This window comes from Thamnophis elegans, chromosome 16 (genome assembly GCF_009769535.1).
Source record: "Thamnophis elegans isolate rThaEle1 chromosome 16, rThaEle1.pri, whole genome shotgun sequence".
Lineage (NCBI taxonomy): Eukaryota > Metazoa > Chordata > Lepidosauria > Squamata > Colubridae > Thamnophis > Thamnophis elegans.
The window spans coordinates 16,722,778-16,828,309 of NC_045556.1; the positions used below are offsets into that span (position 1 = coordinate 16,722,778).

General features: G+C 40.7%; 2 protein-coding genes across 7 annotated transcripts; one reads left to right on the forward strand and one right to left on the reverse strand.

Moving 5' to 3' along the window:
• Window positions 1-33,297: 33,297 nt before the first annotated feature.
• Window positions 33,298-67,890, reverse strand: ASB7 (ankyrin repeat and SOCS box containing 7). Of its 5 annotated transcripts, none has more exons than XM_032232861.1 (7): window positions 67,859-67,890; window positions 61,599-61,687; window positions 56,681-56,770; window positions 56,107-56,202; window positions 53,272-53,535; window positions 46,827-47,432; window positions 33,298-33,742 (listed from the first exon to the last, which is right to left on the reverse strand). In XM_032232861.1, the coding sequence occupies exons 5-7, from the start codon at window positions 53,480-53,482 to the stop codon at window positions 33,603-33,605; spliced, it is 957 nt and encodes a 318-aa protein (XP_032088752.1). In that variant the 5' UTR covers window positions 53,483-53,535; window positions 56,107-56,202; window positions 56,681-56,770; window positions 61,599-61,687; window positions 67,859-67,890; the 3' UTR covers window positions 33,298-33,602. The 5 variants fall into 5 exon arrangements, with proteins under 5 accessions (XP_032088752.1, XP_032088749.1, XP_032088751.1 ...); XM_032232858.1 differs by lacking the exon at window positions 67,859-67,890 and adding an exon at window positions 67,204-67,441; XM_032232860.1 differs by lacking the exon at window positions 67,859-67,890 and adding an exon at window positions 67,204-67,441 and having other exon boundaries at window positions 56,107-56,221.
• A 52-nt stretch (window positions 67,891-67,942) lies between these two features.
• On the forward strand, window positions 67,943-84,242 carry LINS1 (lines homolog 1). 2 transcript variants are annotated; one of them, XM_032232856.1, is made up of 8 exons: window positions 67,943-68,092; window positions 69,664-69,731; window positions 70,537-71,119; window positions 71,208-71,297; window positions 76,617-76,758; window positions 77,283-77,879; window positions 80,508-80,685; window positions 82,745-84,242. In XM_032232856.1, exons 3-8 carry the CDS (start codon window positions 70,733-70,735, stop codon window positions 83,622-83,624), a joined length of 2,274 nt encoding a protein of 757 aa, XP_032088747.1. In that variant the 5' UTR covers window positions 67,943-68,092; window positions 69,664-69,731; window positions 70,537-70,732; the 3' UTR covers window positions 83,625-84,242. The 2 variants fall into 2 exon arrangements, with proteins under 2 accessions (XP_032088747.1, XP_032088746.1); XM_032232855.1 differs by lacking the exon at window positions 69,664-69,731.
• Window positions 84,243-105,532: the final 21,290 nt, after the last annotated feature.

Consider the following 105,532-nt stretch of genomic DNA (forward strand, 5'->3'; position numbering starts at 1 on the left):
GGTATTTACTGGTTCTCTGAACTACTCAAAATTCCGCTACCAGTTCTCCAGAACTGGTCAGAAGCTGCTGAATACCACCTCTGGAATACTGACTGGGAATTGAAGTGAATTAAATTTCAATTAAGTGAAACTGGATTGATGTCTTTTAAAATGAATTGAACCGAACACAGTATCGTGCATCTTTCAGGAGAAGCCTTGCCTTCCGAAAAATTATCTAGATTGTTGTTAACGTTTTAATGTTAATGCTTCATGTTTTGATATTTTTAAATTGTCTATATATCGTTCATACTGTCGTACGGTGTCATATCATTTATGATATTGTAAGCCACTTGGAGTCACTGGATAATGATTAGGGTGGCATATAAATTTAATCAATTAAATAAATCAATTTAAAAAATCCTCAGGTTAGTATATATGGGACATGAATGGGTTGAGGATTAAGTTATCAACATCACGTCTGATCATTTAGCACTTTACGTCAGTAGACCCAGATGTTAAGGACAAGCCATGAGGTCATCATCCTGTGCACCATGAAATCCCACAAACAATACAGATGGTATAAAGAACATGATGTACATCACTTGGAGGACAATGTCACTTGTCTTCCTTCGGTTGACCCTGCAAAAGACTAAATTAGCAGAAACCAAACTGTCCAATTTTACTGGAATGTCCCGTTTCAAGCTGCAAGGTGTTGAAGTCACAAATTCGAGTGTTCCTTACTTACTACTAAATGCAAGGCTTAGTAGTACTACCAAATCTACTAAATAGATTCGGAAATTGCAAATCGATCTTGCAAAAAAATATATCTAATGGACACCTAACCTGGCTGTGCAGAGCACGCTAAGTTAAAGTGCAGCTTTAAAGTGAGCCAGTTTAAAGTATAGTGGTGAAGGCATCATGCTAGAAACCAGGAGACTGAGTTCTAGTCCCACCTTGGGCACAAAGTCAGGTGGTCTTGGCCAGCCAGTCTCTCTCGGCCCTAGGAAGGAGGTAATGGCAACACCCTTCTGAAAAACCAATGCAAAACTGCAGAAGGAAGGAAGGAAAGAAAAAGGGAAGGAAGGAAGGAAGGAAGGAAGGAAGGAAGGAAGGAAGGAAGGAAGGAGTGCAGCTACCTAGCTATTAGCTCAGTGCAGAGTATGAACTTTGGCAGTTAGATTAATTTAATAAATGATCGTTCAATTAAATATGTGTTAGGGTGTCTATGAGTTTAGAAAACAAGCTACTCCATAATATAGTTTGTTTAGTTTTGGCTTCCTATATTTGGTAAAGCTCATTTTTTTACTGCTCAACAGCATGACATAAAGTGAGATGTGAGAATCTGGTTTTAAAGAGACTTTGACACCAGCCTCTTCTGTTAAGGTAGACAGGGCATTCTGTAACACCAATGAATCCCATCCCAACATTTCCCAAAAACCCATCTCTCATACACACAGAGTTACACACAGACACACACACACAGACACACACACACACACACACACACACAGAAATGACATATGTTAAATAAAATGGGCTCTGGGAATTAAAAACGCCGCTTTTTCAGCTGCTTTCTGGAATAATACAGATCCTCTTCTAAAGCTGTATCATATGGTCTTTCCGAACATACAGATTAGGCTCTAATTCTCCACAGTCTAGCAGACTCACACATTCGGCAAGAACAGATGTTTAACAGTAAACCGCTGGCAGAAAGCAGCATTTGTGCCTATTTGTTTGGCAAGAGGAAAACCTCCTGCTTCAACGCGCAAGCAAAAAAAAATAAAATGTTTCAACCGATTCCTTCGCAAACAGAACCATGTTTCATTTCATAGCTGCTGTTCGATTGAGACCAGCCGTTGAGCTGGGCTGGTTTGTATTACCAGGTGGTTCCCTTTCCCAAAGGGGATCCTTTGTTGTTGTTGTTGTTTTTTTTTTTTGGGGGGGGGGGTTGTCTCTGCTGGAGCCAGTGGAGAATTTGAGACTACAAAGGTAACTCATTTGTTGAGGTATAGAAGCCAAAACAATTCTCAAAAATTAATTCATTCACGCTGGCGTGAATACCTGTGGTTTTTGCATACTCAGACTTTGGGGAAGTTTCAAAAAAAAAAAATCAGTCTCAGTTTCATTGTGTAAGCCCAGAATTGCAAATCATTCTACCAATCTTTATGTCACATTTAAACACCATTTTGTGTATAATTGAACATGATTTCTTTACTAACCCAGGATCCAAAGTACTGCCACAGAGAAAGCAGCTAAGGTACGATGCCTGCCTACAGAATAGAATACAGAATAACAGGGTTAGAAGGACCTTGGAGGTCTTCTAGTTCAACTCCATGATCAAGCAGAAGATCCTGTACCCTTTTGAACAAATAGCTGTCCAGCCTCTTCTTGAAAGCCTCCAATGATGGAGTATTCACAATTTCTGGAGACAAGCTGTTCCACTGATTAACTGTTCTCACGGATAAGAGATTAGTCCTAATTCTAGTTTGGATCTCTCTTAGATAAGTTTCCTTTTGTTATTTCTTGTTCTACCCTCAGGTGCTTTGGACCATATGGCAACCCCTCTTCTCTGGGAGAGTCCCTCAAATATTGGAAGACTGCTATTGTGTCAGCCCTAGTACTTATCTCTGTTAGACTAGATATGGCCAGTTCCTGCAACCTTTCTTCATGTGTTTTATCCTCCAATCTCCTATTCATCTTTGTTGCTCTTCTAAGAACCCTTTCTATAGTCTCAACATCTTTTTTTTATCATGGTGACTGGAACTGGATGCAGTATTCCAAGCGTGGTCTTACCAGAGGAGAGATGGGAAGGGAAGGGAAAGGAAAGGAAGGGAAAGGAAGAGAAGAGAAGAGAAGAGGGGAGGGGAGGGGAGGAAAGGAAAGAGAAGAGAAGAGAAGAGAAGAGAAGAGAAGAGAAGAGAAGAGAAGAGAAGAGAAAATATTCTGAATCATTTATGGACATAAATTGGCAACTTTTTTTCCTACAGAAGAACATCAGATTACAAAACATTGTAGTTTTATAGATTGCAACATCAGATTACAAAATTCCCTTCAAGTTCCCCTCACGTTATCCAGAACAATTGTGAAGTCCTCCATAATTTCCAATCAGGACAAATAGCCTGAGATAGAAGAGATCTGAGATCTTGGAAAAACACATTTCACCAAGAAATCTCAGTCAATTTCCAAACTCATCTGAAGGCAGTTCACCCTGCTCTGGTAGACTCAAGGCTGGTCAGGATGTGCTCCGTTCTACTCCAAAGATGTTTCTTGGAGACTCTGCTATGACTTCATCCCAACCCTTTGACAAAACCCAGCTTATGTTTCCTCAACTTTCCTTTCCCAGATAGGTTTAAAAAAAATAAAAGGAAGAATTAGCATGCAAATTGAATGTTGCAGGCTAGATTTTGCATAACGTCTGTTATTAGAAACAGCTCTCCATTGTCAGCCACAGCCTCGCAGGATTTTTCTCAGCCAAATGTGGAAGACTTCTCCCTGGTATGTGAAAAACCCAAGGCCATAGTGGAACAAGCTCTTTGCAACACTGAGAAAACCCTGGGGCAGCAATACGGAAGGAACCACTGAACCGGTTCCATGGGGCAGGAAGCCAACTCTCTCTACCCAGGTCCTGAGGAGATCTGACGCCAATGCTTAGCTGGTAAACACCATTTCTAAGTGACAATTTACACTCTTCAGCAGATGTTTCTGTTTTGGGCAGCAACGGGAAATTTTATGGACCGTTTTCCTCCTCTTCCTACCTCTTCTTCGGGACCAAGCATCAGACGCTCAGGAAGACAGAGTTAGATTATGGCAAAACTTGCCAAAATGGAGGTTCTGCCCATGGCAAGACCGAAACGCCAGAGAAAACCTGTTGAAAGTAGAGATGATATAAAAGTTAACCAGGAAATACTGTAAGTTTTGGCTCTTTGTTCCCCAATGAAAGTTGTAGACTATAGAGGCTTTTCGAGAGCTTCAGTCGAGCAAATCTAAGAAGCTATAACCTGTGAAGTTAAATTATAGATTGTATTCTTTATAAAGAAGAAAGATAAGAAAGAAAGAAAGAAAGAAAGAAAGAAATAAAGAAAGAAAGAAAGGAGAGAGAGAGGGAGAGAGAGATAGAGAGATTGCCTCATGGAAAAAAAGCACATTTGGGACAGACTTTATAAGGGTTTGATTTTCATGAGTTTCTTTTTGAACTGAACTTGATATCATTAATTTGGGAGAAGCTGTCATGGGTAATGTAATTATCAATGGAGTGGGTTCCTCTTTTAATGACTCCTGGTCAAGGTGGCTACACACTTTGCTCACATCATTTGAATCTGGATGCTGTGGCTAGAGACCCCTAGTTCATGGCTAAGCCGTTCATGGCGTGAACCCACTCACTGTAAAATCAAGGTCAATGTAGGTTCCTGGTGAGGGCAAAGAAACTCCTTCCATACATGTGTGGTGGTTTCTGCTACATTGATGATCAAGGACGGAGATGGCAAACCTTTTCGGCACTGAGTGCCGAAACTGGAATGTGCACGCACACCAGAATGCCAAAACTGGAAGACACACCTATGCTGGAAACCCAAAGATCACCTGGCTGGTGCACATGCTGTCCAGCTGGTCTTTGGATTTCCGGCATGCGCATGTGCCCCCGTCAACTGGTCTTTGGGTTTCTAGTGCTCCAATGTGCTTGAAGACTAGCTGGCCTGCACACATGCACGTGCCGGAAGAACAGGTGGCACTGGTGCACATGCCCACAGAGAGGGTTCTGCATGCCACCTCTGGCATGCATGCCATAGGTTCGCCATCACGGATCTAGGAAGTGGGGCAGAAAACTTATGAACATGCAGCAATTTATCAGTAGAGTGCATATTCTTACATTACAAACCACCACTTAACATTAAACAGAAATCTTGAAGGACGGGAGTCAGCTAAAGTCCGGAGCAGAAATTGATAAAAACTTCCATTAACTTTTCTTTTCCCTTTTATTGGTAATCTGGGGGGAAAATAGCTTTACTCCCTTAGTTACATAAGCGATCTTGTGCTAGGCCTCCTTGAAAAATGTTCAAACTCTCTCAAGCAAAGCTGGAGGATCCAAAATACAGGAGGAGGAGGGGGGGAGGAGGAGGGGGGGAGGAGGAGGAGGAGGAAGGGGAAGGGGAAAAAAAGGGGGAAGAAGAGGGGGAAGGAGAAATAAGAGGAGATAAAGAGAAGAAGGAAGAGAAGGAGAAAAAAGAAGAGCAAAAGAAGAAAGAGAAGAAGAAGAAGGAGAAGGAGAAGGAGAAGGAGAAGGAGAAGGAGAAGGAGAAGGAGAAGGAGAAGAAGAAGAAGAAGAAGAAGAAGAAGAAGAAGAAGAAGAAGAAGAAGAAGAAGAAGAAGAAGAAGAAGAATCATCCACAATTGGAGGAGGAGGAAGAAAAAAAGTGAAAACTAAGATGGGCACATTCTCCAAGTGAAGTCATGTGTGAGAAGACCTGGGGGGGTTAATTATTTCAAGAATTGTGTGCCTCCCCTTAGCCTTGTGTCGCCAGGATTCAGTTTGTCAGGTTAACATCGGGAGTAGTGGTTGTGAAGACAAATGCTTCTGTCCTTCAGGTATGCAAAGCTTTGCTGCCTAGATCAGGTTTCATATGCTTCAAATTCACTTTTGCTTTTCTTAAAAAGAAAATCTACAACTAGAAATAAAATCTCAGCTGTGTGTCCTGGACCTTGAGTTAGTCATTCTTTGCTACTCAGACAATTGCTCGAGGTTCCTACCTTGCCTTAGTGTCAACTCCGTTCTGTTCAAAAGAAGACTCGATTCAAGAATTGCAATTTCCAACAGCTTTATACAAAGAGAAAACACATGTCCATCTCATATACAAGTGACAACTGAGCTTGTAGGAAATCTCACACATTAGAAAGGTTGTGTAGCTGTGTAGCAAATAGTGCCAAGTTCCACTGCTTGTATTTAGGTTATGCCTCAGTAACTTGCACAGATGGTTAATATGGCAGGTATCTGTCGATCAAAACTTGCTGATCTAAAAAAAAAAGCTTATTATTAGGATACAAAAATCTAATTCTTCTTTCCCCTTTGTTCTATCTTGGAAAAAGAGGGGAGGAGTGAAGATACACCTGAGACTCACTACAACTTGCCTTATACCTAAAACCAATTTCTACTGACCTACCACTGTCCAGATGTGCTGGGACTGTGTCAGGGGTTGCCACAAAGAAGAGGGAGTCAAACTATTTTCCAAGGCACCTGAGGGTAGAACAAGAAGCAATAGGTGGAAACTGATCAAGGAGAGAAGCAACTTAGAACTGAGGAGAAATTTCCTGACAATTAGGACAATTAATCAGTGGAACAGCTGGCCTCCAGAGGTTGTGAATGGCCCAACACTGGAAGTCTTTAAGATGATGTTGGATAGCCATTTGTCTGAAACGGTATTGGGTTTCCTGCCTAGGCAGGGGGTTGGACTAGAAGACCTCCAAGGTCCCTTCCAACTCTGCTATTGTATTGTATTGGGTGACCAGAATGCCCACCTTTGATTCATCATTAAAGGAAGTTGAATTAAACTTTAACTTTATGTGCAAATATAGTCTCGCCATCTTTCTGTTCAGTCATATTTGGGAGCTTTGCCAATGGCAAGAAACCAATGGAGTATTAATGTTTTTAGGAGAATGGGAGCAAACACAGCTTTATCCTTGAATGCTTGAAGTAAACATATACTAATAATAGCAATAGCACTTAGACTTATATACCGCTTCACAGTGCTTTACAGCCTCTCTAAATGGTTTACAGAGTCAGCATATTTCCTCCAAAAATCTGGGTCCTCATTTCACCCACTTCAGAAGGATGGAAGTCTGAGTCAACCTTGAGGCTGGTGAAATTCGATCTGCCAAACTGCTGGCAGCCAGTGAGCAGCAGAAATAGCCTGCACTACTGTACTCTAACCACTGTGCCACCACGCCACTCTAATAGCTAGTAAAACATGCTCCATCCACCCACTTCTCCATTTTGAATCTATCTTTGAATTTCAGATGGTGAAACAGCCTAATTTTTGACTGTGGGATTACCTGGTTGGGTATTGAAACATCTGCAGAGATCATCTGGAGCATCAAGATTCCACAGAATATAGAATAATAGGGTTGGAAGGGATCTTGGAGATTAATTGTTCTCACTGTCAGGAAATTTCTCCTTAGTCCAATCTCTCTTTTGCATATATATTCTCTTCTAATTTTAGATTTCCTGACTTTGGCAACCTCTCCCTTGGATGAAAACTTGGGGAAAGCCAAAGGCGTCCAGAATTTTCTTTAACATTTTGACTAATTAATAAAGCCAACAATTCCATTTGCATTTCATTTGCAAGGTCCCCTCTACCCATGTTCAGCTAGCATGGAAATTAGAAACGAGCGGCGTACGTTCTCCTTAAGCATATCCTGCCGTGTGAAAAGATGCCAGCTCTCTGTTTGTGCTTAGGATGTTGTAATGGAAAGGAAATATGGACATGATCAACTCACATGTGGTTTGTTGTAGACCAGCCTGTCCCAGCCTGATGTTGCAGACCAGCTTGTCCCAGCCGGGCACATTCTCAGGATGTTGAGATTTACAACTCAAGAGAATTTCCAAGTTACATGGCTTTTATCAAGGCCTTACTGGCTGGGAACCCTGGAAGTTGCAGTCCCAATCCATCTGTAGGGTGCCAGCTTGAGGAAGACTGTGGTAAACAGATAAAATAAAACCAGGCTTACTGTTTGGAATGGATTTAAGCCTCCTTCAAACAAAAACCAGAACCCTACCCAGAAATGAGCTTCAAAGGAGAAGCTGGTTTGGGAAAAGTTGGTCAGGCCTTTGAGGAAGAACGGTGAAGGCCAAAATCCATACAGATGGCCAAGTCGACCATCTTCCACATTTTGCTACCCCAAAACAGGAACAAAAGAAACTCTCTCTATTGGCTCCCTGGTAACTCTTGTCTCTGCCATACATTACATATTTTGGCAAGACAAAACCACAATCCCTCTTCATTAGCTTTAGGCAAAAAATGAAAAAGAAAGTTCTTTTCTTAAATTATGACTGCTGAAATAAATTAGCTCTCAAACAGCAGTCCATACAACATTTGGTGTACTTTGTCCAGAGACAAACACAGCTGGCTTTTCGGGGAAAGCTGCCACTTGCTTTCAACGTTCAAAATCAATGTTTTAGAGAATTCGTATTAATACTGTGCTGAAATAAATCCTCCTGGTGTCTGGCAAAGTTTCTTCCACGGCAAACGATGCTTCTGTTTTTCTCTCGTATTCGCCCGACGTTTTCGAGTCTCTATTTGTAATACCGTAATTCTGGGTTCCACCACAAATGTGCGTACAACAAAAGCGCGTGTGACTAAAGCGCGGTGACAAAACCACGCTGTCAAAACCGCGGAGATGAATGAGCGCTGAAGCGCGCCGACAACAGCGCGCCGACAGAAGCGCGCTGTAACATAACCCTAAACCTAACCCTAAACCTAACCCTAAACCTAACCCTAACCATAACCCTAAACCTAACCCTAAACCTAAACCTAACCCTAAACCTAACCCTAAACCTTACCTTAACTTAAATCGTGCTTCTGTCGGCGCGCTGTTGTCAGCGCGCTGTTGTCGGCGTGCTTTTGACATTGCGGTTTTAGCACCGCGGTTTTGTCGGCGCGCTTTTGACGTTCGCGGTTATGTCGTGCCACGCCAATTCTGAGCCTGATTTTGGCAAGACAATGGATGATGTGATTACCCTTGGACTTCTTATTTGGGGGAAACCATCGTGGAGAAATTCCCTTACAGTGCCTGCCTTTGAGACTTTATTGGAAGCGCAGGGAAGTAGGAAGAATGTAGATCAGGGGTGTCAAATTCAAGGCCCGGGGACCGGATCTGGCCTGTGGGGTGCTTAGATCTGGTCCGTGGGGCCGCCCTGGATAAAGCAAAAATGTCAGCAAAAATGGAGCTCGGGAGGGCCACATGCGCCCCCAGCCCAAGCTCCATTTTCACTGGCAGGAGGCAGGGCTGCAGGAGGCCGCTGCAGTTGGAAATAGAGCTCGTGAGGACCGTGCGCAGCCCCCTGAGTTCTGTTTTCACTGGCAGATGGTTGCAGTAGGCCAGGGGGCGGCAAATTTAAACACTCAAAGAGCCATTTGGACCCGTTTCCCACAGAAAAGAAAACACAGGGAGCCACAAAGGTCCTAACCGGAAGTCCCCTGTTCAATTCTGGAGCTGACCGGAAGTTCAGTTCCCCCGCCATAGAGTCTCCTCCTAGTGCGGCGTACTTTTCCCTCTACCTGTCATAACCAAAAGCCCTATCAATTGTGGAGATAACTAGAAAACTTTCCCCTTACCATAGAGTCTTCTCCTGGCGCACTGTGCTTCTCTTCCCCCCCTCACCGGAAGCTCCTCTCAAAATTGTGGCGTTGACCAGTGACGGAGCCACAGCAGAGGGAGGAAAGAGCCACATGCAGCTCCAGAGCCGCAGTAGGCCATTGCAGCCAAAAACGGAGCTCGGGAGCCCTTTTTCGCTGGCAGAGTGCTAGGACCACCAAAGGCACCCCTGACATGACTGACGTCAAGCTGGCCACGCCTACCCTGACCACAAACACACAGACCTCAGGTCAAACACAACCCTGATGTGGGCCTCAATAAAATCGAGTTTGACACCCCTGCTGTAGATCAGGGGTGGGGAATGATGGCCCATTTATGACTTATGGATTTCAACAATAGCTGGCTCAGGAATTCTTGGAGTTGAAGTCCACAAATTATAAAAAGGGCCATCGTTCCCCACCCCTGCTGTAGATGGAAGGAAAGCAGATTGCGCAGTGAAAAACACAGACAGTAACCCTCCTTTTAGATCATCCTATAACTAAAAGAAAGACCAAAATTGCATGCCATACGTGAGAATTTCACCAAAATGCCTTTGGGGACATTTGCAGGCTAATAACTTCACAAGAACAGGCTGACTGCTTGATTGCTTTTAAAGCCAACGTTGTTCTAATTGATTGCTTGTTTTATGGCTTTGTTTCAGGACAGATTGTTTTACTGTGGACTGCCTTGCTTAATTCATTTAAGTCTTTATTTTAATAAGTAATGTTGCATTGCATTGGTTGGGATGCTACTTGGAGTCCTTCAGAAGTGAGAGTCATACAAACGTCATACAGTTCAGGAATCAGAGTGGTACAATAGATGGGTCGAGTAGAACCCATCCACCTTCTGCTTCCCAAATCAAAGCATCCATCACCCATGACTGACAGTTAGTTGGGCATAGTAGTAAAAGCGCAAGGCTAGAAACTGAGACATCATGAGTTTTAATGCCACTTTTCAGCCAGACCACGACATCTCCAAACAGCTCCTCTCTGGTGAGCTGTTTCAAGGAAAGCGATTGCACGGGGGGGGGGGGGGACAAAGGAAATGATACAAAGACACATTGAAAGCCTCCTTCAAGTCCCTGGATATCGACACCACCTCCTGGGAAACCCTGGCGCAAGATCGACCGACATGACGCATGCTGATCCACCAAGGCTGCCAGACATCTGAGGACAGAAGACCAAGCTCAAGAGAAGCGAGCACCCCGCAAAGCCAGAGCTGCAAATGCTGCAACAATGGTGCCCACACGTATCTGCCCGACATGTGGCAGAACATTTCATGCCCGTATAGGCCTTACCAGCCACCTGCGGACACATCGTGGACAGCCCAAAAGCTCATAGATGTCAAGGTCCTCTTCAAACACGATGGACGAACATCAGTCATGAAGTGACTTTGAGCCAGTCATTCTCTCTCAACCCTAAGAAGAAGCAATAGCAAGCCAATTCTGAAAATATTGCTAAGAAAAATACAGAGACTTGCATTTCACAAGGGGAAACTTCATAAACTTTCTGGGTGTTTGGCTCAAGCATCTATTTGCTATTATTGTTAGGAAATTTTTTTGTAGGAGTGAACCAGCATCTATTTTCCTGTAACTCTTAAGTCTCAAATTCTTGGACGCTAGTTAAAAGGATCTTGGCTTTTTTTTTTTGGTATGACATTCTGTAATATACTTCATGTTTATGAACATATCCCCTCAGCGTTTACTTCTCAAAGCTAAATATTCTCAATATTTCTCTTGTAAATATTTCCCAGAATTTCTCTTTGTAGAATTTTTTTCTCCTAGTTCCCTGATCATTCTTCTTGCTCTCCTCTATATCTCTTTCATATTGTCTTGAAACCTTCTTGAAATATTGTGTCCAGGATTGAACTAAACAAAGGTACCTTTGTGTGTGTGTAACAATGCAGAATAAAATAGAACAATTTGGAAACATTTTGCTGATGTTGCCTAAAATCACATTGATGGAGAGCTATTTTCTTAGCTAGCTTTTATTATTTATTGTTTGGCTTAAGAAATCCTCCTTCTTTCTCATAACAAAAGCATGACCATTCATCTGTCCAAGGTTCTCGTTTCTAGCAATATTTTGTCTCTTAAAAATGTATTTTTAAATTTCAAATTTAATTCTAGGTTGGTGAGAACAAGGAATCAGTGGAACGGCTTGCCTCCAAAGTTGGGAATGCGCCATCACTGGCGGTTTTTAAGGAGAGATTGAACTGTCGAACTGCTGGCAGCCAGCAATTAGCAGAAGTAGCCTGCAGTACTACATTCTAACCACTGCGCCATCATGGCTCTTAAATGCTATCACTATCGCTATTCAAGCTATGCTTTCTGACCAATACAAAGGATCTAGTGATATTATAAAAGTTCTTGCCAGTACTATTCAAATGCAAGGCCTCGGCTGCTAGAAGACTGAGAATTGACTAACTTTGTAGCTGATGAGAGGTGTATCCAAGCACCGTATTTTTTAGAAATGCTACCAACCTGAGCAATCTTGACATGTGCAGAGTTCAGTTTTTTGAGTTTTTGAGTCACCACCTGAATGGACCAATGTGACCTGAACAAATCATCTGTTTGTTTGTTTTTAAATCTGACTCCCTCTGTCTGGTCCAAACTGAACAGAATTCTCTGTGATATTAGAATGAGTGCCTCTGCCCTGTATCAGTGGGGATGAAAAGATCCCCCTTGTTGCGACTGTGGTGTTGATATGCAAACTATTAAACATATTGTGCAAAATTGCCCAGGGCATGTCTTCTCTAATTCCCTAGAAGGTCTGAATGAAGCAACGCCAGAGACAATTGCCTGGACAGCTATGAGGCCACTGCCATTCCCCTATAGAGGTTTTGTATATAATTATGTGGATTGTGTGTATATGTTTATTTCTCTTTTTCTCATGTTTTCATTGTATGCTAAGTAATAAATAATAATATTTATGCTTCTTTCTTTAGAAAGAGTTCAGGAATCATTCAAATGGCCCTGACCAACACCTAGATCTCTACTCCCCCATTGCTACACAAGGCTGTATCCATCACATTTAATTTTGTGCAGCACAGAGCCAGCTTAGAGCTCACTTTGTCAGATGCAAAAGTGTTCCAACGCAGCTGGCTCTCTGGAATTTGTCAGTCCAAATGAAATCAAGGCACTCAAGAAGATGCAGAATGAGCTTCTTTTGCACAGATGCATTTGTTTAAACAAAGACTTATAAACAAAAAACTTGGAAGAGGCGTCTTACAAACAGGCAGTCCAACCGGGCAAAGCTCAGTCCATAAAACATTTATCAGCAATGACCCCTAAGGGAGTAAGATTTTTCTTACTGTCAAAGGTTACAAAAATGTGTAAACGTACATTCATGTGTCCCCAAACACCCGCTAGGCCTCCATGTATGTCCAGCATGCCGTATAACTCTTGAAATTAAAAACAATTAAAAACGAAACAGAATAAAATACTTTCCAACACACAGAGATGATTGATAGTATACCAGTCTACTGTCTCATCAACTCTAGTGTTGCCACTTCTAACTGGTAGTAGCTTCTCTGGAATTTCCACCAAAAGTCTTTCTTAGCTTTACTTGACCCTTTGTTTAAACCATTTGTCCAGAATAGCAATTAGACTTGTATGCTGCTTCACAGTGCTTTACAGCCCTCTCTAAGCGGTTTACAAAGTCAGCCTCTTGCCCCCAACAATCTGGGTCCTCATTTTACCCATCTCAGAAGGATGGAAGGCTGAGTCAACCTTGAGCTGGTCAGGCTCATATTCCTGGCAGTGGGCAGAGTTAGCCAGCAATACTGCAATCTAATCATTGGGAAGGAAGGAAGGAAGGAAGGGAGGGAGGAAGGGAGGCAAGCAAGCAAGCAATAGCATTGACTTATAGACTTACATAGACTTACAGTACATACCATTTCACAGTGCTTTACAACCCTCTCTAAGCAGTTTAAAGAGTTAGCCTCTTTCCCCCAACAATCTGGGTTCTCATTTTACCTACCTCGGATGGATGGAAGGCTGAATCAACCTTGAGATTCGAACTGCCAAATGGCAGGCAGCCGGCAGTCAGCAGAAGTAGCCTGCAGTACTGCATTCGAACCATTGCGTCACCGTGTCTCTGAATGGTTTAGGTTCTCCTGCAGTTGGACTAGAAGACCTCAAAGGTCTCTCCCAACTCTGTTATCCTGTATTCTGTAGTATTGAAAGCAAACTCTGCCTGCAACCCGGAGTTTAATTCTGACAGGACTCAGGACTGACTCAGCCTTCCATCCTTTGGTAAAATATGGGCCCAGACTGTTGGGGGAAATATACAAGTAATGCTTCTGCATTGTAAACCACCCAGACCGTGCTGTACAGAACTATGAGGTGGTGATGGTCGTCATCATCATCATCATCAATCATCATCATCATCATCTTAGCCATTGTATATCCACTGCAGGATGAAGGCTTCCTCCGCATGTTTCCAACCTCTATGATCCTGAGCTTTCTTTTGTCGATTGGGCCTGCCATATTTGCTGATCCATCTTGTTTTAAGTTCCTTTCATGGATGCTTTTCATCAAGTGGGATCCATTCTGCCCTCAGTTCTTCTTGCTATGTGACTGGCCCATTTCCATTTTTTTACTCTCTTGATGATGTCATATACTTTTGTTTGCTGTGTCACCCATGTCCAGGTCTTTCTATCTTGTCCTGTAATGCCAAGAATGTATCTTTCCATGGCTCTTTGCACCACTCCTAGCTTTTGTCTACAAGGTGGTATCACTATAAGCCTAAATAGCAATAGCATTGACTTATAGGCCACTTCACAGTGCTTTTACAGCCCTCTCTAAGCGGCTTACAGAGTCAGCATCTTGCCCCCCCCAAAAAAAAATCTAGATCCTCATTTTATCGACCTCAGAAGGATGGAAGACTAAGTCAACCTTGAACCTCAAATTGCCAGCAGTTCGAACTGTCGAACTGCTGGCAACTGGCAGTCAGCAGAAATAGCCTGCAGTACTGCATTCTAACCACTGCGCCATCATGGCTCTTAAATGCTATTGCTATCACTACTCAAACTATGCTATGACCAATACAAAGGATCTAGTGATATTATAAAAGTCTTGCCAGTACTATTCACATGCAAGGACTTGGGCTGCCAGAAGACTAACTTGGTAGCTGATGAGAGGTGTATCCAAGATCACTGTATTGCCAGTTTAGAAATAAATAATACCAGACGCTCCCAACCTGAGCAATCTTGACTTGTGCAGAGTTCAGGTTTTTTGAGTTCTCATGACCAGCTGAGTGTAGAAGTTTGGGTTGGGTGCACATGTTAGAGGCAGCTTTTTGAGAGAATAGAGGGTTGATATATTTCTACTATGGCTTGGCATTTTCCTCCTCTGATCGTTGTTATCCTTGAAAAATCTCTCCATCCTGGTTTGTTTTGCAAAGGGAACTCATTTTCCCATGGCTGACGCTTTGAAGCAGCAAAGTGAGGACGGGTGAAGTTGAAGTTTATCTTATCACAGAATAGTTGTTCATTCGTCCAGCTGCTGTCCTGGAACAATCTTGGTGCTGGTTCTTGAGGTTTTGGGGAAAACCCAGCAGATGTTGCAATGCCATTGTGAAATGCACAAGATACTTGCATCATTTTGGAAGCAAATTGTGCTCGTAGGAGTGTTTTCTTTAAAATGGGGATCTGCCATAAAATATTGCTCATGCTTTCAAAGATAGCTTAAGCTTGCCGTAGGTTTTGTATTTTAAGAAATAAAATCTTATTTGGGATTATTTTTCGAACCTTAACTGAATAGTCCATTTGGGGAAAAAGAATGTTTGGTCAAAAGTCCATTCAAACTGTTTTTGCATAATTGATACCCACTATATAAATGGCATCCATTGTCCAGTGTGCTTTGGAAACAATGAGTAATGTCTGAAGGGTAATGTCCATTGCATGTCTACTGTATGGAGAGCCAGAGAAGCAAAATTTTAATGGAAGTTTCCTTCTACCATGTTTTAGCTTTGTGAGAACAAACATATAATCCTTCCTTGGAAAAGTATATCATGGGGAAAAGGTTGGTCAAGTTGAGGAGGAGGAGGAGGAGGGAGAAGGAGAAGGAGAAGGAGAAGGAGAAGGAGAAGAAGAAGAAGAAGAAGAAGAAGAAGAAGAAGAAGAAGAAGAAGAAGAAGAAAAAGAAGAAGAAGAAGAAGAAGCAGCAGCAGCAGCAGCCCCTACATGGGGCTGCCCCTGAAGAGTGTTCGAAGACTGCAGCTGGTCCAGAATGCAGCTGCGTGAGCGATAATGGGTGTACCTAGATACACCTATGTTACACCTATCCTCCGCGAGCTGCACTGGCTCCCCATTGGTCTCCGTACCCGCTTCAAGGTGCTAGTCGTTACTTTTAAAGCCCTACATGGTATTGGACCTGGCTACCTGAGAGACCGCCTCCTGCCATTCACCTCTCAACGACCAATAAGATCGCACAGGTTGGGCCTCCTCCGGGTGCCGTCGACCGGACAATGCCAGCTGGCGGCTCCCCGAGGGAGGGCCTTCTCTGTAGCTGCACCGGCCTTGTGGAACAAGCTACCTGCAGAGATCCGGACCCTTACCACTCTCCCGGCCTTCCGTAAAGCAACCAAGACTTGGCTGTTCCGGCAGGTCTGGGGCTGTTGATTAATATCCAGCCCCACCTGATTGAATGGATGATAGATTAATTTTAATAATTGTATTTTTAAATTTTTTATATGTTTTTACTTTTATTGTGAGCCACCCAGAGTCCCAAGGGAGTGGGCGGCATACAAATCTTATTAAAGTTGAAAAAAGTTAAAGTTGAAGAAGAAGAATCATCCACGATTGGATCACCTACATTATTACTATCCCCTCCCCATTTGGCCAGGTGCAGCTGAAACCAGGGCAATTCAGATAAAGATGCTGAGATGAGATGAGGGTTGAAATTCCTTTAAAAAAAACCCCCTAATGCAGGACAACCCGTATTCAAAATCTAGAAAATACCCCCATAAATGGAAGCCAGTGAAGGAACATAAGGGGGAGAAGAGTCATAATCACAGGAGAGTTGAAAAATGTTGACACCAATGCTTGGGTTAGACAATGAAAAGAGAAATCTGTTGCAATGTAGTCGAAATGGAAGAGTGCCAGAGCAAGGACCAGGAAACAGAAAGGCCCCTGGATCAGTTTTAAAGCTGTGCTTTTGGCGTTATCTTGGATGCAGCTGCAACTGGGAGCTAGCTCCACTTTCTAGTGCAAACAAAGAAAAGAAATTGGTGAGTTTTAGTGAGTTAAGTTGAAATAAATGTGTTAGGTTCTATCATATCTCAAGACCTAAACTGGACACCTAACATCAAAAACATCATCAAAAAAGCACAACAAAGAATGTTCTTTCTGTGCCAACTCAGGAAGCTCAAACTGCCCACGGAGCTGCTGATACAGTTCTACAGAGGAATTATTGAATCTGTCATCTGCACCTCCATAACTGTCTGGTTTGGTTCTGCAACCAACAAGACAGACACAGACTTCAGAGGAGAATTAGAACTGCAGAAAAAACAATTACTACCAACTTGTCTTCCATTGAGGACCTGTATACTACGCGAGTCAAAAAGAGAGTTGTGAAAATATTTACAGACCCCTCACATCCTGGACATAAATTGTTTCAATTCCTACCATCAAAATGACACTATAGAGCACTGCACACCAAGACAATTAGATACAAGGACAGTTTTTTCCCTGAACACCATCACTCTGCTAAACAAATAATTCCCTCAAGACTGTCAAACTACTCACTAAGGCTGCGTTACTATTACTATTAGTCTTCTCATCATTCCTATCACCCATCTCCTCTCACTTATGACTGCATGACTGCAGCTTTGTTGCTTGTATCTTTATGATTTATATTGATATGTTTCCTGATTGCTTATTTGTACCCTATGACTATCATTCAATGTTGTACCTTATGATTCGTGACAAATGTATCTTGTCTTTTATGTACACTGAGAGCATCTGCACCAAAGACAAATTCCTAGTATGTCCAATCACAGTTGGCCAATGAAGAATTCTATTCTATTCTATTCTATTCTTCTATTCTATTCTGGTGGACCATAACACTTTTTCTCCCTTGTGTTGATTTCCTCTTACAAATCCTGGTGCATGAAAATATATTCATGGTTTTCTACTGTACAAGGGAAACCCCAATTTCATACTCATATTTCCTGACAGAATGTGAAATGGAATTTCAAAGGGGCGCAATGCCCTTCCTTTCCCAGGACACAGAACTTCCACAGAACTCATCGTTCCCGTTTGCTAACAAAAGAGCAGGAGATTGTAAAATCTGAATCACCGAATCCCCCTTCGTTGGAATCACTGAATCGTTACAGGAAGTAGATGACGTCACTCCTTTCCTCGGTCTTCGGGGTTTACCCTCTGTTATTGTCTATTTTTTGCTGTTTGGTTTGGACCAAGTTTCTTCTACCGCGATGAAGGCAACGGGAATTTACTTTGGGGAGAAGAACGTGGATGCAGAGGCACCTTGCCATACCAATATGCACTTACTCACACTCTTCCCTTGCTATACTTCCTAATTTGGCTTTGGGAGTTTCACAGATGTTGCTTTCGCAACTTGTTGGAGAACGAATACATTTCTATTATTAAGTTAAAGGTAAAGGTTCCCCTCAAACATATGTGCTAGTTGTTCCCGACTCTAGGAGGCAGTGCTCATCTCCGTTTCAAAGCTGAAGAGCCAGCGCTGTCCAAAGACGTCTCCATGATCATGTGGCCGGCATGACCAAAAGCCAAAGGCACATGGAACGCTGTCTTTTAACTGGGACATCATTGCACGGCTTGGGCACCTCCCCATGGCGACCGCTGGAGATGGTATGAACTGACCCTAAATATCTGAGCTAAGAGCCACCCCCCACCCCCGTGAAGCCAACCACCTTGTAGAGGGCTTGTTGCTGGTTACTAACATGCATATAGTATTCAGTCCTGGTCCCTCTGGATTTCAGACTCCAGTAGTAGAGATGGGAACGCCAAGGATACAGGCACCCAGAACAGAATGGAAAATCCCAGCTTCCTGTGCTTCTGTGGTTCCTGTTTTAAGACCAAATGGGGCCTTGGCAAACACCAATCGCACTGCTGTCCCTGCAGAGGTGAATGCTGAGCATATAACTGCCCTACCCACAAAGCGCCTAGCATGATCCCTATTTTTCAACTTGCAATTTTATGTGCTTTCGAACTGCTAGGTTGGCAGAAGCTGGGACAAGTAACAGGAGCTCACTCCGCTCCGCGGTGCTAGGGATTCAAATCTTTCTGATCGACAAGCTCAGCGTCTTAGCCAATGAGCCACCGCATTCCTCTATTTCTATTATTATCATAATGTAAATATCAAGTTCCAGATGATGAGCAACACCCGATAAGCTCCTTCTTCCAGTGTTGCCAGGAGACCTTCTCACAGTCCAAGAAGAAACAGTCACAATCGTCACATGGCCATTGCGGCATTCGCCCATGGTCATGTGATCAAAATTCAGGTGCTTGGCAACTGGTTTCTATTTATGACGGTTGCAGCCGTGGTCATGTGATCCCCTTTTGCGACTTTCTTGACAAGCAAAGTCAAATGGGGAAGCCAGAGTCACTTAACTGGTTGCTAACTTAACTGCAGTGATCCACTTAACAACGGTGGCAAGAAATGCCGTAAGGTGGGGAAAGCTCCCTTGCCACCTGTGGAATCTACAGAATAACAGAGTTGGAAGGGACCTTGGAGGTCTTCTATCCAACCAAGGCAGGAAACCCAACACCTCTTCAGACAAATGGTTATACAATATCTTCTTAAAAACTTCCAGTGTTGGAGCATTTACAACTGTCTCACTTAGCAACATAATTTTAGGGCTCAATTGTGGTCGTAAGTTGAGGACTACCTGTATTTATTTATGAAAAATGTTGGGATATCTAGATATGGGTTAGTGAGATGTTTAGAGAGACGCATGGGTGAATCCAAACTGCTTCAAAAGTTGAAGAATGGTTTCGGTGGTTTTTTTAAAAAACACACTAAACCATAATGTAGTTTATTTGGGTTCGGCATGATATATAATCCAATTAACAACTGTTGTGAGAAAGGTTGTAAAACGGGCCAAAACTCACCACTACTGTCTCGGTTAGCAGCAGAAATTTTGGGCTCCATTGTAGTCATAAGTTAAGGACCACCTGTATTTCAGTGGGGGCAGGGGAGGAGAGGAACAAATTATGCGGGTAGGCACTTTAGCAAAACGGCTTGCTTGCATGAAGCTTACTAAGATTGTCACTGAATGGTAAATCCAACCCATTGGGAGTTTCTAAAATGCATCTTTTGATACGACACCCACCCAGAAATCCTGGATTCTCCTCATTGCCTTTTCTTGCAGTGGTCCAAGCCCTCTCAAAGATGCATCATCACATCATCCAGGAAGACAGTAAAACCCAGATGCCATTTAGGCCAATCACAAACCCTTCTTTATCACTCTGGCCCCCGCAAAGGTTGCCCCTAGGATTTTGCAGACTAAACAGAAAGGATGCGTAATACCCCAAATTAAAAAGGGCAAGAACAGGAGAGGCATTGAAGATGGGGGGGGGGGGACGTGGCTTTCAAATGAGCAGGCTGTCAGGGCATTGGGGAAGGGGTGGGCAGAGGGAGGACAAATTAAGTCTATCAAACAAAAGAGATGGACGGCTGAGTGTAAGAAAGCAACTCTGTATTCAAGAGCTGTCTATGGAATGTCATCATTGGGCAGTTAGTCATGTCTAAATGAAAGCTCTCCACTTACGATCACTGTCTGGGGGTACCGAAACTCATTTTGTAAAGAGAAACTCTCTTTACAAAAGGCAGTCCTGTCTTGGCCAAGTCCAGCTTAAAATATAAAGAACAGGGTTGCCTGTCCACAGCGAACATCTGGGTTGCAAATAAAGCTGTGCATATCAAATGGTCAGGGCCTTCCTTCCTTTTCCTAAGAGTCATCAGGGTTCTACTTATTTTACAGACTGGATTCGTGCATTTCCACTGAAGTCAGTTTGAATTCTTTGAGTGTAGCTTAGCACATGGTGTGAGTTCAAGTTCAGTGGTTATATCCAGTGGTGGGATTCAAATAATTTAACAACCAGTTCCCTGCCCTAATTATTTCTTTCAACAAACAGTTCACCAAACTGCTCAGAAAGTTAACAAGTGGTTTTCCCAAAGTGGTGCGAACTGGTTGAATCCCACCACTGGTTATATCGTATGAAGCCAGTGGCTGAAAATCTTGAGTCTTTCTTTCTTTCTTTTCTTTCTTTCCTTTTTTTATCTCTCTGTCTTTTTCTAGCCTTTTCACTCCTTTTTTTATCTTTCCTTACTTTATTTTTTTCTTCCCTTTACTTCCCTCCCCTTTTTTCTTTCTTTCTTTTTCTTTCTTTCTTTCTCTTTCTTTCCTTTACACGTCTTTCTCCCCCTTTTCACTTTTCTTTGCCTTTGTTTTCTTTTTTCTCTTTGCTTTCTCTTCCTATTTTTTCTTCCCTTCTCTTTCTTTTTTCTTTCCTTTTCATGTCTTTCTCCCCCTTTTCACTTTTCTTTATCCTTCCTTTTCTTTTTTATCTTTCCTTTCTCTTCCTACTTTTTCTCCCCCCCCCCCCCCCTCTCTCTCTCTCTCGGAATAACCACCTCTCCATGAAGCAGCATAAAGCTGCTTCACACAATTATTGCAACTTTGATCAGCTTGAGGACTATGCCAGGATAAGTCTGGCATGTCATTCCACAAAAAGCCATCTGAAGAGAATGTGCTCAGGAGCCAAATGAGTGCCTTGAGCCTCTGCAAGCCTTGTTTGCCCCTTCATACCTCCTACTAAAACAACAGGTAAAATAAAAACATTCCTTTACTACCTCACCCTGCTTCGGGGGGGGGGGGGATGAGCTTCCCAAGCTCACTACTGAGGTATGGGTCTGCTTGCAGCAGCCATCTTACAGTGTTTCCAGTCCACGCAAAGAACCCCGAGAGATGTTCATTATGCAGGCAGGCTATTATCGCAAAGTATGGGTCATCACATTTAATTAAAATGCTGACTGGTTATTTATTTTCTTCCAGAAACTTATCATCTGGTGCTAACCACACAGCCCAGAAAAGGGGAGGAATGTGGAGAATGAGGAAATTGATTTAGAGGAAATAAGGCAGGAGAATTAAATTACATGGACTACTTCTAATGCATTATTGTACTCATTCCCAGTCGATGAAGAGGGACAACGTACCCACAGTGCCTCATCCCGCAAAGATGGGGGAAATTGCATGAGGAAAACCTCAGCCATTTATCTGTTCAGCATCGCAGAGGAGTCCCTGTGGATTCCTGGAGTTGCCTCACCAGTAGCTCCGTCAAGCCATGCAAAACGGCGGTTGGGAAGAGACTGAACCAATGGCAAAAGAAACCAAACTAATCCAATCCATTTCATGTACGTAATGTTTTGCGTATATCTGAGACCTGCAGGAATGAAAGCATGGAAGTAGGTTCAAATGAGGGAATTTCAAATAGTCACAATTCTAATGTGCTCTGACACGGAGCTTCTGCAAAATACACACAAAAATATAATCCAATGCAATGCAATAGAACAGAGCAGGAACAAGAATAGAATAGAATTACAGATTTGGAAGGGACCTTGGAGGTCTTTTAGTCCAACCTCCTGCTCAGGCAGGAAACCCTATACAATTTCAGACAGATAGTTGCCCAATCCATTCTTAAATACTTCCAATGTTGGAGTATTCAAAACTTCTGGAGGCAAGTTATTCCACTGGCTAATTGTTCTAACTGTCAGGAAATTTCTTCTTAGTTCTAAGTTGCTTCTCTCCTTGATTAGTTTCCATCCATTGCTTCTTGCCCATCATACCACTTGGTGCATCATAACATTATGTGGCTAAGGGGTATTAAAATCATGCATGGAAAATGTAGATCTAAAGAGTATGCCCCTTACACGGTTAAAACCCTAAGTACTGATAGTAATTTAGGAACAGTAAGTGATTTATTTGTGCCATACAGAGTTGAACTACAGTTACAAGGAGGTAACAATAAGGTAAAGGTACTAGTTGTTTTCGGCTCTAGGGTGCAGTGCTCACCTCTGTTTCTAAGCTGAAGAGCCAGCGCTGTACGAAGACGTCTCCGTGATCATGTGGTCAGCATGACTAAACATCGAAGGCGCATGGAATGCTGTTATCTTCCCACCCAAGGTGGTCCTTATTTTTCTACTTGCATTTTTTCAAACTGCCAGGTTGGCAGAAGCTGGGCTAAGTAACGGGAGCTCAGTCCGTTACACAGTGCTAGGTATTTGAATCACTGAACTGCTGACCTTCTGATTGACAAGCTCAACATCTTAGCCACTGAGCCACCACATCCAATAGAGTAACAATAGAGTAGGGCTAATTGCTTCTGGTTGTCCAGCGCAATCTTGTTCAATACAACGCTAACCATGATCAACTTTTAACTTGACACAGCAACATTTTAATGTTACTATTTCTTAGTCACCTAATTTGTTAGCCACTATCTATTTCAAATAACCTTCTGCGAGTTCCTGAAAAAAAAGAGAGGTACATTTAGTCCCCTCCCTTAACGGTTATCACAATGCATGTTTTTCACTCTATTCCCCTAGTAAGGGTTTTCTCTGGACTCAGCATGAATTTTACAACTTGGGATTCAATCATCTCATCCAACATTTGCTCCAGGAGCCTTTGCCATTAGAAGTGAAGCAGATAGAATACAAGAAGAGAGACAGTTTTAGCTAGGATTACATACACAAAATTCCGCCAGCATCTCCTTCAGCAATTATTAGGTCTTCTGACAAATTCCCCAGTCTTTATATAGAGGGGATGACTTGAAATGAATTCTCCCACTATTTAGTCAGTCCGTTTTGATCAGTGCGGTCTCAGATGGCAATCCACTTGAAAATCCATTGCTTATCAAGTTTGTGTGGATGGCAGTTCTTCGTTTTTGAATCTCACAACAAAGCCACGAAATCTCCCTCCTTTGCAGACAGTTTTGCTGTGCGGCTTGACAACAATTGATTTCGTGCGCCTCGTTGAAGGCTCTGGCGAAAGAATTCGGGAACAGGGTGTCAAGCCACACACGAATCAATTTAAGATCCATTATGATGAGAATGTACCAGGAGAACCCCTGCATTCTAGACAATTTAAAGACCCTAAAGCAAATTGGGCAGGTTTGCGTGTAAGACAGATGACTGCATGTTTGGGCCTTTGTATCCTTAATGGTTCTACATGGGGCGACTACCCAGCAGAATATACTTATCGGGGAGCAGGGGAGCAGTAAAAATACTATCATATGACCTTCTGAAGTTCTTACAGAAGATGGAGGTAGACTCGCAACTGGAAAGTGATTAGGATTCAGTAATCCTTACTCGCACATTACACCAGAAATCTCTAAGGGCTGGCTCAACCTACCTTACTAGGTTAGAGCACCAAAATACCCAGGTAAAAATTAAATGGAAGAAAAAAAATGCAAAGGAAGTTACTAAATGGATGTTAGTTCCAGAAACCATAGAACTATGTACATCTCTACTAAGGAATAAGTTTGAAGGATCATACTTAGAGGAGTTTGAAATCAGTTCTCATTAACAGAATACCAGCTCACTCCAGAAGGCCGGTTTCAAAAAATAAAAAATGGTTTGATAGAGATTGCGTCAAGCACTCACAGCCCCTTTCAAGCATCCCCTTGAATTAGACCAGGAGAAAGGCATTTTAAACAATGCAGATTCGTTCCTCCTGTTAATTTCTGTCCTAAAGCAGAACTGGGCAAATCCATGTGAAAAAATGGCCAGAAGTCACATTTTTCAGTGCCGTTGTAACTTCCGAGGGGGTCACTAAAAGACCTGTTGTAAGTCGAGAACTACCTATAGTTTGTGGAGGAAACTCTAACTATACAATCGTGTAGGAGTCTAAAACAGCTTAATGACACACAATCTATCAATAAGTGTATAGGAAAAAAGGCCTTTAAAAAATCAGGAGATTCTGTTTAAATTTATTGGGTGTAAAACATTTGTGTAGCTCCTCAAAATAATCTATGTTTATTGTTTACGGAGAAACTAGCTCTTTTACCATAGAAAATATGTTAATGTCAGACAATGTCAGGCTTGTTTAAAAACGTATTAGAGGTAAATGAAACCAGGGGGGGAATATAATACATTATTATTTGATATGTTATCAAGTACTGGGAGATAAAATGGATCAATCTTCATAGTATATCAAATGATTTCATAATATTCCTGATATAAATCGGCTGTTAAAAAGTATGTGGTTATACACAGGCGGTGCCTGGACAATAGTAGTTATTGCAATGTATTTCACTGACATGACGATAAGTATGAGAAAAGCTGAATCACAACATTTAAAGATCCCTGCGGAACCAGATAAATAAACCCCTTGCAAATAACCTCTAGACTAGTGGTTTGCAACGTGGGGCCCACACCCCACAGGGGGGCAATTTGATTTTTAATGGGGGCAGTTTGAACCTTGTTTAAACCAAGTTTAAGTTTAAACCAAGTTTATAACTGGAAATATGGTTTTTTTCTGTAAGCAATGACTACTGAGGAAAAGAACCTTGTGGTTGTGGTAGACAGCACAGTGTAAACATCAAACGCAATTCGCAGCTGCTATCAAATGGCAACGTGAATGTTGGGGACTATTTGGAAATAAACCGACAACAAAGCCCTTCAATATTTTTAACTCTTATGGGGGAAAAAAGTCAGTGTTCTGCCAGCATTTCCTGGGGAATCTTGGATGGGCTAAAAAATGGAAGCAATTATTTTATGACAAGAGAGAATACTACACGCACTTCCTTAATTTTTTTTGGGGGGGAGCCAAATCAAGCGGGGGACGCTTAGGTGACAGAAATGCAAAAAAAAAAATGCACTGTGGGGAAAAATACCATCAAAACAGTAAAAATATGGAACGATTCTAATACAGCACCTAAATAAAAATTGATCTTGAAAAATTAAGCCCTGTTAGTCCTTGTATTTCTATGGTCTTTCTACAGATCATCACCAGGAAGGCCCAGAACTAGACCAAAGGGAGCAACCAAAAGTTGCCAAGAAAACTTCACAATTGTACCCCATTCTTGATCAAGAGTTGAGTTCAATCTTAGTCTTCTGAAAATGATGATTAATGCTATAAGACCGTGATGGAGAACCTATGGCACACATGTCTGAAGTGGCATGCAGAGCCATGTTGCCCAACACGTGCAGCCTCGCCTGTTGCTCTTCTGGCTTTCTGGCATGCATGAGGTGGGTTTCTGCCGGTACGTCCCGGATCGGGTGAACCAGTGGTGGTGGTGGCAGGAGGCTCCGCCAACCCGCCCGGATGCTTCTGCGCATGCATACACGAGCGAACCGGTAGTAAAACGGAAACTCACCACGCATGCGTGTGCAACAATCAGCTGGCCTTCACACACGCAGCAGTGCCGGAAACTGGAAGAGTTGGTCTTCCGTTTTATGTATGCCAGCCAGCTGACTGTCACACATGCATGCATGCCAGAAACCGGAAGAGGAGCTGCTCGGTGTGCATGCGTGTGCCGGAAACCGGAAGTTCCAGTTCCAAGCCTGCGCATGCGTGCTGGGCAGCTCCTCTCCAGGTTGCGTCACCGTCGAGCGTGGGAGCTTCTTTTTCGGCATTCAGTGCCGAAAATTTTTAAGCTTAAAATACTGGTATATTTGTTACAGGATGCTTGATGTGAAATCCAAGTCTTTTGATGCTAGCCGATCATCTTTGCTTTAAGGACTATAAGCTCCCCAACAGTTGAACTAAGTTTCTATATCTGCAAACATAGAATACTTCTCCCTCCCAGCAGTTTAATTACACCAAAAAGCAGGAACATACTCAAAAACTCATCCTCAGAAAACAAACCAATTTCTATATAATGGAAGCCAAATATTTTTATGAGAGGAAATGTGCTATCACTTGGATAAAATGTTCATGAGTAGCTTGTAGGTCTACCGTTTCTGTAAACAATAACATGCATTTGGCTGAGAAAGGAACACAGGAAATACTATATAGAAACCAGAGCATAATGCATGGCCTAGCATTAATAAATCAGTAAGAATCGTGTAAATATTTTGCCAAGAGAACCAAAAAGGGTTGATTTTGCACAATAGCTCTGGCTCGCTCTTTAAAGAAATGTTAAAAAAAGTTTATTAATTGGATGCTAGTTTAAAGTATCTGCTACATATTTTTCAGCCTAGGAAAAATCTAAAATATTAACACAGAAATCCTTTTTTTATAAACATCTAATCTGTAATTTCTCATCCTTGGATAGAATGTCAGTGTCTTGACTAAATGAAGTTCAGCCCCACTGTTCTTCAATGCCATTACTTTTCCAATATATGGGAAGATACTTCACAGATCTTAAAAAGGGCAACTAAAAGCAGAAACACACTTTGAAATACAATATATTTTACATAAAGTAATCTTTCACAGAAAGTATTAAATGGTGGCACAAAACATGTCAATCAGTTGAGAAACCAGTGTAAAATTGATTTTGCTTCCTCCTCTTTTTTCTATTAAGGAGTTCAGAATTATCTCTTTTGCAATGTGGATACTCTTTAGTTCATTATTTTATGCTTTTGCTTTTTAAATATATGCTCGGGTTTAGTTATTTTGGTTTTTTAGAAAAAAATGTTTAACATGAATAGGAACAAAAGCATACATGCATATCTCATGTATGTATGTATGTCTATATATGTGCATTCTATTGTAGTGATACATTAAAGGCTAACATTTTATTAGTTTTATATATGAGGTTTTTATATTCCTGTAAGCCGCCTTGAGTTGCTGCAACTAGGCAGCAATATAAATTTCCTATTTAAAAAAAACATCATCGGGGGTGGGGGGAGATGTAGAAGAAATTATCCAATTGAGAATTCTTAGGAGTATTTCAGGTAAGCTTGACAATGCTTAAGAGATGGGAACTGCAAAATAGGAAAACTTGAAGAACTACTTAGCAAAGATATTGAGCAGTTGACATATTGACTGCCAGGATACTGGTGTTATCACTTTTTTTTTTAATACTGTAGGGAAAGTAGGGAATAATTTTTAAAATAAATCATCTTTTCTGTAGCTTTTTCAGCTGAAGTAGTGAGAAAGCAAGTTCCAAATAGAAAGCAAAAAGATAGAGATTTGGAAACAAGTAAAGCAGGACGAAAACTTTTGGAGCATATTAAGGCTGGCGAAGAGAAGGGTATCTGATCTGAACTCGCAGCCTTCTCCCAGTTTATTCCAATATGTCTCTAGAGCAGTTGCTACATCAAAAATGAAAGTTTGCATGCTCTCCCCCCACCCACTTTTTTTGGTGTCTCTGAGGAATTCCAATATGTTTATAGTCTCTTTTAAACTGAAATCTGAATTGATCCAGGCACCATCTGAACATGTATGTACTAAGAGTAATTCATGTGCAGCAGCCATACTGGGTTCCTGAACTCCTCAAACCTAAATCATGGTTGATAGTGGCAGCCAGGATCTGATATAGCAGTAGCACTTGGACTCTCTAAGCAGTTCAGCATCTTGTCCCCAACAATCTGGGTCCTCATCTCACCGATCTCGGAAGGATTGAAGGCTGAGTCAACCTTGAGCCAGTTGGGGTCGAACTGCTGGCAGTCAGCAGAGTCAGCTTGCAATCCTCCATTCTAACCACTGCTCCACCATTGCTCAGTTGTTGTCCTCTTATCTGACAGTGTGATTATAATTGTAGTCCAGTCCCCTTAATTGACAATGACGTTTTTGTTACTATAATTACCATAGTACCAATCTGCTTCTGGCTTTCTCACAGATCATGGATATTTTACCTTCCGTACTAGAGTACCTTGACTTGCACTTTAGCAATCTCGGTGAATGAATGATGATCACTGTGCTATGTTGACAAAATAAACTAAATAAAACAGATTGTGATGTCTTTGTCCAATATTGTTTTCTGGAAATCTGCAACCACTGCATCCAATCTATAATCTTGAATGAAAGTTCACTTTGGGGTGTGAGTTTTAAGTATTTTCATAATTACAACTATGTCAGGACACTATTTTAATTAGAAAGCTTTTAGTAAACGATGGTTCATGTTTTAAATCAAGTAGTTGAACTCACTTATCATACTGTCAATTGAAACCACTAATTTAAGTCAGTTTATTCCATTCATGTATTCAATTGCTAAAATTATCTGAACACAAGTGCTTCCCAGATCTGAGAGTGTCACAATTTTGATAGCGGTGAAATATCAGCTCAGAAGTAGATGATCATAGTTGCTGAATCGGTGTTCAATAATCAAATTCAATCATAAATCCAAAATAGTAATTTTCTAAAAGACAGGCACTGAGATGGCACTTCTTCATCTTTACAATAGAGAATCTTCATGTTTAAAGAATGAATTGGTAGGGCAGAAGGGAGGGAGAGAGAGGGGGGGAAGGAGATAAAGAGAGAGAGAGAGAGAGAGAGAGAAAGAGAGAGAGAGGACCACCTTTAAAAGAACTGGTAAATTATTTTAATTCAAAAATGACCCAACCGAAAGCCTTACATTACAAAAGGAAAAACAAAATATATTATGAAATTGATAACATGGAGAGGGAGGGAGAGGGAGGGAGAGAGAGAGGGAGAGGGAGAGGGAGAGGGAGGGAGGGAGGGAGGGAGGGAGGGAGGGAGAGAGAGAGAGAGAGAGAGAGAGCGAGCTGCGTGGAAGACGCAACAGGAGACAAAATAGTACATTATCCTTCCCACAGTGACAGTTGTGACTTGACCTGATCAAACCAGTCTGAGGTCTCAAATTCTCTTGGTTCGCTGTAGCAACCTGACAAACATGTGAAGACACCACAGAGGAAGCCTCCATCTCAAGTCCTACAGGACTGAAACGAACAGAAGCTTGCTGGAGCAGAAAAAATGACCTATTTTCTTCAAGAGAACTTTCAAAGCTTCAGGCAGACCACCGGTTCCCTGATAAATAAGATGAGTACATTAGGAAGCAGCCTCAGGAATCTGATCTCCTTACAGTCTTTCTTCTTCCCCATTTCTTCTTAGCCGTTAACCAAAGCTTAGTATTACGTCTATACAACTGTTAAGCGTGGTTTTATAGTAAGCCACAGTTCATATCTTAACTAGAATCTGAAATTGGGGCTGGAAGCCTGTATTAATAAGGCCTTAATGGGGTGGGTGGGGGAGTTGGGAATTCTCTGGGAAGTGTGCGTTTTTGTGAGTGTCCTCTTATTTGCAAGCCACAATGTGTAGGGACTGAAGTTACTCCCGCATGGGTGTTGTATAAAGTATTGAATATTAACAAATATTTGGCTACTATCTTTTCATGCTGTCCTCAGAAGGACAAAGTTTTTCATCGCATGAGTAATGAATTAAGCAAAAAAAAAAAAAAAAAAGAGAGAGAGAGAGAGAGAACAAATTACAATCCAAACAGAAGCCTTTGGAACAAACAAATACGGTATCTAATATTGTAAATAGATTAGAAATATGATAATTAAATAATCTAGAAAAACACACTCTGCTGTACATCTATAAACATAAATATTTACAAAAAAAACTCTAGCTATTTTCAAAAGAATGAGGTTTGTGGTTTCCTAATGATCATCAGCTTGTCCATTTCTTTGGTGTGCTTGCCAATCTCGGGGGTTTTTTTGTTTTAAAACAAATTCATTAAGAGTTGACAAACATACAAGAAGAGATAACAGGCCTAGTACAGATGCTCATATATTTTTTCCCATATTTTAAGCCCAAACATTTAACAGACGATTCTCATAATTTTCTTTTTTTATAAATTATGATACACCTCTTCAAATTGTCAGTCTAATAAGTTGGATCAAATAAGTTAAAAGTCTACTTTTCATAACCTTTCATCCAGTTGAGTTTTCAGAGGTATACATGTATGTGGTACATTCTGTCTTCTCAGCCTCAAATTAGCACAGTACGCATGCTGTGGAATTCCCTGAACATTAAAACTAAAGAGGGAGGGCAACTAACCAGTTATTTAATAACTCAAGTGCTTTAATTCTCTATACAACTGGGACCCAAAGTTCAACCTTCCCTCTTTGCTTTAACCTTTCCAACACAGCTTTGCAGACAGGAAGGCATGCAAGGGTGGCATTTAGGACTTTTAGAACGACAACTCAATATGCACTTCATAAAAATGAGCTAAGTATTAATAAAACATGGGGAGAAACCCAAAAATGAACCTCGAAACGAATAAATAAAAAAAGAGGAGTTACATATTCCATTAAATAGCTCTTTTTGTTATCAGCATGGCGTTTATACATTTTCCGAAAGTCACAGCAGCAAAGACAGAATTAAAAGTCATCTTATAATGGATCTCGGCATCCGTAGAGACAATTCAGATGTTCGAGAACGCAATAGATCAAGCACACCGAGTCAGACCTGCAAATCTGTTGTGCCAGTTCACAACTTCCTTCCTTCTGGATTGGACCTGGATTGAAAGTACCTAAAAATAGTAAGAAATCAACCATGGGAGGGCTTAAACATTTCTCAGAAGACTGGAATGTAGCAATACTATTTGCCAATGTGAAGATGGGTATCTTATTGCCTATGGCATTGCATTTACATCTAGCACACCAAATGCATGCTTGACTTGGCTATGGCACCTTAAAAGGAAAAAAAATAAATTAATAGGCCGTTTCAAGCAATTGTTGCACTTTTCTTCTAAAAAACATGAACGTACTTAAGGGAGGGAAAGTGCTCTTCGCCTGCTACCTTATATACTGAGCCATCAACTTCTCGCTCGCTTCTGTAAAGCCAAGGCTAAATTAGGAGCAACAAATCCCTTGATTATTACTGTTCCTTAAAAATCCACTAAAAGCAAGAAGAGAAATCCTTACCTAAAGGGATACTATACTGCCCTTATGAACTACTGATTTTACCTGGCAAAACTGATTCATGGGGTGCTAGGTGTATGCCTGAAAACTTTAAAACACTCAAGCATGATAACCAGCAGTGTTCCTGCAACATAATTCAAGCTAAATCTGATTTAAAATCCGAATCCTCCAAGTTTTGAGATCAATGGATGTTGATAAGGGACCCTCAGAATCCCATTTCTGTGATGATCTCAACTCCCATAAAATAAGAGTCCGCCTTTAAGATATTCACAGTAGCCGACATTTAGAACTAAGCTGCAATCAAGGATTAGTTTCAAGCTACCAAGAAATTGTCTTTAGCAATTATTAAGGAATTACTTTCCTAGCAGGGAGAATACGGTCTTCAGAAAGGGCAAAGCTGTGATGTTAGCTGTGTATTGAATATGATCGACCACCTGAGGTTCAACATACCTATGAAAAGTGAGTTATAAGCACAGAATTCACATGCTGCCTATGAACTCAGCTTTACGGACCTTCCTGTGGATCTGTGCATGTATAATTCACATTTGCAGGTATTTTGAATTGTGAATGGTTTTCACATGGCCTGAATATGTTAAGGAGAAGTTTACAAAAGCCTAAGGCTCTGTTTAGCGTCAAACCAGCTGGAAGCATGTCAGGTCAGAGAAAAAAATTATGGACCCAGTTTTTTTAAAAAATAATTAAAAAAACATAGCTAGCTTGGATTTTGTTCTAAGAAAACCACAAATTAGCCTGTTGCATGAAAAGAAATGACAGCTGAGATGTGGGCTACGGTATTTGAAATCGGATATCGTTGAAATGAAGGTGGTGATAACAAACAAACAAACAACAACAAAAAACCCCTATAAAGCAGCAATTCCAACAGTAACAAACATCACATTTGAGGTCAGGATAGGAATGTATGAAAGTCACATGTGTGATACAGGAAATAAAAATAAGACAGATAGATATATTGCACTCCAGGCACTATATGGAAACAGGATATGTTGGCTTTAAAATTAAATTTGTTTTCAGTTAATGCTTTTATGATGCAAAGAGACCAGAAAGGTATCCGAGCAGTGTAAAACCTAATTAAAAAGAGCAGTCCGTTCATACTGGCATCAAAGGAACGTTTGGGACATCTGAAGTACAATAATTATGCAAAAGATCTAAAGTTGAATTTTTTTAAAAAAAGAATGAAGGTGGCAATGTTTTCAGAGAGCCGTCATGTCTATAATAAACCTTGAACCCTCTACTTACACGCCTGAGCCATGATTTTGAAAATAATAATAATAATAATAAAAATAAATAATCCCCATGTGGGCAGAAAATTACATCCCTGCGTGGAATCCAATCAATTGTCAGTACTAATGAAGTGTAAAATAGGTGCCGTATTGGCCTTTTGTGTGGGTGTGGGTGGATGTGTGGATAGTGCTAGGGGGCTTAATCCACCAATCAGTGTTGCTACAGAAGGATCTGCCTATAGTCGTGATGGAGAACCTATGGCACATGTGAACGAAGTGGCACACAGAGCCATCTCTCTGGGAACTTGAGCCATCGCCCTTTGCTCTTCCACATTCTGGCGCACCAGCCAGCTGGTCTTCATGTCTGTGTGAGCGCCAGAAACTGGAAGAGCAGCTGTCTGGTGCACATGCATGCACTGGGAAGATGATCTTCCAGTTTCCGGCGCACCATGAGCACCAGCCACCTGGTCTTCCAGGCGTGCATGAAGACCAGCCTGTGTACGTGTGTGCGCCGGAAACCGGAAAATCATCTTCCCGATGCACACATGTACACTGGGCGGCTGCTCCTCCGGTTTCCAGCACACATATGCATGAAGACCAGCTGGCCGGTACGCCGGAATCTGGAAGAGCAAAGGGCGCACACATGCTCCTGTTTTGGCACTCAGTGCCGAAAAGGTTCACTAATACTGGCCTATAGGATTCTCCACCAATAAGAGAAATGCAATCGCAATAGCTGGTAGAGAGCGTTATTAAGCCCGACCCTTATTTGGTTTAGAATGCATTCAGCACTTCGCAAATATTACACATGCTGTACAGGGGAAGACTTCCTTTCGAACAAGCAATGTTCCTTCTTCATTCTTAAAAGCAATGCTTTAAAAAACGCCCCCCCCCCGCAAAATAAAACCCAATCCCCACTAACCCCTCCACCCCCCCCCTCATTTGTAACGTTGTATAGAAAGCTTGAATCTTGTAAACTTGGACCAAGAATTCAAAAAAAAATTTAAGACCTCCTAGCATTTTGGTATAAAACAGGGCCCCCTCCACCTGCCCGCCCGCCTGCCCCCCAAAAGGAATTGTATACCTGCCTTCTGACTTCTCAGGGGAAAAAAAACACACACAAAAAAATCAGAAATTGCATAGGATATACGTTGTGCAAGGTGACCAGCCTTTGAAAGGTATCTGGAATAAAAACTAATCCTGCTTATTTGTCCAGCTCTTGCAAATTGTCAGATGTCATCAAATTTGTGTTTTAAGTAGTCTTTCATGACCTTGGCAATCGGTAGCTCGTCAAGGAGTCTGAGGTTTTGAAGGCCTATACACTGGCGGATTTTAATTCGACAGAGATCTTGCAAGTTCCGAGGCTGCCCTAAAAAAAAAAAAGAGACAAAAGCATTAATAAGTCATTACCAGGCCGTGTTTTTTTTTTTTTGAAGAGAGTAATTGGGGGAAAAAACAGCCTGTCAGCCCCGGAGGCCATTTTTTTCTTTGGATCTTCAGGGCTGCCATCCTTAGTGCTGTGCGAAACTGGGAGGGGGGTGGGAATTGCATGGAGTTGCAGGGTTATCTAGCCACAACGTCATTCTTTTCTCTGACAGTCAAGGACATCCAGCCTGCATCTTGAGCGGCGGGACTGGGAGTCATCTCCAGTTGGGACGGCACATTGATTGGACCATGTGATGGACATGTGGGTGCAGGGGGAAGGGACTTGGGCTTTCTTTTGGGTGGGGAAAACCTGGAAGCTTTCAGATTCGGGTTTTCCCAGATGTGCCAATATGATATCTCTAATAAAATGGAACTTTTGAGGAACTTCTAGCCTCGGAGTCTTCTTTGGTTGGGAGTTGTTACTTGGAACCCTGACACAGGCAAGAAGAAGCCAAACTGTAGAACAGAGATCTTCAAACTTGGCAACTTTAAGACTTTGGACTTCAACTCCCAGAATTCTCTAGCCAGCCAGAGAATTCTGGGAGTTGAAGTCATCAAATCTTAAAGTTGTCAAGTTTGGGGACCCCTGCAGTAGAACAGTACAACTGTCCCAAAACTATAAAACAGAACACACAAGGTTTTTCTCAGTCCAAAGTAGGAAATATTTCACTTTTTAGTTAAACTGAGATGGTCCATTAAGCAGTAAACGCGAATGAGTTCAATCCTAGTGCTACCACCTAAGAATCATTTGTGGGGGATACCAGGGAACGAGCCTGAGAGGTCCTTCAAAAAAAAAAAAAAGTTAGATCCTGTACAACAAAGGTGTATTATACACCAAAATGGCACACAAAGCAAACTTGCACTAACTGCAAAACAAAGATGAAAGACGTCAAAATAAATTTCCCCCGGGTCAATCTCCATTATAAATACATGATTTTAACCAAAGTATATGTGACACACACACTTTACATAAGCAAAACCTGAAGACTGCCAATCCCAGATAACAGTTATATAAATGTGCAATACGGAGAGACAAATGTACACTGGCTTTAATAACACACCCAAACAAAATGTTAGAACTTAAGCATGTATTGCTTTATGTAGCTTCCGTGCCTGTTTTTGGAACCCAAAAGCACAGAAGAAAATGGGAGGGTGGAGAGGAAGGGCATCTACGCTTAACACTAAATTCCTGAAGGGTGATTATTAAATGTCCTGACATTTCCTCCTGATAATCTGAACAGCATTTCCTGGGAATGTGCTAATAATGGACGTTTCCAATGTTAAGCACCAGTTGCCACATCTATTGCCCCTTGGTGTCTAGAGCACTTACTCATTCTTGGATGCATCTGAATGGGCGAGTGGGAAGGATTATAGACCACACCAGCACATTTTCTTATAGCAAATGTAAAATGCTATTAGCAATCTGGTAAAGGCAGAGAAAATAAAGAAAGCAGAGAATTAAGCGCTGCCTAATGATGAAGAGGTAATGTGGAGAGCTTCGGCTAAATCTGGAAAGAACCGAGTTGGATTAAAGTAGATTAGGTAAAACAATTAAAAGGCTTCCAAAGCTGACACCTTCCATCCAGAAATACAATGGTGTCAGAGTCATAGAACTCCTGGGCTGACTTGCTCCCAAACACATTTCTGAAACCGACGTTGAAGGAATGCTTTCATTAGTAAACTTTATCTCCCCCCCCCCATATATTTTTTAAAAAAGAAAAGCATTGCCGGTGCTTATCTACCTCTATTTGCGTACAATAGGAAAGGCCATTCGAGCTACATTAAGCCAGCCCTTCTCTCAACAAAGGCAATTTTATGTACTTATAGCTACTCTGTGCAAAGGGAGCCTAGCAATCTTTTTTTCAAAGAGCTAAAATGTGGGAGGTATTTGACAGGGTCCCTGTGGAGGATGGATAGGTGAGCTTTCAACTTTTGGGGGGTGGGTGGGTGGGATGGACAGAAGAGGAACACAGCAAGCTGCAGAGATCCGTTTTCATAAGTGGGCCTGTTGAAGAACTGCATAAAGTCGGAAACTGCGGCAGCAGCGTAAGCATTAACATGAAAACTGCAGCTGCTTAGTACCATTCTCCAGAGAATGCCAGAACAGGGCATTGGAGTTCAGAAATTTAATCAGTATTAATTGTCAGCCATTTAAAAAGAAAGGAATTTTAAAAGCAATTTATTAGAATTTATTAGGCAGCTAATAGCGAAGACTGTTTTCACAACTAGTAAGAAATTTAATTATACATAATACATAATTATGAATACATAATATTTTATGTATTCATTGAACTGAATTATCTGCCACCAAAATCCGGATGGATATTCATATTCTTACATAAGGCTGAAAAACTAATGTGATATTGAGACTAAAGCAATAGAGCATTTTTAAAAAGTGTTACAATTTTTGCGATAGTGATCTTTCTTGAATATACTTCAAATGTGAAATTCACAACATATATAAAATGTGAACTTATAAAGGGTAGTGGGATTCAGCCAGTTCACACCACTTCGAGAGAACCGGTTGTTAACTTTCTGAGCAGTTTGGCAAACTGGTTGTTGGGAGAAATCATTACAGCAGAGAACCGGTTGTTAAATTACTTGAATCCCACTACCGTTTATAACTGTAAAAATAATATAAATGCTATTTGAAGGTAGAATGGAAGGTAAAGTTTAGACAGTGCAGTTTAAATTATTTTATTGATTTCAATGTCATTGCTATATGCAATGAAAATTTAGACTTCAGTTTGATTTGTTATTGTCAGTTATTAATTATTAATATTTGCAATAGGGGTCCAAGTAAAACCAGATTAAGCATAATCATAGAAAAATGAGATTTGGAAGGCAGAGTTCCATAAAAGACAGGTGAAATTATTAGGCAGTTTAAACAATAAGAAAATGACACATAGTGATATTAATAAAATGTAAAAAATGAGAAAAAAATAAATTTTAGAGAAGAAAGAAAATTAAAACTGAATGATCGTTTTAAAAGTTAGCCTAGAATAATAATAAAAAATTAACCTAGAGTTAGGAGAAATGATAAGAGTAAAGATGAAATACAGATCGGAAGAGGCTGAATATTCAAAATTCTGACATAGGATAAAACTTATAGGATTTTCAACCTACAGTACACAATTAGATGATAGACAAGGATCAAAATGATAAAATATATTATATCCATGAGGGCTACACTGGTTTAAATTATTAGATGTGCTGAAAATGAAAGTAGCAATTTTAAGTCTTAATTATCATCAGAAAAAACAAGGTACCAGAAGTATAATAAAAGCAAATATTAACATGTTTGTATTTCACTTCATTACTGAAAAAAAAACCCCACCTGGCTTTCTGACTATTTGTATTTATTTAGGCTATTATAAATGGGCTGCAGGATTCTATTGGTTAGTACATTTCAAATAGCATTAGCCAGTATGCAAAGTAATTATTTGATTTTGTGAAGGAACTAATGAATTCATTTATTATTTTTAATTTTACAAATCTAGAGTTTTGATATCTGTATGCTTTCTTGACATTAAAGATTTAAAATATGGAAATATGAAATGCCCAACTGGTATACATACTTATAAGCAGTTAAATAATTGTGATAAACCTTTATTAATGGATGATAAAAAGAACTGATAAGATCTGATAAAAAAATTATAATAAATTGCTCAAAAATCCATTTTGTTGCTCTCTACTACTTCAAGAAAAAGAAACAAACTTAGTAGAAAGGTACATTAAAATTCTGGAAGGCTACATATGGATATTCAGCACAAATGTATAAATGTTATGAAATGTGATTATACTAAAAAAAATATCTTAAGCAATCGGCAAACATAATATACAGTACCCTAAATCTGCAAGAATTTCTATAAATTGTTATTTAACTTTAGATCAAGCACGGAACCAGATATCTTTAGTTTTCTTTGCTATTTGTGTTTTCATGAGACCAGCAATAACAGGGTTTATATTATAGTTTATACTATACTATATAGAACATTACTAAAAATGTTGCTTAAAACAAAGTTGACAGTAGTACTATATAACAGAAAAAAAATTTTTTGACTGATTGACAAAAGGTTGAAATACTGTGCAAACGTTTTTGAACATAAATATGTAACTCTTCCAAATCCGGATGGGTAAGAGTCAAGATTAAAAAAAAAATTAACAACAGAACAAAACTAAATTAAATCAGAGGCAAAGTAGCAAACATAAATTGCAGAACTAAGACATGAGCAATACTATCACTCTTAAATTTCCTTTATGCCTACACTACCAAAAAGAAGCAGTTACGGAGAAATTAAATACCCTTTGGTTTGTTTATTTGTTTCTATTAATTATTCTCTGCTTGGAATTATCTCCATTCTTAGATTTGTAGCAAATAAAATCAGTTCCCTAGTTGACTCTATAAAGTATGAAGCATACCCGATTTGCAGAAACATTTTAACCGAAGCCTACATGAACAAGACATATAAGGGAGCTATGCTCACCAAGGTACTTATTTCAGGTAGCAATTGCTATGCCAACTGGTCCATAATTGGGAAGGCTCAGATTCTTTACTTAACCTCAAAGCTAAGTCATTTTCTCCTAAATCAGTGTCTTTTGCAGTACTTCTTAAGGTTTAATAAGGATGAAAGGAACAGGAGACAGGGTTATGTGCCTACCTTCAACTTTCTCAGACAAAGTGATATTAAAAATGTAATACTAAGATATAATGGATTGGATTAGTATTTCTAGAACGTGTGTTGGACAATTTAAATTCACAACTTCAGCAATGCTGGAAAGTCCATGGATATGGACTGATCTGCATATATTTAAACCAAAATACAAACATCTAAATGTATGTTTTAGGCTAAAATTCAGGTACTAGTAAAATAAAGCCTTGCACCATTCCTTAATTCCCTTCAAAAATTTTAAATGGTGTAAATGCATCCACAGGTCACCTTCAGTATGACTGTTTGTGATTTTACGTGGAATTTAGCAGTTCAGCAAGAGATTCTAGACTAACAAGGGGGGCAAAAAATCTGAAGCTGCTAATTTCAGTGTTTATAGGGTTTTTTTTTTTTTACCAAAACATTGCCCAAATTAATTCTAACCTGGTTAATTACAAAAACAAAAACAAGCAAACAAAAAATTCAAAATGCGAAAACAAACAAACAAACAAAAACCCTTAGTATTTTTGCTGGTGCTGTTTTCTTCATATCTAGTAATCTGCAAAATTTTAAAGTGAGTTCTGGTATACTACTGGATTTCTCTCTGCGCCCCCCCCCCTCCAAAACAAGTTATAAACTTTTACTTGTTTCTTCATGCTTGCATAAGAAAAACATTGTAACATGGCATAATACTGGGTTCTTCTTACAGGATGGCAATCAAATAAATTGACAATCTAGGACACAATCTTCTGCCTTCAAGGCATCTCAAAAACATAATTTTCAAAAGATAAATTGTCTATTAAGGAGATAATAGGAATTAAGAGTACCAAAGAAAAATATTTATATTTTCACATACTCATAATTGTGTGTATTTTCTTTCCTTGATTTGGACTGTTCTTCATAAATCCACCATTATTTTAATTGTACAAAATTAACCATTAAAAATTTGTATCTCTAATTGCCGTATTAGTTGGGAATTAGTTTGGCTTTTCAATATAATAAAGCTTTTTCTTAGAAAATCATCCTATTCCCAGGCACATTACTTCAGCAAGGAAAGCCAAGTATTAAACTCTTACTTTCAAAAACATATCAAAGCCTCATCGAAAATGTTTTAAAATCATAAACAACTGCAGTACATTTGCTCCCTACTCTAAGAGTTATATTAATTAAGATAATTTTCCACTTATCTTTCTTAGATTGGACATTCAGATAGCCACAAAGTTAGGCAAAACAAAATGTTTTGGAGCTTCGAAGGGAACACACTGCAATGTAACTGAATAAGGATTGAGGAGCGTCAGCATTCATTAGGCTAATTTCTTTTTCTTTTTTTAAAAAAAATAGGAATATATGTTATATCTAAGATTGTTTTCCTCCATTTAAAAGATGTTCCTTCCTTTTCTGTTTATGTTGTTTTTTGTTTTATTTTAAAGAACAGTTAATCTATTATGCTATTTTGATTTTGCACGAATGTTGCAAACAACCAGAAATGCAAACATTTAGATTTGAATGATAGTCTAGTATTCCTAAACATCCATAGAATTTATCCTAAATTGTTAAGATTCAATAATGAATAACAGGATAGCCACTTAAAAACCCTCAGGCACATACTGTACATTGGTCTATATCCCATTGGCACTTGTCTAGGTAACACTTTTTGATAGATGTCTAAGAGTTCAACTTCAAACCCAGCTTCGGTAATCTGCAGTTGAATATGACTGATTACAATTGGATCCAACTTCCTGTTATATAAAAGCCTCTTTACTGCCAAACCCTTTTGATTTCACTTCAATGCTAACCTAAGAAAACTGCAGCTTAGCTGTGTTCTTTGCGCTGTGTTCAAGTCCACTGCTCCATTTACAATTTGTTGTACACCTGATATTTTTATTTTTATATGTTTGCCATACCCAAAGGCAGCCAGAATTTTTTAGTCCCTTGAAACAGGGCACTCCGGAGGAGGAGGAGGAGAGGTAGTGGGATTGTCAAGGGATAAACACACAAAAGCATTACGGCAATATCAAAGAAGCCAGCGGAACAAAAACCCTAGTTATATTCCCGAGGCGAACATGCATGCTTTGAAAATGTGCCTGCAATACGATAGTCAGGGAGTTTGCTTTGACTAGCAGTCACCCACCCAACATACTACATGCCATTCTGAAAGCTTAGCTTCCAATTTCCATGCACAAGAAAAGCTAAGATGTCACTTTTCTGAAAACGTCTGATCCATCTCCAACATATATAAAGAGCCGGTCCCACTCATAAAATATGATTTATTTTAAAACTGAGATATGAATATCAGCTAACAAGAGAATATAGCCCAGCCTGTTCACAGATTCTGCAATGCTCAGTTGAAAAAAACAACAACCCACCTGTAACAGATTCAGTACTGAAGTTTGAACTGCATAATCATCCCCCACTAGAATTACAAAGTAAGATAAATTCACAAACTTTGACTGAAGAACGGAATTCTGAAATGTAACATTAAGCTACTGAATATCTCGCATTAAAAGAAATTGCCTTAAAGCTAGAGGTAAATCTAGCAACTGACTACAGAATTATATTTTATGATGGTCTCGGTTTCAAAGCCTTGAAATTATGCTGAAATAAAATCCGTAGAATGATTTAAAAAAACAGCACATTTCTCAAAGACATGAATGATTTCTTTTGATTGTAAGAAAAAGAAGATCTCATTTTGTAATAACAAAACTATTTTGTTCCAATTATTCAAAAAGGCTCAGCATCTCCATCTATGGGCCCTACCTCATTTTATATTACATTTGTGATTCCTATTTATATAAAAATGGAAAGTATATACTAATGAACCCAAAAAGCAATATCAGCAAACTATATGTCTTAACTCCAACATACCTAGTTAGAGCTAAGAAATCTCTCTAGGATGCCTGCAATTTGGCAGCTCGAATCTCACCAGGCTCAAGGTTGACTCAGCCTTCCATCCTTCTAAAGTCAGTAAAATGAGGACCCAGACTGTTGGGGGCAATACGCTGACTCTGAGAACTGCTTAGAGAGGGCTGTAAAGCAATATGAAGCAGTATATGTTGTAAATCTAAGTGTTATTGCTATTGTTAAAACATCTCTTAGTTTGATGTCCTAAGATGATGATGGAAGAAACCCAAAATCATTGTCTATCTCTACCCATGTCGAGTCTGTGTGATAAGTTTTCAGTACACCTCAGAAAGCTATGAAAAGGATGCAGTTTCTACTTTGCTAAAATTTCCTGGATTGGTCATACAGATATTGAATGATGATTGTTCATAAATAATAAAGATAATCTACAGGGATAATGGGTGACCAAGAAGTTTGTGATATATGTATTTTGTGTTTGTGTGTGGATGGATGGATGGATGGATGGATGGATGGATGGATGGATAGATAGATACACACGTATATTAATATATGTACATTGTTTCACCAGTATTCAACTTTTGAATATGGAAAGCACACATTAAAAGCTCAGTTGAAAATGCACTAATGGAGGAGTGCCTATGGGGTGTCAAACTCAAGGGTACTTAGATTTGACCTGCAGGAAGGCCCTGGAAACAGCGAAGGACTGTCCCACAGTACCTCTGCCAGTGAAAACAGAGTGCAGCCCTCCCAGGCTCCGTTTTTGGCTGCAATGTTCTCCTGCAGCCATCTGACAGAGGGCTGCAGGAGTCCATTGCGGTCAAAAACAGAACCTCGATAAGTGACGTCGAGCTGACCACGCCCCATGCCGCCCTGAGGTAAAATACATCCCTGATGCAGCCCTCAATGAAATAAAGTTTAACACCCCTACTGTAGAAGAAGACCAGGTTGAAAATGAGGGAAGAGTCAAGCACGGCATCAGTCTGGAATCCCTTCATGACCACAAAAGATCTAAGTCAGCCCACCTTGAATTCTGTTGACCCTTATCTATCATCAATTTGCTGCGACCTTTAGTAGTTCAGATTCTTGTAGAGAGCTCTAGCTTACAATAAATCTATATTCATTTGAACTTCTTGGACTCCTGATTTCCTGTGCTTGACAATGCCATTATCCAAATATTTGGGGGGAAAACATTTATCCCCACAGTACTTTGAATGTTTGAAGCGAAGACAATGGTGTAGCTCATAAATGATGGTTCGGTATTAAGTTTATGATCCATCACAGACCGGCGAAATAAAGAAGACTAAATAATCAACTTTAGCTGTGCCCAAGATATACTGAATGTTGTTTCTAAATGTTATTAGAAACATTTGACTCTTTTAATCTTTTCATAAAACTAGAGTTTTGCCATTGTTGGCTTAACTCCATTCATTCTGGAAAATATCTTTAAAACTTTTTTTTTTAGTTTTAAACTAAACTAAGAACGCTGCATTAAAAAAAATGTAATGTTTAAGATTAAAGAAGGAAGGCCAAAAAAGTGATTAAATGAAATGAGTGTCATCTCAAAAAGCTCCTCTTTATTAGGCATTGACCCCCCCCCCAAAAAAAAGCTTCAAGCTGGTATCTCATTTTATAGGTTAGTTTTTGCTTTAGCTCTATGATTTGATAATTTTAGCAACTAGCTAGCACAGGAAAGAGAATAGTTTATTAAATACAGGTAGTTCTCGACTTACAGTTTACTTAGTGATCCTTCGAAGTTACAATGGTGCAGAAAAAACTGACATGACCATTTTTCACACCCATGACTACTGCAGCATCCCCATAGTCACGTGATTTACATTGGGATGCTTGACAACTCTGACATTTATGATGGTTTTCAGAGTCTTGTTGGACTAGATGACCTACAAGGTCCCTTTCAACTCTGTTAATCTGAGGAGGAGACTGTCCAGAGTGCTGTATTAATGAATAGGGCATTGGCAATTACAGTGTGTAGAAACTATTTGAGTTATCCCAGAGTCGTCATAAGATGCCTTTTTGAGGCCTTCTGAGAGGCAAAGTCAACCAGATTCACTGAACAACACTGTGTGACTAATTTAAGAACTGCAGTGATTCGTTTAACAAAAGTGGTAAGAAAAGACGTAAAATGGGGCAAAGCTCACTGAACAAATGTCTCACTTAACAACAGAAATGTTGGGCTCAATTGTGGGTATAACTTGAGGACTACCTGTAATTCTTTGTTGTTCAAGATTTGTACTTGAAGACCTCCAAGATCCCTTCCAACTCTTGTTATTCTGTTAATTAGGAAACTAATGGGGAATTTAAGATATTATTCTATATGCAGAATGCTTCCACTAATGAAACAGATTTTTCCTGCTCTAAATATATCTTCCATGACTTTTATGGAAATAGCAAAGCTAGAGCATATATTCACACCTAACAGTGGCTATATTTGTAATATTCACCTTAATATCAGTCATTGCCTCCAACAATACAAAATTCAATTTATAATCTGGAGGTGCGTGTTTCATTAAATTAAGAAATCTGAATATATGTAGATTTAGATGCCAGAAATCAACCACTTTTTAAAAATAGGTTTATATGTGCGGCAAAACACAAAACAAAAACCAAACCTGATACAAAATACAGAATGGTGCTGAATATGAAATCAGTAAATTCTGGAGAAATAGGAAGAAAATCTGCAGAAAAAAAGATTTGAGAAAATTTAGCCACAGAACAGAAAGCATAAGCCTAAAAATGTGTTACCAATCACTGAATACTGCATGTAGCCCCAAAATTATTTCCTTCCAAATCCCAAAGATTAAAATAGCCAGAAAAATGCACTGCTTAGTTGAAAACAAAGGAGAAAAATGCTTCAAGTTTCTAAATTAAAAGTGAATGTGTGGTTTCAATAAACCACAAGGAGATCTTTCCAATCTGGCATTTTCCAGATTTGCTGAGTAAAATTCCTAGAACTTTCAATCAGCACAAACGGAAACACGCTGCTTTTCCTCCCAAAACATTTCTTAGCTCAAATGCTACGTTTCCCTAGAGCGAAGTTGCACTTTCAAGGGCAATCTTGCATGCATATACAACAATCTTTTTTCCCGTATTAAAAAAAAGAAAGGAATGCAAAATGATTTGGAACTTTATATAGTATTAATAACAACCAGGTACATGTGGTGCTGACCAGAGATCCTACAAATATATTTTTTTTACACATGATTTCATTTTTCTCCAATTTTTTAACAGCAGAAAACAAGCAAAAAGCTCTATAAGCAGCTCATTAAACAATTTTAAACTACTAAACACACAGAGAGAGGGAGTAATGTGTCATGTTAACCCAAACTAAAAAGTTGGATTTTTTCCACATAAAAGAAGTGAGTTACATTGTTTCTTACATGACACAGGGAGGTTTATAAATTTATGTCTATCAGTAAACTGTGAAACATTGTAAAAATCAAGGTTAGTGAAGAAATGAGAAAATGAAGACTATACAGGAGAAACCTGGGCTGCTAAAACCAATGCCTGATTTTACACTTGTGCTAGCTAGATTTTTATCTCTGATTCACCTAAATGATCATGTGAATACTGATTACTTGGATAATGAACAAAACATTGAACAAAACATTGAACAAAACCTATTTATAATCTTTTTTTTTCCTTAAGTAACCTAATTTGGCCGTGTTCAACCACGTCTGGAAATATGGGACAAACTGCGTTTTGTTATGCCTGACATTTTAATCGGTAAGATAGGAGGATGGCATCATTGCACAAAGTATGCGATCACAGGCTGACTGGAAGGGTAAGGTCTGGTTAGAGGCCCTGCTGTTTCTCCTACATTTCATTTTATTATATGGGACGTGGTGGCTCAATGGCTAAGACGCTGAGCTTGTCGACCAAAAGGTTGGCAGTTTAGCAGTTCGAATCCCTAGCGTCACATAACTGAGTGAGCTCCCATTACTTGTCCCAGCTTCTGCCAACCTAGCAGTTCGAAACTATGTAAAAAATGCAAGTAGAAAAATAGGGACCACCTTTGGTGGGAAGGTAACAGTGCTCCGTGTGCCTTTGGCGTATAGTCATGCCGGCCACATGACCACGGAGATGTCTTCGGACAGCGCTGGATCTTCGGCTTTGAAATGGAGATGAGCACCGCCCCATAGAGTCGGGGACGAGTAGCACATATGTGCGAGGGGGAGCCTTACCAACCAACCTTTTATTATCCTTCCAACAGGATTAATCATTTCAAAATATTGAAAAGCAGAAACCATGAATAAAGAGGAACCTGAGCCTGCTGGAAAGAAAATTTATTTGATGAAACTTGCTCTGGCAATAAGTCTTATTATTAGTGAAAGTAAAGTTAAAGGAGTCCTTGGTGGTTTTACTCGGCTAAACATAGCTGACTTTAGGAAGCCATGCTCATCTCTGTTTCTTTGAGCCATCGAGCCAGCACTGTCCGGGCATGTTTCCATGGTCATGTAGCCAGCACGACATTACACTGCAGTGTCAAGCATAAGGCGAAACACGGAACAGTCACCTTCCCACCAAAGTTGTACCTATTTATCTACTTGCGCTTTCAAACTGCTAAGTTGGCTGGAGCGAAGTAAAGTGAGGGGAGCTCACTCTGTCGTGCAGTGGTAGGACTCAACCTGCTGGAGCACAGACCTTCTCCGGTGTCTTTTAAACCACCGAGTCACTGTGCCACACCTATTATTGGTGGCACAATAATAATGGATGATTATTGATTGCTTCCTCTTATAAGTTTGGAACATTTTTATTTGAAATATTATTATCTATTTAATATACTTATTATATAAGTTTGGAATATTTTTAATGTATATGTTAAGGGACCCAAAGAGGGATTGGAAACAGGATTATTTTAAACATTAAGAGAGATTCATTTATCTGATTGCTGGGCTCATTGCATTATTGTCAAGATTGAATCGCTTTATTGCCTTCCAGCTTCTATTGCTTTTCAACTTGCCAATGAAAAGGGGGGAGGGATGGAATGGGTGGGGAGAAAATGGGATGCCAAGACATAATTCATGGATTGTGAAAGGCTGCAAAATGCCAAGGTCACTACTGAAGTTGCTGGATGTAGAAAAGGGCTGTTCCCATAACAACAACAACAAAAAGTTTTGCAACAAATACCCAAGGAATGGGAGAAAGGGAATCTATTGTTTAACTAAGCAAGCTTTCGGGCGGGAAAACCAGAGCTGATTTTGCTTCTTCAGTTGGAGTTTGGAGTTTATTCAATTTGTAGACCGCCCTATTCCACGAAGGGACTCAGTTCTGAGATGTTTTTACTTTTTGGGATTCAATGACCCCGAGGGTTCCTTTTGTTGGGTTCACTAGTCGGACTGTTGACCATTGTCATATGTCATTAAAATTCACTCATCAAATGTCTCACTTAGCAACAGAAATCTTGGTCTCAATTGTGTTGTAAGTCAAAGACTACTTAAAACTGCCACCCCCTCTCCCAATCTACTGCAAATTTTGATAAAAGATTTCCACTATACATACTTGTTACTTCCTGTAAGAAATCCAAACAAGGCCGGCTACCTCCAGATATGCTTATTGAAACCGCCAACGGAGTCTGTCCTTCATAGTTCCTTGTGTTGGTATCCGCGCCATAATTGTACAACATCTGCGCACAAAGTACATCATCCCTAAGAGCAGACAAGTGCAACGGCGTCTGTCCATCTTCTAAGCGCCCCAAGTTCGTATCCGCTCCTCTCTGAAGGAACATCCGGCAATAAGTGTGATTGCTTTTGATCACAGCGTAGCGTAACAGAAAGCCATTTTGAATGTCAATATTGGCATTGTGATCTAGGAGGATTTTGACACAGCTGGACCGTTCGCGGATAATGGCAAGCTGAAGTGGTGTAGTACCTTTGTCACTCAGCGGATCGACTTCAGCCTTGAACTCCAGCAAGAGTCGGACAAAGGAGTCTCTTCCATAATGAGCTGCCACGTGCAGGGGAGTCCAACCGTCGTTGCTTTTTGCATTAATAATATCAACACGGTAGTCGGATTCCAGCATTAGGCGTGCGATCCGGGCTCGGCCATGCATAGCTGCGTAATGTAGAGCAGTGAAGCCGCCAATCAGGTCTTTCACTGTAGGATCCGCTGAAGTTTTTTAAAAAGTGCAAGAAAAATTATCATGAAAGGGACGCAAAACAGCAATTTAAAATATAACTCCCCCCCCAAGGTTAATCTAAAAGTTCAGCTTTCCCAGCAGACATGAAATCTCATAAATGTTAGCACTTTTATGATATGATATCATATATATCTATTTAACAAAAGTGGTGTGTTGGCCTAGACGTGGAACTCTCGCCTCACAATCAGGAGGCTGTGAGTTCAATCCCAGGCAGAGGCAGATATTTCTCTCTCTGGGCACAATGAGAATGTATCTGCTGAATATAACTCTGCATTGGCGACAGGAAGGGCATCCGGCCAGTAAACATTCAGCTCCATTCAGTTGCCCAGACTCCACCCCGCAAGGGATTATGGGGTTGTTAAAAGAGGATGATGATACCTATTTAACAAAAAACCCAATTCTTGATTAGGTACTACAAGACCTGTAAAATTATTGCCAGCCATTATTGTTATTTTTATAGACTTCTTTCCAACTGATACAAAGGGTTTTGTACTACTGAAACATCAGTGCATACAGTGGTTGGGACTTAACGGTGATTAAGCAACATTGTGCATATTGGAAGTTGCTTTATAGGCTCCAAGGATTTAACATTTTAAACATTAATATTTCAATACCGAAAAATGCAAAATTTCAAAAACAGGGCATGCTTCTGAATTATGGGCTGAATTTAAAATATTTTCATGCAAAGTTCCATGAAAAAGGAAATGCAGAAGACCCATTTATTGGGAAGAATTCTAAAGCAAAAGAGAATTCAATAAAATTTGGATCTGGTATGTGATAGATAAATTGAATAACTGGTGTTTCCCCCTGTAATTCAGTTTTGGTAATAATAATATTTTTTAAAAAAAATGAATATTTACTATGCCTATTGTCTCCAATAAAGGTAGTCCTCAGCTAATGACCACAATTGAGCACAAAATGTCTGTTGTTAAGTGAATTTCGCTCCCTTTTACAACCTTTCTTGCCCCACCTGTTAAGGGAATCACTGTAGTTGTTAAGGTGGTGACATAGAGGATGCTGCAATAGTTGTATGCTTGAAGAAGGGCCATAAGTGACTTTTTGAAGTGCCATTGCAACTTTGAACGGTCACTAAATGAACTGTTGTTAAGTCGAGGACTACCTACAGTCAAGTCTCCCAACCCAACAACCACCAGGTATTTCTCAAAATCTCTCTACCTACCTATCCCTAAATCCTTCAGCTCAAACATTTCGTCCTTGGTTCCATGTTTTGTTTTCCCTTGCGCTTCTTAGGCTTAAAGAGAAGCATCTGTAGCAACATCTGCAGGCTCAAGATGCAGATGTATTGTGGTCTGGCAAGATGAGTTTGTTTTAGGGGGCTAATACTGTATAAGGTAAAAAAAGCCCTCTGTGATCTATGCAGTTGCAAAGCATGTAAGCTATATATGTTAGTTCAGATAATCTCGATAAAAACTGTCTTCTATAAAATGAAAATAACCTAACTTTGCCGTTTGACAAAATGTTGAGCTTTGCAAGAATGTAAACATCTAATTTTGAAGAAGGGGAAGCAGGATAGGGCAAAATGTCAACATTTCAAGAGGAATAGCTAAGTATTCCTTCTCCCACAGAAATCTGGATTCATGAAATATTTTAAAAATTACCAGATGTATAGATCTAATATCATCCTGTCACATGCAATGACTAACACTATATTTTGTTCACAGGCAAATTATATGGTGCCTGGCACTCAATTCTTCCCACTTCTGCTCATGTTATTTGAATATAAAAAGAGATATAAAACCTTGGCAATATGTGAAAATAATCATGCAATATTACAGAAATCTCAACCATGAATATTGTTTTAAGTGGAAAGGCAGGATATCATTAAATATAAATAAGCAAACTCTTTGTTTGATGGAAAATTTTATTAGAAATATTCTCTATTTCAGCAAGTGGTTAAAGTTGCTTTCCAGATGGTAACAAGACAATTAAATATTAAAATTACAACCCTTATTTTATAGCTAAAGAAAATAACTTGCATTAACAATTTTTCTACAGACTGTGAATTGTTTAAGTTTCTCTGTTTAAATAAACTAGTGTTCGCTTGTATTAAACATCTCTCTGTGACACCAGGGAATGTCAGTATCTTCACTGTTTTCCTTGGCATTTTTTCATAGATAAAAAGAACTCCTGTAGTTAAATTTAATATCACTTAGTTGTAAAATCTGAAATCTATTTAAGTTTAATTCAAAGAGAGTAGGGAATAAAAGAAGACCAAGAGGAAAGATTGACTGATTAGGTGGGATCTTGGTGAGGTGGTCCCTGAACAATCTTTTACCCAAATTTATAGACAAGAGGAACAAAAATCCTACAGAAGAGACTCCTAAGAAGCTTCTGGGATGAGAAGAGAAATGTCTTCAAAGAAAAACCAGAAAGTCCAATTGCCTCTTGAAAAAAGCACTTTTGGGACAACCATGACCTGAATGACTGAGAAACCACATTGACATTTACAGAAGAGAATATATGTAGCTCAGGGCTGAACTGTAGAGTCCTTGGTGCTCTCATCAGATGTAACCTACTTGGGTAATAACACATCATCTGTAAACTAACAACCAAACAAACTTGCTACCCTCCTCCCACCACCAGCAGTTCACCTCCCAATGATCCTGACCTGATGTAACCTCCCTATCACAAAACCCATCACAAAATTCTCACTGATGACTCACACCTGGCCCCTCACAAGACCCATCACAAGACCCTCACTTGACACACCCACACCTGAAGCCCTTATAAACAGAAGAACACCGATACTGACATCCCCTAAACTCCGCTGAAATTATTACCTACCCTGGTAGCGAAATGTTCGGAAATCAACTCACAAGCTTGGAGAACGAACCTTCACTCTCATCTTACACCTGAGCTACAGTAGAACAAGGCACAGGTAGTCCTCAAGTTAGGACCACAATGGAGTCCAAAGTTTAGATTGCTAAATTTGAAACATTAACGAATTTGAAACATTTGTTAAGTGAGTTTGTCCCATATTATGAATTTTCTTGCCACATTTGTCAAGTGAATCACTGCAGTTGTTAAATAAGCAGCATGGTCATTAAGTGAATCTGGTTCCCCCCACTGACTTTGCTTGCCAGAAGGTCGCAAAAGGGATCACATGACCCCAGGACACTGCAACCGTTGTAAATATCAATCAGTTGTCAAGCATCCGAACACAAATCATGTAACCATGGGGATGCTACAATGGTCTTAAGTGTGAAAAATGGCCATAAGTCACTTTTCTCAGTGCCATTGATTAGTTCGACTTCGTTGACTTATTTACTTACTCGACTTACTTACTTACCCTAACCTTTAACGGTCACTAAGTGAACTATTGTAGGTCGAGTACTACCTGTAACAAAGAAGCTCAACATTGTCCTGTGTCAACTAAGGATCCATGTGAGGTCTGTCTAGAATTTGCATAGAATTCTGAAACAAATGCGATAAATATTCCTGAATTTGAATTGTCTCAATTTGAGACAATGGAGGAGGTAGGACCGGCCAACTCTATACTACTATTGTGGCAAATTCTGAACCAAAAAGCACAGGATATCACAGATATCAGAGAGCATCTGAAATCATTTCCACAGGTACAGAAGCCAGCTAGTCACTAAAAATATGAAGAAGGATAATTTAGTAGAGGAGAACTATAGTATAGCTTCACATCTGTTTTGGAATATTACACTGCCATCTTCTGGTTATATTCCACTTGATAATGAGAAATAACAACCTCAGATATGCAGATGATACCACTCTAATGGCAGAAAGTGAAGAGGAACTAAAGAGCCTCTTGATGCGGGTGAAGAAGGAGAATGCAAAAGTTGGCTTGAAACTCAACATTAAGCAAACTAGGGTCATGACATCTGGCCCTCTCAATTCCTGGCAAATAGATGGGGAAGAAATGGAGATAGTGACAGATTTTATTTTCCTGGGCTCCAAGATCACCGCAGATGGGGACTGCAGCCAAGAAATTGCTCTTGGAGAGGAAAGCTATGGCAAATCTAGACAGCATACTAAAAAGCAGAGACATCACCCTGGCAACAAAAATGTGTACAGTCAAGGCTACAGTTTTCCCAGTTGCAATGGATGGCTGTGAAAGTTGGACCATAAGAAAGGTTGAACGTCAAAGAATTGGGGCGTTTGAACTCTGGTGCTAGAGAAGATTCCTGCAAGTCCCTTGGACTGCAAGGCGATCCAACTGGTCAGTCCTAGAGGACATCAACCCTGACTGCTCTTTAGAAGGCCAGATCCTGAAGATGAAACTCAAATACTTTGGCCATCTAATGAGAAGGAAGGACTCACTGGAGAAGAGCCTATTGCTGGGAGAGACGGAGGGCAAAAGAAGAAGGGCATGGCAGAGAAGGAGGTGGCTGGATGGAGTCACTGAAGCAATAGGCATGAGCTTAAATGGACTCCAGAGGATGGTAGAGGACAGGAAGGCCTGGAGAAACACTGTCCATGGGGTCGCGATTGGTCGGACACAACTTCACAACTAACAACAATGGTTAAAAATGACTTTCTACCCAAAGATAAAATATCTTTTGAGTTAAATTAAAGTCTAGGTGACATTGGTGGACAATATGTTTTCTGGCAATATCATGGAAATAATTTGCAACTGCCTTCTTTCAAAAAAAAAAAAAAAGGTCCAGTATTTATAACCAGCATTTCTCAGAGTTATCCTTCCAAATAAAAACCAGGTCCAATTACATTAACTTTTCAAGATCCGCAAAAATTGGCTAAATGTTGCCACATAAATCTTAAAGAACAATTTAATTTTACATACATTAGCACAAAGTTCTGTTAATAAAACCCAAGTGAAATACCTGCCTTTATCAATAAGCAATTTCTATACATGTAGAGCCCTGATTCTCTGTGGAAATATTATACAATATTTGTCCAGAATTGTATTAGGTATCCTGCTTGGGCAGGAGCTGGACTAAAAGACCTCCAAGATCCCTTCCAAATCTGCTATTCTGTATTTCACTAACCAGACCTCTTCTTTTATCCCCAGTTGCATAATCAACAACACCAACTGCCTCTTCATCCATAAATGGGACATTATTTATAAAATTTTAAGGAAAAGATGCAGATATTAAAGAGCAGAAACTCTATTTTTAAAACCTTCAGAACACTTTCATTTCATTTTTTACAAATACAGCTTCAGTGACTCCATCCAGCCACCTCATTCTCTGTCGTCCCCTTCTTATTTTGCCCTCAATCATTCCCAACATTAGGCTCTTCTCCAGTGAGTCCTTCCTTCCATTAATTTAGCAGAACTGAATTATGAATTATGAAATTAAATTGTTCTATGAACTTCCCTTTTGTTCTGCTATTACAAATGCAATTTATGTGTACTTTTTAGAACTGGTTAGATTCCTACACCCAGGGATGAATTTATATGTCAGAACATCCACATTTAGATTATAAATGTAATCAAAATTTAATTTACAATATAGAGTAAGATGTAAGCCATCTACTAGAACCAGTCCATGCAGGATTACGTTGTGGAATGAGTTAGTTTTTCTTTGTGCAATACTCAAAACACACAACAAACGAGTGCCATCTTGTGGTTGACTCTGAAGTCACATAGCTTGGCTGCTGTTTTTCCCCCCCCCTCCTTTGCACACCCTCTTAGAGATCTAAAAACATAGAAATTAAATTTTATCTAGACCACGTTGGTGTGCAAGCAGCAAAAAAGAAAATTCTATTTTTTAAAAAAAGGAAGCCAAGGTATTGAAAGAGAAGATCTGAAACGTTTCATCACCAAGCAACCCATACATTCCTCTGCTTGGGTCAACTAACCTCCATGTTCAAGAAACACACGGACACATCTTTCCTTCCCTCTCGCTGCTGAAAAATGGAGCAAGGTCCAGCCATTAGCATCTCGGCCATTGGGAGAGTAGCCCTGCTCTAACATTTTGCGCACCGTATGGACATCCCCGGCGGCCACCGCTGCCTGAATCTGCAACTCTTCTTGTAGCTCAGGGTTCCTCCGGCAATGGTGATGTAACATCTTTGCAGAGTCTGCTTCTTTTTAAAGAAGGGTCATGAAGTCTCGGCGGTCACCTTAAATAAAAATACATTTATCTAATGAAGTTGATAAAGGAATGAAACATGATTCATTGTGCATGGGAGAGGAGGTAGGGGCGCGACCATCTTGACTATCAACTACAGCAATGCTTCTTAACCTTGGTCACCTTAAGACCTGTGGACTTCAACTCCCAGAATTCCCCAGCCAGCCATTCTCTTAAATCCACAGGTCTTAAAGTGGCCACGGTTGAGAGAAACACTGAACTACAGCACCAGCTGTATACATTCCGACGAACTGAAGGACTGTACATGGTGACCTCTAGCAGAACGTTTTCCATAGCCCATAGCAACAGAAAAATCCAATTGTGGAGACGAAGAGACCAACTGTCAGTTCTGCAAGCCATCTTTTCTTCTGGACTTCAGTTCCAATTTAATAAATTTAATAAATTGGAATTTTGAGGAATTCTTTGCCCCAGACTCTGATTTAATTTTGGACACTATTTGGAACCCTGACACCAACAGAATACAATAACGTAATTTATGTAAATGATTGTGTCAGCTAAAGCAAGCAGCCACAAATATGTATTATGAAGAGCCAAGACAGTTCTTATCTTCTACTAGCCAATAACCTGGTGTTGCCTGGGTATTTATTTATAGGGGGAAATGTGTGGACCAAACGTAATTTCTAATGTTGGACCTTCCTACTTCCCAGAGGGAGCCCCCTTGGGGAGTACTGTGAAGCCATTACCATGGCAACTCCACTGGGCTGTACAATAGAAGCCATTTTATGGCAGTAAAGTAGAAGCTATTTGGAGACACAACAGGCTGTATTTTAACAGAACACACACCCTGGAGGTATTAGGGGTGTCTTACCCATACAGTGTTTGTCTTCAGAAAGTAAGTCATTGTATCAAGTTTAGTTGAAATTCTTGAGTCGTTCCAGAGCTATGCTGGAACACACACACACACACACACACACACACACACACACACACACACACAGTGTCATTTTTATATAAATAGATTCTGGTTTGAGACAAGTAACTTAGAGAGGGTAATGGCAGCAAGGCCAAACTGCATGAGTATAAAGCTTTCAGTTGTCTCTAAAGTTGTCTCTAAATATATATGAGTAACAATTCAAGGCTCAATTCATGTTTGGCACAGGGTAACAGGCTAAAAACAGATTTGCAGGGAAGAGACAAAATAAAAGATCTGGTCAACAGGAACAATCCACCATCAGGGAACTAAGGAAAAGGAGGTGTTTTTCTCCTTCTCATATGTTACCGGCAGTCCTCAACTTACAATTCATTTAGTGACCAATCAAAGTTATGATGGGCTCTGAAATGACTTGTGACCAGCTGGTCACCGGATCAAAATTCAGACACCTGGCAACGAACTCATATTTATGACAGTTGCGGTGTCGTGGAGTATTGTGATTCCTCTTTTGCAGCCTTCTGACAAACAAAGTCCATGGGGAGCCAGATTCATTTGATAACCAGGTTACTAACTTAACAACTATAGCAAGTCACTTAACAACTGTGGCAAGAAAGGTCATAAGATGAGGCACAACTCACTTAACAAATGTCTCATTTAGCAACAGAAATTTTGGGCTCAAGTGTGGCCATAAGTCAAGGACTATCTGTAATTGCAAACAATGAAATATGACTGCCTAACCAATAACTGACCATCTCCAATTAAAACCTATGAGAATTATAAGAACATATGAGTAACAGTTCCTCTTGCGTCTTGCAAACACAAGTCTTCCATTTAAATAGAGCAAGAAATAGAAAAACTGCATTTTGCAAGGATTATGCTGATAAAGAATACATACCTTCAAGTCAGTGTGAATTCCTAGTGACTATCTGGATTAGTCCCTGAAGTTTTCTTGGCAAGAATTTTGGAAGCAGTTTCTTCCTAGGGCTGAGCGGGGGATAGGCCAAAAGTCACCCAAATGGGCAACTAACGGGGAATCAGAACTTCTGGTCTTCCATATTTTAGTTATGTGCCTTAATCATTATGCCAAAGTATTACTGCATTTATCTATACAAACTGTTATCTGGTTTTTAAAAATGTTTTTAAATATGGATTATTAATGCCCATTTTTAAAATAGTGACAATTACTGCATGTCTGTGTCCTTTATCTTAAATGATCTTTATCATATCATTTTACTTTTCCATAAAAACTATTTTTGGAGAGAAGCAAATAGCAATAGCAATAGCCTTATATACCACTTTACAGTGCTTCACGGCCCTCTCTAAGCAGTTTACAAAAATCAGCATATTGCCTCCAACAATCTGGATCCTCATTTTACCCACCTCAGAATAATGGAAGGCCAAGTCAACCTTAAGCCTGGTGAGATTCAAACTGCCAAATTGCAGGTAGCCGGAAGGCAGCAGAAGTAGCCGGCAGTACTGCACTCTAACCACTGTGCCACTGTGGCTCAATTTCATAATGTTTCTCTCAAATACTGGACATTTACTTATAAAATTATCTTTGGAGGGAGCATTGGAAAAACTGTTCCCAGATGACCTCACTGATAGTTCCTTAGTAAGATGCAGGTAACATTTTCCATAAAGAATGATTAAGATCCTCTATTAAAAAAATACCTTATAGGCAAAAGTCAGTTTTTGTACGTTGTGTTTTCCGTCTTCATTGTACATTACTTTGTCTGCAGGCATAATACGGCAAGCAAATGGTTTCTCCTTGAAATGAAGAAGGTGTCTGTTAGATCAAAGCAAGCAAAAAGCAAGAAACGTTGTTCATCTAATCTTAGTTACTGTGTAGATTGCAAGAAAAAATAGAATTGTGAATGCGTTTTTATGGAGATACTTATAAACGAATGGCAAGGCAAGGCAGAAAAACCAGGCAGAATACTCAAAAGAACAAACGAATAAGCACAGATCTGTGTTTACAAACAAGCAAATAGTAAAGGCCTAAGGAACCCTTCCATCTGCCAAAAGGACAGCTGAACAAGGAGCCTCGCATAATATACCATGGAAATATATCCAAAGTTCATTCAGACTTTTTTTGTTTTTGTTTTTGGACAGGAAAGATACTTCTACCATTTATATTGTACACTTTGAATTGTTATTTAATTGGAAAAGATTATGTCATTCCTAGATTTAAATAAGCTTATATACCCAAGTACAAGATTATAATGAATGTAGGGCAACTACATACCAGCATGTAACATCCAGCAGGACTGCCAAGAACATTATCTTCTTTCTTATTATTTTCTCACTTGAAGTTTTACTCCTTCTTCTGTGATAACTGCTTCAATCAATATAGTGAAATGTACAATTACAATTTACTTCGCATAGAATAATTAATAAAATATCATATTAATACATAATATTTTTCAGAATGAAATATTTTTAAATCTGTTTTTTTTTATAAAAAAATCTTCCATTCCATTGCAAGTCTGTGCAAAATGTGTGGTCCTCGGGACATTCTGATTCCAGAATAATCCATTCCTAAGTATGTTCAAGAAGAGATCCAGAGAATGTCACAGAATGTTCTGCCGTTCCATAAATGGGCTGACTTCAGAAGACTTGGAAACTTATGCCGAGCTGTCCTTTTTCAGAGTTCAGTTGAAACACTTTATGACAGAACGTTTTACACCACTCTCAGCTTATTACTTTCTTTCTCAGTGGTCACGAACTGGTGGTCCATGGACCACTGGTGTCCGTGAGAAAATTTTGGTGGTCTGCAGAAAAATCTTTGCATTTTTGCATTTTTAATGTTGCACTAAATCAGGGATCCTCAATTTATAGCAACTGGGCCAGATACAGCCCACCAGAGCAATTACTCCCATTTGCTGATGGGATTGGGTCCTTCAGGCACTTATCTTAGCTGCCTGTTTAGTAGCTCCAGCCCTTCCCTCCCTGGGAGTCCAGGTATTTCAGTGAGTGGTGCACAAAACTTTGGCCAGGCTCCTCGAAAGAGAGAGTTTGCAGCGGGCCAATCTAGCCCCTGGGCTGGCTACAAGACAAACATTCATTCATGGCTGTATTTGAGATTCCTAGCTGCAATGGACAGAAAACCTAGAGCTGACCCCGGGCGCTTCTCTCCGCTAACAGACAGCCAAGCTAAGTGCCTGAAGGACCCCATCCTGTCACTAATTCATATTAGTGGCCCACGGGATTTAAAATTATGAATTTAGTGGTCCCTAAGGTCTGAAAGGTTGGTGACCCCTGCTCTGGATGCTTATTTCTCTCAAGAAGGATTCCCATTCATTTCTCCGAATGCTATCAATGTTATATTACAGAGGTGAATGGTCACTGTTTTGCTTCCTGTGCATTTTCTTTTTATGGGTATTCAGATCCTTCTGTCTCATACCAAGATTTAAGGAAGCTGTATCTCACAGGGAATTGTCCCTCTAACAGAATTAGAGGTTCACACGGTACATTAAGCTATGATTCATTTTATAATGTCTCAGTAAATGAGTCACTAATGGCGAATTCCCAAATCACAATGTGCCACAAACCATAGTTTATTAATCATATTACTTGAGTTGGCACAACAAAGGAAACCAAACACATTTTATGATGGTTTTCAAATGCCTCTGAACTTAGCTACTTTGCTTGGTTACTGGAGCTTGCCATGGTTTCGGCTAATAATCTTAGAAGGCTAAAGAACAAGCTATGTATTAGCAAAGCATGTGCTGACTGTGTTTTAGCACTTCCAACATTTTTGCAGGATTTATTGTTCCCTGTTTATCTCATTGAATAAAATGTGGATTATTCAATTGGTGATTTCCAAATGTTACAAAGAAAAAATTGACCAGTGTGAATATGACAATAGCAGGACAATCAATTTTGCAACATGTTGTTGACTAAAATCAATGTACGAATGTGAGGAACATGTGGTCAAGACAAATCAGATTTGGGGGAGTCCAAATTCTTTATTTTAAAAAGTAGCACTGCTTCATAATTTCTCTTAGCGAAAAAGCTAATTTTTCAAAAGCAAATTTAATCTCCCTGCAATAGTTGCAGCTGAAAACAAGATAGGGAATTAACAAAGATACTAAGACACAATGCTTTGTGTTGCTATGCACTATAAAAGTCAGTCGTGCTACTGCATTCATGAAGTGACATAATGAAAACAGCTAGTAAATAGAAGTGGAAGATTTCTTTCCCAGACCCAAATCAATGCTGCCCATTTCCTTTTCACTTACAAATCATAATGGTCTGGTTTCCATAATATGCTAAGCCAAAAATAAACGAACCACATTCCATACTATATACCACAGAAATACAGTTCCTGTTCACCAACTGCAAAATGGGTATAAATACCCACTTCAGTACAGCAGAGAAGTAATGAATGGCTTACCAAGGGTAAAATAGTATGCAAGTTCTATTATAACGATCTCCCCGTGGAGATTCATACCCTCACCACCCTCCAGACCTTCCGCACAGCCCTCAAAACCTGGCTATCCCGTCAGGCCTGGGACTAAGATTGTAACCCACCCGAATGGTATGAATGTTGTGTTTTTAAATTTGTATTGTTTTATATGTCCAAAGTTTGTTTTTCCCCCCTCCCCTCTTAAGTTGTGAGCCGCCCTGAGTCCCCCCAGGGAAAAGGGCAGCATATAAATTTAATAAAATACAAATACAAATAAAAGGCATATATTGTACATATATATAAATTAAAATCTTCATTCTAGTTTATAGCTTTTGATCATTTTAGAAGCACGGGCACACAGTGAAATCTGTTTGTAGAAGGACAAGATTTGGCTTCTTCTAGAAGCTACTTGGAAGGTAAAATGTTCTGATATTATGAATGCTGTTGCCAAAGTATCCCAAATTATCCGAACAAGCTCTCAAAATCAACATACATGATTGTAATGTAACCATTTTTAAATGCAAACATTTGACCCAGAGACTGCAATTTGAACAAGCAAAAACCGTCATCTAAAAGGCTTCAAATAACAAAAACAATATAAACATTTAAATGTATTTGATCACTCGGCTGTAAATGTTAAGCATTTTTAAAAGCTCATCACATTTTGAAAACGTAAAAATGAACTTCACCTTAGGAATACCACCAAGGCTAATATATTTCACCCTTTACTGTTTACCTTGCAAATTGTTTCTCTGTGACATATTTTCAAATTCTTGTAATCACAAGCGGCCCCTGAAATCATACTGAGCCTCACTGAACAAAAACAGTATCTGACTCTTTTCCTACAAAACTATCAACGGGGACCAGTACGCATAGAACTGTTTGTAATTGTAAATAGACTTAAAAGAGAACATTTAATTCCAAGGACTTGAAGCTGGAAGTTTAAACATACAATATGTATCTCAGCTTAGTAAGCAAAGAGTCTGCATTCTATATTCTGATGACATTTCTCCTTTCACTATATGAAACCTTCAATAAAAGACCTCTAAGTTGCAGGTGATCTGGTTATCATCGTCAACTTTAAAGGTAAAGGTTCACCTTGGACATATGTGCTAGTCATTCCCGACTCTAGGGGCCAGTGCTCATCTCCGTTTCAAAGCCAAAGAGCCAGCATGGTCCGAAGACGTCTCCGTGATCATGTGGCCGACATGACTAAATGCTGAAGGCGCATGGAACACTGTTACCTTCCCACCAAAGGTGGTTCTTATTTTCCTACTTGCATTTTTACATGCTTTCAAACTGCTAGGTTGGCAGAAACTGGGACAAGTAACGCGAGTTCACTCCATTATACGGCGCTAGGGATTCGAACCACCGACCTTTCTGATCAACAAGCTCAGTGTCTTAGCACCGAGCCACCGCATCCCTTTAACTTTAACTTTAGGATGCCAGAAAACATAGTTTAATCTGCAATAGAAAAAAGTTGAACCCTTTTTTGGGTCAACTATGTACAGGGAAAGAGAAGTAAAAGACTGGATCAATTGGGGTATAAATCTTGTGTGTTTCTTTGTTTATTAATCCAAAACATGGATACCCAAAGTGGGCCAGTATATCTAATTCAAAGGAATTTATTCCCAAAAGAGGGCAAATGAATTAGAAACTGGTCCATTGCAATGTGTTATACGCACGTACAATCAAACTAAAACAGCTGTCTTCACTAAGCAGATAATACAGTTCGTTAAGGTAACTACCGTATTTTTCAGCGTATAAGACGCACTGTATTTTTCGGAGTATAAGACGCACCTTTTTTCCTCAAAAAAGAGGCTGGAAATTTGGGTGCGTCTTATACATAGAATACAGCACTATTTTTGCCTCCCGAAGCCCTGCCCTTTCACCAAAATGGTCGTGCATACCCTTATCGAGCCTTTCAGAGTGCTCCTGGGGGATGGGGAGGGCAGAAATGAGCAAAAAATGGGCCATTTTTTGCTCCCCCCCACAGCTCCCAGCAGCACTCTATAAGCCTCCATAAGGCTATGCATGCAATTTTTTTTGACAAAAAACAGGCCCATTTTCGAGAAAAACTGACTATTTTTTGTCTGTTTTTGTCGTCGTCCCCCCCCGAGCACTCTGCAAGCTCCCCCCAAGGCTATTCATGCCTTATATTTTAAAAAAATGCCTGTTTTCACGAAAAACACACCGTTTTTGTGAAGTTTGCAGATTGCAAAAACTTTTTTTTTCCTTTTGGAAAGCTCTTTGATTGATGAGAATTCATTGATCAAATGCTGTGCCAGCAGAAACAAAGTCTTAGGTGCTGCAGATTGTCAGTGATTTCTTTCTCCAGCAGATGGATAAATACACCTGGAAACATCTACCTACCTACCTACCTACCCTCTCTCTCTCTCTCTCTCTCTCCCTACCTACTGTATTTCTCTCTCTCTCTCTTTCGCTCCCTCTCTCTCCCTTTATCTACCTACATACCTAACTATTCTTTCTCTCTCCCTACCTACCTAATGTATTTCTCTCTCTACCCCTCTATCTACCTACCTACTTTTTTAAAAATTTGCCTCTTCAAAATCTTGGTGCGTCTTATACTCCGAAAAATACTGTAAGCTATGTTGAATCCAATATATGGAGTGTCTTCTGTGCTTCACAATATACAAATGACACAGCTTGTTTGTAACTTCCAACAGAATGACCAGCAATAATCTTACCGACTAATGTAAAATGTTTTTAAAAAGTAGAATTTTAGATCAGTTACCTGGGTACTAGGTTCTTCTATTACATTTTTGCTTCTTGGTTTTTATTCTGCATTCAGAGTTTCCTAATTTCTTATGTAGCAGCATGAGCCTGGAAAACAAGCAGAACAGATTTATGATAGATACAGGAGCCAACTTATATTACATTTTCCCTTATCATCTGAAAAGGAGCGTAGAGCAGTTTACATTATCAGCCCCAGATTCCCAATATTACTCTGTTCAAACAGCAAGCCTGTGATATGGTGAAAGATGATGGGTTGACCAACAACTTCAGAAACTGTTGTGAATGAATGGGAGTTTGAATCTAGTCCTTCCCTCTCCCGATAGTTCAATCTTATGACTAAATTTATACATCACAATTTTTAAAGATTTGTGGAATCTTCTTGACTTACATATTATTCTACAGAGGAATTACTGAGTCTGTCATCTGCACCTCTATAAGTGTATGGTTTGGCTCTGCAACCAAACAAGGCAAACACATACTTCAACGGATAATTAGATCTGCAGAAGAAACAATTGCTACCAATCTCCCTTCCATTGAGTACCTGTACACTGCACGAATCAAAAAGAGGGCTGTGAAAATAACTACAGACACCTCACATACTGGACATAAATTGGTTCAACTTCTACCCTCAAAACAACGGTATAGGGCACTGCACACCAGAACAACTAGACACAAGGACAGTTTCCCCCCGAATGCCATTACTCTACTAAACAACTAATTCCCACAACACTGTCCAACTATTTACTAAGACTGTATTACTATTATTCTTCTCATCCTTCCTATTACCTATTTCCTCCCACTTATGACTATAGCCTTGTTGCTTGTATCTTTATGATTTATATTGTTTTGCTTCCTAGTATGATTTATTTAGTAACCTGTGACTATCACTAAGTGTTGTATCGTATGATTCTTGATGAATATTTTTTTTCTTTGTATGCACACTGAGAGCATATGAACCAAAGACAAATTCCTTGTTGTGTCCAATCACACTTGGCCAATAAAGAATTCTATTCCAACCTATAAAATGTGATTTACAAATAGCAATCGCTGGATTCACAGGCTCTTGCTAGGTTAAACCAAACCACATTGTGGCTCAGTGTGATGCACAAAGTTAAATATACTATATAATTGTATTGAAGTCTAACAATGGGGTCCTTTATCATATGTTTTAAAGAAGGTCATCCCTCTGTTTTAAACATATATGATCAGCAACCTTCATCTCTCTATTCTCTGCACTATGGTGAATAACGCATTCTCCTTACATTAATCATGGAAAAACTCTTTAAATCTAGCTTAGATTTGGTAACAATTAGCTACACCTTCTATTGCCTCTCCAATGCAATCCTTAGAGAAGATTCAATACAAGTTTTTCCCGTCCTTCTCCATCTAATAAATACAGTATTTCTTCCTTAGCAATTCAAAATATTTGTTTTGTTATTGATGTTGTTACCCTTTCAGAATAAGAGGATATCCTTTTTCCCCCCTCCAAGGAGTTTTTAATAGATTAACAGTTGGAAGGGACCTTGTAGGTCATCTAGTCCAACCCCCTACCCACCCACCCAAGCAGGACACCTACATCATTTCTGACAGATGGCAGTTCAATCTCTTCTTGAAAGCTTCCAGAGCTGATGCTCCCACAACTTCTGAAGGCAACTTCTGTTCCATTGGTTGATTGTTCTCACTGTCAGAAAATTCCTCCTTATTTTTAGATTGAATCTCTTCATGTTCACTTTCCATCCATTATTCCTTGTCTGGCCTAATCCTCCCCACCTGCAACCCAAGCCTTGGGGGATGCCAACATAAGATGCATTCTCCCCTTGTCACGTAATCTTTCTCTCTCCCAGCTCAAGCCATTCTCCCCTATATAGGTATGAGATAGAGGTGAACTAGGAAAAACTTGCCATGATTTAACTGCCCTTTTCAACAATTTATCTGCTTTGGGATCACTAGTCCTCAACTCTCGCCACTAATCTCTTAATATTAACCCTGAAGTTATTTGACGAAACCGAAAAAGTGAAAGTTGCATATCAGACAAAAGGAGATATTCCACACAAAATGTTAACAACTGATGAAATTTGTTATCACAAGATAAAGTGATTCCTGCCAAACGGGACTGCTACAAAAATAGACAAGTACATGGAGGATAAAGATTTCAATGGATTGTTATATATTACCTTCAGCATCACAGCTAGTGTGTTTTTGAATCACTGTTGCCATGGAACACAAGTACTGTATGAGAAAGCAACTCAACTCATATTCTGACAAGAGGGTTTGACAAAGGATCTGACTGGCCACTGTGCTGGATCAAACGGATCTTTGGTTTGATCCAGCATTGTTCTTTTTTTAATCTATTCTATTATGTTCCCAAATCTTCCAGGATGAGTTTTCATTCATTCTTCCCCATCTAACACTCATGATTCCTTCTGTATATTTTTAAAAGAATAAGCTCTGCCTATTGCATTCCTCCAAGCAACAGAAATTAAGTGGACTTCCTTCACACATTCCCTCTCCACGCATTATCAAAAGAAAAAGAAATCTGCAACTGCCATTTTAAATTTGCCAACCAGTGTGAATATAACCTGTTGAACTGAATGGAACGTACTTTTGAGTAAAAGAAACATGTACAGAATGAGAATTAAATCTTTTTTTTTTACTTTTTGAAGTCAAAAGAAAAGCATTTGTTTTCATAATTGTTGAGAAAATACATTAATTGTCCTGAGGTATAACTTAGAAAATGTACTTCAAAGAACACTGCAGCATTTTAATGGCCACATTTCATCAGAATACTTGTACATTATTTTTTTAATGGGCCACAAAACCTTAATAAATGCTACAGTTCTTACAAGAGGCATAGCACTCCATTCGAAACCAAGAAACTGCATTTCCATAAGATGTTAGGTATAGTTAATTTAACCTTTAATGGGTTTTGAATATGTATGTGTTTATCATGTTATATAGACTACTTGATTGGTTCATAAAATATTATGCAAACAAATGCAAAGACATCAATAAATTAATCCAGTAAACAGGATTAATTAAGGAGAAAAGTGTTAAGCAAAGAAAGGCTGATCAAACTATACCTAAAATATTACATCCAGTTCACCATATAGTTCTGAGTCTTAAGAATGAAGCAACTGAAATGAGAATTGAATGACTGGAGTCAATGGCTATGTTTAATGTGGAAGCCTGATACAAGATAGCTGCCCTCCAATGAATGTATGAAAGTTATGTAGAAAATTGGGCAGGATTGTTCCAGTTGTTCCTGATGACAAAACACAATGGACTTAAATTAAGAAGACAACTTCAGTTGGGCATTCGGATAAATTTCTGATAAGATTTCTTCAACAATAGAACACACTGTCACAGGAAGTATTTGAACAGAAACTGGACGGTTGTTAGGGATGCTGCAGCAGGTTTTTGGGCAGAGTTTAGACTACATGATATCCAACTTATTTCTACTCTCTATCTTCTATTTCTTTACAGGCCCATGAGGGAAAAATAAGTTTATTTTTTCTTCTTCTATTCAATTGAGTCTTAACCTCAGAAACTGTCTGGACAAATCCCTACTGTTTCTTAACAAGGTTTTTCAGAAGTGGTTTGACATTGCCTCCTTCCTAAGGCTAAGAGAAAGTGACTGGTCCAAAACCACCTAGCTGGCTTTGTGCCTAAGATGGATCTCCTAAGATGCCTAAAATTCAGGATCTCCCAGTTTCTAGCTCAATGCCTTAACCACTACATCAAAACATAAAATTTAGACTTCAAATTGGCCTGTTTTCAGTTTCAAATGGCTACTCTCAGTTCAAAACAAGTTTTCCAATCTTAGTGGAAATGCTCTCTACTGTTTCAAGCATTCCAGAATCATTGAAACCAGTGTGCTGAGCCTGAAGTGTTCCAAATTCACAATGTTCTGCACAAGACTAGAAATGTCTTTCACTGGGATGTACCCAGATGAAAAATTGCCTGCATACTGTTATCAGTACTAACACAAGTGCTTGTTCACCATGGGTGTTTTTGGAGAGCAGGGGTGGAGGGAGAATGATGAGCTACACAAGAAGGTTGCCTGAGCATGCCAGACAATAGCATGGTTCAGTATGTTGGGTAAACCTAGACAAGTGAATCAGAAAAAACTCACTATTCAGATAACCATGGGTTAGCATTTTGCAGACACACAACTTAACATGAGCTAATCCGCTCTGCCCTCCTCCCAAGGCACTCAATCCTTAGCTTTACCCTGGTTCACTCAATTAACCCAATGCCCTAGATTCCCACAGCAGGCCGAAACAGACTCCTAAACCTGGCTCCACACAGTGCCCGAGGCTCCAGATCTATCCGTTGGTTGACTCCATTGCTGTGTCCCAAAGACATTCTCCCCCCCCCCCATTCAGTTTTTCTTCCCAGTTTTGAAGAAGCTTCTTGAGTGAGAAGTGAAACGATTTTTTCAAACATAACACCAAGAAAGTCCAGCTGCTTTGTGACCATAATGGATGATTCTCTATCATCCAGGTCATAGTTGTCAACAAAGGTGCTTTTTTTCAATAGGCAACTGGGAAGTCTGAAAAGCTCCTTTGGAACAACCATGATCTGGGTGATGGAGAACCTCCATTGCTGGGTCCATAGCACATGCTGAACAGTCCCTGCCATCACGCATTCCAATCCTTCACCCTAGAGAGAAGAGCAGCAAAAGGAGCCTAGTCCTGCCCAACCTCACTAACCCAGCTTGAACTACGCTTTGTATCCTGGCTAAAGGTAAAGTTTCTCTGTGCACATATGTGCTAGTACCGACTCTAGGAGGCGGTGCTCATCTCTGTTTCAAAGCCAAAGAGCCAGCGTTGTCCCAAAACTTCTCTGCGGTCATGTGGCCGGCATGACTAAATGCCAAAGACGCACAGAACGCTGTTACCCTCCCACCAAAGGTGGTTCCTATTTTTCTACTTGCATTTTTACATGCTTTCGAACTGCTAGGTTGGCAAACGCTTGGACATGTAACTGGAACTCGCTCCATTATGCGGCGCTAGGAATTCGAACTGCCGACCTTGCTGATCGACAAGCTCAGTATCTTAAGCCATTGAGCCACCGTGTCCCTTCTATCCTGGCTAGCTCACCCCAATTCAGCCAGGTTCTCCAGCTTGGGGTGAAGCGCTGGAATGGCCAACTCTCCATCTCAGCTGCCATGTTTCAATCCCAGCGACCATCAGACAAAAACAGGGTGACCTGGGCAGACACCCTCCCCCCAACCTGGAGAGAGGAGGTTGGGGCAGGGTGCTGGACTAGAAGACCTCCAACTTCCCTTCCATGGGATTCTATGCTTGCTCCTGTTAGTTGCACACCATTGAGGAGGGGGGTTGTCTTTGACGCCTTGGGCTTCCCAAGTTGGGTTGGATGCCACTCCCTTGATCAGGGAGCAACTTCCCTTCCTTTCCCTGGTGCAGGTGGTGGGATCAAGGGGAGTTTCAGAGACACCCCCTCCCCCAGGGCACGGCAGCGTCTGGGATGGGGGGGGAGTCGCCCCCTCCCATAGCTGCTGTGGCTCCCTCGTTCTCCCCCCCCTCCTGTTGATCTGGGGGCGGGGCCCACTAAGTCCCTCCTTCCCCGCCGGCCGTTACCTGTCTGTCTTTCCGTCTCTCTCTTTTCGCTTCAGGGCCCGGCCCGGCCCAGCCGCGGAGCCCCCCGGGCGCTTCCCTTCCCGGCTGCCGGGAAAACAAGGGGAAGTTGAGGGGGGGAAGGGGGCTGCCCGGTGCGTCGGGCAGAGCAAAGCGCCGAAGGAAGGCAGCCAGGAAGGGAGCCACTTTGCCCTGACTGACTGGACTGACTGATGGAGTAGGAGCCACCTCCGCTCCTCACTCCGGGGTCACCTGGCCTGGGCTGACCCCGGCAATCAGCCAATGAGCGGGCGTGCTGGCCACAAGGCCGCCGCCCACAGCCGCTCCTGATTGGACACCGCGGCAGAGAGGGCGGGAGGAAGGGAGTGGAAAGGCCCCGCCTTCTCTCCGCCTCCCTCCTGGCGTTTCCTCCTCCTCCTCTTCTTGTTCTTGGCGTCTCTCTTAAAGTGATAAGAGTCCTCCGCGCCCCTCTCTCAACTACACACACACTTCCGGCCCCGTCTGGACAACTTTTGCTTCTCTTTGGGCTCTCCGGAGAGGGGGAGGGGGGGGAAGAGAAAGGAGCCTTGACCATAGAGTCGCGGATGAGCAGAACGGCCCCGATCCACTTCCTCCTCCTCCTCTTTCCCCCCTCCCCGCACGAACGCACGCAACACACCTCTGCCACTGCCCGAGAAGACGGCTTTCCTTGCCTCCTGCCGGAAGTTGTAAAGCTTCACCTCTATGGTCCCACCGGAAGTAGCGATAGCCGGGCAGGGAGACACTGGCTGATAACGGCTGTCAAGGGGAGCGGGAGGGGTGGTGTTTGCGAGCCGCGATGGGGGCGCGTAGGAAGGCTTGATCCGCCTCAGAGAAACGCTGCCGTCTGATCGGAAGGCCGAGAAGATTGAGGGTGGGTTGGGGGGGAAGGGTTTGTTGCATATGAGTGTGGTGAGGGGAGGGTTCTTGCTCCAATGTAAGGATGGGTGTTGGAGGTGGGTTGGACACTATTATCACCATTGTAAGCTTTTATTCATTAAATAAGATGCATAAACATAGAATCAAGTCTTGTTGTCATCCTATTGCACCATTGAGGCTAAAACCGATTTCGTTGTCTTTATTTTGTACAATGACAATAAAGGCTGTACTATACTAACATCACATGAAGTGTTAATGCCAATTTATAAGGCCTTGGTAAGGCCACACTTGAAATCCTGCATCCAGTTTTGGTCGCCATGATGTCAAAAAGATGTGGAGACTCTAGAAAGAGTGCAGAGAAGAGCAACAAAGATGACTAGGGGACTGGAGGCTAAAACATGAAGAATGGTTGCAGGAACTGGGTATGTCTTGTTTAATGAAAAGAAGGACTAGGGGAGACATGATAGCAGTCTTCCAATATCTCAGAAAAGGGAGTCAAGCTAGTCTATTCTATTCAACACGAACCCCAGCCAACAGAACATTTTAAATGTCATAAATATCATTGACTGGCTTTGATGGTTGATACAGGTTGCTGCTGCATCTTAGGTATCGACCAAGATTATTATTTTTATTATTGTTATTATTTTGGAAATCATCCCTCCTGGAAATACGACTCCCCCCCCCCCCCAATATCTTGGAACGTAGCTGAGAAGAATGGAAAGGTAGAGTACCCCAGGGAGAAGGGCTGTTTATATCTCTGTTACCTATGGCTGTATAATATATCATCTTATATTTATGTATGATACACAGATAGTCCTCGACTTACAGCAGTTTGTATAGTGACTGAAGTTGCAACAGCACTGAAAAAGTGACTTAGGACCATTTTTCAAACTTACAACTGTTGCACCGTCCCTGTAATCATGTGATCAAAATTTGGATGATTGGCAATTCATATTTATGAGTTGCAGCATCCTAAAGTCATGTGATGGGGAATCCAGATTCACTTAACAACCATGTTCCTAACTTACCAACTGCTGTGATTCACTTCACAACTGTGGCCAAAAAAGTCGTATAATGGGGCAAAACTCATTTAACAAACATCTCACTTAGCAACAGAAACATTGGGTTCTGTTGTGGTTGTAAGTTGAGCACCATCTGTACCCAGGTAGTTCCCGATATTCTATGGAGATTCTCAGTCATCCAGGTCATGGTTGTCCCAAAGGTGCTTTTTTCTCAAGAGACAACAGGACTTTCAGGTTTTTCTCTGAAGATGTTTTGCTTCTTTATCCAAGAAGTTTCTTGAGGTTTTGTGCCTGAGGGAGGATTAAAACTCACTCTCCCAATGCACATGCCTTGGGCCTTTACCCTGTACCAAGCAGCCATCTGCTGGGAAAAGAAAATAAAATCCTAAAGTGCAACTGCTAGTAATTACATTGATGCACTCGTGCATTAGAAATTTACCTAGTAACAATACAGAAGCTGTTTATAATTGCTGCCTTGTAGAATGCTTAACTTCCAAGTTAAATACTGGGAGCTCCTCTGAATGAAGTAATTTTTTTCCTCTAGACTACATTCCTGAATGCAGCATGAATATTTAAGATTTCAGAAATGGAGAATTGCAAAAACAACAACAGGTGAAGAGACAGGAATTGTTTTCAAATAGAAGATTTTTAAGGTATAGGATGAGGAGAGATAGTTATTTGAGAGGTCTTAAGTAGAATTAGGATGACCACATGTGATAGAAAAAGGTATTGGATATACTGTAGATAATTCAAATATTTGCTTTTTAGTATAACTAGTTTAGCATATGGCATCTACATTCTTAAAGATCCATCTCACCCTGGGCACCCTTTTTATGAACTATTACCATCTGGCAGACGGTACAGGCTAATAAAAACAAGGACAAATAGGCTGAAAAACCTGCTTCTGTCCCAGGGCAGTAACCATGAACCTGAAGACGGCATTTAATTTTGTTGCACCATGTGCAATGACAATAAGTAAAGTACATCACTGATAGTATAACTAGTGATTAAATGTTAGTGGTTAAGTTGTCAGATCTCAATTAAGTAAAATCAGTTTCTGGCCTAGAATCAGCCAAGAAAGTTCTTTTAATAATACAAATATATACGGTTTCAAAAAATAGAGAGAAAGAAATGCAAAATAAAAATAAAAAAATAGACCAAATGAGAGAGGAATTGTCTCCCTCGTGCTAGTTCAAGGGGGTTGCTGCTGTGAGAATGAAAAAGACAGAGGCCTTCATGGAAACTACCTTGACTGAGGAAATAATAGAATATAAATCTAATTTAAAAAGTAATTAGTAGCTATATTTGAATAGTTCTTGGTTCTGAAATGTTTCTAATCTTATAACATGACTTGAATTGTTTTGACTTTTCACTAAGAATCTTTACTGACTTCACATTTCTTGTCATTTTTTTTTAGATACAGTAGAATTGGAATCTTTACAGAATTACATCTTACAGATGTATAGAGTCAGTTCCTGAAAATAAACAATGGAATAGGAATTGTAATTTTTACAAAGTTATATCTTCTATGAGAATCAGTTCCTGGAAAAAAAAAAACAATCTGCAGGATTTGAATATATAAAGAATCCCGGGATAGATAAAAATTGCTGATAATGGAGACTTACTTTCACTTCCTCCAAAAAACGTATAATGATATAATTGCTGGTGTTTTGTTAGCCCAAGATAATTACAAATGTGCAGCTCTTCTAAATCCTTCAGTTTTTTCATCGCCAAAAAATTGTGAATTATGTGCCTGTCATTTTTTTTCTAAATTGGATGCTCAGCTCTCTTCCAGTCTAGACCCAATAAACAGTGAACATGATATTTCTACAAACCTTAGCCATCTGAAGTGCCACGCCCGGGAAATTATTCTGCTTCAGTTAACTTTGATCGAGATGATGCTTGCCAAACTGCATCTGCAAGAGGTGGCTAATGAAATAAAACAGAAATACCTGAAGATCCTAAGAATCCTGGAAGAATCAAACATTTTCTCTGAATTAGTAAGTTTCCCAAAGGTTGTATTTTTCTCAGACTCCTTTGTTAAGGTGTTTGGTAGCTGCAACTCCCGTCTGTTTCGATTTCTCCTAGATTCATCTGTTACGTAGTTCAGATAAACAGCTCTCTTACATGGCTTCTAAAAGTTTGGCTTCCCTTGTGCATTTTCAGCTAAGAGAAGAGGTAAGTCAGAAAAGGAGCTTTGGAGTTACTATTTAACCAAATGTATCTGCTTTGTGGTTTTGTTTTTACTTCAAGTACAAATGTAATAATTGCTGCCAACAGTAACAGTTCAGGATTTTGCACAATGAGCACGTAGTACAGAACTTAAAACTTAATCTTTAATGTTATAAATCCCCATCCCATTAGCAAAAATACTAATTACACCTCGTGCACTCTCAATTCAGCTGGTTTTGTTCTCCTAGAAAAAGAAGAGGTAAGCTTATACCTGGTGGTGCCATCTGTTACCCCCTTCTAATTGCATTGCTTTTACTCATTGGGCTGGCCAGACAGATGTTTCTGCCTTCCTCATTTGACCATGTACTTTTCTCCCAAATGTTGCACTGGGAAAAGAGGGTCAGATTTTTTTAAAAAAAATGTAAATACTATAAATCCATAAATGACAAAGAGGCAAAGAGGCATTCTTCATAATTTATACCGAAGGAAATATTTCTTCCATTTAACTATATTTTTTGTGGATATGTATGATGTATAGCTAAGTGTTTTTAACGATGCGTCTAATTCAACCACTATTTTTTAAAATGTATAGCAAACCAGATTTTTTTTAGCTGGCTTATATTTAAGAATGTATTATTTCCTTTTTTTTCTTTACTTGATATGATAGTTCAAGAGAATTTTAACATTTCTTGTTTTTTTGTGGGAGAATAAAACATTTCCCCCAAAAAACAGCCACGAAAAGCTCTTGAGTTTTCAAACCGGAGGAGTGGGGAAGGCTTTTCCAGTGTATTTAGATTGCAGTCATTTGGTTATCTTTTGGTTCATTTTAAATTCCTGATAGCTTTTCCCTAATTGTGCTGTGTATGCATTGCAATCTTTTTAAAAAAAAATAATCTTTATTGGTTATACATTTTTTTAATAAGACATACAAATACAACTTTAAACATACAAACCCTCCCCCCCCCTCCCGTGACAATCATTCACAGCCCAACATTTTTTTTTCTTCCTCATTGTTTAGTCTCTAACTGTCATCTTTTCGTTACAAAATTCAGGGATCTATTACAATACCCACATTCACTTTTCGTTCCCATTGTTAACAACTGCTATTTAACTTTCCCAGTTTTAAGTCCCTGCTGTTCTCTTTGTTGCCCACATTTACCATAGGTTCCAGCTAAGATAATGTTCCGTTTCTCCTTTGTCCCTCAGCCAACCCGTCATTCTGTCCATTTCTGCACACTCATAAATCTTTTTAATTATGGCATCTTTGGATGGTATGGTAGTAGATTTCCAAAATTGTGCATAGGTTATTCTTGCGGTCACAATTATATGTAGGCTCAAATGCCATATAGATTTATTCATGTTTTCTGGTTTTATACTTAGTAAAAAAGTCTCGGGTTTCCATTCCATACTTGCCCCGGTAACCTCTTTTAGCCAGTTTTGAATCCTTCTCCAGTATTTCGTGGCCTCAATACAGGACCACCAACTATGGTAGAATGTGCCATCCCTTCTTCCACATTTCCAACACAGTGGAGATAACCCAGGAAACATTTCGGCTAACCTCGTTGGGGGAAAGTACCATCTATAAACCATCTTGTATATATTTTCTTTAAACGCTGTAGATATCGTAAGTTTAATAGTCTTACTCCATAGATCCCACCATTTACCCATTTCAATCTCATAGCCAAAATTTCTCTCCCATGCTATTAGAAGACTTTTATCCATCTCTTCTTTAGCATCTTGACAGGTCAAAAATTGATAGATTTTTGACAACATTTTCTTATCTCCGCCAAACAAAATCTTATTCAGCTCCTGAAGGTTTGGGTAGATCCCAAACAATACCTTATCGCTTTTAAACCTACTTCTAATCTGAAAATATTCCCACAATTCCAGATTCCTGCCCTGCTGCTCTAATTCCATCTTTGTTTTCACGTTGCCATCTTCTGTCATAATGTCTTTATATATTATGTTTCTTGTCCAATTAAATATACTGGGATGCGTTAAGGCCTCCAACGGTGCCAGCCAACACGGAACCCTAAAATAGTACTTTTTCCTCAACTTTTCCCAATCTTTTAATGCCATGTTTATGTTTGATTGTTTACAAGCATTAGCTGTATAGAATTATAATCCCTGGAATGAAACAGTTGTTGATGGATAAAAATAAAAAGAAGTGCAAGTGTATTACATTAGTAATGTTGTCGCTAAAAAGACACGGTGGCTCAGTGGCTAAGACGCTGAGCTTGTTTATCAGAAAAGTTGGCAGTTTGAATCCCTAGCGCCACGTAACAGAGTGAACTCCCGTTACTTGTCCCAGTTTCTGCCAACCTAGCAGTTCGAAAGCAGGTAAAAAAGCAAGTAGAAAAATAGGAACTACCTTTGGTGGGAAGGTAACAGGGTTCCGTGCGCCTTCGGCATTGAGTCATGCCGACCGCATGACCAAGGAGACGTCTTCAGACAGGGCTGGCTCTTCAGCTTAGAAACGTAGATGAGCACTGCCCCCTAGAGTCGGGAACAACTAGCTCATATGTGTGAGGGGAACCTTTACCTTTAATGTTGTTGCTATTAGTAGCGCATCTCAAAATTTTGTAGCCCACCCTCATTAATGACTTTGGGGTTTTTTTTTGCTTTCTCACAGGGTGCATTATTAGTCCATGTGTATAGTTTTCAGTTATTTGTGGCATATAGCTGGTTTAAAAGATGGGGAGTGGATATATGATTGAATGTTCCTTACATATATCATTACAATATGGGGTGGGGGATGGGAAATAGGAAGACAACTGGCCTTCTTTTTTTTAGACTTGCTGCTTTTCTATACCAAGAAAATAGTTGGTGCTGACCATATTTTAACAATATGATCAGACACTATATACATTCTGCATTTTGATGCAGATTCTTTTTCATGTGCAACTGTACCTCGTTAGTTTCCTCCTGCTAACTGGTGTCATAATGCAGTACTAAAATAATCAGATAGAGGGCTTCATAGGACAAGAGAAATCATATTTTGGATATTCTGCTGTTCACATTACATGTAGATTTTCCTCCAGATCTAGTGTATGTATGGAAGCTACTGTTTGCAATAGCCTGTCATCTATTCTCCAAAACAGATTTTTTTTTTTAGCCTGAATTTGACTGAACTCAAGTAATGGCAGGGCCCCATCTAAATCCATGACTTTTCCACCCACTGTACTTTTTCTTAGGACAGAACCATTCCCCTTTCTTTCAGCCGTCAAAAAATTGCCATGCAGGTATTTACAGCAGTATGAAAAAGTGGGAAGTTTGTAAATTAGAATAAATAATCAGTTCATTTGATTGAGGAGAACAAAGCGTTACAGGGGTGAGGGTGAGCTTTTAAAGTTAAGCTTTATAGGAGTGATTGATAGAATAGGTAGGTGGAAAAATTCTTTGACATTAAACTTTAAAGCCTGCACTACAGAATATGAAAGTGTGGAATTTAACCAAAGGTCTTAGGATAAAGTGAGGCGATTTGTGATCTCAGATAGATTCCTGAATGTTATTCAATGATGCCTCAGCATGAGGAGGCATTGGCAGCCCAGCATTTTGACTGCAGTGCTTAGAAAATGTCACTTAAAATTTCTTCTAAACTTGCTAAAGGCATAAAGGGAAAAAAACATTTGCTTGTGTTCTGTGCAACTGAAATTAAATATAGGTAGTCCTCAACTTGCAACCATTCATTTAGTGACCATTCAAAGGTATAACGCCACTGGAAAAAAAGTGACATGACTATTTTTTCACACTTACAACCGTTGAAGCATCCCCATGGTCATGTGATCAAAATTCAGATGCTTGGCAACTGACTCATAGTTAACCAAAGGTCTGTGTCCTGGTATGGTATGATTCCCCCCCCCGCCCCCTTTGCGACCTTCTGACCAGCAAAGTCAATTGGGAAGCCAGATTCACTTAACAACGGTGTGGCTAACTTAACCACTGCAGAGATTCATTTAGTACCTGGAAAGGTCATCGAAGGGGACAAAGTTCATTTAACAACTGCCTTGCTTAGCAACAAAAAAATTAGGCTCCATTGTGGACTACCCACACTGCTCATATTTCCATGTAAACAGGTTGGAGAGAATGCTAGTTTCCAGCTTTTCAGATAGAAAGAAAGAGTGGGGAGGGGGGGATTTCACCCATCATGCTTACTATGCTATTTTAAATAAATACCTTTGGCTGGACTTGCACAATCTACTGGGTGGTAAGCTGTAATTACAAAAAACTGGCTACCATACTATGCCAAAGGTCAATCTTACAGGTTAATGAGATACGTAAACCTAACTGTATGCTGTCAGTTTCTAGTAAAACCATCCTAGACCATTTGCCTCAGCCTTTCATCCTTCCAGGGTCAGTAACATGAAGACCCGGATTGTTGGGGGAAGATGCTGACTCTGTAAACTGCTTAGAGAGGGCTGTAAAAGCATTATGAAGTGCTGTTGCTGTTGCTATTTAGAAACACTTTGCTGTTTTATGAGTTCTCATTTTCAATCTGAATTAGTTCAGTACACAACTGATTTTACCTAATTAAGTATGGAGGCCAATATAGCAATGACACTTAGACTTATATACCGCTTCATAGTGGTATCTGAGTCTCTAAGTTGTTTACAGAGTCAGCCTCTTGCCCCCAACAAACTGGTTCCTCATTTTACCCATCTTGGATGTAAGGCTGAGTCAACCTTGAGCCTGGTGAGATTTGAACTGCCAAACTGCAGCTAGCCACAGCTCTTGGATGTAATTTTACGTGGATTAATTAAGGGAGCCTTTATACCTAATCCTCACAGTATTGTTTTATGTCTAGAATATATATATTAACCGATGTATGGCTGTAATATTAGTATTATCTTCCTTCTCATCTTCTCTACTATCGTATTATAATTCTCTTCCTTCTCATCTTCTCTACTATCGTATTATAATTATTATTACTCTGTGGCTTTGCATGTATCTTGAGAGCTTCTGCATCGGAGACAAATTCCATGTGTGTCTAATCACACTTGGTCAGATAAAGTATTCTATCTATTCCATCTATCTATTCTATGTGCTCTTCTGCTTTTATGACTGGTAAACAAAGTGTTAAGTAATAAAGCTGTAAGAGTTTATGCTTTGTGTCACTGGTTTGGCTAGCTAGTCACTTTAAGAGTACAAAATGATGAGAAAATGGCCAATGCCAAAAACTTTTGGAATAGTTATCTTTTTCATGCTTTTCCCTTGTCTTGATTTTTGGAGAAGGGTTAAAGGTTATCCTTTATGTGGTGGATGTCCAAGAAGTCATCATTTGTTCAGTGCCACCCAGAGTAACATGCGTTCTCTCTCTTTTCTCAGAATTCATCCAATAGCGCCTGGCTTGCTTTTTGTTTAGAGACTTTATCACGATTTCCCAGTAATAGTTCAATAGCAGAATGCCTCTGGATTTTGACCAATGTAATAAAAGAAATTTTGAATGATGACAACCCTTGCAAAGAAGGTACTGTTTCAGTTGGCATTACATTGCATGTAGCTAATAGAAGATCAGTGCACAGTTACTCTTCGTGAAAGCTACTCATACATTCATATTGTTATAGATATAGCTTGTCTTCTCAATTTTCAGGGAAGAAATGGCCTCTCTATCATATTTAAATGGCTCAGTGGCTAAGACGCTGAGATTGTTGATCACAAAGGTTGGCGGTTCGAATCCCTAGTAATGGAGTGAGCTCCCGTTACTTGTTCCAGTTTCTGCCAACCTAACAGTTCAAAAGCATGTAAAAATGCAAGTAGAAAAATAGGAACCACCTTTGGTGGGAAGGTAACAGCCTTCCGTGCGCCTTTGGTGTTGAGTCATACCTGCCACATGACCATGGAGACATCTTCAGACAGCACTGGCTCTTCGGCTTTGAAACAGAGATGAGCACTGCCCCTAGAGTTGGGAACGAGTAGCATATATGTGTGAGGGGAACCTTTACCTTTATCACATTTAAGTCCTGCTTGATGCTGGTGTTGTCGTTATTATAGGTGACCTGAAGAAACTTCTTACTCCACTTAATAACGTGCTGGAAAACTTTTACAGTTCCATCCTTTCTTATTATTCATCTGCTCACAATATTCCACTACCTGCAAAATCAATCAATGACATGAATAGCTTTCTAGATCTCTTTGAGCTGCTTGCCGCTTCCAGGATTCACGTGCCACTCAACCTTGGATGCCAGAGGGTATTGTTTTTGAACTCTTGCAATATCAGCTGCCTTGCCACATTACCCGTTTGTGATTTCATCAAGAAGAAATCGATTGCGTTGCTTAAGAACTGCATTCTTCACAAAGCTGGCGAAGACCTAATTAAGTCGAAGGCGCTTCCTTCCTCATCCCGGGACCCTCATTTAGACAACGATCGATTAGTGCTGGCTGATACCGTGCTACACTTTGTGAATTCTGATTGGCTGGGTAGGTTGGGTGTTAGTGGAAACACCCGCCATTTTGATGGTAGCATCATTGAATCTCAAGCCCAGGTGAAGAGTAATTTCGATGTAGTGGTCTTCAGATCCTTAAGCTTGCTTCTGCTTAAAGCGTTAGAGACGAAGAGCCGGGATTTTGCCTACAAAACTGAATCACAAGGTAATTTTGCTTCCTAAAGCAGCTTCAAAGTGATTCACAAGAAAGTGTTTTGTGAGTAGACTACCTACAAGATGAAAACGAATGGGGTTGCCACCGTATTTTTGAATGTATGTATGTATGTATGTATATATGTATGTATGTATGTATGTATGTATGTATGTATGTATGTATGTTTAAAGCAGGGGTGTCAAATTTCAGGGCCGTGGGTCAAATCCCGCCTGCAGGGTGCTTAAATCTGGCCCGTGGGACAGCTCTGAGAATAGTGAAGGACTGGTCCAGGGTGCCTCTGCTAGTGAAAGTGGAGCTTGAGGGGGCTGCGCATGCGCCTTCCCAAGCTCCATTTTCACTGGCTGAGGACAGCAGGAGGCCGTTGCGACCAAAAACAGCTCGGGAGCCTTTTTTCATTGGCCGAGCACTTGCACCACCACCGACGCTGCTGACACAGGTGATATCAGTTTGGCCACACCCACCCTGGCCCCCGAGATCAAACACAACCCTGAATGTAGCCCTCAATGAAATCAAGTTTGACACCCCTAATTTAGAGGAATGGAAGTTGAGAGTTTCTTGAGTGGAAGGGAGAAATGTGTTCATCCACCAATGTTTCCCTCCTTTATTTGTTGAACTACTTCTCCTTCCAGTATGCTGAAGACGATTTACTACCTATTTATAAACTACATATGCTTTGAGAAATAATTTATCCAGGCAGTTCCATGGATTTATCATAGTAATTTGAAAGCCATTTGTTCCATCACTTAAACTACAAGCTTTAGCTACTATATTATGGATTAACTACTGGTAAAGCTTTAAAGTTGATTGCCTTTCACTGCCTAGAGAATCTAAGCAACTATAGAAAATTGAGTAATACCCTGTTTCCCCAGAAATAAGACCTCCCCGGATAATAAACCCAATCGGGCTTTTGAGCGCATGCTCTCAAATAAGCCCTCCCCTGAAAATATTGCAACACAGCAACAGCCATGAGTTGACCACGCTCCCTGTCTCTGCACCTCAAAAATAATAAGACCTGCCCGAAAATAAGTCCAAGTGCTTATTTCAGGGATCAAAAGAAAATAAGACCCTGTCTTATTTTTGGGGAAACACAGTAATAATAAGAAAATATTTAAAGATGGTGTTTTCTTTTCACACATAATAGATTTTGAGGATCAGATTGTAAAGATGTACAGAAAGAACAGTGGCTGCTAAATGGATGTGCAAATTTTGGTTTCACAGACGCTGGAGAAATAAGTTACTTTTAAGAGAAGATGCCAGTTTATTCATTCACCTGGCATTTCCGTAAAAAGTTGCTTCAGAACATTCAGAATATTCCCAACATGGCAACTATAGCAAAGTTACCTTGTACAAGAGGTGGGAGGATTGTGTTTAACTTGAGCAGGTGTTGCAATCCAAAATTTCTCTAGAGAATGTAGATGTTCAGTGCAGTGTGCAATTTGAAATTCAGTTTGGTTGCGTCTCCAACTTAATTAAGAAATTCCACTCCCAGAAGTCTTGATACACAGTCCACAAAAGATTGGACTCAGCTAAAATGGAGAGTTTTCAGTGGAGTGGATAATTATATGTACACAGGATTAGTTTTCTGGATTATGGATGCTGTAGGCAGAAATGCTTTTCATCTGTTGCATGAGCAGAAAGTTTGTGCCACATTGAATTTGAAAATGGATCCTTCTTTTCCCTGAGCCCAGACTTAGCATTGTTTTACTAAGTCCTTAAGTCAGTACCAGTAGCGTTTTCTGGTATAAAAAATGGATTCTTGTCTCCAAAGATTGTATGGGTAGTCCTTGACCTACAGCCACAATAGAGCCCAACATTTATGTTGCTAAGCGAGACGTTTGTTACGTGGGTTTTGTCCCATTTTACGACCTTTCTTGCTGCAATTGTTAAGTTAGTACCACGGTTGTTAAGTGAATCTGGCTTTCCCATTGATTTTGCTTGTCAGAAGGTCGCCAAAGGAGATCACATGACCCCAGGATGCTGCAACTGTCACCAGTATGAGTCAGTTGCCAAGCGTCTGAATTTTGGTCACGTGATCACAGGGATGCTGTGATCATAAGTGCGAGCAACTGTCCTAGGTCACTTTTTTTCAATGCTGTTGAAGTCGCTAAAGGGACTGTTGTAAAACAGGGACTATCTGTAGTAATATTATATGTTCTTGGCACCCAAGTAAAAATACTTTCTTAATATTTGTTTTATTTATTGTTGTTGTTGTTGTTGTTATGATTATTATCCTACCTGTAGCTGGTTAGGGTCCCACCAAATTCTTGCAATGACTGCAAGTGGAAACATGGAAGGAAAAAAGAAGAATACCAAAAGCAATATCAGCAAAATTGATACATTTTTAGGATATTTTTTCTTGCTGCTCTTGCCTTTTCTGGCAAGACTTATTGGAAGTGAAAAGCTTCTTTAAAGGCGTTGGCAAGCAAGATATTGTCACTCTTGGTCACCTCTAGAGTTTCGAAATGAAATTTTCACTATTGTTTCTCCTTTGCATTTCGATTAGAACAGGTAATGTGAAAAACAATAGTTGTTCCTCAGATATTGTAAATTTTAAATCAAATATATTTATGTATATGATTTTGGGCTGGCATTGATTTTTTTTCTTTTTCTTCATTTTAGTTCATTTGGAGAGTGTTATGGGTCTACTCTTGACAGTCATAAAAAGCCACCTGAAGCCTTCGGCCTGTATCTACTTATCTGAACACCCTTGCATGTGGATTTCTCTGTTTATAGAACAAGATGATGAGATGGTAGAAGCTGTAAAGTCACTGCTGGCAATTTATTTAAACTTGGAAAGGTGAGTGCCCTTTTTCCCAGAAGCCATCAACTTGTATCTGCTCAAAATTATCGATCGTCATAAATATCTTGAAAGTGAACACACAGTTCAGGCAAAAGTGTTCAAATTGAAACATTCATTCCAATTCATTTTGCTTCCAGTGTATCACTCCTTCTAAGACAAAAGGGACATGGTGGCTCAGTGGCTAAGACGCTGAGCTTGTCGATCAGAACGTCCGGTGGTTCGAATCCTTAGCGCCACATAACAGAGTGAGCTCCCGTTACTTGTCCCAGCTTCTGCCAACCTAGCAGTTTGATAGCATGTAAAAATGCAAGTAGAAAAAATAGGAAGGTAACAGTGTTTTGTGTGCCTTCGGCGTTTAGTCATGCCAGCCACATGACTATGGAGACAACAGCACTAGCTCTTTGGCTTTGGTTTCCTTCACTTCCTGGGACAAATCTAGCAAGCTTACTTGTTCCTCTCAAATACAGTAGTACATGAATAATGTTCGCATTTGGAGTCAGGTATTATCTAGAGTTTCTTTTCTTCCATATGCAAGGAATTTAACAAGCAGTACAAAGAAGATGTGCAGCATTCTTCCATATTATAAACGGGATAATCAAATATGCATCCCTTCTTTAAACAAGACCATAGAAACATTGACAGAGAGATCAGTGAAGTAATCTGCTGGTCCATTAATTACTCTCAATGAAACAGAGAATTGTATTCTGAAATTTTGACATAGTTCTTCAGCTTTGTCATGAATTCAGTTCATTTCTCTTTCTGTAGGGAAGAGGCCAGAGTGTTTAGGATGTACGGTAGATTTCAAACATGTGCTTTGAACTGAATACCAGTTATTTTACTTTATTGCAGATTTTACTGATACCCATTATTTATATAATACATGATTTTTTTTCAGGAGATGAGCACTGCTCCCCCAGTGAGAATTAATTAAACCAGTGGAATGGCTTAGCTCCAGATTTTGTGGATGATGCTCCATTACTGGAGGTTTTCAAAAAGAGAATGGACAGCTGTTTGTCCAGGATAATATAAGGCAGTGATGGCTAACCTTTTTGGCGCTGAGTGCCAGAAGCACGCCTGTGCACACCCATAATGCAATGCGCATGCGAGCAACCGCCCCCACCAGCGTGCGCCCACATCTCCCGCATGCGCCCCTGACTCATGCATGCGTGGCAGACCCAAAAACCAGCTGTCCAGTGAGAGGCGCGCATGCACAGCAGAGCTGAGTTGCGGTGACAGCTCGCCTGCCCACAGAGAGGGCTCTGTGTGCCACCTATGGCACTTGTGCCATAGGTTCGCCCTCACAGGTACAGGGTTTCCTGCTTGAGTGTGGGACTACAAGACCTCCAAGGTCCCTTCCAACCCTATTACTCTAGGTATCTTGGAAGTTCCATAATCCATCACCACGGATTCTGTTTATGCCAATTGTCTGAAACATCTTAGTCACCCCTAGTAAATTTGGGCTGGCTCGTGTTTGGATTTCCTTATGCAGGATATTGGAAGATCATTGCATACTGAGTCTTAATCATTTTACCTGAAGACAACCTGGATAAAACATAGGTTATCCCCCCCTAAACTAGGCTTTCTCTCGCTTTATTTTAGTTCCGTGACACACTACAAAATGCTATTCTCCAATGGTTTCTTAGTTCACAAAGGGAGGCAGAAAGTTGTTATTTATTTAAGTATATTTAAACCATACTTTGTGTCCACGTGAAGGCCCATAAACTGATCAAGTTCTCCTAATTAGTAATTACTAATTACCAATGCCTTTCTCTTCCATCTCATAAGCTAATATCAAATTACAGTTGACGGAGGTGAAAACAAGCATGCTCTCTTTCTTCATTTGTTCACTTTCTTCCCTTTTATTCATATAATGTGCATTGAATTAGAGCCCGCAGTGGGAGAGAATGCTTGAGCGCCGTGATCATTCTAACGGTCTGATTTATTTGGCCAAAAATAATAAATGCAAATTCAGCTCTACTGTTAAAAGTTCTTGATAAAAACGATCGCCAGTTGAGAAGTCATATTTTAATCTTCTACGTTGTTGCTTATTTTTTAGATCCTGCCACGACGTTAATTTTACCCCCTGTCGTTCAGATGACGAAATCCAGGACAATCGGACACATCAGAATGGTTATAATCCCCACTGCATCTTCTTATGCCTGTTAGGGAGTATCGCATTTGATGCCACGGTCCTTCTGGATTTCTTGATTTCGTCGGAAACCTGCTTCTTGGAATACTTTGTGCAATATTTAAAACTTCTTGTAGAAGACTGGCACTGGTTCGTACAAGTTTCCAAACGCTTTAAGTTCACCGTTGGCAAAGATCTCAGAATTTGTGGGGAGAACTTGTCCTGCCAGCAAGAAGACGGCCCCAACTCAAACCTCACAGGGCAGAGCACTGCATATGATCCACGGGCTTCTATGGAGGCCCTTTTGCCTTCCTCCCTGAATTTGTCTACCCTCCTTCGTCAGGGAGACAGTCAACCCAAAAAAATTGATTTTGTGACCACATCTAGTGACCCGCATTTACCGGGGGCTTTTCAGAAGCTGGTTGATTATGATAGCTCAGATGATTCTGAAGGGGACTGCGGAAGAGAAGAATGTTTGACGGACACAGAAGACAAAGCTTTAAACTATCGAGCCTGTCCAAATAAAGCCGTTCTCAACGAGAGTGCAAAAAGCTGCAAGCAAGAAGGGTTCCCTTTTCTTGAACAAGATTTGAATATTTCATCAGGCTCCAGCAGCAAACTCTCCCTTCCAGAATTTAAATTAGCAGGTGAAACTTTGCAGAAAGCAACCGCATGTTTCCAACAATTGCAAAAGTCCATTTCTAGGCTGCATGCAAAGAGACTCTTCCCATACAACCCAAATGCACTCGTGAAGCTCTTGAATCAAATTCATAGAATTGGTGAAGATCCCCGAGCTGCTTCAGACTAGTCAATTTGTAAAGATATATAGTCCTCCAGGTTAAACCCATCTATTGGTTAGCATTTGAAAGGATGTTCCAGAAAATTAATAGGCTCTGAAATACGTGGCCCAAATGCTTTCTATGGGATTGAAGTATATATTGTTCATGAATTGTCTGCTTGGTTAAAAAAAAACACTGTAGCTTCAAATCCCTTGATCCGTTTAACTCCAAAAGGGGGTTATAATCTTGTCTGTGCTATGTGTGAATTCTACCGCCCCCCCCCCCCCCAGTTTTTTTTTAAGGCAATAAATTCTGAATTTTATTTTTGGCACCTTCCTCTGTCTGAGATAATTTTGATATGAAGGATATATGTTCTCAGTGAGAATTAATTGCTGCTTTTTAAAAGAGAATGCAATAAGATTTGTCTGATACAGATACAGATTAACAGTGTTGGAAGGGATCTTATATAGATCATCTAGTCCAATCCCCCGCTCAAGCAGGAGACACTACACCATTTCTGACAAATGGCAGTCTTGAAAGTCTTAAGTGATGAAGCCTCCACAATGTCCAAAGGCAACTACTATTCCATTGGTTGATTGTTCTCACTGTCAGAAAGTTTCTCCTTATTTCTAGGTTGAATCTCTCCTTGGTCACTTTCCATCCATTATTCCTTGTCTGGCCTTCAAATGCTTTGGAAAATCGCTTGACCACTTCCTCTTTGTGGCAGCCCCTCAAATATTGGAAGACTGCTATCCTGTCTCCCCTAAACCTTCTCTTCGCTAGGCTAGCCATGCCCAGTTCCTGCAACTGTTCTTCATATATTTTAGTCTCCAGTCCCCTAATCATCCTGGTCGCTCACCTCTGCACTTTTTCTAGAGTCTCAAAATCTTTTTTATAGTGTGGTGACCAAAACTGTATGAGGATAGGATAGCTCTGTATACCAATTCTGAGGAAGGAAAACATGTCATGATTAAATCATTTAAAGTTTGATGAATTGGGTAAGCACGGCTGAAGAGGAAAAGATTCAAGTTTTACAGCTTTTTTCTTCAAAAATGGGTCATGGTTTTATGGTTTTATTATTTATAGGCCGCCCTTTTCCCTGAGGGGACTCAGGGCGGCTTACAATATATAGGGAGGGGAGTACAAGACAGTAAGACATAAAACAATACATAAGTAAAAATAGTACACAACATTCATCATTCGGGTGGGGACGGATTACAATCTTTATCCCCAGGCCTGACGAGATAGCCAGGTCTTGAGGGCTGTGCAGAAGGTCTGGACGGGGGTGAGGGTACGAATCTCCACGGGGAGATCGTTCCAAAGGGTCGGAGCTACTACTGAAAAGGCTCTCCTCCGTGTAGTTGCCAGTCGACATTGACTGGCGGATGGAACTCGGAGGAGGCCTAATCTGTGCGATCTAATAGGTCGCAAGGAGGTAATTGGCAGGAGGCGGTCTCTCAAGTACGCAGATCCACTACCATGAAGGGCTTTATGGGTGGTAAGTAGCACCTTGAAGCGCACCCGGAGATCAACAGGTAGCCAGCGCAGCTCGCGGAGGATACGTGTTATGTGGGCGAACCGAGGTGCACCCACGATCACTCACGCGGCCGCATTCTGGACTAGCTGAAGTCGCCGGGTGCTCTTCAAGGACAGCCCCATGTAGAGCACGTTGCAGTATTCCAGCCTAGAGGTCACAAGGGCCCGAGTGACTGTTGTGAGAGCCTCCCGGTTCAGGTAGGGTCGCAACTGGCGCACCAGGCGAACCTGGGCAAATGCCCCCCTGGTCACAGCCGTCAGATGGTGGTCGAAGGTCAGCTGTGGGTCCAGGAGGACTCCCAAGTTGCGAACCCTGTCTGAGGGGTATAAAATTTGGCCCCCCAGCCTGAGTGATGGAGCACTAGCCAAATTATTGGGAGGGAAACACAACAGCCGCTCGGTCTTCTCCGGGTTGAGTACAAGCTTGTTAGCCCTCATCCAGTCCCTAACGGCCTCAAGACCCTCCACCGCTTCATTGAGTTGGCACGGGGCGGACAGATACAACTGGGTATCGTCCGCGTATTGGTGGTATCTTATCCCGTGCCTCCGAATGATCTTGCCCAGCGGTTTCATGTAGATGTTAAATAGTAGGGGGGATAAGACCGAACCCTGCAGCACCCCATATGTTAGGGGCCTAGGGGTCGATCTCTGCCCCCCAACTAACACCGACTGCGACCTGTCCGAGAGGTAGGAGGAGAACCACTGCAAAACAGTGCCTCCCACCCCCACCTCCCGCAGTCTTCGCAGAAGGATACCATGGTCGATGGTATTGAAAGCCGCCGAGAGGTCAAGGAGAACCAGGATGGAGGCATGGCCTCCATCCCTGGCTCTCCAGAGATCATCGGTCAATGCGACCAAAGCGGTTTCAGTGCTGTAACCAGGTCTGAAGCCGGACTGGAAGGGGTCTAGGTAAGCATTCTACCTCTTATCAGTGTATGCTCTAATGTTATATTGCTTATGATATAAACCGAACAACTTAAGCCCTGGTGGTGCAGTGGTTAGAATGCAGTGTTGCAGGCTAACTCTGCCCACTGCCAGAAGTTTGATTCTGACCAGCTGAAGGTTGGTTCCCTCCAGAGAGAGGAAAGGAGGAGGAAAGAAGAAAGGGGAGAGGAAGAAAGTAAGAGTAGGAGAGGGGAGGAAGAGGTAGTGGGGGAAAGAAAGAAAGGGGAGAAGAAAAGAAAGGAGAGAAGAAGGGAGGGTGATAGGGTTGTGAAACAAAATGGATATATGGGGTGGCAGAAAATCAAGGTTGATTATACTATTGAATTTTTAGGGGAAGAATTGAATTGTTATCAATATTAAAAGATAATATATAATATTGATAATATATATATATATAAGAATGTACGTATGAGAACAAAAATAAAACACTTAAAAAAAAAAAGTTGGTTTCATCCTTCCGAGATTGGTAAAATGAGGACCCAGATGGTTGGGGGCAATTTGCTGACATTGTAAAGAGAGAGAGCTATGAAGCACTATATAGGTCTAAGTGCTATTGCTATTAACTTGTAATTCAACAGCCCATTTGCAGAGAGCGATAGCTAGAACTGACTTCCTTAATTATTCTGGTTGGTTTACAGGAAAACAGTAAACATGTCAATAAAGAAAAAGTGAGACTGAAGAAATAAAGTGTGTTTTGGGATCCTGCTAAATCGCAAAAAAAGGCTTGCTTCAGTAACCACATCACTTTGTACTGCAAGGATGCTCTTTACTAGAAAGCCAAAAGCGGGCGTTCACATTACTAAATAGTTGTTGGACCTGTCCAATGTGCCTTATGGATGCATAAATAAGGGCTTGGGGATGGGAGTCGATGGTGCTGGTGGCAGCATAAATGCATATGATTTCATATACTGTGAAAGCTTGAGTGGTTTCGGAAGATAATTAGCAGCCAGTAAAAGCCGTTTCATATTGAAGGTAATGCAAGAGCTCTCCACTTCATTTTATATTGCCACATTCTGGGCCAGCTGCACGGTGCCCTTTAAGGGCAGTTCTGTTCTGACCTTGGCTTCCCGAGAGCATGGAGCAAACTCCTTGTCCTGATAAAAAACCCTTTCATTAATTGACTGTGAATTCTGCTCATTCACATCTAGCAAAGCCTTTCAAGGGAGGATTTACAGTTACAGACCTTATCTGGCTTGGAGAGCTGCCAGGCCGATATCTGCAAAACTTGGCAAGGAGTCTCGGAGAGTCACAAACCACTTAAGCGAATTCATTGTCTCCTGCAAACTCCACTCCCCTTTTGCTCCTCTTATTTCCTCTGGGAGGAGCCATTCATCATCCACCTGTGGCCTTACTCCCAAGTCGATCCCTATTCTTTAGCTGTTCCCTTCATCTGGCAACTCTGCGCATTCACACACTGGGAACAAGCTCCAGCTGTTCATCTGCCCCATGGATGTCTGACTCTGAAGGCAGCTGATAACTGGCATATGGCTCTGACCCCATCTCTGCCTCCGATGCAGAGGGCTCATCCGAGCCTTCCCCAGAATCCAGGACTGGCCCAAGTTCCTCTCCAACCTTCTCACTGTCCAAATCAGCTACCAACTCTGCTGGCTGCTTGCAGGCCACAACAGGTTCCCCAGTAAAGCACATCGCAGTCATTCAGTGTTGAGTTCCCAGTATATCTGTTCACTGAGAGGTCCAGGAATGTCATAGACTTTAGAGTGGAAGACCCCTTCTACAATCCCTTATAATTCTATGATATTATGATTGATTGATTAATTCATTCATTCCTTAACAAGATTCTTATAAGGATCTGGGCTTGCTAACACTACAAATAAAGACTACTTTAATAGAAAACTCTATTGGTTTAAAGGCTAAATAATATTAGAATGATTTCAGCATCATTTCCCCGACGTGGTATTGGAAAATTGACTACATAATTTTCAGTTTGTGAAATCAGTCTCTTTTTTTCAATTCAATGTTCATGTGTTAAAATAGAAAGTATTTCTGGCATCAAGTCTGTTTCATTGGAGACATAGCTCCCCCCCCCCCCACTAAAACAAGGGTTATTCATTTTGGACCTTAAAAATGATGGCTTTTTGATACACCCTGCATGATTACTTAATAGACTTTTATCTGTAAAAAGGGAAATTTGAAATCAATTGACATTAGTCAAAAACAGCATTTGGTACACTGTCCCATCTAATGGTTGCCATATTTAAAATTCCTCCCATAGATTCCTCCTGTAAAACATCGCTGTGTTTGTTTCCAAGATTTACAGTAACCCTATAACAGATACTACAGATATAACAGTGATACTATGATGGATAGGTAAAGGTAAAGGTTCCTCTTGCACATATGTGCTAGTCGTTCCTGACTCTAGGGTGTGGTGTTCATCTCCGTTTCCAAGCCGAAGAGCCAGCACTGTCTGAAGATGCCTCCGTGGTCATGTGGCTGGCATGACTAAACGCTGAAGGTGCACAGAATACTGTTACCTTCCCACCAAAGGTAGTTCCTATTTTTCGACTTCCATTTTTACGTGCTTTAGAACTGCTAGGTTGGCAGGAGCTGGGACAAGTAATGGGAGTTCACTCTATTATGCAGCACTAGGGATTCGAACTGCCAAACTGCCAATCATTGTGATCGACAAGGTCAGCATCTTAGCCACTGAGCCACTGAGTCCCTATGATGGATACTATTCTGAATTACTTTGGCCATGTCATGCATACAAATTCATTGGAGAAAGCAATGATGCTAGGAGTGATTAGGGGTTGGTTTCAACCGGTACGGACCGGCATGGCCGTACCGGATGGTGCAATTTAGTGTGCCTTCCCATACCCCCATACCAGAACACTCCCTCTCCTCGTTCGTTCTTTCACTCCCCGCCCATCCATACCATGCTGCTGAAAAGTTCTGAGAAAACGAACCAGAAGAAGAAAGAACTGATGACTGGTTGGGTGGGAGGATGCTGGGGAAGAGGCAGAGGGACTGTTAAAAGAGTGTGTGCGTGTGCACAGGCTGTGGGTTTTAAAAAAATGTCTGAGTGAATCCAGGAAGAGGGAAGAGGCAGGGGGCTGGAAGATACTATAGGAACACACACTTCGAGCCCCTCTTCCCCGTCCCTCTTCCTGGATTCACTCAGACGTTTTTAAAACTCACATCCTGTGCACAGCACACTCTCTTCCAGCCCCTCTGCCTCTTCCCTCTTCCTGGATTCACTCAGAGGTTTTTAAAACTCACAGTCTGTGCACACACAAGATGTTTTTAAAACTCACAGTCTGTGCACACGCACACACTCTTCCACTCTTTTAAAAATGTCTGGAAGGGGCTGGAAATGTGTGCATGTGCACAGGCTGTGAGTTTTTAAAACTTCGAGTGAATCCAGGAAGAGGGAAGAGGCAGAGGGGCTGGAAGTGTGTCTGTGTAAGGTGGTCAGTAATGTTGAAGACCGGCAAGGACCAGCATAGTTCCTCTGTAAGCAGCTGTTTTATTGTTTTGTGTACTTATTTTATTCTTATTTAAGTAGTAAGTGCACAAAATAATAAATTTCCTGTTTTTATATCTTCTTTTTGTAGGTCATTCTTTGGGGCAAAGAATTCAGTGACATCGACTTGGCCACTCCTACCCAGTCACATGACTGCCAAGCTATTCCCACCCGGTCACATAACTGCCAAGCCACTCCCACTCAGTCACATGACTGCCAAGTGATTCCTACCCAGTCACATGATCACCAAGCCACTCCCACCCAGTCACATGACCACCAAGCCACTCCCACAAAACGGGCCACACCCACAGAATAGGTTCTAAAAAAATTTGAAACCCACCACTGGAGTAATTAGTGGAACAAGAAGGGGCAAGCAAAGAACACACTGACTTAACAGCATTGAAGCTGAACCTCCAGCTGAACTGAAAGAAGTTGTGCTTGACAGGGTAAGATGGAGAGCACCTTCCTATAAATTCGCCAAGAATCGGACACGACTAAATGGTTAAAACAACAATGATAGGTGAAAACTAGTGGTAAGAGAGCATCACAGAGGAGACTTAAGGCTGTTGACCTAATTATACAGAAAATGTACCTTCTCGCTCAAAACATGAATTGACTTGTTGCAGCCTTTTAAACCAATTAGGAAACCACACTAACAAACCTCTTAAATGGAATGCTTAGTGGCCCTGTGGGAAGGAGATAGATAATTCTTTCTTTCTAGAAAGTGATGGATGTCAATTCTCACTGTCATCTCCTCTTTCCAGTTTTGTTACCCGCCTCCTCAAAAAAATACCACCCTTATTGCATGATATCAAATCTCTCAATCTCTCCACCTACGTTTGGTTAGCAATAGTTGTCCCCAGTTGTAGGAAATGGATGAATTACTTTATCTGCTCCTTTCTCGGTTTTCTGCCTCTGATTTTACTTCCCACCTGGTCTGATGAAGGGTTCTACAGAATTCAAAACTTACTTATAATTTTGTGAGATTTTAATTGATTCTAATTTTTTTTCACTCCAAATAGATTTAGTTTTTTTTTTCCAGTCTGTAATTCAGAATTATTTAAGTGAAGAAAAGGCGGTGCTTGCTTTACACAAATCTGACTTGCCTCTCTGAACTTTGGAATGAATGTTGACTAATCTCTGTGGGTTCCCATTGAAAGCAAAACCACTCAGGCAACCTTTCTTTTTCTGGAGACTCTGTTTTGATTCCTTTCCTTGCCTGCCATTATCTTGAGTAAATTTTTTGTTTGCCCTGTGTAAAATGTTATTTTTACCTAGAATATATATATATATATATATATATATATATATATATATATATATATATATATATATATATGTGTGTGTATGTGTGTGTGTGTGTGTGTGTGTGTGTGTGTGTGTGTGTGTGTGTGTTTTATTTGTGCTGATAAATAAATAAAGGGAGACTAGTATAGATCTATTTCAAGCTATTTAGCTCTCATCAGCTAGCCATACCCTTACTGGGATTTGAACCTGGGCTATATTACTACTAGGCAGAGAAGAACTAGACACAGTAGACCTTGGTCAACGGATCTCAATGGAAGGAAATTGAATGGCGGGTTAAATGTGGTTAGAGGCATTTGGCAAGCTAAGCTGTCAGCCTCTGTTTTGCTGCTTGCTTTTCGGCTGCCATTGAAACAGGGAGGGAGGGCATGATATTTGGGTGAGGGAAATAATCTGTACAGGAGGACTGTTAATTGGGAATTGTTCTCACCATCTTCTGTGCATGTGGCAAGGAGGGGAGTTTCCCGCCAAGGCCAACTGTCCGGCATACCAACCTGATGATTTTTGAAGATGTTTCCCACCTGACAGCTGTGGAGATATTGGATTGGACTATGGACTGGGGTTACCAAGGGGAGGGGAATGGGTCATGTATTGATATCTAATGCTTTCGCACGCTTTTGCTCAGATCCAGCTTTGCTTAGCTTCTATTTACTTATGATCAGTAAAAGTACTGCAAAATGGAGTTGAGTGGTTTCTTTCTTGGTTAATAAGTGAAGCAGCCTTGACATAAGCACAATTTTCAAGAATAACCTCCCTCTGTGCCCGAAGAGAAACATTTTCGATCAGTGTGTGCTACCGGCTCTAACACATGCCAGTACAACACTAACCTCACAATCGATACAAAAGCCACGAGGGTCGCAAAGAGCCATGGAAAGATACATGCTCGGTATTGCAAGACAAGATAGGAAGATCTGCAGATGGAAATGGAAACAGGCTAGTCACATAGCGAGAAGAACAGAGGGCAGATGGACCACGGCAGTCATAGAATGGATCCCACTCAGTGTGTATGGGGGGGTGTTGCTGCTGGTTCAGACTGGTATGGCCATACTTGTAGTGTCCTGGAGCATCTGAGAGCATATGGGTACGGTGGCTCGTTTGGCCCACCTACCCGCCCACACTCTATAGCTGTATTTATGCCAAAAGGCACACTGCACAGATGCACACAGCATGCGCCCCCCTGAGTGAGCCCCAACAAACAGCTGGGTGTTGCAGGGGTGGTGGATTGCACATGCTTGCGCAGCGCACATCAGGCGCGTGCACGAACAGACTCCGATCAGCGTACCAGTAGCAACAGTAAGAGGAACCCATCACTGTTCCCACTTGATCAAAAGCGTCCATGAAAGAGACCCCAAGCAAGACCAATCGATGACATCATCACGTATTGCAGGGCCAATCAGCCAAAGAAAGCTCAGGACCATATGGGTTGGAAACATGCAGAAGAGCCCTTCATCCTGCAGTGGACAGACAATGATTAAAATGATGGTGGTGGTGGTGATGATGATGAGGAGGAGGAGGTACAGCACAACTGCCTTGCAAAACCCTGTTCTTAAAGCCATTAACTATAAAAGGTGTAGCCTGCTTGTGGAGTTGATTCCTAGTTTGATTTATCTCGCTAATTAGTCTGACTAATTCCTGTAGTCTTCCAACTTGTTAATATTTGGCAAGCTGGTCTAATTTCATTTTCTATTACTAGACATTCTTTTAAATAGGGAATATTTTCTACGCACTGCTTCTTTGATCTTCTTTGAATAATTTATTTTGTGCTCCTTGGCATTCTTTAACATGCCAGATTGAAGTTCAAAGATCTGTATTAAGACTTTCTGTGCCTCTTTCTATCTTCGGGGTCATTATAGATTCCATTGTAATACTATGTCTTGTCTCGTCTAATGGTTCTCTGAAATTCTTTGTTAAATTCCTGAGTTCTTTGCCTTTCTGGGTTTTAAACGTACACTTCTTTTCCCTAGTGGTTATCATTTGTTCTGACATCCTGTTTGCTTTCTTTTGTTTCTTAATCTTACTCTCTGTTTGTATGTATCCTTCATAATCTCTTTACTTTCATTCCACAATGCCTTGGGCTTCCTATCAATGAGGTTCGGGAATTCAAGGGATTCTTGCTGGTTCCCCTTGAAAATGAGATCACATTGTAGATCTTGTAGATTTCTAAGGTGACATTGTAGAAGTTGATTGGCTTGGAACCTTGATGGACTCTTCCAATGTCTGCCCTAATGAGCTGTTCTACCTGCTTGTACCAATGAGATAAATCAGTTTGATTTCTGGGTATTCCATCTAGTGATGTCGATATGTACTGTATAAGCAATTGTCTGAAAACTGTTTTAGCCATGACAATATTGAATCAACAGAAACCAGTCAGTTCTTTTTCTTTCTGTTTCCCAAACTATACATCTGAACATTTTCTTCCTTACTGTTTGTAATGTTAGTTTTCCAAACAAATGACAAACATCACATATCTTTTTCCTCATCTAATGCTCCCTACAGAAGAGGGGTGGAGGGAGGGAGGGCGAGAAAGAGAGAGAGAGAAAGAAAGAGAGAGAGAGAACATGGCTTCTGCTCTACACTTAAAGTATAGAATGGAGAACTCCCTCCTTATTTCTATATTTAGGTAAAAAAATAGTTTCTGAAAAGCTTCCTTTAAAAAAAAAAACAAAAGCAAAATACCCTCAGCTTTATAAAAACACATTCCATGAAGCCGTAACCAATCTGTCCCCATTCAGGACATTCTTTAGATGGAAAACGGAGCTTCCTGGGCAATTTACATCTGGGTCTTCTTAATACTACTACAAATAGAAGATCAAGTAATATGTCTCCATCTCCAGTTTGCAGGCTTCTGAGAAGCATCTGGTTAGCCACTGAACAACAACATGCTAGATTGAAATGCATCTTGTCCTAAAACAGTCCTTCTCCTTGTTCTACCCATGACCAAAAAAGAACTGAGATATTACACAATAACAGAGTTGGAAGTGACCTTGGAGGTCTTCTAGACCAACAATCCTCTGTTCAAGTAGGAGACCTTACACCTGTGATGGCGTGTGCTGTTGCCAGCAGCTCTTCTGGTTGTTCTCCTGGTCTTCGCGGGCACTGGAGTGTCAAAAAACGGCTGAAAAACAGCTATTTGGGGGGCGTTTTCCGGGGTGTTTTCCGGACCCCAAAAACAGCCTGAAAATGGTCCAGAAAATGGCCTGAAAATGGATCAAAAACCAGCCAGGCATGTTTGTACCGACCAACTGGTCTTCGGGTTTCCAGTGCTCTGATGTGCGTGAAGAGTAGCTGGCTAGCGTGCACACACATGTGCATGCATGCATGCATGTTCTAGTTTGGGCACTCGGTGCTGAAAGGTTTCACCATCACTGCCCTACACCATTCTTGAAAAATGGTGGTCCAGTCCCTTCTTAAAAGCTTCCAGCGATGGAACATCCCCAACTTCTGAAGACAATCTATTCTACCGGTTAATTGTTCTTACCATCAGGAAATTTCTCCTTAGTTCTAGGGTTAGTTTAATTAGCTAACTGGTGTTAGTCTTAGTTCTAGTGTCCTAGTTTTAATGCTGAGTTTCTGTGCTGTTTTCTCATTTTGCCGGATTTGATGTCAATAGGTTTGGAAGAAACTCCGCTAGAACCCACAGAATTAGCTTCTGTTAGTGTTGTAGTTACCCCCCTGATTAAAAGTCCCCATAAAGCATTTTACAATATTGGGACAAGCAGCATTGAAGACTATCAGTATTATTCCACTGGAATTGAATCCTAAAGCTTTGCACAATACAAGGATTACACAGTCAGAAATCCTGAATTGCAACTTTTAGGGGTGGGTCACTGAAAAATCTGGAAGTCTGCAGAGAAGGGGCGTGCACTACTCAAAAAGTAGCCGGCGTAGTTGCTCACTGCTCACCTGTAGATGTACTGTAACATTCTGGAGTGAAGCACAAGAGGTAAGAATTTGTTTTTCTTTTGACACTTTTATGATCTGAATTGTGGAGACTGAAGGTACAGCTTTTAAAAGAATGCCAACGATTCGTATTTGGTGCTGGAATTCATGTGCACGCCTGTTCATAACTTCATACCGAAAAGAATAGTTTTGAGTGACAGTGGCATTGATTGACTTGAATTCAGCTTGGCTCGGAGCAGGAGTGAGAACTACGGACCACTCCTGTTTCTTTTGCTCCTTTCCCCCTCACTCTGGTTATTTTTTGGAAATATTTTAATGCACCTTCTCCTTTGAAAACCCATCTCTTTGTATGCAGGGAATAACGTGATTCATGTGTGGGTTGAAAGCTGAGAGTCCCATTATATTTTTCTTTTACATGGATAAAAAAAAAAACAATGAAGAAGAACTTGGTGGTTGAATGTATCCTTCCTTCCTTATTCTTATCTTTGGCTCCTCTACCAAATTGATGTGCTTTGGTGATTTTATTTCAGATTGCAAGTAGAGTTCAAGGTGAAGGAGACTTTCTTGAATTGATATTGATGTAGTGTTACCGGTATGGAAGATGGAAGAAATGGCCACTGCCTGTTTCAGGATTTATTTATTTTTTTAAATCCTAGTGTAGAATAGAGGATGGTGTTCCATCAAAATACTAAACAGGGGCACTCATTGGTTATTTTTTTTACCAAGAGGGGAGAGGTAGGCTAGTGTTGTGGCCCGCCAGTGGAGCTGATGGCAGACTCAGACAGTGAGGAGGTTGGGGAGGAACATGGGCCAGTCCTGGAGTCTGGGGAAGGCTCTGATAGGTGCTCTTCATCAGAGGCAGAGATGGGGCCAGGGCCATCCGACAGTTATCAGCTGCCTTCAGAGTCAGACATCAGGGAGACAGAAGAACAGCTAGAGCCTGTTCCCAGTGTGCGAATGCGCAGAGCTGCCAGGAGAAGGGAACAGCTAAGGAACAAGGGCCAACTCGGGAGTAAAGCCACAGGTGGACGGTGAATGACCCCTCCCAAAGGGAATAAAGAGGAGAGAAAGGGGAGTGAAGTTTGCAGGAGACAATTAGATCAATTCATTAGGATGAAGATCTGTTCCTGACTTCTTGCCAAGTATTGTCTGCTGCAGAGTGGCGTTTGGAAGATATCGGCCTGGCAGCTCTCCAAGCCTGATACAGGTCTGTAGTTGTGAAATCTTTTGAAAGACTGTTGGCCGGGACTTTGCTGGAGAGGAATTCCCTTTAACATAAATAAAAGGGGTTTTATCAGGATGAGGAGTCAGCTTCGTGGTTTTGGGAAGCCTAGGTCAGAACAGCTAGCTTCTGTCATGTGGTAGACAGTGGTCACATCTGTTATATTGAATATATTGAATTATATTGAATATATATTGAATATATGTTCACTATATTGAATTCTACTATTTAGTGCAATACTAACTCAATATCGGGTTTTCAATTCAGTTGCATAGAATGTGAAGGATGTGTGTTTGTGTTTTATTTTTATAGTTATAATGTACACTGAAGATGGCATTTAATTTTGTTGCACGAAGTGCAATGAGAATAAAATAAACTTAACTAAAGCATTGGCAGAAGATGTCCCAAAGGTGCTTTTTCAAAAGGCAACTGGACTTTCTTTCTGAGTGTTGTTGTTGTTTCTCATCCAAGAAGCATCTTCAGTTCATAAAACGTCTTCAAGAGAGAAAAAAATGCCCAGTTCCTTTTTTTTTGGGGGGGGGGGAACAACCTTGGAGGCAACTGTGACCTGGATGACTGAGAATCTCCATAGACTTTGCTGATGGACAAAGGAAGCAAAAAAAGTATATCTGTGATCTCGACATACCTTTATAATATTTTGGTTTTTATATTTCCTATTTTGTGTTTGCATCTCTTGTGGGTTTTTTCTAAAAATCAGAACGTGATGGGAATGTGCCATATGATAAATAATAAGAATAGCGGTATAATATAAAGTGAGCGGTATCGATTGACAATTGCTATTAGAAAATAGCAATTATTGTTATATTGTTCGTATTGTATTGTGTAAATGTGGTGTACGTCTAGGTTTTGTCTGTGTGTATTTTACATGTAAATAAAAAATAAAAAATATAGAAAAATAAAAAAAATAAAGGGGAAATCAGTGTGGATGAATTTATGGGGAAAAGCAATTCAGATGAGCTTCTGTGCATTCTCACAATGTGTATTGTGCAGCTGTGTAACTTCAAAGTGTAGAGGTCCTTCACACAAGAGGTACTGGGAGGGGAAACTCAACATGAATAAATTCAAATGTGCCTTTTTTTCGTGTGCATGGTTGATGCTTAATGCAACCCAAATTGCAGAACTTTTCTTAAGCAAAAAATGCAATAAATCGTGTTTGCTTGTATGGATTTCTCAAAAAAAAAAAAAGAATAGTGGTCCCATATAGACACAATTCATGATGTGAAATGCAAGGCTAGACAGGAAGAGCTGAGCTAGAAATATTTCTTCAATCATCTTGCTCTCCATCTGCATACTGATGCTTATAGCTTACCTAGCAAATATTATCACCTCTGTGTGGTTATAGGAGAGAGACAGTCTGGTGACTTTTATTTGCAAGTCTGCAAAGGATCATTGCATGTATTTTAGGTCTCTCTCTCTCTCTCTCTCTCTCTCTCTCTCTCTCTCTCTCTCTCTCTCTCTCTCTCTCTCTCTCTCTCTGTGTGTGTGTGTGTGTGTGTGTAGAATTGTAGGTCCTTCCAGTAACTTGTGTTTATCATTGCTATTTATTTCTGTTTTAAATAGTTTAGAACAATTACAAATGAAGCCTGTTATAAGACCATTCTTACCGTCTTAGAAGTCTGTTATAAGGCCAGGAGCCCTGGTGTTGAAGTGGTTAGAATGCAGGGTTGCAGGCAAACTCTGCTCACAGTCTGGAGTTCGATCCTAAGGGGGCTCAAGGTTGACTCAGCTTTCCATTCTTCCAAGGTTGGTAAAATGAGGACCTACCGTATTTTTCAGAGTATCAGATGCACCTTTTTTCCTCAAAAAAGAGGCTGGAAATCTGGGTACGTCTTCTACAACGAATACAGCATTTTTTGACTCCCAAAACCCTGCCCCTTCACCAAAATGGCTGTGCATACCCTTATGGAGGCTTTCAGAGAGCTCCTGGGGGCTGGGGAGGGCAGAAATGAGCAAAACACAGGCCGCTTTTGCCCTCCCAGCTCCCAGCAGCACTCTATAAGCCTCCATAAGGCTATGCATACAATTTTTTGACAAAAAACAGGCCCGTTTTCATGAAAAATGGGCCATTGTCTGCTCATTTTTGCCCCCCCCACCCTCCAGGAGCACTCTGCAAGCCCCCCCCCCATGGCTATTCATGCCTTTAAAAAAAGGCCCGTTTTTGTAAAAAACAGGCCGTTTTGGGGAGGTCTGCAAAATGCAAAAAACTTCTTTTTTTTTCCTTTTGGAAAGCCCTGTAATTGATTGATGAGAATTACATTGATCAAGTGCTGTGCCAGCAGAAACAAAATCTTAGGTGCTGCAGATTCTCAGCAATTTCTTTCTCCAGCACATGGATAAATACGCCTGGAAACATGTACTACCTACCTACGCTCTCTCTCTCTCCCTACCTACCTATTGTATCTCTCTCGCACTCTCTCTCTCTCTCTCTCTCTCTCTCTCTCTCCCCCTCTATCTACCTACCTACCTACCCTCTCTCTCCCTATCTACTATATTTTTCTCTCTCTCCCCCTCTATCTACCTACGCACATACCTACTCTTTCTCTCCCACCCTATCTTCTATATTTCTATCTATCTATCTATCTATCTATCTATCTATCTATCTATCTATCTATCTATCTATCTATCTATCTATCTATCTATTCCTCTACCTACCTATCTACCTAACTATATTCTCTCTCTCCCTACCTATCTACTGTATTTCTCTCTTTCTCTCCCTCTCTATCCTCTATCTACCTATCTACTTTTTAAAAAAAAATTGCCTCTTCAAAACCTTAGTGCATCTTATACTCCGAAAAATACAGTAGTTTGTTGGGGGCAATATACTGACATTGTAAACCATCCAGCTGCTGTAAAGCACTATGGGGCAGAATATAAGTCTAAGTGCTATTGCTATTATGAACCACAGGTATGTGGATGTTCCTATCATGGGAAGCCCCTGGAGATCTCTGCACCACCACCAATGTCAGTAGCAGATTTTCGAGGCTACCTAAATAGGAAGTCCTAATGAGACAATTCTCCTGACCACCATTTTGCTCTCTTCCCCTTGCTGGTGCCCTCTCTCATCTGTTCATCTGAAGAAGGCAAAGGATCAGGCAGATAAAGCAAAATGAGGTAGGAAACTACTGATAGCTCAGACTTGAAATGAGGGGTCCTTAGAGCTCTCTGAGCTTGCTTGTTTTCTTGTATATGTTTCGTTATCCAAAATAGGTAACATCGTCAGTGCTAGATGAGAATGGGGTGTGCAGAGAAGAGGAGGAGGAGAAGGACTATGGGGTTCTTGGTGCTCTCTGAGCTTGCTTGTTTTCATAAATACAAAGAAATATTATCAGAGAAATTGACATGAACCAAGAGTGATGAACCTAACTAGTTTATTAATATACCAAGTTCTTGAGATGTTGTGATGAACATTACAAGCCACAATAATGAAATAGGCATTAAATGTAACCACTTTCCTCTGGTGTCCTATTGTCTACCTTGTTCCCTACACAAGGAAGAGCTTGCATCCTACCCCCATGAGATAGAATCTATTGTAAAATAGCTGTATCATCCATTCAGATGTTCACACCCTGCATAATTCATTCACTGAAATCTCCGCCACAAGAACACATGAGCTTTACAGATTTTAAGAAAGGGTTAGGCAAATTAATGATGTCTTTGCACTTTTGAGTATCCATGTAGACGTTGAGTAGATTATCCTCAGTCCTCAATGTGGGAAAATACAATTAGGACATGGCATTTGATAGGGCATTTGCATTCTGTCAGGTATGTAGTTTTGGACAAAGATGAAAGTAGTCAAGTGTGGAATGGTTGTCTTATAGCAATAGCACTTAGACTTATATACTGCTTTACAGTGCTTACCAGCCCACTCTAAGCGATTTACAGAGCCAGCCTATTGCCCCCAACAATCTGGGTCCTCATTTTATCGAGCTCGGAAGGATGGAAGGCTGAGTCAGCCTTGATCCGGTCAGGATCAAACTCCTGCAGTGAGCAATGAGTTAGCCTGCAATACTGCATTCTTTAAGATACGGCATTCTTAAGAGCCAAGCTCTTAAAAATACTTTTATCCAGGGGTGAAATGCTACAGGTTCGAACCTAAAGTAAAAAAAAAATGCTTACTGGTTCAGGCAAACTATTAGTTCCGACAATCAGCTATACAACAATCAGCTGTGCCACACAATTTATATTCACTAGAAAGCAGGAAACCCTGCTTCCTAGCAAATCTAAATCGCACGGCACAGCTGTCCCCCCCGCGTTCTACTTACCTTTGCAAACTCAGAAAAGGCTTCTTAATTCTCCTTTTTCAATGCTACAAGGTAGCACCTATCATACAATAGCAGAGTTGGAAGGGACCTTGGAGGTCTTCTAGTCTAACCCCCTGCCTAGGCAGGAAAGCCTATACTGTTTCAGACAAATGGCTATCCAACATCTTCTTAAAGACTTCCAGTGTTGGGGCATTCGCAACTTCTGGAGACAAGCTGTTCCACTGATTAATTGTTCTAACTGTCAGGAAGTTTCTCCTCAGTTCTAAGTTGCTTCTCTCCTTGATTAGTTTCCACCCATTGCTTCTTATTCTACACTCAGGTGCCTTGGAGAATAGTTTGACTCCCTCTTCTTTGTGGCAACCCCTGAGATATTGGAATACTGCTATCATTTCTCCCCCAGTCCTTCTTTTCATTAAACTAGACATACCCAGTTCCTGCAACCGTTCTTCCTATGTTTTAGTCTCCAGTCCCCTAATCATCTTTGTTGCCCTTCTCTGCAGTCTTTCTAGAGTCTCTACATCTTTTTTACTTCGTGGCGACCGAAACTGAATGCAGTATTCCAAGTGTGGCCTTACCAAGGCATTATAAAGTGGCATTAACACTTCACCTGATCTTGATACTATCCCTCTGTTTATGCAGCCTAGAACTGTGTTGGCTTTTTTGGCAGCTGCTGCACACGGCTGGCTCCTATTTAAATGGTTGTCCACTAGGACTCCAAGATCCCTCTCACAGTTACTACTGTTGAGCAAGGTACCACCTATACTGTACCTGTGCATTTAGTTTTTCTTGCCTAAATCTGTGACGCACATGCGCACACGAAACGAACCGGTAGCGAAGCGAACCAGTAGCAGACTTCAGAGCATTTCACCCCTGCTTTTATCTTGGAATAAGAGTTTTGCAACTATTTCTGTGTTCAAAACATGTGTATCCATGTGGGCATCTGTGCACACGTGCTTGGAATTAATGTCAAAAACTGGTGGACATTGCATAGGCTGGCTGGCTTTTTTAACCCCCCCCAAAAAAAATCTTGTCTTTTTCCAAAATCTACAATTTTACATTGCCGTTCAAAGAAAAATAAGGCAACATTCCAGTTTGTTACAGTGGGATTTTCCCGAAGGGGCACTTTCCTTTTCTCTAAAGATGTCTGCTTTTTGGAATAAATGAGCAGATTACAGTAGTTGGAATCCCAGAGATTGGGGGGGGGGGGGGGAAATGATGCCATGTCTCCATAGTTGTAATGTCTGCAAAGCTTGGGAGAATTTCCATGAGAAAACAGCATAGAAAGTCTGCATTATCTCTTTTTGTACTATGGTCGTGCACAGAACAAGAAGAAGGAATATGACACACGTTCAGGATAAGATCTATTTCAATCTAGCATTTTGTTTCTCACAGTGGTGATCCATCCAGATCCTTCTCAGCTGCCTGCAAACAGGGCCTGGAGACATATCTGTTGATCTCCTATTTGTAGAAGTATTAAGGAGACCCAGATGTAAATTTCCTGAAAGATCCAGGCTTTATTTGGAAACATTTGGTTGATTTTCTTTTTCTCAGGAGAGAAACAAACCAGAATGAGACATGAGGGTTATAATCTATGGATGGAGCATCTGGAAAGCAGCTTTCCTAATTGTTCTGTGTCAAATAATTCGCTTAAATTGGTCTTGAAAGGTGAGAGATTTTGGAAGGTGAATGATTTGACTCCTTCTGAGGAATGCTGAGGAACCTGGAGAGATAGGAGGGAAATGCATCTCATAAATAAATGAACTCAATCAAAAGCAATGTAAACATTAGCATCCTTGCAGATCTGGCCCTATAATGAGACAGAATGAGATGTGTATCCTGAACAGAAAAGATGCTGAAGAGCAGGGAGCAATGCTGAGATTCCCTGCTGCACATGATGTAATACTTGTCCAGGACTCTCTTACTGGACTGCATTGTGCAATATTCTTCATAGCCAGGTTGCAGAACATGCTAGATCAGGGGTGTCAAACTTGATTTCATTGAGAGACGCATCAGGGTTCTGTTTGACCTTGGGAGGCAGGGTGGGGGTGGCCAGCTATATGTCACTCATGTCAGGGGTGCCTGTGGGGGCCCGAGAGCTCTGTCAGCAAAAACAGGCTGCTTCCAGGGTGGGCCTGTGGGTCAGATTTAAGCACCCCGTAGGCCACATCCAGCCCCTGGGCCTTGAGTTTGATACTCTTGTGCTAGATGATACTAAAATGAGATTAAAAAAATACTGCAAAAGCCTAGCACCACGATGGCCAACCTATGGCATGCCAGCTGTCAGCTCCAGTGCACATGTGCACACCAGCCAGCTGATTTTCGCCCTTTTGGAAGGCCAGGGGAGACCGATTTTGCCCTCCGCAGGCTTCAGGAAATCCTCTCGAGCCTGGGAGGAGGGGGCGGGGTCACGCATGCATGTGCAGGTGGGCAGAGAGATTGAGTGGGCATGCTGACACGTGAGATAGCATGTGTGCACACAATTTTGGCATGCTGTACGATACATGTTCATCCATAGAGATAACCCGCTTATCTCATTCAAAAGAGACAGCAAATAATTAAGAAGGACACAAAGGGACCAGAACACTTTGTCTCCAGCAACCAACTCCTGCATAAGCAGAGGTGAACACCATAGAAACAATCAAGGAGAAAGCAATATTGCTAATCAAGGATCTACCAAACAGAAAACCACACCACACTGCACTGCACTGCAGGCTAATTCTGCTGATCACCGGCTGCCAGTAGTTTGGCAGACCAAATCTCACCAGGCTCAAGGTTGACTCAGCCTTCCATTCTTCCGAGGTGGGTAAAATGAGGACCCAGATTGTTGGGGGCAAGAAGCTGACTCTGTAAACCGCTTATAGAGGGCTGTAAAGCACTGTGAAGCGGTATATAAGTCTAAGTGCTATTGCTATTCCATACTACTGCTATTTCTCCTTCCTCGTTTTCAGTTTGAAAATGGTTCCAACTGAATCTCCAAGGACAAAGAGCAAACCTCAATGTACCACCATTTACTGCTTTCGACCCAGCAGCAATCAAAATCTCAGTCCAACACCACATAAAAAAGAAAATAGAATAAACTGCTTCTTATCCACATCCTAATTTCACACCTGGTTCCATGCTAAAAGAAAAGGAGGGAGAAAAAAACAGTTCCAATGAGAAAGAGTTACAAAATCTCCAATCCATCTTTCCCCTTAAAAGCCCGGGAGCTGGCCAATAGAATGAAGCAGGAATTCTATTGAGGGGAGATCAAGGGCCCATTTCACTAGAGTGATTTCTTAGCAGGCTTTATTGCTGTTTAATAGATACTGCACATAAAATCAGAAATAAACAGGACTCAGCTCTCATACATAAGCAATATCATGCAGAGCAGGGGTGGGATTGAAAAATGTTAGCAACCAGTTCTCTGGTTGGGTGTGGCCACCCATTTTTGGATTTCTGGTAGGCCCATTTTTCACCCTCCCAGAGCCTCCACGCAGGCCCTGCACTTACCTGGAACAGGACACGTGGAGACTCCTGGGAGGGGTGGGATGGGCCAGCTGGTCCTTGAAACAACCGGTTCGGCGAACCAGATGGAAAATTAACATCCGATTCACTTGAACCAGTACGAGCCGGCTGAATCCCACCCCTGATGCAGAGAATCCTGCCGCATTCAAACTGGTGGAGTTCCTGTCTCCTCTAAGCAGCATGGGGAAAAACTGCCTGGAACAGTGTTTCTTTACTTTAGGAACTTGAAGAAGTGGGGACTCCAGCTCCCAGAAATTCACAGCTTCCATGGCTGACTGGAGAATACTGGGAGTTTTGAAGACCTCACTCCTTAAAGTTCTTCAAGGTTGAGAAATATTGGTCTACTGCAGGAGTGAGGAATCTTGGATCTTTCATGACTTGTGGATTTCAACTCCCAGAATTCTGGGGGTTGAAGTCCACAAGTCATAAAAGGGCCATGGTTCCCCAGCCCAGCCTACAGGTTTTTCAGTTGTGGGGGACATCATTTTTCCCTTGAATGGGACTGTTGAATAGATTAACAGATTAACAGAGGTGGAAGGGACCTTGTAGGTCATCTAGTCCAAACCCCCGCTCAAGCAGGAGACCCTACACCGTTTCTGACAGATGGCAGTCCAGTCTCTTCTTGAAAGTCTCAAGTGATGAAGCTCTTCTGTTCCATAGGCTGAATGTTCTCACTGGCAGAAAGTTCCTCCTTGTTTCTAGGTTGAATCTCTTCCTGGTCAGTTTCCATCCATTATTCCTTGTCTTTGGAAAGTGCTTTGGAAAATAACTTGACGAAAGTAAGACATAAAGAATATGTGACCACTATGAACATTTCCATAGCAACTCTTGGATCTCAAGATGCAAATCTTTCTTCTAATAAAGACCACTATACTCTGTTGGTAACAGGAGGGCAGACGTAACATGAAATCTGTTATGTTACTACTTATGAATATGAGTGTGTGCATCATTTTCCCCTCCTGTCTAAAAGGTTTTAAATAGGAGTGCATGTCTTTGTCTACAGGGGTGGATTTTTCACTACTCTTTTGGAGAAGAGCCTCTCGAGTAGATACAGATCAGAGGTGGGTTGCTGCTGGTTTGGCTTGGATCAGGTGAACCGGCAGTAATGGTGGTGTGAGGCTCCGCCCATCTTCCTGGACACTTCTGCGCATGCGCAAAAGCATCACGCATGCACACCTGGGAGCACGCCTGGACTGGTAGTAAAAAAATTAGCAACCCACCACTGATACTGATACAGATTAACAGAGTTGGAAGGGACCTTACAGGTCATCTGGTCCAACCCTCCCCCCAAGCAGACCCTACACTGTTTTTGACAGATGGCAGTCCATTCTCTTCTTGAAAGATACTACCTAATAACTCACTGCAGTGAGGCTTAGTTATTTGTTCTGGGTTCTGGGTTTTGATTCTACAGAGTTATGTTTGTGGCTCCAAGCCAGACAAGGAGATTGGATCCTAATATTTAGTTTTAAAAAACGATTTGTTTGTTTTTTTCACTTTCTGTTACAACCTTCATGCTTGTTGGCATTGTATATATGCCTATGCAGGTTGTAGACACAGCTAACCTGGTATCTTCCCTTGGACAGAATTAATTTGCAAGGGAAATGAAGGTTGCACCAATTATGCAATTTAAATACGTTCCAACCGCTGGGAAATCTCAACTTTAGAACTTTAATAGAACTGCAGAATATCTGTTGCTTTGTTGTTAGTTGTGAAGTCGTGTCCGACCCACCGTGACCCCATGGACAATGTTCCTCTAGGCCT

Bases quoted from the DNA above. Each gene is read 5' to 3' on its own strand.
- ASB7 (XM_032232861.1), bottom strand. From the start codon at position 53,482: ATGTTACATCACCATTGCCGGAGGAACCCTGAGCTACAAGAAGAGTTG. The intron at 47,433-53,271 runs GTTAGTTGACCC...AAAAAACTTCAG, and splicing joins TGTGTTTCTTGAACATGGAG to CGGATCCTACAGTGAAAGAC. The intron at 33,743-46,826 runs GTATGTATAGTG...TTTTTTTTTTAG, and splicing joins TTTCTTACAGGAAGTAACAA to GGCAGCCTCGGAACTTGCAA.
- LINS1 (XM_032232856.1), top strand. From the start codon at position 70,733: ATGGAGACTTACTTTCACTTCCTCCAAAAAACGTATAATGATATAATT. The intron at 71,298-76,616 runs GTAAGTCAGAAA...CTCTTTTCTCAG, and splicing joins ATTTTCAGCTAAGAGAAGAG to AATTCATCCAATAGCGCCTG. The intron at 77,880-80,507 runs GTAATTTTGCTT...TCTTCATTTTAG, and splicing joins CTACAAAACTGAATCACAAG to TTCATTTGGAGAGTGTTATG.